We start from the raw sequence: 101371 nt of genomic DNA on the forward strand, positions 1-101371 counted from the left end.
TACCCCTCCCTTCTCCCTGATGAACCATTAACCTAATTAGCTAATTAGGTTAACTTAGCAACTTAGCCTAAGGGGAGCATAAGTTTGCCCACAGTTCTTTGGTGCCAGGCCCAGGAGGGAGGCGCTGTGTGGGATCCAGGTCTCTACCCTCACGCTGACAGGGGACTTCTCAGACTTCAAAGTCTGTCCAGAAATGCCAGATATCCCCATGATCCGTGATGAAACACCAATGGAGAGCACATGAAAAACAGAAAAGGTCACTTCCAATATGACACTACCTAGGTCTTACACAGAGTTCGTAAGCTACAGTAATTGGTGCCAGCAAACATTTACTAAATGTAGTGAACTTAGACTCTTCCCCAAAATAGAGGAAAAACACAATCTCTGCCCTTTAGGAAATGACAATCTCCAAACAATAAAATATGCTCACAAAATTTGAATTTCATAGGCTCTGGATGAAAATTGTGAGAAACTGGATAAAATTATCTGCCTACAAACAACTCTGGGTGAGGCGCCTGGGTGGCTCAGTGGGTTAAGCCTCTGCCTTCCGCTCAGGTCCTGATCTCAGGGTCCTGGGATTGAGCCCAGCAGGGAGCTCAACAGGGAGCCTGCTTTTCCCTCTCTTCCTGCCTCTCTGCCTACTTGTGATCTCTGTCTGTCAAATAAATAAATAAAATCTTTAATAAAAAAAAATTAGGGGCACCTTGGTGGCTCAGTGGGTTAAAGCCTCTGCCTTCGGTCCAGGTCGTGGTCCCAGGGTTCTGGGATTGAGTCCCACATTGGACTCTCTGCTCCGTGGGGAGCCTGCTTCCTCCTCTCTCTCTGCCTGCCTCTCTGCCTACTTGTGATCTTTTTCTCTGTCAAATAAATAAATAAAATCTTTAAAAAAACAAAACAAAACAAAATAAAACTGTGGCCTTTAAAAGGGCAAGTTACGAAGTTTCTGGACCAGTGCTGTCCAGAAGATGGAACTTTCTGCAACGGTGGAGAGGCTCCATATGACTGTGCCATCCACGAAGTAGCCACTGGCCACAAATGGCTATCAAGCTCTTCAAGTGTGTTAATGCAACCGAGAAGTGGACTTTTTAACATTTTTTAAAATTTTAATTAATTTAAAAATTTTTTTTAAAGATTTTATTTATTTATTTGACAGAGAGAGATCACAAGTAGGCAGAGAGGCAGGCAGAGAGAGAGAGAGGAAGCAGGCTCCCTGCTGAGCAGAGAGCCCGATGCGGGACTCGATCCCAGGACCCTGAGATCATGACCTGAGCCGAAGGCAGTGGCTTAACTCACTGAGCCACCCAGGTGCCCCTAAAATTTTAATTAATTTAAAGTTAATTGTCTACCTGTGGCTACTGGCCACCATACGGGACAGCAAAGCTCTGGACCATGGGGAGGAAAGTGTAATGGCTCCCAGGTGGTAAAGTAAATCTAGAAACTGCCCATTTGTAGCATGTATGCAGATCTAATCACAAATCCTGGTTGTGGCACAAATCTCTGTGACAAACACCACTTTCTATACCAGAGTTGCCTCCTTTGTAAAATGGGAGTCATCTTAAGTACTTCATACCACCCTCAGCATTGTGTCCCTCTAACCTCCTGAGCATCAACTTGAACTTCAAGGTTTGGGTGTGATGGGCTGTTTGCCTGACACTCAGCATCACCCGTGACCACGGGCGTCTGAGGAACTCTCACGTGCCGTACAGAGAAGCCACCAGGTGAATAGGACATAAGAGGTCTGCAGATAAAACATCTCTAGGGAAGACAAAGTCTTCCTAAATATAAAAGCAAAACTTTGAAAGCTCCCCATCACACTTCAAATGAAATCCACTGCTCAGCATGCCCCGCAAAGGTTCTCAGACTCCTGCAGGTAAGTCGAGGCCCCGGGACCCTCCTTCCAGTGACTGCACCTGCTTCTCTTCCTGAGCCCCTCATCCTTCACCCATCTGTGATCTCAGGGGACCCTCCCCTTACCAGCCCTCCCTGACTGCTCCACTCCCACCTAGAAAGTCTTTTCTCTTGGCCTCTTACTCCTTGGCACTTACTCCTTGAAATTGCATATTTCATTCTGTGTTTAGTTTCACATCTATTTTGCCACTAAACCAGAATCTCCATGATGGCAGACACCATTCTGATTTAGAGAGGAGTTTTTTTTGTTTTTTTGTTTTTTTGTTTTTTTAAAGATTTTATTTATTTATTTGACAGAGAGAAATCACAAGTAGATGGAGAGGCAGGCAGAGAGAGAGAGGAAGGGAAGCAGGCTCCCTGCTGAGCAGAGAGCCCGATGCGGGGCTCGATCCCAGGACCCTGAGATCATGACCTGAGCCGAAGGCAGCGGCTTAACCCACTGAGCCACCCAGGCGCCCCTAGAGAGGAGTTTTTACACAATGGTTGATCGCTCAGGCTCTCGGGCCAGGACTATCTGGATTTGTGTTACCGCTCTACTACTTATTAGCTATTAGCTAATTATTAGCTTATTAGCTTGGTGCCTCAGTGTCCGCATCTGTAAAAGTGGAACAATAACAGTAACTACCTCATGAAGTTGTACGAAGATTAAATGAGTTGGTATACATAAAACACTTAGAAAAGAACCTCACACGTAACAAGGTCTCCATCAGTGTTAGCTGTCAGGATCCTTTGCCACTACTTGGTTCATACCAGGTACAGTTGCCGGCACAAGGCAGGGTCTCCGTAAATATTTACTGAATGAATGATGGAATTCCCATCAGACGACCATAGTAAGGTTTTGATCTTTTTCTTTCCAACCATTTTTTGTCATCTTGAAGCAATGATAATAATCTCTAAAAGCATGCTAAATAATTATAATAGTGACCAATTTCTAGTTAATGTGATTTTTCTTGTTTTTAAAGACATAGAACAGCAAGTGAATTAAGTTATCTACCTGTTTCTAGTTTCTAAGAGTCTTTTAAGTACTATACAATGACTGCAATATTTACAAAGTAATTTTCTTTTTTCTTTTTTTTAGATTTTATTTATTTATTTGACAGAGATCACAAGCAGGCAGAGAGAGAGGGGGAAGCAGGCTCCCCGCTGAGCCAAGAGCCTGATGAAGGGCTCGATCCCAGGACCCTAAGATCATGACCTGAGCTGAAGGCAGAGGCTTTAACCCATTGAGCCACCCAGGCGCCCCTACAAGGTAATTTTCTGATGTTCATTATTCATTCTGTTGACATGATGAATATATTCGGAGTTCTGTGATCTGCCAGTCTTATATTTTTGGAGATAAGTTCTACAAAGCCATGGTGTAGTTTGGAACATTGGGTTTAGATGAAGACAGACCTGACTTTATTTATTTTTTTTTTCAGACCTTACTGTAAATACTGGTTTACCCCTTAATAACCCTGTTAACTTTGGTTGTGACTTTTCTGAGCTTTGGTTTCCTCACCTAAAAATGGAAATGTTAGTAGAATTCCTACTTCATAGTGTTATATGAAAATAAGTTAAAAAAATAGGTAAGTCACTCAGTAGTATAATTGGCACTAATAGTATACCATGATAATTATTATTGTTCAATTCTTCATTGGAATTTTATTTAAGAATTCTGTAATTATATTCAAAGCTGAAATTGATTTCTAATGGAATTTTTAAGGAATTTTCCTTGTCAGTGTTAAGAATAGCACCTACTTAACTCACAGAATTAATGTGGGACCGTGCCATAGGTCTCATTTTTCTAAAAAGAACTTTAATTTTTTATTACACATTGTAGAAAAGGTAGGATATACAGAGAATCAAAGTTGTAAATATTAAAATTATCTGTAATCTCACTTGCCCAAAACAGACATTGTTAACATTAGACTATAAGCTCTCCCAGGCATTTTTTTAAAAGTATTTATTTATTTGTCAGAGAGAGTAAGAGAGAGCACAAGCTGGGTGAGTGGCAGGCAGAAGGAGAAGCAGGCTGAGCAAGGAGCCCTATGTGGGACTCAATCCCAGGACTCTAGGATCATGACCTGAGCTGAAGTCACAGTCTTAACCGACTGAGCCACCCAGGCATCCCTCTTCCAGGCATTTTAAATGCATAAATGCGTATATACACAAACCTACATATAATGCTGATAAAAAGTTGGAATCAGACTGTACATAACATTTTGTTGCACTCAACAATATATTATGAACATCTTTTCACCTTAATAAATAATACTCTCAAAACATCGTTTTTAATGGTGGCATTATATTCCAAGATCTAACCCTATCATAAGTCATTCAGCAAATTCCTATTATCCTGTGGTTCATCATCTACCCTTCTCCACCATGCTGTTTGCTTCAAGAAGCTGACCTTTGCAAGACTGCCTCAGTGGGCTCCTTCCCCCTCTGGCTTCCAGTACCTTTGGCCAATATGGAAGGGGGGTTGTGGGGAACACCAGCAAGAAAACTGATAATGGAAAAAAAGGAAGGCAAGGGTATGTATTCCCCTAGTCCCCACCCTGAAAAGACTACTTATTGGCTGTGTCCTCCAACATGAGACCTTGAATGCATCTGGTGGGAGGTTCTCTCATGTGGTCACTTTCCCTGGGTTCCTGTAATCCCCACACCTTATACCTTCATGCCTATCATGGAGTGGTGTCCCCATCACTGCTAGCTTGGGTTACAACCCCAATCTTTTTTTTTTTTTTTTTTAAAGATTTTATTTATTTATTTGACAGAGAGAGATCACAAGCAAGCAGAGAGGCAGGCAGAGAGAGAGAAGGAAGCAGGCTCCCGGCTGAGCAGAGAGCCTGATGCGGGGCTCGATCCCAGGACCCTGCGATCATGACCTGAGCCGAAGGCAGCAGCTTAACCCACTGAGCCACCCAGGCGCCCCAACAACCCCAATCTTCATCGGCTTCCCTTAACCCTGCCCATCTCTTCAGAGATAGTCCTTCATTAAATCCCCTCCATTTATCCTGTTTAAGTGTTTCTTAACATCTGTTTCTTGCCAGGACCTAGCCAACAGACACAATTTTGTAAGTAAATTCCTCTATACATCTTTTATTATTATATGATAAATTTCTCAAACTGGAATTATTTGATCAAAAAGCATGTATATTTTTAAGACCTTTCACGATACTGCCAACCTGTCTTCCAAGAGACCAATCCTTCAGCAGTGCATGAGAGCATCTGCCCTCGGGCCCCGGGTCCGGCTGGATGTTGTAACTTCATATCATCTTTTGCTGCGTTCGTAAGCACTGAGACACGACAGAGATCATCTCATCTATGAAATTCTGTGCTGGGACCAGATTACCCAGTAATCATCGCAGTCTGTTTGTTTTAGTTATTCTTGCATAACTTCCTTGGTGTTTTCTTCTGCTATTAACTTTCACAAATTGACATGTTAACCAATATCTGGCTTTTGAGAATTCATTAAAAATACACCCGACATCATCTTATCCATTTGTAAGGGGACCATCTCTCCCCCAGGTTCTGTCAAAGTATGTCTGTGTCACACCTTTCTGTACAGAACCTTGTCACTCCTTGGATTTCAGTGAACTGGACTTATGACCAGTCTCTTTTGGGCTTGAGAAAAGTTACAGTTTTATAGGTTATCTGGTTTTTCTTACAATTTTCTACATCCTCAGCTGAAGTCTAACTCCTCAATTGATTTTTTTGAAAATGTAACTAAATCAAGACTATTTTTTTTGTTGTTGTTGTTGTTTTTTAAGACTATTTTTGTAAAGGACATAAAACCGTATGTCCCATACCACATTCGATGTGCACATTCTTGCTAATGGAAGAAATTGAATCCTGTCTCTCACATGGTACATGGAAAACTGTTTCTGTGTAAATATTAAAGAATAATATCAATTGTTTAATGGTGCAAAAACATTCCCCCACTCCTGTGTGTACTTGCAGCAAATACTATACAATTTGTGGGTACCCCCAGAGCTACTGATTAGGAGACAAAGAGGAGGGAAAATGCACTCTGGAAACCACTGGGAAAGATATTTCATTTTGTAAGAATCTATTATGTCCACACTCTCCAAAAGATAGGCCTTGACAAGTTAATTTGGTTTTGCTTACCCACTTGTTTCCACCACAGAAACCCTCCACGAAGTCCAAAACTGTATCTGTTTCCAGCGATGACAATATCTCAAACCACAGACCTGCACAGGGTTCAGAAGCAATCACGTTTTACGCCCTGAGGATATAGGATAAGAGAGGCGGAGAAGCATTTACCTGAGTTCTGACTGGTGTAAATCACGAGCAGAGAAAACCTTTTAAAGCAGAGGCCCAAGCTAGGCCCCTCTTGCGTAGGTCAAGGCAGTACTGATTTCTCTCACCTCTGTTCTGATGATGAAACAAGGTAGTGTTTCTAAAGAACTCAGAACGATACTACACAATGGTATTATAGGGAATTACTACTACTTTCTGAATACATTCCTGTATTTTCCCAAATTTCCACAACGATGTGTTATTTTATTTTCAAAAAAAAAAAATCTATCTATCTATCTTTTGGAAAAAATATTCCTAAATAAGAATAGAGAAATTCAAGGATATAGTAATATATTTTTTTTAAGATTTTATTTGTTTGAGAGAGAAAGAGTGCACAAGCAGGGGAAGGGCAGAAGGGAAGGGAGAAGCAGGCTCCCCGCTGAGAAAGGACCCCCCCCCCCAATGTGGGGCTTGATCCCAGGACCCTGGGATCATGACCTGTGCTGAAGGCAGATGCTTAACTGACTGAGCCACCCAGGTGTTCCAACTAAACATTACTTTAAAAATAAAAATGGGGGCGCCTGGGTGGCTCAGAGGGTTGGGCCTCTGCCTTCGGCTCAGGTCATGGTCTCAGGGTCCTGGGATCGAGCCCCGCATCGGGCTCTCTACTCGGTGGGGAGTCTGCTTTCTCCTCTCTCTCTCTGCCTGCCTCTCTGCCTGCTTGTGATCTCTCTTTCTCTGTGTCAAATAAATAAATAAATAAATCTTTAAAAAAAATAAAAATAAAAATGAATATAAGGTGATAGACATGTTAACTAAACTTACTGTGGGAATCATTTCACATGATATACATGTATCAAATCATCACCTTATCGACCTTAAACTTATACAATGTTATATGTCAAATAATACCTCCATAAATCTGGGGGAAAAAATGTAAGATAATAATGACACTATAATCAATTTGTAAAACTCAGAACAGGATTTAGAATAAAATGTATACTTTAAGCATATAGCAATACAAATAAAAAGGAAATTACCACATACACATATAAAATATAAATGAATTTTATTTATGAATGTATTGATGCATATAATTGTAATAAAAATTACCAAAAAAGGGAAAAGCAATATATTGAAAGAGTATATGCCATAGTCAAGTAGAGTTACTCAGAATTTAAAATGTTTTAATATAGTAAAACCAGTAATATAATCACATTAGGTGATTTAAGTGATAAAAATTACATGATTATGCAAAAGATACCATCGTTACTAAAAGCTTCTAACAAACAATAAACGTAATTTCCCTTATTAAGTAGAGAACATTTGTTTAAAATGAACAATTAACTTGATATTTAATGAAGAAGTATCAAAAAATATATTTTCACCACAATTTTATTTAACACAAGACAAAATAGAAATCCATAAGAAAAGCCAAATCTTTTTGCAGCTATGATTTTATATTTAGAAGAAACATAAAGGCCGTCTAACACTGTTAGGACAAAGATAATTCAACAAAAGACAAATATTTTAAAAATCAATAGAATTCTAAAGACAGAGATTCCCATACAGAGTAGCAATACAGATGTATGTAGTCAAGAAAAAAAATCAATATAATGATGGATATAGAAGGCTAGACAAAAATAAGAACAAATTATAATGAAAGAAATCAAGGAACCCATCAGCAATGAAGAGACTTAATTCCTTGATGGAAAGATTAGTATCAAGAGCATAAGTCTTAAACAGTTAATTTTAGACCTAGATGATTCAAACTGAAGTACCAAAAAGATGTTTACTTGAAATAACACATTCCTTAGGGGAAAAAGACTTTTTGAAAATGGAAAGTATCAATGTGGGGAGAAGAAAGAACCATGAAGACCAATATGATACTGATTCCATGGATTCACAAAGTTTGATTCGTTATATGCCAAAAAAATTCTTTTTGGAGACTTGTCCAAAAAGAAGAAATAATGGTTTTGTTTTTGCTCAAGGCTAGGGAACAGAAGCAGAAAGCATGGCAGAGTGAGTGTTGGGCTAGATCGCTGAGAACACTAAGAGAACCACCCTTCCTGGGGGCAGAAAAGACTAACCTAGCATTTTCAAAGAATCTGATTTTGCCAGGTTTTGAGGCAGGAAGAGGGAAGGAGTGGCACTTAATGGGAACATCGTTTACAAGCACAGAGAGTCATACAATAAAATGGCACATTCCAAAAACTGCAAATAGGTCAGCACACACAATATCAGTCTGCATTTTTAAAAGTCAGTCAAAAGCCAGTATTTAAAAATCTGAAAATGTATCATAAAATCTGGATCGGGCTTCCTTCGACTAACTAAGAAACATGACAAAAATGGGCTCACACCCCCACATGGGCACAAGAGGCAGGGGCCCCACTCAGATGGGACAAATTGTTATGACACTTGCTCTTTTCCCCCATTTCTTCTACATCCGGCTCACATCATCCTCTTCAGCTCCTCCTTCTCATCCAAGAAGGCGTCTGAGTTTATGCCTCCTACTTGCCTTATGGGACCCATGAAGGTTATGGCAGAACAAAGCAATGTGATTAGGTCTGCATTTCGAAAGATGCACCAGGCAGGCACAGGATGGAAGGCAGGGAGGTAGAAGGGTGGCAAGAGATCAATGAAATCCATAAAAAGCCCATTTTACGAAAAATTTAAAACGGGACTGCCATTCCGGAAGGAGAGCAGGGGGCCACCTAGCACGTCCTATAAAAATACTCTCACGAGACACGACTGGAAAACCAGTGAATCGATTGTCCATCTGTGCAACAGATGCAAGAGGCGAAGAGGGTTAGAAAGAAGGCGGTGTGTCCCGGAAGGAGAGAAAGAGGCAGAGGAGGATACAAATTTGAGATTTTTTGAAGGGAAACTAATCTCCAACCCTGGGTAATGGGTTTGACCCCAGGAACCAGGAGAAAGAAGAGGACAGGGCACTTGGCAGAGTTTTGGGTTAAGTCCTAGGTGGTGACAACTCCGAAATAAAACAACCAAAGGAGGAACAAGACTGTAGGAAATTTCCCTTAGGGTATGTTGGATCTGCGGAGCCCACAGATGTGCAGCTTCACCTGCGAAGCCTTGATAAATGACCAAAGAAAACCACCTCCCCCAATTCCAATGTGAAACCATTCTAACAGCTGAATCATGTGATGAAAGAGGATCAAGTAGGGTTATATGAAATATCTTTACAGAATGGATACTAACAGAACTAAGCTTTAAATGGACTATTAGAGAACTGAAGAAAACATTGCAACAAAGATTACAGAGGGTCGTTTTCATGCATACAAAAGCATAGTAATAAGATACATAATAAGAACACAAGCTGTAAAAGTCCACCAAGTCTCCTAATGTCCAGGATATACATGTGTACCTTATCTGTTCCCATTAAGAACTAAACATGGAAAAAAAAAAAAGAACTAAACATGGCTTACAGCAAAAATACACATGGTAAAAGAATAAAATGTGAATAACAATAAAATATAAAAATAATTTTTTTAAAAGATTTTATTTATTTATGTGACAGATCACAAGTAGGCAGAAAGGCAGGCAGAGAGAGAGGAGGAAGCAGGCTCTCTGCTGAGCAGAGACCCCGATGCGGGACTCGATCCCAGGACCCTGGGATCATGACCTGAGCCGAAGGCAGAGGCTTTAACCCACTGAGCCACCCAGGCGCCCCGTAAAAATAATTAAAAAAAAAAATTAGCACCAGGAGAAATCAGAACTAGGAAAAAGGAAACAAAGTATGCAGAACCTAAGGGCTTTCAGAAATACTGGTGTGGATGGCAAAGGTGAAAAGGTTCACAGAAGCAGCATGATCTTACTGCCCGTAGGAGAAAACACAGCACTTTCTCACTTTGCAAAGGATATTTTGGCCCACCTCCCCCCAGCAGGGAAGATAGCATTTCGTGATAAAATATGGTTCTATGCTAAATTAATTCAGCTTTATGCAAAACTCACTCCCTCGTCCCTATTTCTCAGATATTGTGTTATTGCAGGAAAGTCAAAATTTAAAAAAAAAAAAAACACTTTACACATCAACATTTGGGAATATCACAAAAGCAAACACAGAAAAAGATGTCATAATGCAGCTTCTCTGCGGTACCCTTGGTTGAAAACAAAGAACCAAACATCCAAGTGTAGCTGGATGAAGAGAGCCAGGTGGCGGGGACAGAGAGAAGGAAGGAAAGTCAACATGAAATAGACAAGGTCTACAGGTTTCTGATAGTCCCTCCAGATCTGCAGAAAGAATGGATACAGCTTTGAGAAATGGATGAACGACCCTATCACAATGGGGGTGTTGGCGAAAATTTTAATAAGAAATGCAGAGTAGACACAGTGAGGTAGAAATCTTTGGTGAGCACTCGACAGTTACACACTTTGTGGTACGGCTGAGGGATGTACTCAGGAGAGCTGGGTATCATGTGAGCACGGTACGACTGATATCCTTTCATGAAAATTAAGGAACCTAATTAAATGCCATCCCACATCAGCCCCAGGAGGGCAGGCACAAAATGCACACACACACACACACATACAGAAAGCACACATCCTGGAAAAATATTCCCTTGCATATACTTAAAGAAATGCAAATCAAAAGGCAGTATCATTTAGCACCAACAAGCTAAGCAAAAGAATACATTTAAAAATTCAATATTGCGAGGATTTGAGGAAAAGAGTTCCATTCAAAATTTGTTAGAAAGAACAGAAACATCCAGAATAAAGGAAGTCGTTAAGTAAATGACTGTATGTTAGTGTATCTGTGCATAAAAATGATTATATACGATAAAATGTGAATAGGGAAAGAGGCTTATGAAATGTTAAGAACAAGAGGACTAAGTGTCCATACATGGTCTCTGACAACCACTATGTAAACCGTGTATGTGGGTGCAGAAAAACACTGGCCGGGTCATCGAACAAGGCAGCCAAAACCCGCTCCTCTTGGAGCTCCCGCCGGCCTAGGGGGCCTGACAGGGACTACAGGCAGAATCTGCCGTCTTCAGGGTTAGCCCTGGACTGACCCCAACCGTACTCACGTTCTCCCCTCTCTGCCTGCTCCACGTCCCACCACATCCCAACCACCCATCCCCAATGTCATCCACGCAACCTGACGCTCTCCCCTTCTCCGTCATCTTTAATCTTTATAGCAACGTGTGAGGTAGGTATTACTATGACCATTACTGATAAGTGATTACACGAAGGAACTTAGAAATAAAGCTCAACAGAAGCTTTGTTTTCAGACCTTCTGACTGGACAAGCGTCTTATTTCACGGACATCCTTTCCGGTTTCCTTGTGTGTGGCTTCTTGGCTGACGGAGCAGGGACGGGAGCCACAGGACCGGCCTCGGCAGCGACAGCCGTATGTCCGCCTGGCTTCTCGAGGCCCTGGGAATACTCAGCAGGAGAAGCGGCATTACCTAAAAAGAAGAGGAGAGAGATGAGCTTTCCTGAGACACCCCTTTTAGAGCTCGCAATTTCATTTTATGTCAGCAGCATCAGCCCTGCTAATCAGATCTCAGACAAAAGTCCCAACGCTGTGAATTTAGAGAGTTTTGTGTCCTCTGGATTTATTTCACACACACACACACACACACACACAGAGCAGAAAGTCACTATTTCAGTGACTTCAGCTAAAAGAGACTTCAGTTATGAGAGACTCACTAAAGAAGACCAGAGGAAGGTAATGACAGGCCCTGTGCCAGTATAGACAATTCCTCCCACCATTTGGGGTCCTCTAGACAGCCGCCTGTACTCCCTCCAGACCACCTATGCAGGAAGTCAGCCACTACCATCCCAAATGGTAGAAAACTCCATATTAAGGGGCGCCTGGGTGGCTCAGTCGGTTAAGAATCTGCCTTCGGCTCAGGTCATGATCCCAGGGTCCTAGGATGGAGCCCCGCATCAGGCTCCCTGTTCAGCGGGGAGTCTGCTTCTCCTTCTTTCTCTGCCTGCAGCTCCCCCTGCTTTTGCTCCCTCTCTCTCTCAATCTGTCAAATAAATAAATAAAATCTTTAAAAAAAAAAAAAAAGGTAAAATAAAACATATCAAAAGCTTAGAGATATTGGCTTTCCTGATTTGGTTTTCCCATCAACAATTCCCCTAAGCCTACCTGCCACTGAAACGGATTTTGAGCTATAAGCAAATCTAATAAGTTAAGCAACCTGAATGCATTGTAATTAAAAGTACACCAGACCACAGTCAGCAGACCTTAAAAAATGAGAGACTATGTAGCAATATGGGAAGATGTTTATGATGTGATATAAAGTGAAAATTTAGATTCAAATGCATACTGCAACCACAAATGGACCAATATTTGTAGAGTAACAGGAGGGAAGGGCCTGACGTTAAATGGTACTAATGATTATGGATAGAGAGAGTGGAATCATCGGCAATTTATATCTCTACTCTCTATTTTCCAAATTTTTCTGTCATATGGTTAAAATTTCTTAACAACTGAAAAAGAAAATACTTTTTTTTTTAAAAAAAAAGATTTATTTATTTATTTCAGCAAGGGAGTGAGCATGAGCGGCAGGGACAGAGGGAGAAAGAATCCCAAGCAGACTCTGCATTGTGTGCGGAGCCTGAGCACAGAGCTGGACCCCATGACCCTGAGATCACCACCTAGTCAGAACCACACGCTCAGCCAACTGCACCACCCAGGTGCCCCCAAAGAAAATAACTTTCTTAAAAGTTCTCATTACAAGAAAAACTGTATAACTATGGACGATGACAGATGTTAGCTCAACTTACTGCCATCACTTTGCCATGTATACAACTATCGAACCATGCTGTACATCTGAAACTTACATAATGTTATATGTTAATTATCTCAAGAAAATCAAAGAAAGAAGAAGAAAACCCTTTAATTCAAATTTAATAAAAGAAAGCTATTCCTATGTCTTCCTTCCCTTTCTTGTCCACTGGCCCACCTCCCTCCTCTTTCGTCCTAACAAAGCCGTGAGGACGATTGCATCTACTTCCTGGCCCCCAGCTTAGCAAGGAGCAACACTGTTCAAACCCTTGGGCAGGTGCTATTGGCTATCAGCACTGAAAACAAACTCTATCCCTTCCCTCCTTTGGTTAGAACCACAGTTTTCTATCATAAAATGTTGGTTCTGCTTCCCCAAGGACAGAGCATGAGCTGCCACCCCCTAGACTGACTTTCCAGGTCAAAACATGAGCTAGTGCTCTGTCTCCCTCTGATGGTCTCACCTTGACTTTCAAGCATCTTGTGCAGCTTCATGTGCTTGTAGGTAGAGATGATCTGAAAATTCACGACGCTTGGAATATTCAGTCCTTGGTCCTGCAGCAGCTGCAGGGCTGTGGCATGAATGAGCTGATGGGACCGTTTGCATTTCTGAAGTCTGCACTCCCCTCTGACAAAGGATTTGCACACGTGAAACTTGTTGCATTTATCCTTGAGGTTGCAGTAGCCATAAAGGGCTTCACCTTTGTTGTACAGTAAACAGACCTGGTCCAGAAATGAAGCAACTCTTAACACATTTGTTTTCACTACATTTCTTAAGGCAATTGATTGAAGAAAAAAAATTTTTAAGTCATCTTTACAACCAGCGTGGGACTCAAACTCACAACCCTGAGACTGAGTTGCATGTTCCACCCACTTAGCCAACCAGGCACCCCAAGAAATAATTTTGAAAAAGAAGTATAATGGGCACATAATCTTGTACCATCATATATTATAATACTTAAACTACATATATTAAAACTACTTAAACAGTATGATACTGATTTCAGAATACATAGGAGATCAAAAAGAGGAGAACCCTAGACCTAGTCCCCAAATCAAAATAATCCTTTCCTTAAAGATTTCATAGAGTTCAACAATAAAACTATATGAGCCTAATGTTTTCTTGTAGAAGACATTTAACTAATACTCTAGTTTCGGGGTGTTTTAAAATTTTCATCTTTTTTTTTTTTAAAGATTTTTTTTATTTATTTATTTGACAGAAAGAGATCACAAGTAGGCAGAGAGGCAGGCAGAGAGAGAGAGAGGAGGAAGCAGGCTCCCTGCTGAGCAGAGAGCCCGATGCGGGACTAGATCCCAGTTCCCTGAGATCATGACCTGACCCGAAGGCAGCGGCTTAACCCACTGAGCCACCCAGGCGCCCTAAAATTTTCATCTTAATGCTTCTGTTGTTCAAAAATAAAGACTATTCTGGCTTTCTACTTTTTCTTGAATCAGTTTGGGATTTTTTAAAGATTTAAAAAAGAATTTTATTTGACAAAGAACGAGCACAAGCAGGAGAGGGGGAGCAGCAGGCAGAGGGAGAGGGAGAAGCAGGCTTCCCGCTGAGCAAGGAGCCTAATGCAAGGCTCAATCCCCAGATCATGACCTGAGCCAAAGACAGACGCTTAACCAATAAGCCACCCAGGCCTACCTTCAATCAGTCTTGACGGGCTATATTTTTTCTAGAAATGTGTCCATTTCATTGAAGTTTTCAAATGTATCTGTATTACATTGTACATATTTCCAATGTGTGTTTCTTTCAACACCCCCAAGTAATTCTCAGTGGACAATGACCAGGTGTCCCATAAATTTTAATTCAATCTTAATATTGTCTACCTGGAGATAAAGTCAGATCCCATAGGCTAAGGGCTCAGGCCTACCAGGCTGCCCCCATTTGAGATGCGCGCGGGTCAAGGCTGCCATCCGCCACCGGCTGAACTGCTACAAAGGTTCTCACCACCTCCTCCTCTGTTAGATTAATGTGCTAGAACAGTTCACAGAACTCAGAGAAACAGTTTACTTACTAGATGACCAGTTTATTATAAAAGGATATAACTCAGGAACACGCAGATGGGGGAGATGTACAGAGGAAGGTGGGGGGGGGAGGTGTGGAGCTTCCATGACCTCTCCTGGGATCCCACTCTCCCAGCACCCCCAAGTGCTCACCAACCTAGAAGCTCTCTGAAAGTCTATCCTTTTGGGTTTTTATGGAAGCTTCATAAAATAGCCATGATAGCTTAAATCACACTGGCCACTGGTGAATGAGCTCAATCCCCAGCCCCTCTGCACTCCCAGGAGATGGGAGAGTGGGGGGCAGAGGGATAAAAGTTACAACTGTCTAATCACAAAATGGGTTCTCCTGACAACCAGCTCCCATCCTTAAGTTACCTAGGGGCTTTCCAAAAACTCACTATTGACTTAACAACAAGACACTATTATAGCCCTCATCGTTTAGGAAACTCCAAGGGCTTGGGGAATTCTTTGCCAGGAATGGGAATGAAGACCAAATATGCTATTTTTCTTATTATAAGTCACAAGATCACAGTGTCTGTCCCTACTGTCTTTTTACTAAGTGGTATATCTGTATTATATACTGTGTCTTTTGGAGGGTGATGGGAAGGGGTCATGGGGCATTTTCATACCGGAGATGTGAGGCACCATTCCTGCCTCATTCACTGTGCTTGTCCATGGTCTCTGCTACCTAAGCGGCCATGCTGTGTGCCACATGACATACACCTCTCCAGTCCTGGGTGATGGGACCAGGAGTGGGCTCCTGCCATAAGTACAGCCAACCCACTGGCTGCTCACAGAACACGGCGGTGGTCTGACATGACAAGATGAGGCTGAACCCGGACAGGAGGGAGAAGCCATAAAGAAAAGCGTTCAGTAAGTTAAACAACGTAATGATGTTAAACTTCTGCAAGTTAAACAATATCTTAAAAACTAAAAGGTTGTAACTACTAGAAGTGTCACTGCCCCTTCTCTCTGAGTGATGAAGGACCGGACCCTGCTGCAGCCTTTCTCCTCTCCCTTCCTGCCAATAACTTGCTCCGGATGCTGCTTGGAGTCCTTTTGGCAGTATGGTTGGAATTATCGGTTTATGATAACCGTGACTGACCAAGCCTGGCTTCAAAGTCCGAAGAATGAGAGAAGACATGGGTGTCAAGAACAAAGCTCTTAGCTCTTAAGGCTGACTCTGGTGCTGCCTTCTGTATATGGATTCTGCTGTCCTGCTGCCCTCTGACCCTAAGGCTCCAGCTCATTCCTCCAGCCTTGTGACTCCCTTCCCTTCCAGGGCCTGAAATACCTTAGCATTAACAGGGGCCAAGTCACAAACTACCCTCAATTTTCCCAACAGCCTCCCTTCTTCCCACTGCTCTCCTGGCAACTTGAGTGTCTGAGACAGCATCACTGTGCTAGAGCAGAAGATTCGTTCAGCTGGTGGGCTCCTGTAATATTTTCTTCTGGGATTCCTCCTATTTTGCTTTTAAAAATTCTTCATGTAGGGACACCTGGGTGGCTCAGTCGGTTGTGCATCCAACTCTTGGTTTTGGCTCAAGTCCTGATCTCAGGGTTGTGAGAACGAGCTGCATGTTGGACTTCGGGCTCAGTGCAGAGTCTGCTTGAGATGCTCTCTCCCTCTCCGTCCACCCCACCCCCTGCTCTAAAATAAATAAATAAATCTTTAAAGAAAATTCTTCATGTACAGCTAAACAGATACAAACATGCTAATTTCATCAGGATAGCAATTCTAATAGGCACTTGTGAAGCATGTGGAGCTAAATCATTTCAAAACAATTAAAATTAATATCTAAAGCCCCCAAAAAGTAAATGGGGGGACATACTTACAACAAATGTGACCACAAAAGGGACTGGTATCATTAAAGACATCTTATAAATAGAAAAAGACAAATGCCTCAACATAGGCAAAAGCATACAGAGGCAATTTGCAAAACATCAGTTTCACAGACAGACCTAAATTCAAATCTGCCATGTACTATGTGACCTAGGGCAATTTAATGTATCTGAATCTCAGTTTCCTCACCTGTAAAATGGGGACACATTATTAACGAGCTGAGGTATATGGATGGCTTAGCATTAAGTAAACAATAAAAAAACCAACAGCTATTACCATCATTTCTTTATCACATGTGTCCATTACTCCCTGCGTATCAAACCCTGGTAAAATCACTGGTAAAATGACCCCACAGAGGTCGACCCTGCACCATTACCTCCACCTAAACACCTGCTGCCCTCTGTAAGCAGACCTCTTATGTTCTCCGGTGAGTTCTTCCATTGGGCAGACAACATGAGGGCAAACTCTTGGTAACTCACCTCTGGTAAAAGGCACGGGTCATTCTGTAAAAGCAGGATCCGAAGCTGGGCCTCATTGAGGCCAAAAAGCCCATGGTTTTTCAGTACTTGGATGTTGACAGGTGTGTGGATGTCATGGGAAAGGGTGCAGGTAGACCTAGGAGAACACAGAGCTCTGGCTCAGGGGCCCAGATGAAGAAGGGGCTGGTCCCCCAAATTCCTTGCCTCTGGTTGCTTTCAATTCACATGGAAGTTAAACAAGTTTCCATGACCCCACAGATACTATATCCTAATAAGTAAACATGGATACTAAGACAGCTCAGTTGAAGCATCTCTTCTCCCAAGGTCATTTTCATTTTAAGTCCGGATACTTTAAAGCCAAAGGTACCCCCTCCCCCAGGCACCGACCTTGCGGGGCAGAGGATGCCATCTGTTGTTCTGAAGGGGGGTGCACTTGCCTTCTCCACCCCAAACAACTGCCCACCCCACAGTCCACCGACGTTAGGAGGAAAGCGGGCCCACACCCCGGCTTTGGGGAGCTTGAGTAAAACCAAGGAAGCCTAGAGAGACAGGAGGCGGCCTTACAACACCTCGCCCAAACCACCCAGCCCTCAGGTTCCTGGGGGATGGTTCTAGATCGGGCTTTCTAAACCTGGAGCGCACAGACTCGCTGCGGTAAAACTTTGAGGTTACGCGTGGAAAGAAAGGGCACCCTCCATAAAGGGCCCACGGACCTCATGGGTCCGCAGGAAGCCCCCAGTGGGACCCCTGGAGTAAATGAACTCCAAAGCCGCAGTCCTGATTTCCCAGCCGAGGTGCGGAGGACGCTGCGGGCAGGGGCTGAAATCCGAGGGCGAGCCGCGGGGGAGAAATCCGGACGGCGACGGCTCTGGGCCTCGCTCTGGGCCTCGCTCGCTAGGGGAGCTGGAAGCTCCGGGGAGGCCTCGCCTGGAGGACCCTCGCGGCCCCTTCGCGAGGCTTCCCTGCCGCCTTCCGTGGGGGCGGCGGGGTGGCTGCGGGGGAGCGTGCAGCCCCGACCCAACCAGCCCTGTTCTCACTTCTCGGGGAACCCGCTTCCCGCCGGGCGCGTCAGGCCCGCGGCCCCTCGCGCGGTGACCGCCCCGCGCCGCCGCCCCCGCCGCGCGCCCCGCCGCCCGCCTCACCAGCAGTCGCGGTTCGGGCACTTGCCCAGCATGTGGCGGCGGCAGAGGTGCAGCTGGTCGCAGGCCTGGCACTCGCCGCGCTGGTAGCGGGCGCACAGGCGCGCCGAGGACACGGCCACCACCCGCCAGGCGCAGGGGCCGCCGCCGCCGCCGCCGCCCGCGCCGGCCGCCACCTCGGCCTCGGCGTCCCAGAGGCCCTCCCTCATCTCCACCTCCTGCAGCAGGAAGCGGTCGGGCCCGGCCTGGCGCAGCACGTCCCGGAGCCGGGCCTCCGACAGCTCCACGTTGCCGCGCAGGTCCTGCAGGAACATGCGGCCGCCGTTGGCGCACAGCACCTTGGTGAGGAAGGAGCACACGGTGGGCTCCGCCATGGCCGCGGCCGAGCGCGGAAACCTGAGGCGGGCAGACTCCTCCCAGTCACGTCCACGACTCCGGCCCCGAGCTCCCCGGCCCGGCGGGGCCGAGAGGGGGAGGGCGCGCCGCGGGGACGGCGGCGGCTGCAGAGGGGCGCCCGGGGGCGGGCGGCGGAGGGGGGCCCGGGGGACACCCCGGGCGCGGCCGTGGCGGTGGGGGGGACTGTACTGGCCGAGCGCCTGCTCTGTGCCGGCCCCGGGTCAAGGGCGGGGTGTCCTGGCCGGGAGAGACGTGGAGAGTGGGGGAGTCGTGACACGCCAGCAAAGGAGAGAATCGGGGTGCTCGTAAGTTCTGCGGAGATGAAACAGGTGACGAGGTGGAAGGGGCGGGCGGGGGCGCCCGAGGGAGTTGAGGGGGAAGGATTCGGTCAGCCTTGAGCCGCAGGTGGCGTCGAGGCTTTGGAAGGTTGACCAGCTGGACCTGAGATTCGCTGGAAGTGTGAGCTACACAGCCTGGATTTGGAAGATTTAGGATGCAAACGCTCTCATGAGTGACTTGGTTAGTCATGCGCCACTGGGGCGCCTGGGGGGCTCAGTCGGTTCAGCGTCTGCCTTCTGCTGGGGTCGTGATCTGGGGATCCTGGGATCTCGCCCCACATCAGGCTCCCTGCTGGGTGGGGACCTCCGTCCACCCCCGTTTCTCCCTCTCCCCCTGCTCCTGCTCTTTCTCTCTCCGTCAAATAAATACAATCTTTAAACAAAAAAATATGCTCAATTGATGTTATTTAAGTAAAATGTCCTTACAATTTAATCCGTTTCTTTTACTTAGCTGATGTAGTGTGAGAAAATGTTAAACTACCTAGGGGGCTCACTTTATTTCTGTTGGACCGCACCAGTCTAGACCTGTCTGCTCAGCAGCCATCCTTTCTGCCCAACACCTTGCTCGTTTCGTGGACAGCTTTCCAGGCCCTGCTAATGCCGCGACAGAGTATGAAGTCGGGTAAGATCCGATGGCGGACTCAACCCGCTGTCTTACAGGGTGGTTGTAAGGATGACGTGAGTTGATGTTATGTAAAGAAGCTAAAGAGGAAGGCGACTGACTGGCCGGGTGCTGGAAGATCTTCTCTGCCAGGCTTAGAAATTTGAGCTTATGTGCTGAAGACGTTGGGAAACCATTGAAGGAATTTCAGATGGCAGTGGAAGGATCCCTCTGCCCAGAATGTTTCCCCCTGCTCTAGATGTCTCCCTTCTGTCTTTCATCTCTGAGCATAAATGTCTTCTCTTCGGCAGGACTTTTCTGGACCTCCCATTGAGAGTACTTCCCTAGTCTCTACATGGAACTTAGCACTGACAGTTTCTCTTTTTCTTTATTTCTATATTGTAGAATTCAAGCAGTAAAAGCAGAAACCTGGTTTGTCTTGTTCATTGATTGCTCTGTCCCCAGATTTACAAAACAGTGCCTGGCCATACTTAGCAGAGGTGTTTTTAAAAGATCGATGACTATGAGAAGAATGAGCTATGAGCTATGAGAAGAAAGGATTTCTAGAAAACAAGACAAGATAACAGAAGAGGATTTGAGGGACTATAACCTGTTTTTATGGTGTCCGGACTGCACTGGACAATTCAAGGTAAGATCCCCGGTAGGCAGTTATGTATATAGATGTAGAGCCGACAAAAGATGAAGGGAATAGACATCAAATTATTAGGTAATTGAAGCTGTGAGAGTTCCTAAGCACACCCAGCAAAATGGAGAGTGCGTAAAGCAAATGTGAGACAACAGAACCTTGGAAAAGGGGAGGAAGAGAAAAACCAGAAAACCAGAGGTAGCTCGTAATGTTGTACCTAAGTCTTGTGACACTCAGCATTTGCACCTGGATTTTCTGCTCTAAGTTCTGTCTCCCCACTGAAGGAGCAAGCTTGCCAGCAATTGAGGGAGGCTGGGAATTACCAAGGTATTTACATTCCAGAAGAGTCCTTGACTAGTGATGTTCAGGAATTAGTGGTGTGGCAGCCCACTCAGACCCCCAGAGTTGGTATGAAGATTAAACTAAAGACATTTGAGATTCAGCAGAAGCAGGAAGAAGCTCTCTTAGAACTTCCCTTATTTCAGTGAAAAGCAGAAAGTTCTGGAAGTGAGGCTGCCATAGATCTTCTCTCTGGGACAGTTTTATGGTCACGAAGAAAAAAATAAAATGGAGATCACTGGCACTTGCATAAATAAACATTATCACAAACTTCCGTATCTTGTTCGTTCCTCCAGAAACCTATTTGCTTTTCCCAGAGAAGCCTTTTCTCCCCCTTCCTCTCCCCTATTAATATAAATATGTAACCCCCTTTCTTTAACCATTTAGGGAGACACTTCATTTCCAGATGCGTGTGATGAACTTAGAGGGTTTTTTTTTTCTCCTACTAATCTGTTGTTTGTTAAATTTGCACTCCAGAAACTGAACCTAAAAGAATAAAGGAAGAGTTTCTCCTCCCAGATAGAGGCTCAATATCCCAGGGCATTATTTCTCAGGCGGAACAACTTCAAGGTTGTTCCATAGTCTCCCAGAGGTCCTTCAGTGGCATTGAGCCCCAGTTGCCTACAGCTATAACCCTCTCATTAACAAGCCCTCTGTTGCCTTCCTTTCCCTGTCTCACTCCCCACTTCTCCACCTGTGTTTCCTGGAACCACCTCCCAAATAAACTGCTTGCATTCGATCCTTTTCTGTTTGCTTCTAAGGGAAGCCAGCCTAAGACATAAACCTATAAAGAGAGGGTAGAGAAAAATCAGAGTCATTCATGGACAGAGGAGAAACTTTCAAAGTGAAGACGGTCAGCATTATAAAATGCTATATGGGAAGTTGCCCTACAAGGGTGTTGATAAATTAGGCAAGTTTATTTTGGAGGTATAATAAGAAAAGGCAGATTTCTGTAGGCTAAGAGCAAAAAAGAATAGAAAAGTCCAGCTTTTAAAAATAAGTTATCTGGGGGCATCTCGGGGGCTCAGTGGGTTAAAGCCTCTGCCTTCGGCTCAGGTCATGATCTCAGGGTCCTGGGATCGAGCCCCGCATCGGGCTCTCTGCTCAGCGGGGAGCCTGCTTCCCTTCCTCTCTCTCTACCTGCCTCTCTGCAAACTTGTGATCTCTGTCAAATAAATAAAATCTTTAAAAAAAAAATCTTCAAAATAAGTTATCTGAAAAGGTAAGGTAGTGATAAAATAATGATTAAAGGAAGACGTAAGATTGAAAGCGGCGTTTTATTAGAGGAGAGGCAAGCACAGTTCCATGCCAAGTGAACAAAGCCAGTAAGAAGGGAAAGTTGAAAATCTGGCTGAGAAGAGAGAGAATTCAGGGGGAGATTTTCATAAGGCAACTGGGAGAGGATGGAATGCTGGAAGAATGAACCTCAGGAGAAATACCTCTTCCATTTAGACAAGAGGAAAAGAAGTAAGGGTGAGTATATAAAAAGACAGGTTTGTAGGCTTAAGACGACGTAGAAAAGATCCAGTAGCCATCTGTGGTGGTGGTAAGGGAGAACGGGTGAGGAGGCCACTGGAGGTCTGACACAGCTGTCGTGTGGGGATGGGGCAATGTGGACGGGGAGGACAAGGGGGCAGGCACGGAGCTTCGCCGAATTTGAGTACCAGGCATGCACGGTGCTATTAATCCAAACCGCTAATTCTCTCCAAAAGTACTCAGTGTTAAAAAATAAGTAAAAATGAAAATACTCAGGGCGCCTGGGTGGCTCAGTGGGTTGAGCCATTGCCTTTGGCTCGGGTCATGATCTCGGGGTCCTGGGATCGAGTCCCGCATCGGGCTCTCTGCTCAGCGGGGAGCCTGCTTCCCTCTCTCTCTCTCTGCCTGCCTCTCTGCCTACTTGTGATCTCTCTCTCTCTGTCAAATAAATAAATAAAATATTTTTTAAAAATGAAAATACTCATTTAAAGAAAGAGAATTTGATGAACCCTCTGCTAGGTTTGCCAAACAGATGAGACATAAAGTCAACAGTTCTGGGTGATCGAAAGTTATTAATTGAAGGAGTGGTCAGGTACAGAATGGCCTCAGGGTAGGTAAGGAAGGAATCGGAGCCCAGAAGGGGCTGATGTGTGTGGAAAAAGCAGATGTAGGAAATGTGAGATCCAAATCCAATGTGTTTTTACCTTCACTTGAATCAAAGTTATGCTGCCATCTAGGGTTCTTCCTCTTTCTTTCCACCCGAAGCTCTGTGATTCAAAAAGAATGCACAGAGAAGGGCTTTTGAAGGAAGGACTGGTAGGGTCTTTTTAACTTTTATGCTTTAGCCAGGCCCTGTTCCCACTCCTGGGGCCAAAGGAAGAAAGGCATATTCACAGCTTCCAGCCTGCCCTTCTCCAAGCCCCGAGACAGAAGATAGGCTGACCACCCATGGGCTATGCCATTGCCGCCACTCTGCTTCTTACCGACAGCCTTCTGGTGGTCATCAACTCCTGGAATGAAAAAGCCAGAAGGGGCAAACACATCTTCTAGCCCCCACTGAATAAATTAGTGTCTGCCACTGATTTCCTTTTTGGAGATACCTAGAAATAAATACAGTCCATCCAGACAGCAGGGTAAAGTTAATGTTTCTCTTTATTGATAGTCTCAAATTACACTTGAAGAAGAAATACAAATCAAGGGCTGGAATGTAAACATCTGAGCTTACTTTAGTTAACACAGTGTATCCAAGGGATTCACATGTCAAACACACAGCCAAGTATTAGGTATGGTACAGTGACGACAACGGGTTAACGGGTTGACTCCGCCCTCAAGGAGCTTACATTCTAATGCAGAAAGCAGATAGCCACAAGTTGGGCAGATGCTACACATGAACAAAGGCAGGCACACACTCTTTTAAAAACTGGGGGCTTGGAAAGCAAGAATGTTATCTACTACTCCATAGAAAGACTCCTTATGGAGGTAAAAGTAAGCACATCTGAGGATTCTAGACATTAACCAAGTCGGTGGTTCTCACTGTAGTATTTTGGAAATGGATGCGTTGTTGGCTTCATAATCGGTGGGCACTATTCCTGGCCACTGAGTGGAGGCAGCCAGGGAGAACGGATGTCCTGCAGTGGATGGATTAGTCCCACACAATGAAGACTTATTCTGTACCCTATTCACCTCTTTAATGTCCCGCCGGACATTTATGTAGGACCTACAGCTTGCCAGAGGGAATACCATTCATTTTTCCCTTGTAGACAATCTGTTATCCTTATACCATGAAGGGAACTGTGCTCTTTCCCTAACCACATACAGAGAAGGTCTGTGATCTATTATGACTCGCCCTAACACTGATTCTCATTCCAGAGTCACCTACACCTCTCATCTGTCATTTTCCTGTACTTCTTTATCAGAAGTAGCCTCCTAACGACTCTGAAATTCAAAGCTATTCACTGTAAGTAGGAGTAGATACCTATTTCCTGATGTCGTGTAGATAGCATAATCATGCCTGAGCATTTACATACAGAAACTCCTTGTATTTTAATTAGAAATTTCTTTCCTTTTGTGTCTCCATTATAACACAGCTGGGGTGTTTAATAGGTTTTTAAAGACATTCACGTGTGTAAGGAGACTGTATCGCCTCGGAGTCCTCTCAGACCAACAAACGGGATGTCACAAAATGTGATTGCCCTGGAAAGGGTGAACAGATCTGATGGGGGCTATATACCTGGGGGGAGGACAGGGTGCTATTGGCACTTAGTACAGGAGAGCCAGGTATGCCAAATACCTTGAAATATACTGGACAGTTCTTCACAATAAGAAATTATTCTGCACCCTACACGAATTTTGAATGTCTCGCTAGACATTCTTGTATGACCTACGGCTCGTCTGCAAAAAATAGACTATTTCCTCATTTTCTCCATGTCGACAGTTTGTAGATTTCCTTGTATGGTATCTTTATTTCAATGAGGGCTATTTCGATATATCTCTTATAAATACTATCATATGCAAATAAGTTTTGCATCACTAGTTTTTTCCCTAAGGTCCACTCCTATCCCTGCTTTTTCATTTTCCCATACTTTGTATAAAGTCAATCTTGATCTTCTACCTTCTTGTAAATTTGCCCATTATGAGTAGATGTAAACATCTGATTACTTAAATCTTCTAATATAGTCGTGCCCAAGTAATGTACCTTTTATTTTCCTTTTATGATAATGCTAATTTTAATTAATTTTAAATTTATATCTGAAGTTATGTGTAGGTAGAGTATATTACCACTGGATTACACTTTGAGGATAATAAAGCAGATGTTGCAATGTATGTGTTAAAAAAAAAAAAAAGGGCGGGCATGTTCATTGAGAACCACTGAGCTAGGGGAAAACGTGTACCAAAGAACTAAAAGTAAGCCAGAGTGGCTTAGGTAGAAGATAAGAAATGACAGAGGGCAAGGAACAGAGAAATCATATGGGGCCATAATAATGATTTTGATCTTTATTCTAAAGGCATGGTCAAATTTGTGTTTTTAAAGATTATTACGTAAAAAATATGACCATTCTTACTGCTAAGTAAAGAACTCAGAAGGGGACAATGAAATATTTGAGAGAGAAAATTAGATTTGGGAATAGTTTGGGAGAAGGAGAGGAAGAAGTCAAGGATGACTTCTGGTACAGAACACTCCGGAAGAAGGTGATTCGTTTAAAGGAGGCAGATTGAGAATTCCATTCGGGACATGTTGCTTTGCAGGTGTCTGTGAAATATCCAACCAGAGATGTCTAATGCGTGATCAGAGTTGGACAATTTGCATCTCTGAAAACGTGAGAACCAAGATCAGGAAATAAAAACTGCAAAACGGAAGTACCATTTAAAAAAAAAAAAAAAAAAAGCAAATGAGAGTACCTATTTGTGACAAGCCTCCCAGAAAATAATCCTGCCCTAAAAAATTTCTATGCATTTGTTACTTGTGGAGTAAAGTACTCCACAAGTACCAAGGAGTTGTGGATCTCCCACACTGTAGACTGTACTGATTGTACAACCTACAGTACAGATTGTACCGATTACTATCTGACTCATATAACATTACCTCTAATGCTAATTAACTTTTATAACATGTCTGCTGGCAGGAGATGAACAGAAAATTTTGGTGAACGGTATAGAATGTGGAAGAGAAAAACGAAAGGAAAAATCTATTTCCTAAGAAGGAAAGAAATCTTGGTCCAGGAACCTCAACTGCTTTAAAAACTGATTGTACTTCAATTCCATACAATCCGTGATATTTAGTAAAAAAGAAGCCCCTTACAGGAGTAAGACCTGTTTGAGGCATTGTTCTCTTTGTTCGGATTCCATGATCACCGGGAAACATATCTCGTCTCCTTAAGGGGCCCATCCTTCAGTAGGGATGGCCTGGCTCCTAATTCCACGGTGAGCCTCACCCACTACAGCGAACGACTACAAGAGCACTCAGGTTTATCAGTCATACTTCTTTGATTCTGGTTACTGCAACTCAGACCCCCCACAATACAGACATTTCATCAAAGTCCAACCTGAAAACCTTCTCTATAATCATATACTAGAATATAAATGTCTACTCTGTTATAATTATATAAAGAACCCAAGTGGGCAATTAACTTCAGCTGCCTGCTTCTCTCTGAGCCCCACTTTGTGGTTCTTTTCATTGCATTCCAGAGAACCAACGTGGATGGAGCCCCTAAATGAACGCAGAGATAAAGAAATGTGTGCCCCAACTTGGTTTTATCACAAAGATATAGTACGGTTATATCCGTGATGGTATTGAAATTACCTTTTCTGCCCCCCGCCACCCCCCACGCCTGGATTTTCCTAAAAATTACCCCCACAACTTTCCATAATCTTCTATCCAAGGCAGTACGATCTTACTTCCATAGGCCTTTTTAGATTTCTCTCAAACTGCCCAAATTACTTTTCTTTCAACATAACCAAAACCAAACCATGTCCTACAGTAAACGAAGAGGAGATGGGAGAGAAACTTGTTAACAGACGTTTTAGAAATCCATCTTTCCCAGTTATACCTTAAGACAGTGGTTCCCAAACTCTAGGACACATTCGAATCCTTGGGATTTTATTTTATTTTATTTTATTTTAAAGATTTTATTTATTTGACAGAGAGAGATCACAAGTAGGCAGAGGCAGGCAGAGAGAGAGAGAGAGGAGGAGGCGGGCTCCCCGCTGAGCAGAGAGCCCGATGTGGGGCTTGATCCCAGAACCCTGGCATCATGACCCGAGGCGAAGGCAGAGGCTTTAACCCACTGAGCCACCCAGGTGCCCCCGAATCCTTGGGATTTTAAAAAATACCACTGCCCAAGCTCTCACACTAGAAACAGTGATTTAGTTGGCATGGGGTACGATCTGAACACTGGACTTGTTAGAAAGCTTCCCAGACAGTTCAAATGTGGAGCAAAGTTTGGGAACCACTGATCTAAGGCGTTTGATAACTAGATGAGAAATGTAAAAATGTTACGATCTGGGGCAATCTGGCTCTGTAAGCGAACAGAAGGATGATGCCCTTCTTTATGACACTGTATTATTCACTCCTAACTAATCACGCAGCCTTTGTCTAGTTCAGTATATTCAATCACATATTCTGGGTAAATCTGATCTTTATCGAAGATAACAAAAACGGAGGGATTCGACCTTATATCCACATAGCTGTTATACGGCGGTGGGGGAGGGCTAATGCTTCCCATCTCTCCTTGAGTAAAATCTCCAACCAGGACTCGAGCTACAAACATAACGATGTTTTTGGTATCACACTGGCAATTTTTATGGGCCTGGATGGCATCTTTTGTGAAGTAAATGCCTAGAAACAATCAGAAAAAGAGAAAGGGTAAAGAATTATTATGAAAGAAGGCATGTAGTTTGTAAGATTATTTATGTAACATCAGATGATAGGCGTTCCCTAAGCATGTGTCAGCAACACCTTATTGATGATACTTATCAACTTTCCTTTGTACCGAAAAAAATGTTTATGATGCAAGTAAATCTGAATCCACTATATAACCCTACTGAAATAACAGGCATGCCACTGTGCAGCGGCTCCCAGGGATGGTGTGAGCAGCCCAACTCGTGCAAATCATGCAGGGTGAGCTGATTTGGAACTTGTTGGATCCTTCAGCAGAGGCCGTTTTCTGTTGTGTACATTTTAAGGAACAAAGGTCATTTACTACTGATGGGAAGGTCTCAGAAAATGTGAAAGAGGGAAGCACAGCATGGGCCAGCAATGGACCCTGCAGACCTTTCCAAAACAGTTGATCTATCGTCCACAATCTTAGAACAACCTCTGTATCACTGAGGTCTCTCGCTCTCTCTTTTTACAGTGTTTATTTATTTGAGAGGAAGAGAACACACGCGCATGCGTGTGTGCAGCGAGGGTAGGGGCAGAAGAAGGGTGAGCATCCGGACCAGGACTCCTCTCTCAGCACTGAGCCCAGGCAGGGCCCCATCTCACAACCCCGGGATCATGACCTGAGCTTAAATCAAGAGACTGAGGCTTCACGGACTGAGCCATCCACGTGCCCCTGCATCACTGAGGTTTCTGTACTCAGTCGATCAACAACGATCTCTTGACAAACTGAAATTTCCTATTTTAATTTTTGTCATTGCCAGATGCTTCTCTCTCTCTCTCTCTTTGAGATTTATTTATTTGAGGGCACCTGGATGGCTCAGTTGGTTAAGCAGCTGCCTTCGGCTCAGGTCATGATCCCAGGGTCCTGGGATCAAGCCACCCATAGGGGTCCCTGCTCCCTGGGGAGCCTGCTTCTCCCTCTGCCTGCTGCTCTGCCTACTTGTGCTCTCTGTCAAATAAATAAATAAAATCTTTAAAAAAGAAAAAAAGACTGATTTATTTGAGAGAGACAGCGTGGGGGGTGGAGGGTGTGAGCAGAGGGGAAGGGGAGAAGTAGACTCCCCGCTGAACAGGGAGTCTGACACCAGGCTTCATTCTAGGACCCTGAGCTCATGACCCGAGCTGAAATTAGCTGCTTAACAGACTGAGCTGCCCAGACACCCCATATTTCTCTGTCTTTTTGAAAGAAATGTGGAGATACCTGGGATGCTTGATCGGTTAGGCATCTGGATTCTTGATTTCGGCTCAGGTCATAATCTCAGGCTCAGAATTTGAGCCCAACCTTGGGCTCCCTGCTCAACAGGGGAGTCTGCTTGAGATCCTTTCTCCCTCTCCTTCTGCCCTTACCCCCACTGCTCATGCTAAATAAAATTTTTTTAAAAATTTAAAAAATAGGGGGGGCGCCTGGGTGGCTCAGTGGGTTAAGCCGCTGCCTTCGGCTCGGGTCATGATCTCGGGGTCCTGGGACAGAGTCCCACATCGGGTTCTCTGCTCTGCGGGGAGCCTGCTTCCCTCTCTCTCTCTGCCTGCCTTTCTGTCTACTTGTGATCTCTCTCTGTCAAATAAATAAATAGAATCTAAAAAAAAAAAAAGAGTCTCTAAAAAAAAAAAAAATTTAAAAATAGGGGTGCCTGGGTGGCTCAGTGGGTTAAAGCTTCTGCCTTCGGCTCAGGTCATGATCTCAGGGTCCTGGAATTGAGCCCCGCGTCGGGCTCTCTGCTCATTGTGGAGCCTGCTTCCTCCTCTCTCTCTGCCTGCCTCTCTGTCTACTTGAGATCTGTCTCTCTGTCAAATAAATAAATAAAATCTTCTAAAAAATAATAAATAAAATTAAAATTAAATAAAAGAAATGCATATATATTTGTGAATTCTGATTTTCTATGCAAAAGTTAATTAGTAAAATGAATTTATTTTATTTATGGTAACAAGGGCTTAATATTTTTTCATTTACCTTGTTTATTTTTTTTTATTACTGATTTTCTAAAAATATAATTTAGATGTTTGAATTCCAGAACTACTGCTTATCCTGAAGAGGTCAGATACTGGATATTCTGAGTAAATGGCGTTCAACTCTATTTGGAATAAGAAACAAAAGTCCAGGGGCGCCTGGGTGGCTCAGTGGTTTAGCCTCTGCCTTCAGCTCAGGTCATGATCCCAGCATCCTGGGATCAAGCCCCACATTGGACTCTCTGCTCAGCAGGGAGCCTGCTTCCTCCTCTCTCTGCCTGCCTCTCTGCCTACTTGAGATCTCTATCTGTCAAAAAAATAAATAAAATCCTTAAAGAAAAAAAAAAAAGAAAGAAAAAAGAAACGAAAGCCCACTACACTGACCTGCCATTTCCTGACCTGCTGTCCCTCCCAAACACTGACTTGGTGGGGCTTCTCACCTGTTTCCAGGCATTTACATACATATATAACACATTTACTCTGGTACAGTTTAATGTTCTTTTATTTGTTCATTAGTAGGATTATATCGTATGAACTGTTCTGCATTTTTTTAACACTCTAGTCCTAGAAATTTCACTGTCACCCCATTTAACCCCACCTCATTCTTTTTAGTGGCTGCACAGGATTCCATTGTATGGATGTATCATAATTTAACTCTTGTATTGATTAACATGTAGGTTATTTTCAATTTTTTGCCATTATCAAGAACACTTCTAAATAAATGCTTTCAAAACATCCTAGTAAATATGCCTTTGAGAGCATATTTACTATGCTCTCATAGTAAAGTAAGTATTTCCATGGAACAGACTAGAAAACTGTAGCAGCTGAGTCAAAGGACCTGGGCATATTACACTTTGACAGATTATTACAAACTGCCCTCCAGAAGCAGTCCAAAAATCTTACCAGCGATGGAGAAACTCCCATTGCTCCAAGCCTTGCCAACATTGGATATCAACTATCCTTTTAATTTTTGTCAATACAAGCACCAAAAAAAAATCTGATTATAATATGCATTTCCCTTAATACTAGTGACATGAAGCATCTTTTCATAGGCTTATTGGCATACTTCATATGCTCTTTCTTGGAACAGCTTGTCTACATCTTTTTCTACTGTTGTACTTTTGTCTTTTTTTTTTTTTAACTGATGTGTGACCAAAACAAGCTTATATTTCAAAGACAGTGACCATATGGACCTTTTTCTAATCTTACAAAGTAGGCCAGTAGACAATTGGAAAATGACCAAGGACACAAATGACAATCATCATCCCACCACAATTCTATTGGGCCACCCACTCTACCTCTGTCACTGCCAACAACCCTCCTCCCCAGCCAGTTCCAGCTCCTGTTTTACCAGACGACCTACTAAAGATCTATTCTATACCACTCTGCTATCCCCTGATTACAGAGGCTGTGCCTTCTTTATTTCACTGTTATTCAAAGATTTTATTTATTGGGGTACCTGGGTGGCTCAGGGGGCTAAGCCTCTGCCTTCGGCTCAGGTCATGATCTCAGGGTCCTGGGATTGAGCCTCACATCAGGCTCTCTGCTCAGCAGGGAACCTGCATCCCCCTCTCTCTCTGCCTGCCTCTCTGTCTACTTGTCATCTCGCTCTCTCTCTCTCTCTGTCAAATAAATAAAGAATATCTAAAAAAAAAGATTTTATTAATTTATTTGAGAGAGAGAGAATGCACAAGTGGGGGGAGGGACAGAAAGCAAGGGAGAGGTAGAAGCTGACTTCCCACTGAGCAGGGAGCCTGACTCAAGGCTTGATCCTGGAACCTGAAGATCACGGCCTGAGCTGAAGTCAGACACTTCACCAACTGAACCACCCAGGAGCCCCTGTACCTTCTTTATTTTTATTCTCTCTCTTTTGATGAATACCCTCCACAAACTCTGTATCACATTACACGACTCTGTGCATCATAGTATAGTCACAAGTCATTTCTTGGTGTCTGCAAAGAGCCATTCCTCATATGTCAGTTTCTGGAACTTCTGGAACTTCTAAACAACTTAAGCTGTTTTGTAAGAAAATCTTTCTAACACACATACATTTCTCTGATGTAAAAAGCAGAACAAGTCATTTTGCCCTTCCTTGTCCTGATGCATCAGATGTAGATATTAATTCTGATATATGGTGTTACATTATAGGGACGCCCTGTTGAGTTACTAAGGGGGATGGAGCCATTTACTCCTATACTGATGATCTATGCACAGCATGAAAGAAAAATATTAAGTTATGTTTGTGTCTTGCAGATCATTCCTCCTCTTGTTCTCCACCTAAAACTGCTAATTTTCTTCTCGCTGCCTGCCTCTAGCGTCTCTTTACTCCCACTCCACACTTGCTGGGCTGACGGGGAAAAAAAAAAACCACTGTTTTGAAAGAAGACTAAATGTTTCTGAGAAGCTCCCAAGAAAAAACATACACAATCTTCAATACAGGAATTTTCAGAAAACAACGTAGGCTACTCATAACACAGTTGTTCACTCTTTCCAATTCCAAGTTGTCTTTCAGAAAGCGAATCTTTCCAGACAAGTGAACTCCACTTACGCATGTAAAAGGTGTCAAATAAATAGTATGGAGTTACTGGTAAAAATATATTTGACTTAAAGCAAAAAGAATAAAGTCAACAGAGAAAAATTCCATCCATATTTTTCTTGAGTGTGCATTTTTTCGGTTGAGTGTGCATTTTTATTGCTTGACAAAGCCATAAAACCTATTTGTAACATTCAGAGATAGTTATACATATTTTAACGGCACTGAGTTACTTTTGTTATTTCTTAATTAGTTGTTTCTGTTTTCTAATTAAGTCTCAGTACTGATTTGATTACTCAGCTATTTTTTTTTTCAAGATTTATTTATTTTAGAGAGAAAGGAGAGCACACACAAGCAGGGGATGGTGGGGGGAAGAGAGAGAACCTCAAGCAGCCTCCACACCCAGAGAGACCCCGACCTGGGGCTTGATCTCACGACCCTGAGTTAGTTGAAGTCTAGGGCTGGGACACTTAACCGACTGAGCCACCCAGGTGCCCCCAGGTTTGTTTGTTTGTTTGTTTGTTTGTTTTAATTAAGTTCCATGCCTAAGGTGGGGCTTGAGCTCACGGCCCCCAGAGATTAGGAGTTACACGCTCTACTGCCTGAGGCAGCCCGGCACCCCTATTCAGCTATTTTTGCTTATCAGTGGTAACCAAATGAAAGATAAGTGAAGCCAATGACAACATACATATATAGTTACATTTATATGGTTACTCTAGGCCTTTGGAGGGTATCTTTATCATTTCCCATTCAGAAAAGAGTAACTATTACCATAAAGAACTGATATTTAAAATGGATCATCAGGTGTTTTTTTTTTAATTTTTATTTTTTATTATTTATTTATTTTTATCATCAAGTGTTCTTAAAAATCACTTTTATATAATCTAGAATCTACATTTGCTTAAGTGAGCCAACCTGAAGAGCCAACCTTACAGCCCACTCTCCTAAAACCTCTTATGAGTGACCGATTCCCTGAACCCCAATATCCTCTTCATCCCTTCACCCTTCTACTTGGATCTAGGCTGCCCTCATTTCTGGACTGAACTCTTCTTCTTTTTTTTTTTTTTCAAGATTTATTTATTTATTTGTGGGCAGTGAGCAGAGGGAGGAGACAGAGTCCTATGCAGACTGTACACTGAACGCAGAGCCCGAGGTGGACTCCGACCCCAGAACCCTGAGATCAGGAGCTGAGCTGACTTCCACCAAGGGTCAGCTGCTTAACCAGCTGAGCCATTCAGGCACCCGATGGCCTGGACTCTGGAAATGACCTCCCTACCTACTCTCTCTCTCCCCCTATAGGCTTGACCCTGCCTATCTTTTCTTATGTGTAGCCCGAGTCCTGGTACTTCCTTCTCAAAGTCACTGGTGGTTTGTGATTCCCCTCTGGATTAATTCCCTCCCCTTTGCATGGCCTGCGAGGTGTGTCAGGATTGGATCTTGACCTCCAGCTCCAAACTTCTCCTTTGTCATCCCTACCAGACTTTAAATGCCCTGTGCTGTCTACAGCCCTCCGGGCCTTGGTCAGTGTTCAGCCTTCATAAACACTATTCTCCCAATTGTTTTGGTTTGGTTTGGTTTTTGCCTAGACTTCACAATATGCTATCTTCCTATAATCTATTTTATTCATTTTTTCATTTATTTAGTATAATTGACTTAATGGGATAATATTGTGCTTTTTTTTTCTTTTTACAATTCTTTATATTATCACCATCTTTTATTTTAGCCAGACATATTCTTTGCCTCAGAGAGAATAAGAACCACTGGAGGTTTCTTAAGGAGAAAGAAAGAATCATAGTCAGCTTTTGATGACCAAAAAAGGATCTGGATACACACTGCAGAAAATGGGTTTTGTTAACTAGAAAGAACTCTGAATAAGACCAGGGAAAGGGACCTTGTTCTAGGCTGGGAGTCCAAAAGGGTCAAGTTGGCTCTAACTGGGTTACTCAGGCATCCAGGCTCTAGCTTGCTGGGCCTGTCAGGGATGACGGACAGGAGTCCAGTGGCTGGGGAACGCGTGTGTTCCATTTTAGGGCTAGAATACCACCATTCCAATTCTCCGTAGATGCTTTTGGGTTTTCTACGTAAACACTCATATTATCAAAAATAACATTTTTGGTTTCTTTCTTTCCAACCACTGGGCAGTTCCTGGGTTGCAGAATCTCGGCAGATTTTATAGCTGTCCTTATCTGCAGCACCCTAGATCCCAAATATGTTCTGAGGCCTTATATGCCCCCCATCGGGCCTCTTGAATCCAGTCTGTAACCAGGACCCGTCCTTCTTTGCATAGCTCCACCCCCAAACAAGTGCTTCTGTTTCTAATTTCACCTTGCTTCCACTTACTATCCAGAGTTTTCATCGTCTCCTCTGACTGGGAGGTTGAGTGGCTTTTCCCTAACTACTGTCCTTCTCAGTACAGACTCTGCTCAGGTCTGCTCCGCTTCCCAGCTCTTACCAAGTCTCCTCCTGACCTGTCTTCCCCTCCAATCTGCCAACTCCCATCACACGCCCTCTCCCCGCCTCCAATTTATCAAAAGTAGCCCAGAGCCTTCCTGTCTTTCCAGGTGCATCTTACTCTCCTGATACTCTTCTTAACACAGTCACATAGGCAGAGAACAGCCAAGGGAGAGGTTTCATGGGTACAAAAGTGGGGCTCTGTTTTCCCTCAGCGGGGAGCAGTATGTCTGAGGTCCGTTGCTTGGCCTCCCTTAGGACAACTGCCTGAACTTTTTTTAAGATGATGGGCGCCACGGTTCATACCCGCCTATCTAGCCGGGACTGGTACCATCACGGGTGATGGCAGTGGCAAGCTGGTATGAAAAATAAATACAAACAAAACACCAGGGCGTCTGGGTGGCTCAGAGGGTTAAGCCTCTGCTTTCAGCTCAGGTCATGATTGTAGGGTCCTGGGATTGAGCCCCGCATCGGGCTCTCTGCTCAGCAGGGAACATGCTTCCCCCCTCTCTCTGCCTGCCTCTGTGCCTACTTGTGATCTCTCTCTCCATCAAATAAATAAATAAAATCTTAAAAAAAAAAAAAACCCACTTCCTAACTCTGGGTAACAGGAGACAGGCTGAGTAGGAGGATCACCACCTTCTCAAGGGAGGGTGGCATGGGAAAAAGGGGCACAGTTCCCGGACAGACACCTTGCCCGTCAGTGAGAACCGCAGACTCCATCTCTGCCTGTGTTTTCTTGGCTATCAGGAACTCTCCTCTTTTATCAAGCTAAAGGAAAAGCGATAGTAAGTAACACTATCAACTATCAAGATATATTTCAGAGGATACCAGTGCCCTTTCATGTACAAAATAGGAAAAACAGACTACCGCCCATGCATGTCACTATCAGAACCAATTAGGGCCAAAACTGAAGAAAACGTGTACCATATTTCCATTTTCTGCAGTAAATTTTCCTTTGAGTTCTAACATAAGAGAGACCTGTTTCACTCAAGGTGGCCATCCCGCTTTCTCCAAACTTTTTTTTTTTTTTTTTTTTTTTTAAGATTTTATTTATTTATTTGACAGAGAGGGAGATCACAAGCAGGCGGAGAGTCAGGCAGAGAGAGAGAGAGAGAGAGAAGCAGGCTCCCGCCAAGCAAAGAGCCCGATGCGGGGCTCGATCCCAGGACACTGAGATCATGACCTGAGCCGAAGGCAGCGGCTTAATCCACTAAGCCACCCAGGCGCCCCTCTCTCCAAACTTTTCTAAGTAAGTTTTAAATGAGGCTTTTTTTTTTAAGTTTGTTTATTTATTTAACTAGTCTCTGCACCCAACATGGGACTTGAACTCACAACCCTGAGATCAAGAGTCGCATGCTCTTCCAACTGAGCCAGCCAGGTGCCCCTTCATCCATGCATTTAAACTTAATACACATGAAATTCTCATCAAGTCATTCCCCCTTAAGCTCCGTCATTAGCTTCCCATGCCCTCAGGGTCAAGTTTCAACGCCTTCCTGTGGCGCCATGTCTTACACCACTCGTTGCTCACTCCCCACAAGGACTCTGCAGTGTAGATGATCCCTCCTGTGCCTTCCCTTGGGAACCGCTCTCCAGCCAGGCTAGGTGTCCACAGAATCTGTTCACTCCCTCTACAGTAGTTGCACATTTGCCATCATTTGATTAATTATGTGAAGTGATTTTGATGGGGGCCATGTCTACTATGTTCACCACAATGTCCCCCCCATATCTAGTGTATAGAAAGCATTCCAAAATATTTTTCGGCTGACTGACTGGCTTCTTGCTTTCCGCAGTGTGTGTGAATTTAATCTTCCTTGTATGAGTTGAGCCCACTTTGAAACTTGATACACTATTTGTTGTTCTCTTAAGATGAGTGATTCGTGGTGTTTGCTTGTTTTGGGAATTACATGGACAGTACAACCCAACACTAAAAAACAGTCTTATTTAAAAATGAGCGGGGGGGGGGCATCTTGGGGGGCTCAGTCAGTTAAGGGTCTACGTTAAGCTCTGGCCATGATCCCAGGGTCCTGGGATCGAGCCCCACATCATGGGGCTCCCTGCTCAGTGGGAGCCTGCTTCTCTTTCTCCCTATGCCCCTCTCCTCTGCTCACACTCTCTCTCTCAAATAAATAAAATCTTTAAAAAAAATAAAAATAAAAAACCATCAGTGGCAATGGCAGGCTACTTGTAGTGGCTTCACAGGATTGAACTTAAGTCAGACAAGCCACTGGTAAAAGTGAGCAGTAATGGTAGACAATGTAGCCAACAGTTAGAAGAGGTCACAAGCATGTACAAGATGCTTCCATCCTTCTACCTCCCAAAAAACCCAAGACAGGAGCAAGGATATGCTATGGCAATCAAGTCCCAAATCAACATACCCCTAAAATCTGGGCAGTTAAGGTTAATATGAGCTGAATTCTCCAGGCACCCAAAAGCCCACACACACTGGTTAGTACGCGATCATGGCTCCCACCTCGTAACAGAACCTAAGTTAGGACTCTACTGGTTAGGCTTCTCTATGCCAGCACAAACCTTTTCCATATTTGGGTTTACCAGCTCCATGTAAGAGCCAGTCAAAATTATCCTTGCAGATAGAATCCAGATGGACGCGGTCTGTTGCATAAAACAGGATTTCTTCCTTTCTGTTGTTCATCTTCATTTTTTTCCTAACAGAGGAAATGTGAGACTTAATACCCAGAGTATTCCTCTCTCACTCTGGTTAATGACACTAATCCCAATAATCGTCTTAAAATGGGATTCCACCCATTTTCAGAACAGAGCTCCTACCAAACATGAATGCCCCAGGTGCAGAAAAGTAAACTTCCGAGGGCCTTTAAACAACAGATACATTAAATCAGAGGGTCCTAACACCGAAGCTGAGAGAAGTTCGAGTTTACAACATGAAAAGAACAACCAGACACTGAAGAAACTCTTGACTATAAGATAAACCAGTGAATAGGTTTGTTTTTTTTTCCTTCCCGCCTCCCCCACTCCCGTCCCAGTGAATAGGTTTTAAACCACAGCACTTAACTAATCCTTTCAAAACTCTGTGTTTAAAAAAAAAAAAGAAAGAAAAGAAAACCCCAGAAGGTGGCCACCAACCTTTCAAAAGCACTCAAGAGCTTTGTGTTCTTGATCTTCCTTATCCTTTCGACCTTGAAATTTTTCATGGAAGCTTTAAAATAGATATCTATCTTGACATATTCCGGAACCCAACAAGGGATATCTGACAGCTAAAAAATGTGAAAAAAATATGTAAAATGGGAAGCAGGAGACATTGAAAGCATGTACATCCACACAGGTGACCCCCTACACCATGGAGTGTCCTTGCCAAGCCTCTGATAGCAGGTGGGATAAGCTGGCTTAGGATCTCCACATCTGGAGGTTCATCTTAGTAATGAACTAGCTGGCCCTGGGCCCATCTGTGCAGGCTGACTTAGGGCTAGCTTTATGCTTAAAGGCAAAGGGACACCCCCCCCCCCGAAGGTGTCGGATTTACTTGAAGGACCCGGTGAGTTCCTTGCCTAAAGCTAGAGCAAGGCACCCAAGCAGAGTGGCCTGCATCCAAAGCTGGAGCATGACACCCAAGCTAAGTGATCTAGAAAGAGTCCTGCCCCATCCAAGGTAGGTGATGAGGTGAGGCAGGCAGGGTGTGGGTCCCACAGAAGCCTGCCTTTGAACTCCAGCTAACAGACAAGGACTTCCAGTGCTCCCATCCATGAAGTGGAGATGACAATGTGTGTGTCAGAAGGTTGTTGTAAGGATGTGCGGTAAGAGATGGTGTGTGGCTGGACGGTGAGGTACCCTGTGGAGGGCGGTTGTTCTCTGGGAAGGTAACACCGTTACCATTGGGATGCCACTGAATCTTGACCAGAGTTTTACAGAAACCATCCATCCTTTCATTCAAACAAATATACACATTGACAGCTAAATGCTTTCCCCCTGCCTTTAAACAATTTATACACCAGAAGGTAAAAACCAAGTACCGTATAGCCATCAGAGCCAAAGTCCCGCTGAGGAAGCAGTGCCGGGTGTAAAGGGTCTGACCGGGGTGGTGCCAGCTGATAGCTACAAAGAAGAGAAAGAATTCACTTCGTTCCCTGTTCCATATGCCCAAGTTCTATCCCAAAATTCCAGCCACGGAGCAAGGGTTTCCCAGAGAATTTTTTCTTTGTACTTTATTTGGGGTTATATTCCTGCATATTCCTGGTGTAGATGTACTAGTAATCATGCTTTTAAAAAAAAGTCATTATTCATAATTTGATAAATTAAAATGCAAAGCACTCATTCCTTTTTAGATTTCTGCCCAACCTTCAGAGAACCTAATATGTGAGCAATAAGATATCTTACAGCATCTATGCACAACAATCAAGACTGAGGCCCCAGGGTCAGGGGGACGATACGCTGAGGCACGGGGGAAGAATTCTGCTGTCTTTCCTGTAGGAACTGTATTTCAGGGTATAGTTATCCAGGAGGAAAAAGTTTATAGACAATTCATAGCTATTAACTGCAGAATTGACAGAATTAGAAAACCACTGTTTTGTAACCCTTAGTGAAATAATGGATTGAAACAATGACCCCCTCGCATTAGCTACTATAATGAGCCAGTGAGAGATCAGATGCTGGAACAGAGGGGTCACACTGGACCGACCTGAACCCCTCAGCTCATCTCCATCATTAACAATAGGACAACTAGACATTACGTACTTCTTACTATAGTGTGGCAGGAAGCAAAGTACCACGTCTATAGTTTTCTTGACCAAAAATGGAGCCTGAGTCTGTCTAATCAAGCCTCTACATCTAACCATCAACTCACAGAAATTACTTATCAGATGCCCCCATGGGCATACAGTTTGATATATTTTGAATTTGGGAAATTCTATAAGGATGAATCACCCGATTTCTTAAAAAAAAAAAAAAAAGAAAGAAAGAAAGAGAGGGGATGTAATAGATTAAGAGATTTAAGAGACAAATCTACCATATCCAATGTACATACCTTGTTTGGATAAAAATTTATATAAATCAACTACAAAAATGCCATGCTTGATTTTCCACCTGCCTTGAAGCCTGTTTTACATAACCACATTATTACCCGGGGGGCGGGGGTGGGGGGCGCCCATCTCCACAGTGGAACAAGGTAGATTTCACTGAGTTTCCAGAGCAGACAGAGGAGGGTGACACTGAACCCCCACAGCAAAGTGTCCTTTAGACAATCCCCTTTCGTCTCATGTATCATTGTCCATATCTCCTCCCTCAGGCAGCTAACACATCCCTCTCTTCTTCCATTTCTTTCTCTGCCACCTCCCCTTGTTAAATCCACTCAGCTGCACTAAAGACACACAGAAGAACCCACAACAAAACAAAACGCCTTTAACTGTGCACTTGACTACTTCCGAGGCTCACCCCATCGACCGGGCCATTCACGGTGAAGAAGCTGGGACCCCGGTATGGGAGGTTTGCCCCACGTCCCCTGCGAATCCCAGGGAGATGGATTTCCTGCTCGCCCACCCTTCTGGGCCCCCTGTACTGCTTCACGAGCGCAGATGATGCAAGAGGAAACCACTGTGAAATGAAAGCAGGAAGAGTTCAAGAGCACAGACTGGACGAGTCCGTTGGTGAGATCAGTGGGTGACTGTCTTGAGGACCTGCCAGACGCAATGTTTCCAAACACTTACCTGAACCCACTTTTAATCTGCTCCACATCCTTGTACGACATAAATTTTGGCCTTCTGACCACACGTTTTTGGGTCTTGGAAGCTACGTTTGTCTGAATCATGCCTTTAGAGAGAAAAATGAAAACAAAAACCAACAATTAGTCCTAGAAAATGATGTCCTGTTATTTTTTTTTAAGATTTTATTTATCTATTTGATAGAGATCACAAGTAGGCAGAGAGGCAGGCAGAGAGAGAGGAAGGGAAACAGGCTTCCCGTTGAGCAGAGAGCCCAATGCGGGGCTCGATCCTAGGACCCTGAGATCATGACCTGAGCCAAAGGCAGAGGCTTTAACCCACTGAGCCACCCAGGCACCCCTCCTGTTATTTTCCTTAGGCTAGTACCACAGCAAATATGCATGGCTGAACTGTAAAAGGTATGAACAGAGAAAATTTTTTCGGATGGGAATTGCTCATGATTAAAAACTTGTATCCTTTCCTGCCCTTCTGATAAGACCCAGGAAACAAAGAGGCAATGAGAGGAGCAGTCTGCAATTAATCTAATCTGTAAATCAAAGTCAGAGAGTAAAGGGAAGGACGAGGGCAGCCAGATAACAAGACATCCTCTCCGCAAGCTGCCCTAAACCAGGCATCAGTGATTCTGGGTTGGAATGTGGTAGCTATATCTTGAAGGATCTTCAAGTGTGAACTGTTATTGTCTTTCTTTCTTTCTTTTTTTTTTTAAGATTTTATTTTATTTACTTGACAGACAGAGATCACAAGTAGGCAGAGAGACAGAGGAGGAAGCAGGTTCCCCACTGAGCAGAGAGCCCAGGGTCCGATCCCAGGACTCTGGGATCATGACCTGAGTGGAAGGCACAGGCTTTGACCCACTGAGTCACCCAGGTGCCCCGAAATGTCATTTTCAATTCATGCACCTTGTTGACCCAGGCCCAAGTTGCAGCCAGAGGGAGCTCTTTTTTTTTTTTTTTTTTTTTTTTTATTTGAGAGAGAGAGAGACAGTGAGAGAGAGAATGAGCAAGGAGAAGGTCAGAGAGCGAAGCAGACTCCCCATGGAGCTGGGAGCCTGATGTGGGACTCGATCCCGGGACTCCAGGATCACGCCCTGAGCCGGAGGCAGTCGTTTTAACCAACTGCGCCACCCAGGCGTCCCCAGAGGGAGCTCTTTACAAAGTAAATCTTCTGGGTGTCTGAGCATCTGATTCTTGGTTTCAGCGCAGATTGTGATCTCAAGATGCTGGGACTGGGCCCTACATCAGGCTCTGCTCTCGGCGGGGAGTCTGCATAGGATTCTCTCTCCCTCCTCCTCTGCCCTTCCCCCCGCCTACACACTTGTGCTTTCTCTCGCTCTCTCAAATAAATAAAATTTAATAAAATTTAATTGAACAAAATCAATTTAATTGTATTAAATTAAGTTTAAATTAATCAAAAATTGATTCAATTATTGAATTAAATTAAATCATTAATTAATATTTAAATTATTAAATTTAAAATTAAATTGATTTTGTTAAATTAATTAAATTTAATTAAAATTAATTTGATTTAATAAAATAAAATCTTTTAAAGAAAGGAAATCATCTTACATTGCTAGTGAAAGTATAAAATGGCACAAACGCCTTGGAAAACAGTTGGGCAGTTTCTTACGAAGTTAAACACAGAGTACCTACTTGATTGAGCAATCCCGCTCTCTTGTACTTAACCAAGAGAAATGAAAACTTCCACCCACACAAAGACTTGCGTTTAAATGATTCAAGTGGCGTTATTCTAACAACCAAGAAGTGAAAACAACCGAAAAGGGGTGCCTGGGTGGCTCAGTCATTGAGCGGCTGCCTTCCGTTTAGGTCATGATCCCAGGGTCCTGGGACGGAGGCCCACTTCCGACTCTCTGCTCAGTGGGGAGCCTGCTTCTCCCTCGCCCGCTCCGCCGGCTTGTGTTGCCTCTCTCACTGTCTCTCTCTCTCTCTATCAAACTAATAAATAAAATCTTTAAAAAAAAAGAAAAGAAAAGAAAAAAAAGAACAACCAAAAATACTAAGTGAGAATAGATGAAAACAAACCATGGTATAGCCTTAAAATTAAGCATGACTCGGCATTGAAAAGGGAAGAACTACTGCACGTGCAATGACACAGACGGGTCTAAGAAACATCCTGAGTGAAAGAAGTCAGCCCCATGCAGAGCTCATATCATAAGCTGTTCTTTATATGATGTCCTAGAATAGATAAAACTAATCTACAGGGACAGAGAACGGAAGAGACCGACTGCAAAAGGAGCGTGAGGAAACTTTTGGGACTGATGGGAATGTTCTCGAGCTTGATCAGGAGAGCAGTTGCATCCGTATGTCAGTGCTCACCCAACTGCACACTTAAAATGGATGCATTTGGGGCACCTGGGTGGCTCCGTTGGTTGAGCGCCTGCCTTTGGCTCAGGTCATGATCCTGCGGTGCTGGGACCAAGCCCCGTGTCTGGCTCCCTGCTCAGCCGACAGTCTGCTTCACTGGTCTGCTCCCTCTGCCCCTCCCCTTAACTGTGTGCTTGCTCTCTCTCTCTCTCAATTAAATAAAATCTTAAAAAAAAAAAAAAGGAAGTATTTTATTGAAGCAATTATGCTTCAGTATAGTTGATGCAAAGTGAAACAAACATAGCAATAAAAAGGTAAAATGAGGGGCGCGTGGGTGGCTCAGTGGGTTAAAGCCTCTGCCTTTGGTTCCGGTCATGATCCCAGGGTCCTGGGATCGAGCCCCACATCGGGCTCTCTGCTCAGCAGGAAGTCTGCTTCTCCCTCTCTCTCTGCCTGCTGCTTTGCCTACTTGTGATCTCTATCAAACAAATAAATAAAATCTTTTTTTAAAAAAGTATAAATAAATAAATAAGATAAAATGAGATGGTGTGGGGAGCCCAGGTGGCTTACTTGGTTAAGCATGGATTCTTGATTTCGGCTCAGGTCATGATCGCAGGGTCATGGGATCCAGCCCCAGTCTGCCTGTGGGATCAGGCAGGAATGGGCTCTACTCCCTCTCCCTCTGCCTGACCCTCTCTGCCCTTCCCCCGCTCATCCACATCCCCCTCAAAATAAATACATAAGTAAATGACCTGGTGGCAAGACTCCGTTCCAACCCTTTATGTGGCTCTCGTCTCTTACAGACCTTCTCAGTGTTCTTTGAAACCTCCAGCTTGTCCGCCATTCACAGTCTTAGCTCCAGCCCTTCCCTCTCTTGGGGGGGCTTTCCTTCCCCTGTGCACGGGCTGCGGCCTCCCTACCAAGGGTTCCTGCGCGGACAAAACTGGGTGCTCTCCTAGGGACTCCTCCAATTCCCTGGCTTCTCCATCACACTGCGTCGTTTTCCCCAGAGCTGTCATTACTTTCAGAAATTGCCTGATGCCCACACCCAGAACAGTGCCTAACAACAGAGCTGGCGTGCCAATACCAGTTTAAGGGATGTCAAAATAAGAAATAAGAAATAAGAAAAAAATCACCTAGAATACCACAAATTGCTCTGAACTAGTTTCTATGAACCAAGTGAACAAAACTGCAGTTCAAATTTCTCCAGGTTTGGCAACAAGGTACATTACTGGTTCTCCTCTCTCCACCTCTTTTTTAAATTGCCAAAACAATAGAATAACAACCAAAGAAAAAAATTTTTTTTTGATTTAAGCCATTCTCAATTTCACCATCGACAGAAGAGATTTCTGTTTCTTCTTATTCCCTTCTGGCCTTGGTCCACGTGCATACACTGTTGCATTTACCATGCATATTAAATTAAAAAAAAACAAAAACAAAAACCTCTCATTTGAAAAAAAAAAAAAAAAACCTTTTCATTTGAAATGCAACACCTAAAGAGAAAGGCACAAAAGTTTAAATTTGGGGTTTCTGCCTTTTTCACTTAACAACATTAAATTTTGGTTTTAACTGTGCAGTTTTCATAATCATAATTTTTAACCAGTACTCCACCAAAATTTAATACCACAATTGGTTTAGTCACTACAGGGCTAACCTACAGGCTGTTTCTCTACTGCAGTATGTCAAATAGGGGCTTTACTAAAGATCTTCATGCTCATTGCTTTTTTTTTTTCCCTCCTGGTGAATTATTTCCTTAGAATGATTCTCAAGAAAATGAAAAAGCAGGCTTCATGCCCAACATGGGGCTTGAACTCATGACCCTGCGATCAAGAGTCACATGATCTACTAAGCCGGCCAGGCACCCTAGAGCAAGCATTTTTTTACTATCTCTTGATATGGAGAACCAGACTGCTTTCCAACATACAGTAATTGGTGTAATGGCCTTTCGAAGCTACATTCCTCAATACACAGTAACTGATATAGGGTACAGATGTCAGGTGCCACCTGGAATGTCAAAGACCTGAGAATGTCTTCTTTACCTCTTTCAAAGCACCTGCAGGGTGCCCCGAAAGGACAACCATCCGACCATATGCAAGGAAGTGTCCCAGGGGTGCAGCCGATGGGACAGTACCTTTAGAGGGAGGGCTGTTCCTGCCCTGATCTCTTACTAAACGCAACAGACTGGTTGAAGCTAAGCGGAAGGCCTTTCCACGGTGGCTCAGATAAACAGGGCAGAAGGCCAAATCTCAGTCAAGGAGATGGATAAGATCAGTGACTGCGATGATGAAGCCCAAAAGGTACAGCAAGATTCTAGAGTTCTGAAGGCACCAGTGGGCCCAAGCAAAGTCTCTGCTGTTGTCAGAGCCGAGGCTCTCGGGCACAGGTCTCCTGACAGCCGCTGGCTGCCCCCCACCGTGCTGCCGGCCTTGCTGAAAAGCACGGCCTGCACCTCCGCTCTACTGCCACCGCCACGTGGACACCACATGCCACATCCCAACAACGGGCATCACTGCCAAATGCTAAGTCTTACCTGCGAAACTCAGCTCGTAGTTCTGGGAGCCCACGTGGAATGCCACAACACCCCTGGGATGGCCCAGGAAGAAGGACTCCAGGTAGGAAGAGTCGATGTTAGAAGCTTGCTGACTGTCAGCCTAATTTTAAAAAAAACAAAAACAAAGTTAAAGACACTTCAGGCTAGGCTTTTGAGAAACCTCAACCATTATATCTTACACAATTGTATTTTAGCCATGGGATTTCAACAGGAATGCATCTTGCCTCCCAAACCAGACTGCAAAGGCAGCCGGCTTGGGGCCACGTCACATGGTCTTGTGGTGTCCCCATCACGGGGCTGGAAGAGACCAATCTACTTGCAGAAACGGACCCTACGCTTGGGGGATGCCTGAAAAACAGAGCTCTTTACAATGTCCTTTTCACACCTTCTATAAAATAAGACCCAAGCATACAGAGCCCCCTAAACCCACAGAACAGAAATCATGTCTGCCGTTATTGTCGAACAGAATCCAACACTCAGGCATGAAGTCAGACACCGTAGCTGTTTTTAGCCCATCACGTGTGAGGAAGCAGGCTGGAGTTGTCCTAAAAGGCAGGGAAGCTCCCATGGACCCACTGTGGTCCCAGTGTAGACAACCCACCCCTTCTTCTCTGCCCTGAACCACAGTAAGCAGATAAAATGGACCACCCCCTCCCTCCAGTCGGTCAACAACATTGAAAAAGCACTTGGATTTGCCTCTCACTGGAGCTGTGTAATGAACGAAGAAAGGAGCACAGCCCCCCAACAATGTAAAGACAGAATCTGGTCTCAAGGCCTGTATGAAGGGTCTGAGCCTCAGAATGAGTGGGGTAAAGGGAAGTGTGTTGATTCTGGTAAGGAGACGAGCCAGGCCACCATTCCACTGTCCACAGCCTGTGCCGGGGTGGCAGACCAGGGCGGACTAGATGTAAGCCCTAAAAGCAGGGGTTCCCGATACGTAATGGTGAAGAGACGCTTGTTCCTTATGACCTAGAATGGAGGAGCTAATGACAGACAATTCCCAGCCGGTGGCAGGGAGGGTCTCCCCGTCTCTTTAAGGACAAGACCTCAGCTACACCCACCCCTTCCCACTTCCCCGGTGAATACACCTGCTGGATGTAAAGGGAGGGGGCCACCTCGAAAGCCTCCAAGTAAATCATCCTGGATGGAGAAGGGCCTGAACTAGGTCTCTTTAGCCTGGAGAGGACTACGGCGAGGTCAGGGAAGCTGGGTTCGGGTATCCGCACACAGCGCAAAGCGGGAATAAACGAGAATGAGGTTCAGAAGCTAGAACCAGGACAGAGGGCTGGAAGTGGCACGGAGGCTCCCGTTAGCAGAACTTCCTGAATGACAGCATCCAACCATGAAGCCACACCTCGAAGGGGTTTGTTGCAACAGGTGCTGGGACATTACCCACCCAGGTAATTGTACAGGAGATTGCCACCAGCAGTGGGCAGGAGGAAGTAAGACTGCCACGATTCGATGATGGGGGGGGGGGGAGTCACATGACCCCCTAGGATCCCAAAGAGCAGCCAATGTGGACAAATGCCTACGGACACAGAACATAGGGGCTGGCAAGGCAGATCTGTCACCTCTGGGGACCCTGGTCTGCCACCTCGAATCTCTGTCCTAACCTCCCATTCTGACAGATGAAGTCCTGGGTCCTTCCACCGCCAGCTCAGCTCAGCAGGACCCTGTTCCTGGCTGGAAGGAACCTCACACGCTCTGGGCCAGAGCCTTTCACACTTTAATTTGTGTGTGAATCATGGTGGGCAGGGCGGGGAATCCTGTGAAAATGCAGACCAAGATTCAAGGAACAGGGTTTTTAATTCTGCTTGTCAGAGGCCTCCCGTGGTGCCCATGTTGCTGGTCTGGGACCTGACTTCAACTCGCAAGGCTTTGGGGTCTGCACCCGTGTTGTCTGCTGGAACTTTCTGGAAAGTTTCCCTGAAAATGTTCTCTTGCGTTTTCCTGTTTGATAGTCACTAGCTACAGGTAGCTGTCTGGTACTGGTGTGACCAAGGAAATGAAGTGTTCATTTTATTTGAATGTAATGAATTGAATGAAAATGAAATAGTCACCACAAGTGGCTAGTGGTTGTCCTACTGAACAGAGTGGGGCAATTTCTGTGTCTGAGTGTCTGAACAGCCCAGTGTGCCTCCCACTTGGTCCACCTGCGGGCCCTCTCCTCACACCGTACTCCAGTTCTGAGTAAGTGAAGGAGTGAATGAGCAACAGGGCCTTCAATGATTTATTCTCCCAAAAGACTTGAATGTGTACCTCCATTTCCATAACTGGGTCCTGGCTTTTGCCCTGCGCCCACATCACTGCCTTGGTTTCTAGAGCGATGGCGTGCCTTCGCCTTGGGTGATGCACCTACCCTTGGTTGCCAAAAGCCATTCTCCCAGTTTCTACTAGAGAGACTCTGAACCCAGAAATCTGAGTTGCCCCAACTTTTATTCAAAATTCAGCTGCAAGAAATAAAACCTGTAGGACTCTCCCCATCTGAAGGCTATACAGTCCATTCTTCTCTCCAAATATCCTAAACTCTACACTGGATCAAACCAGGCCATCAAAGAGCTACAGACTTGACCCATTTTTACTTCACCTGGACAGACAGCAAGAAAACATCAAACCTAGGGCCTATTTTCCTTTGTTTTTTTTTAGTAACAGAAGAGCCAAGGGCACCTGGGTGGCTCAGTCGGGTTGGTGACTGCCTTTGGCTCAGGTCATGATCCTGTGGTCCCGAGATCAAGTCCCACTTCAGGCTCCCAGCTCACAGGGAGTCTGCTTCTCCCTCTGACTTTTCTACCCTCTCAAGCTCTCTCTTATTCGTTCTCTCTCTCAAAATAAATAAGTAAAATCTTAAAAAAAAAAAAAAAAACAGAAGAGCCAACTCAATTTATATAATGATGGGTCTAATTAATATGAGGGAGTCATAATTTATTCACATCACCAAGAACATATGCCACATATTAAAGGAATCCAGCAACATTCTACATGTTTGCATAAAGTTCCAGGTTACATTCTAGAACTCTGCACTTAACACAGACTGAATGTCCCAAGGAGAACTTCATATCAAGAGGTTCTATCAGACAGGACTCCTGGGTGGCTCAGTTGGTTAGGTGTCTGCCTTTGGTTCAGGTCATGATCCTGGGAGGGGCCCCGAGATAGAGCCCCACACAACAGGCTCCCTGCTCAGCTGGGAATCTGCTTCTCCCTCTCTCTCTGCCTCTCCTCGCTGTTCGTTCTATCCTTCTGTGCTCTCTCCCATTCTCTCTCTGACAAATCAATGAAATCCTTTTTTTAAAAAAAGTTTCTTAGGGCATCAGAAGTTTCTTAGGGCACCTGGGTGGCTCAGTGGGTTAAGCCTCTGCCTTCAGCTCTGCCTTCAGCTTCAGCTTGATCCGGGGATCAAGCCCGGCATCGGGCTCTCTGCTCAGCGGGGAGCCTGCTTCCTCCTCTCCCTCTGCCTGCCTCTCTACCTACTTGTGACCTCTGTCTGTCAAATAAATAAATAAAATCTTTAATAATTAGAAAAAAAAAGAAGTTTCTCGATTTCTTGATGTTTTACTAGGGACCATGAGCACTGGAACTTGTGTACATTTAAATGTCATCTATTCCCCACTGACATTCCTCCTTGGCTTCTGTGACCCCTGATGTCCCTAGAATGCAAATCTTTTCTAACCCTCTTCCCTCTCTTACCAAAAGCCACAAGTATTTGACATAAGAACGACTGAGGCCTATGGTTTATTTTTATTTTAACCAAGGCTAATTAATTTGAGTTTGTTGTACCTACTTCCACAGTCAACTCACAGAATCACTTTTACAGAACTGCACTTTGACATCAACCTTGGCTGGACCATGGAGAGAACCTGGACAGTGGTTGGCATCACAGGGGTTTTCACTCCATCCTGTTCTACAAGCCACCACAGGACAGAGAAGAGTGAAGGGGACAGAGACCAAGAGACAAGGCTCTGAGCCCCTCTCCTATTTCCACAGGGCAGCTCTGCTCTACCCACTGATCCTTCGTTTGGGTTCTGTGAGCAATGGTTTGCTGACACGGATCTGCTGCAAAGCCAGCAGGGAAACAAACCACTGTACCACAAAGAGCGGAGCCGGGAGGGCTCCTGGGGACCTCACAGGCCGCTCCCCTCTCTGTGGCCCCAGAGGAGAGGGTCTCCTCAGGTTCCATTGACAGAAAAAAGGAATGTTTCTCCTGAGGAAGTGCTGTGTTCTCCCTGGGGAGGCACAGCTGATCCTGTGACAGACGGCGCTTCCCCTCATGCTCTGGGTGTGAGGCCGCTCACAGCCAAACTCAGGGCCCGTCGACGTCTATGCGGAATAAAACCTTTCGCTGGCATTTCATTGTCCCCACTTCGGCTCTGGCTTCATTTTTTTTTTTTAACTTGTTTTATTTTATTTTATTTACTTATTTGTTTGTTTATTTTTAAAGATTTTATTTATTCATTTGTCAGGGAGAGCAAGCACACAAGCAGGGGGCAGACAGAGAGGGAGAAGCAGACCCCCCGCAGAGCAGGGAGCCCTATGTGGGACCCAGGATCATGACTCCAGCAGAAGGGGGTCAGGTAACTCCCTTATCTGAACTTCTACCGTCTGTTTCCAAGTCCCTGGGGTGGGGAAGTGGGGAGGTACACTGCCATCTTCCAGGTCCGGTCCTGCCCATCCGTCTGAATCCAGACCCTGCCGGGATCCTGGAGACCAGCCCTCTGATCTCTCACACCCTGCCTTCTCCACTGGCTGGAAGCAAGAGTCTCTGTGTATTTACAAACTCACACAGAGGAAGCTGGCTCAAGGTTCCACCTCGGTCCCTGATCAGGAGGAAAGAAGGGTGTGGGCCTGACTCAGGTCTCAAGCGTTTCCTTGTAAATAATTCACAGATGCTGTGGCTTCTGACAACAGAGTGTATGCTTGCTAAGAAAAATGCAAATACAGCTGTGCGGAACATGAAAAAGCACTATTGCCACTACCCCGTCCTCTCTTGCGTCAAACATTTTAGTGATTTTTCTGAAGATGTCAAGAGCCTCCATGAGGAGAAAGGTACTCACCTCTTCTCCATATTCAACCCATTTGTCCGATTTACTCTTCCAGTACCAAATCCATTGCGTGGCAAAGACAAAATTGCTCAGCACTATGACAGACGAAGGCGTGGATATGCGTCGGATAGGATTAAAATTACAAGTCATTTTCTGGAAATCGATGTCTTTATCTCCAATAGAAAAGCTGAGAGAGCAAAGCTTAAAGTTAACAGAATATTTCAGCAACCTCCATCTTCTAAAATCTGTTCTTCCCTAACAAAAGCACAGAATTAAGATTTTCGAGCTGACCGGGATCTTTTAATTTTTTTTTTTAAGATTTTATTTATTTATTTGACAGACAGTGATCACAAGTAAGCAGAGAGGCAGGCAGAGAGACAGAGAGAGGAGGAAGCAGACTCCCTACCGAGCAGAGAGCCCGATGTAGGACTCGATCCCAGGACTCCAAGAACATGACCTGAGCTGAAGGCTTTAGCCCACTGAGACACCCAGGTGCCCCTAAATTTTCTTTATAAAGCTCCAGGTCATATATAAATAAGAAGAAAAAAGCTAAAATGCAGATAGGGTAGGTAAGTTACCCACCCCATATAGTTAATGATGTCACAAAATATATTCTCTCCTCAACAAATATGCCAGAATAAAGTGGACCACAAAAAAAAAAAAAAATGATTGGCTCAATGTCAGAAACTCCCATTAGGTCGGGTTTTTCAAGAATTATTATTTAAATAGCTACAGGAAGCCTGGAAGGTTAAAGTTCTTTTCATAATAATATTAAGACATTATTTTGCCTTTTTCACTTTCATACTCTCCCAGGTGCACAGTGGAGTTTTCCAGAGGCTACAGGATGTGTGATTCTACAACAGATTAAAGAGATTTTTCAAAATATAAAACAATGTCATTCTTCTGAATGGCTTTTTCTGTTTCTCTTTGGAAAACAGTATTATTTAGTTATACATACATATATATAGTTATTACAAGTAACTATTTATAGTAATTATATCTACTTACAGGCAGATGAAAATATGGTATTTATGTTACCATAAATGAGTTTATTGTTATTTTCAATGAATCCATAAATATTGAATTCTTTTCAGTTTTGATTTTAATATGGTAAATATTGACAGCTATAAGTCACATAAACAGAAGTTCTTTGGGATCTTCAATATATCTGAAGACTATAGAGGGGTCCTGAGACCAACAAGCTGGAAAATTATTGCTCTAAGAAACACCTCCTAAATCAGTGGTTCCCAATAAAGAAGTTTTATCCCCCAGGGAACACACAGCACAGTTGAAAGACATTTTTGGTCCACAACAGGAATCTAGTGGATAAAGGCCAAAAATACTGCTTAAACAGCCCCCCCAAAACAAATAATTATCTAACCCCAAAAGTCAACAGTGCTAAGGTTGAGAAAGCCAGCTTCAGATTTACCTGGCAGGGGGGAGGGTAGAAACACACCTCCAAACAAGAAAGTAGCTGATGCTGCCCTCTAGTGGCAATATGCAGGAATACAATCTCCACCAAAAATTCATTCTAAGATGATGGCATGTAAACCATTACCCCACCCCACCCCATCCCACCTCTACCCCTGCAAAGAATTTCCTTATAACAGAAAGGAGGAGGAGGAGGAGGAAGAGGAGGAGAAGGAAACAGAATCATAAATACAGAAAACAAATCGGTGTTGCCAGAGTTGGGGGTGGTGTTGGGGGATGGGCAAAATAGGTGAAGGGGAGTAAGAGGTACAAACTTCCAGTTATAAAATAAGTCACAGGGATGAAAAATACAGCATAGGAACTGAGGGGGGAAAAAGAGTTTCCTTAATAAAACTAGGATGCCCCTTATAAATATGGTCATGAGAGCTAACACCCAGTTCAACCCCTGGCAGAAACAGAAATGTAAGGTATCCTTTTAGATACCTCCAGGATAGAGAAAAGAGCAAACATAAAAGGAGATATAAAATGCTCAAGTAGATAACAAAATTCTGCACTAGAACTATATGAAATTACTCAACTTGTGTTCTACAGCTATGAAATTAAGCCAGAGGCTCTTCTGAGCTATCATCACGGGTCCTAGTGTGAGTTCACAGGAATACCCACCGACCTCTGCAATGTGTGTGTGGTTTTTTGCTTTTTTGTTTTTTTTTTAAACTTTTTTATTTTGCAATGTGTTTTTCTGCAGGACACAGTGATGGTAACTGTGTCACTGCTTATATCACACGAGTTAGCAAACAGTCCCAGAACCCCTAGTATTAGCCAGGCTCTTTGTGACTTCAGATCTAGCTCATATTTTCCTTCATGAGCTCAGCAGGCATCTGCCATCTTTATCTCAAGAGGTACCAGAAACCTGAGTGCGATTCTGAATGAAAATGGTTTTTTTCTTCTTGCCATAAGCGTAGCACCATGCTTTGTTTTGATGATACCATGGACCTCACAAGCCAGAGTCTGGCCACCAACTTACGTGTGGATTTGGGGGTCACAATAGGCCTTCTCGATATTCTCCATGGGCTGGAGGTCCATCCAGGTGTTTCCAAGCCACATCTGCCACTGGTAAGGCAGGTGGAAGTGAACTTTGTTGCAGCTTTCTACAAAGACAGAGAGGAGGTCTGAGGGCCTGCTGAGTGGGGGCTCTTACCAATTCAACCAAGTTCGCTGCTGACCCTCCCCATCGAAGGCCTGCCTTTCCCTCTCTGCCCGACCTGCATGCAAGCACATTTCCAGCGTACGCCTTTGAGCACACTGGTTCCTGCCCACACTGCCGCATATCTGTATCTTCAGCTTCCCTTGTCACCAACAGAGAGACTCATCAGAAAACAGAAATTCCCCGCTCCCCAAGGAGTCACTTTATCCACATGGAAATCTGACGTCATCGTAAATGTACTATTACTGCTTCTGGGGTACATCGTAAATGTACATCGTAATAGTACATCAGAAATGTACTATTACCCCTTCGTGGTACCAAGGGGTACCATGGAGACAAAACGCTCTCTAGCGTCCACAACTGTCTGCATTTCCCCGAAGCCCTGGCCTAAGATACGGCTCTTCCAGAAGGATTCCCTCACTCATCTCACTCTGCTCTGATCTGACTCGTACTTCGCATTCCCTTAGCCTTAACTCAGCCCCCAGCTGATACTTCTGTTACTTAGGCATTTACTTATGTCATGCAGTTTTCTCATTAGTGGAGGTTTTGATGCGCCCTCCACCACAAACTCACAGAAAAAAAGGCCTGCCCCACTGCATGGCTTTCGTCCCCTCCGCATGACTAGCACAGGGCTCTGCACACAGCTATGAAACGAGTGCTTGCAACATGAACATCAGAAGCCCGTAAACACAGGAATGCAGAAAGTCATTCTGTCTTTGAAAATCTGCATTCTCTGAGGTTTAAATCATTTTGAAATGCTCAAAACACATGTGATTACTTTAGTATTTTTAAGATTTTATTTTTAAGTAAGCTTTACACCCCATGTGGGGCTCGAACTTACAATCAGAGATCAAGAGCCACACGCTCCACTGACTGAGCCAGCCAGGCGCCCTGGCATGTGATTACATTAAAACCAAAAGAGACAGGGGGTGCCTGGGTGGCAAAGCCAGTTAAGCCTCCAACACTTGGTTTCAGCTCAGGTCCTGATCTCAGAGTGGCGAGATCAAATCCCACGTCAGGCTCTGCGCTTGGCACAGAGTCTGCTGGAGCTTCTCTCTCTCTCTCCCTCTACCCCTTCCACTCACGCTCAATCTCTCTCTCTCTCTCTCTCTCTCTCTCTCAAATAAATAAATAAAGCCTTAAAAGTGAAATAAAATAAAACCAGAAGAGGCATACTGAAAACTATAGAATCATTCATGACAGTCCACATCTCACGCCCATTCCAATGACGGCTCTAAAACCAAAGCAACACAAAACAAAAGCATATGTTGGCAAGGAGATGGAGAAACTTGAACCCTTGTGCACTGCTACAGAAAATGTAAAAAGGTATAGCTGCTGTGGAAAATGGTGTGGCAGCTTCTTGAAACATTAAACATGCAATCATCAAAACAAATTGTTTATTTTTTTAAAAGATTTTTTTTTTTTACTTATTTGTTGGAGAGAGAGAGAGAGAGAGAGCACAATCAGGTGAGCAACAGGCAGAGAGACACCCTGCTGAGCGGGAAGCCCAATGCAGGGCTCGATCCTGGGACTCCAGGATCATGACCTGAGCTGATAGCAGATGCTTAACCAACTGAGCCAACCAGGCGACCCCCGAAACAAATTTTTTGGATAAACACCAAATTACCATGATATCCAGCAATTCCACTTCTGGGTGTATATCCCAAAAGAACTGAAAGCAAGGTCCTGAGCAGATCTCGCACACCCAAGCCGTTAGCAGCATTATTCACAACAGCCAGAGGGAAAGCAACTCAAATATCCATCACAGACGAATGGATAAACAAAATGTGGCAAATACACACAATAAAATATGACTCAGGTAATTCTCACACAGGAAATTCTCTTTCCCATGGAGGAAACCTGAGGACGTGACACAAAGTGAAATAGGGCAGCATCACAGAGACAAATCCTGTGGGACTCCCCTCATGAGGGGCCTCTAGTCGTCCTCCTCAGAGAAACAAAAATTAGAACGGCAGCTGCCAGGGACTGGAGACGGGGGAATAAAGAGCTGCTGCTCAAACGGCAGTAGAGTTTTAGTTTTGCAAGACGAAAAAAGAGTTCTGGAAATAGGTTGAACAATAATGTGACTCTAACCCTATGACCTATACACTTAAAACCGGTTAGGATGGGGCACCTGGGTGGCTCAGTCGGTTAGGCATCTGCCTTCAGCTCGGGTCATGATCTCGGAGTCCTGCAATGGAGTCCTGCCTCGGACTCCACTGCCCAGTGGGGACCCTGCTTCTCCCTCTTCCTCTGCCCTCCTCCCACTCCCGGGCCCACGTGCTCTCTCTCGCTTTCTCAAATAAATAAATAAAACCTTTTTAAAAAATGATGAAGAGAGTAAAATCTATGTTAAGTATATTTTACCACAATTAAAAAGGAAAAAAAAGCACTTAAGTTAAAGACTTAGGATTTCAAGAACACAAGGCCAGAGTCTTCCTTTTCTGACACCAGGTGTTGAGTCTAAGACCACTAAGGGGTCCAACAGAGGAGCTCCAGGGGATGCCGGGGCCAGGGACAGGCGTGAAAGTGAGCAGGCGGTCTCAGGCTACAAGGGCTGCCATCTGTCCCAGACACGGTTCCATGGGATGCAGCTCTGTAGGAAGCCTGGTGGGAGGGGACAGCGAACAAGTGTGGCTCCCAGACTGTGGCATGCAAGACTCTCAGTACATGTGTGAGAAATGGCCGCAGAGAGCCCGTGGCCCAGAACAGACATGGTGCCTAAAGGACAGGACATGAACTATGGAAGTGTGTCAGCTGGGACACTTTTATTTTTGGATTTTTTTTTATTTGTTTGCTTTTTGGATATGAAAAGAGGGTCCCTGACGAAGTATATTTCACCTTTATAAACGTGAATCGCAAAAGGAGGAAGTATAATATCACACAGCGACTGGGAACACAGGCTGGCTGGGCAATTTAGAGTCAAAACCCAACTTGGCTACTCTAACCTCTCAGTGCCTCTAATTTCCACATCTGTGAAATGGGTTAACAACAGAACCTACTTCTAGGGTTGTTATGAAGTTTAAAGATGATACACCTAAGTTTCTTGGCAATGCACCTAATATACAGCAAATGCTCAGTAAATGTCAGCTCCTAGAAAGTCCTTAAGTTACTCACCAACTAGACAGCCCCTACACAGATGGTCAAGACAAATTTCCTTTGAGCCACAATCAGCCATCCTGGAAGAGCTGGTGCTCTCAACGTCCGACGCAAAAGCTGTGAAAAAAAGATGATGTGTGGATGCCAATCGTAGTGCTTAGACCAAAAATCAAGATACCTGATCTCACAATGGGAGAGTGTATGTAACTGGCACCATGTTCAAGAAAATTCCAGATTCGTGTGTTGCTCATGAGAGCCGAGACAGCCCCTCCATAAAAGCAAACACGAATGTCTGGGTCATGTGAGAGGTATGCTTACTGTTTAACCCATGACCCAACTACTCCCGTCCTCAGGAAACATGGCGGCTTACCCCACATGATGCAACTATTGGTACTTGAGTTTTCACATCAGTCTCCTCACCAGGACCACCCCTTAACCAAACCCTCTAACTTTGTGCTCTTTAGTAACTACTAGGGAACGTCCCCAGAGAAGCCACCAGCCATAACCGCTCTGCTGCCGACACAAGACATGGCACCCCCGTTGTCCTTCGGTGACTTACCTGGAGCATATCTCGGAGTCCTCGCAAGCTCACTGGCGGGGCTAACCAAGACAGGGGCAGAGTTCTGATCATGACTTGCATACGCTGCGCTTCTGTCACTTGAGGAGGATGTAGAGGATGGCACCTTGGACGGAGTACGGACTTGTGGTGTGGGGACAGTGGTCTCCCAAGGTGTCGGCACGACCTCGCCTTTCAGATTCTGACTTCCAAAGCACGGCGCATTTTTATCCCCTCTGGATGGCAACATGAAGTCAAAACCAGTGGCTCCGGTTTTACTGACTCTGGAGGTATCATCCGCAACCTGACTGGAGCCATCTGGTGTGCCGTGGACAGAGTGATTAGCCCACACTGTCTTCTCTCTGCATGGACCATTCACAGATGCCACGGCAGGGTCGTCGCCACCTGCAACTCTGCCAGTGGCCTGGACATTACCGTGAGCGGTTCCGGCGTCCTGACTCCTAGGTAGCGATTTTTCCCTCTGTCCACTGGTTGCAGTTTTGTAACTGAAAGATCTCGTGGAAGTTGTATCTGCGGCCGTTCCATCAACATTATTATTAAAAAGTGGGCCATACTGGACATTCTGCTTCCCGCTTCTGCCCTCGGCGTTCACACCGTCAGAGGACAGCAGGCCCGTGTTCTTCCTGGCCGTCATGGCATCGGGTGTCTGTGGAGAACCTAGAGGAGAGCCAGAGGCAGCCTGACTCTGGGAAAACAAACTCTCTCTCCCGGTGCCTTTGCCATTCAACAACGATGCAGGGTCCTTCTGGCTGGAAGCAGGCTTTGAATCGGAAGGGAGGTAAACGCTACCTTGATTCCCATAAAACAGATCCTTTGGTCTGCCATTCTCGGAAAACCGCTGGCTTCTTCCCACTTGACTTCTTCCTCTGACATGATCCATCTGAGGCGGGACAGGGGAAGGCTGAGGGCCATCCTGACTTCCCAGATGCACGAACTTGTGGGCCAGGTCCTCTACAGGCACGTCCTCCTGGGGAAGCCTGTGGACAATCTGATCTGCAGCGGCCGTGCAGGATTTCTGAGTAGAGGCTGAAGCTGACGGAAGAAATTCCATGCTGCCGTGAAAGGACCGGTCTCTGCTCTTGCTTCTCCCTCGGTAGGCCGGGTCTCTGCGGTAGGCCGGAGGACCTGGGGAAAGAAAGATGAAACCAGGAAAATGAGCACAACCAAGTCTGGGTTCTCACCATGGCTCCTCCTCAGCTTCTCCAAATTTGCTATCTGAGTTCTGTCAGATTAGTGTCCCCGTCTAGTGTGTCTGCACCTTGAGAAGGGTGTTCACGATGATGAAGAAATCTGTTGTTCTGCTGGAAGGGCAGGAAACACCACCCCCATGGCCTAGGTTGAGACTCAGAGTGACCCTGGATCTTCTCGACTTCTCTCCAGGGCCTCAGATGTAACCCCCAACCCCCCAGACTCTTAGGTAGGGCTGTCTACTGTGCTTTGGTTCAAAGTCAACTTTCACCACTCTGACCGAGGGAGATGCACGTGAGTGCAAGTCAGGGGGGACTTCCAAGTCACTAAGATTTTGCCCGTATTGTAACAAAGTTTCCCAAGCAAATTAAAGATTCATCAATCAACCAATCAATCAATCAATCCACTGTGTTAAGGTCTGATTCCATTTAATCTGGTAGTTTTTCCAGAGTTCTTTGTCTTATCGCCAAATGCCCAAGCTTAACTGAGAAACATCAAAAAGAATTAGCCTCTCTAAAGAAATCACATGAGTCACACTCCCTGGGAAGAGGAGGGAATGAGGGAGCATGTGTGTTTGTGAGTCTGTGAGAAGAGTGTGTGGGGGAGGTAGGGGTGTGTGTGTGTGCATGTGTGACATTTGTGTGTGGTGTGTATCATGCTGGGTGTGCATGCACATGTGAGGGGTATATGTGTATGACATATGTGTGGTGTACATGTTTGAGGGCCATTGTATATGTGAAAGAGAGAGATACACGTGTGTGATTCGTTGTTGGTGTGTGAGAGGTGTCTGTCAGTAAGATGTGCATGTGTGGTGTGTGTGGTGTGAGGTATGTGTGCATGGTATGTTTGTATGTTTGTATGGTATATGAGAATGCACGTATGTTTGTGTGTGGCATGTACAAGCGTGGGGTATGTGTGCATATGTGTAGTATGTGTGTTGTGTGTACCTGTGTGTGGTATATGAGCCATGATATTGTGTGTGGGAAGGGGGAAAGAGGTACTTTTCTCCTTCAAACTCAGAGAGCAGCAGTAATAGAGTGAAAGCAAACATCCTTCTCTTGCCAACAAAATAGTTAATTAAGTAAATTAACCAGGAGGGATAATAAAGATCTCTCTCACATACAATGTACTTATATTGGGAAACTATGCCAGAAAACACCCCTCCAGGGGATCCCCTGTTCAGAGAGCATTGCAATGTAGGAGAAAAAACACCAGAGACAGGACCAGAACACAGAAGCTCTGCTGTGAAACCTTGGAAATATCCTTATTTATTCACAGTGAAAAACGACTTTAAGACTGCTTGTGATAAATGTCATTTAAAATTTCTGAGACTCAGGGTGCCTGGGTCATGTTCAGTCAGTACACATCCAACTCTTGATTTCAGCTCAGGTCATGAACTCAGGATCCTGGGATCAAGCCCCGAATCGGGCTCCAAGCTCAGCATGGAATCTGCTTGAGATTCTCTCTCTCTCTGCCCCTCCCACTCATGCTGTCTTGCTCTAAAAGAAATAAATAAAATCTTATAAATAAAGAAAAAATCTCTGAGCCTTGGCCTCCTTATCAACTAAATGAGGTTAATAATACACCTTCCTTTCTTCACAGCTTTGCTATCAGGAACAATGATGAGATATTTTGGGTGAAAAATCCCTAGTTCATAATAAAGCCTGTCTCAAATATAAGGAGGTGTAATTGTTTATTACGTATTCTAGAATCTAAGAATTATGTATTCTATTTGCTTTATAAAATTCACCTCTTTCACATCCATTTCAGAAAGACTCAAAAAATTGCAAGGGTTAATATCATTGAACAATGTGAAAATGATCACAAAATGGAACTGATTACTTCACACCCATTAAGATGACTGTTATCCTAAAAACCGAAAATAACACGTACTGATGAAGAGGTGGAGAAAATGGAACCCTTGTGCGGTGATGGTGAGAATACAAAATGGCGGAGCTGCTGTGAAAATGGAATGAGAGTTCCTCAAAAAATTAAACCGAGCATGACCACATGCCCTAACAACTCCACTTCCGGGCACATACCCGAGAGAACTGAAAGCAAGGCCTCCAGCAGGTATTTGTAGACCCATGTTCACAGCAGTATTACTCACGACAGCTAAAGGCAGAAGGAACTCGAGTATCCAACAGGAATGAAGGGACAAACAAAATGGGGCATATACATACAGTGTGGAGCGTTACACAAAGCAAAATAAGCCAGTGTCTCCAAAAGACAAACCACATACGATTCTATTTATATTGGTCCCTAGAGTAGTCCTATTCATGGAAACAGAAAGCAGAATGGTGGTTACCCGGGGCTGGGCAGAGGAGGAAGGAGGTGTCACTTCACAGGTATGCAGTTTCAGTTCTGCAAGATGAAGGGAGTTTTAGAGATTGGCTGCAAAACAATGTGAGTGTACTTAATGCCGCGGAACACTTAAAAATGGTTCATACATTTCCTGTTCTTTGAAACATATGTTGTATTCACTCTTGTATGATATCACTTACAGCAAAAAGATGCAATTTATAATTTTTTACTTTTATATAATGCTGTCCAATAAACATTTTTATCTTAAAAAAAAAATGGTTCAGACGGGGGGCACCTGGGTGGCTCAGTCATTAAGCGTCTGCCTTTGGCTCAGGGTCCTAGGATTGAGCCGCACATCGTGTGCCCTGCTCAATAGGAAGCCTGCCCCTCCCCTCCTTGTGTTCCCTCTCTTGCTGTGTCTCTCTCTATCAAATAAATAAATTAAATCTTTTATTTTAAAAATGGTTCATATGGTAAATTTTGCTAGGTATATTTTTACTGCAATTCTTTTTTTTTTTTTAAAGATTTTATTTATTTATTTGACAGACAGAGATCACAAGCAGGCAGAGGCAGAGAGAGAGAGGAAGGGAAGCAGGCTCCCTGCTGAGCAGAGAGCCCGATGTGGGGCTCGATCCCAGGACCCTGGGATCATGACCTGAGCTGAAGGCAGAGGCTTTAACCCACTGAGCCACCCAGGCGCCCCTTTACTGCAATTCTTAAATTATATATAATTTATATATATATATATATATATATATATATATATATATATATTCCTTTTTTTTGAAAAGGAAGGACATACTAGAACATGGGTTGGACAAACCTCGAAGACATGAAATGAAATGAAATGAAATAAGCCCATCACAAAGTATATATCCTATATAACTCCCCTTCTATGAAAATGTTGGAGAGGTCAAATTCATAGAGACGGAAAACAGAATGGCAAGTTGCTAGGTGCAGGCATGGGAAGGAATGGGGTTATTGTTTACTGGTACAGAGTTTCAGTTCCGGAAGATGGAAAAGTTCCAGGGATCGATGTGGCAATGGCCAACAACAGTGTGAACATAATACCATGATGTACACTTAAAAATGGTTAAAGGGGGGGGCCTGGGTGGCTCAGTGGGTTAAAGCCTCTGCCTTCGGCTCAGGTCATGATCCCAGGGTCCTGGGATCGAGCCCCACATCGGGCTCTCTGCTCAGCCGGGAGCCTGCTTCCTCCTCTCTCTCTCTGTCTACCTCTCTGCCTACTTGTGATCTCTCTCTGTCAAATAAATAAATAAAATCTTTTTTAAAAAAATGGTTAAAGGGGTCAATTTTATGTTCTCTTATCACAACGTAAAGGGTAAAAATAAATACATTTTTAAAGAAATAGTATTAAGGACTGTGAATTAAATTGTGTTTGCTTTGCATTAATGCTAGACTTCCTGTATTAATTGTACTGTGGTTATGGAAAAGAGTGGCTCTGTTTTAAGGAAGTGCATGCTTCTATACACAGGTGTGATGGCTCCTGAAAGCAGCATACGCAAACACTCTACCCACAAAAATGTTATGTGTGTGCGTGTCAGTGTTGACAGGTGCACAAAGATGGAAAGAAAGTGACAAAACAATGGCCACAAAACACTACTGGGACAAAATAATAATAGCTGGGGAGGGGGAAGCTTTTGGAAAACAACAGGGACCCCTGGGTGGCTCAGTCCATTAAGTGGCTGCCTTTGACTTGGGTCAGGATCCTAGGATCCTGGGATGGAGTCCCGCATTGGGTTCCCTGCTCAGCAGGGAGCCTGCTTCTCCTTTTCCCTCTGCCTGCCACTCCACCTACTTGTGCTTTCTCTCTCTCTGACAAACAAATAAATAAAATCTCTTTAAAAAAAGAAAAGAAAAGAAAGATGATAAACATTTGAACAAACTGGGGGGTGGAGAATGCTTAGCATGCAAATCAAGTTGCAGAATTGCATATATGCTATGATTATAACGCAGTAAAAGTATGCATACGTACAGACAAGGCCTGAAAGCAACAACAGTCTCATGTGGGGAGGTAGAATGATTATAGGCAAAGTCACACTTCCCTTGTGATTTCGGTTTGTTTCTGTTTCCTCTGTTAATGAAAATGTGGAAAGTGGAAAGCAGTTACCTCTGTGCCCGGAGTGTTTCTTTGGGCTGTGTTTGCTGTTGCAGATGTCCTGGATGTTCTGGACCACGCTGGAGCTGAGCCCATGCTCCCTCATGATGGCCAGCACCCTTCTGTCCATCAGGTTATGGGACCTGAGGCAGTTGGGGTAGCCACAGTTCCCTCGGGTGAAGTGCTCGCAGATGTGGAGCCTTTCACACTGTGGATACTTGTTGCAAATCACTTTTCGACCCTCTCCCTTGTAATTTTTGCATATCTGCAGAGAAAGAAACAGACAATAGCCAGGGACATTAACCCCTTCCCGCATCTGCCACAGTCATTAAGGAAAGCCTAAGTCAACAAAAATGTTGGCGGTAAGCAGAGGTACACCGAAGGAAAAAAATACATGGGGTCTTCCGCACTCATAAGATTAGTTGTATTCAACCAATAATTAATTTGGGGTAGAAGAGGACTGCCAGCTAGCTAAACGAGCCCTGAATTTAATCATCCTTTGGAAGAATCGAAGTAAGATATGGCCATGGCCAGCTGCAGAGAGGACCAAACAAGACCCAAAAGGAGCCCTACATTACAAAGGAACCCCAAAGAGGAAGGTTATCAAGTCATTCTGCAATTGAGGGGGAGACCTGGCTAGCTCAGATGGTAGAGCATGTGACTCTTGATCTCAGGGTTGTGAGTTCGAGCCCCACAATGGGTGTGGAGATTACTTAAAAATAAAAATCTTTAGGAAAAAAAAAGAAAAGGACATGTGGGTCTTCCTTGCAGCTGTTGTCCCAGCAAGGCAGAACGTGACAAGGGTTCTCAAAAGGTCAACTAAAGAAGGTAATTTTTCTATTTCTATGTAAATAGCCCTGCAGACATGTAGTTCTTACTGAAAAGAGGGCATACGGATTTCTCACTGAGGTATTGTTGTGGAGGCCGGACCGTACGACACAGGACAGGACGAGAAGCAGCGGATTTCAAAGTCCGAAGCCCCAGCCCTGTGATGTCACCTGAATTACCTACTCCCCGCGTCTCTGTCTCCTTTGCTGTGAAGGAGCAAAATATTTGCTCTGTCCCCCTAACCCAAGGTATTGAGTGGATTACATAATAAAATATGTAAATGTCCAAAATATAAAATGCACTGCCCATGTTTGAATCGTTACATAAAAGAATCCCAAAGATCAGAACATTTATAAACTGTTCCAACAGATGGAGCAGGCCGGATCCTCCTGGTTCGCCGCGATCTATCTGGGAGGCAAGGACCTTCAGACTCTAGCAACGACAATTTAGGTACGCAGACAACTTCGAAAACCTGATTCAAGTAGCTATCACACTGCTCTCGTGCCTAGTATTCAGATTTTAGACTCTAGACCAGCAGGGTTCTTAGTGGGGTCCCGGGAAACTTGTTGGAAATGCAAATCCCCAGACCCGTCCCCACGTTAGACCGCCAGAGGTGGGGTTCAGCACTGTGATGTAACAAACCAGGTGATTCTGAGGCTCACTACAGTTTGAGAACCAGCGTCCTCAAGGCTCTGGCAGAAAAAGAACGATTCGCAACTTCACAAATGACACTTTGGTTAACAATCCTAGGACGGTTCTAATGAGTAGGTAAGAATGCTCCTGGCCTTGATTAGGGCAGGACCAATGACAGCATTTCTACGTTTAATAAGCACATTGACATTTTACAAGCTTATAAACCAGGAAGTCAGGTTTGCCAGATGCTTTTATGTTCTCACAAGGCAAGGCACAGCGAGGAAGTGTGAACTGTCAGAGGTCTTGTCCACTGCTGCCTCCAACATTTAATTCAGTGCCCACCATTTGCAGGCTCCTAAATGTCAGTCGAACGAATGCACAACCGCATATGACGTTGAGACCCAGAAGGAGTCCCTGCTTTGTGCCAGACCACACAGAGTCAGGACCGTGAAACTACTCAGCTTACTCTTGTTAAGAAAATATGTACGGACAATATGCAGATGAATGAGTGTGGCTGGGTTCCAATAAAACCTCATTCGAAAACCGGGTGGCAGGCCAAATTTGGCCCCTAGGCCATACTTTGATGAACTTGGATCTAGACTGTCAAGTGACAGAGAAATAAAATGACATTTTATTTGAATCACTCCATTTTGAGGTTTCATTGGTGCAACAGCTTTGCCTATAATCCTCAACCAATATACCCTATTGTCTTCCAAAACCTCAATTCAAAGACCATCTCCTTCCAGGAAGCCACCTAGATGGACAGCATCCCCTAGTCCTACTCCTGTATCTTCAGGTCACTTCAAATAGGAAGGAAATTGCTGGAATCTTTAGGTCACTGAGTAACAGTCACCTGTTGACTGCTCTCTGCAGAGCCTGGTGGTAACTTTGAGTCCTTTGTGTTCCTATCCAACACATCCATGACACAACACGGCCGCTCATACCCTCCTTGCTGCTTCAACTAAGGAATCGTAACTTACCTCAGGCATAAAAAATGGGTCACTTTGGAGGAGGAGCACAGCTAATTCCTCTTTGTTCAGTCCAGAGAGCTCATGGTTTTTCAAGACCTTGAAGTTCTCCTCTGAGAGAACGTTGTGAGAATATTTGCACAAATTCCTGGAAGAAGACAACAATCGTCAGTGTTTCCATGACACGGAAGTAAAGAAAACCAAATCATCCAGGGAATTCTCAGCTATTGGTGCCCACATCCTTTGGTAACTAATCCTGCTTAGAGAATACATTTTAAAAATATAAATTGATGAAACAGTGGGGGTACAGGAGATGTATTTTTAAAAGATTTTATTTATTTGTTTGAGAGAGAGGGAGAGTGTGTGTGTGTGTGTGCACACTCAGGGAGAGGACATGGGGGCTCGATCCCACAACCCCAAGATCACAACCTGAGCAAAAACCAAGAGTCAGACGCTCAACTGAACGAGCCACCAGGTTCCCCAACACTGTATTTTTTCCACAAATTATACACATCTGTATTTCAAATTGCTGCAATGCTTCTTTAAACAGTATCTCCTCCAATATACATTATTAGGGGGAAAAACTGACAAAGAAATGAAAATCAATTTATTGGAAATGATTGCCCACTGAGGGGCAAAGAAGAATTAGGGAATACATCTATGGTCTTGGGGCACCTGGGCTGGTTCCGTCCATAGGGCATATGAATCTTGATCTCAGGGCTGTGAGTCTCAGTCCCACGTTCGCTGCAGAGATTACTTAAAAATAGAATCTTAAAAAAAAATACGTGTATGGACTGACAATAAAAGTGAATGAGAAAAGAGATTCCATTTATCAGTTTTTCAAGATTTTATTTATTTGAGAGAGAGAGAGCATGAATGGGGAGGGTGGGCAGAGGGAGAGGGAGAAGCAGACTCCCCACTGAAGAAGAAGCCCAATGCGGGGCTTGATCCCAGACCCCTGGTATCATGACCTGAGCTCAAGGCAGACCTTTTAAAGATTTTATTTGTTTGTTTGTTTGTTTGTCTGTTTGTTTAACAGAGAGAGACAGCATGAGACGGGGAAGGGTCAGAGGGAGCAGACTCCCCACTGAGCAGTGAGCCCAATGTGGGACTCAATCCTGGGACTCCAGGATTGTGACCTGAGCTGAAGGCAGTTGCTTAACCAACTGAGCCACCCAGGCGCCCCTACTTATCAAATGTTTTAATGATACAAAATTATCCATTGCTTTATTTCTCCTATGTCTTATATACCAATGTATACTTATATGATCTGTGACTATAAAGAAATGGAACAAGCTCTTAGTCGCATGTTTCAAAACAACTCTACAGAAAAAGAAATAGAAATCCCTGCATTTTAAGTCATCAACAGCCTAGGTCCGCACTGTCCAGGAGAGCACACTCTATGATCATGGAATTGTTCTGTAATCTGAGCTCTCCGAATATGGCTACCAAGTATTTGAAACACAGCTAGCAATGCTTCAGAACTAAATTTTCCATTTTACCTTATTTTAATTAATTTAAACTTGAATAGCCACCTGGAACTAGTGACTACCATCCCAATGGCAGAGACCTAGGTCTTCAGTGTTCGAAGTGTGGTGGGAGAACCAACAGTATCACCATGGCCACAGAGCTTGTCAGAAATCCAGAGTTTCAGGCCCCACCCTAGTTATACTGAATCAAAATCTGCCTTTCAACAACATCCCCAAATGACTTAATGACATTAAGGTCCTTAGATCATTGAGAAACCCTGATAGTCATGTTGTTTTCATTAGACAAAAGTAATTGGGCAGTTATCAGTGTCCACATAACAAAATGATTCCAGTTTTTGACTTACATACACTACCCACAATTATAGCCAAAGTCCTCAGCTTTATGGTTTTAATAGTTATTAATATGACGGATATTAATATTTTCTAGTTTGTACAACCATCATCAATTTATCATGTGGTTAAGTATGGCTGGTTTTCACTATATAAATAGCATGGCTACAATTACCTTTGTACAAATAACTTCCTATCTTCTACAATATTCTCCTGGGATTTATTCCTTTGGGACTATTGCCTCAAAGGACACAATAATTTTCTTGGCAGCTTGTTTCACTTTGATCTACTGCTCTCCAGGAAACATACCAGCAATCTGTGAGTGTGTCTATTTCCTGCAAGCACATTAACAAGGAGTTTTATCACCTTTGCTAGTTCAGTAGGTATAAAATAGACTTGTGCTTTAAATTTGAAATTTATTTATTAAAAAGACTGAAATATTACCAAATGTTGGCTTGATGTTTATAGTTCCTTTCCTTACTTCCCTTACTTCCTTACTATGTGTTCATATTTTTTAACTGCCTGTAGTAGAGAACGGTTACTGACCTACAGATTTGTAACTGTTCTTTATACTTTTAAAAATTATTACCAGCTTGTTTATTTCAAATAGTTTTGCATTTTTTCTCTTTTTACCAAGAACTTTAATTAAGGTTGCTGTTGCTAAATTTTTATGTGATCAGACCCTTCCAATTTTCTTTCATAGTCCTAATAATTTTTTTAAAGAATTTTTATTTATTTATTTGACAGGGAGAGAGAGAGAGACAGAGAGAGAGGGAACACAAGCAGGGGGAGTGGGAGAGGGAGAAGCAGGCTTCCCACTGAGCAGGGAGCCCGACGCAGGACTCAACCACAGGACCCTGTGATCATGACCCAAGCTGAAGGCAGGTGCTTAACAACTGAGCCACCCAGGCGCCCCTCTCTTTCATAATTTTAATACTTGAGGTCTTAATTCCTCCACTATAGTAGAATAACTATAGTAAACCAGTTTGTTTCACTTGTAAAAGAGATATCTTCAACTATAATTCTTTAAAACATCTGGAGCTTATTATGACAAATTGTGTCAGAAAGGGAGAGAAATGCTTTACATCAACTTTTCTCAATAATAATCTTATTCTTTTTTTTTTTTTTAAAGAGAGAGGGAGGGGCGCCTGGGTGGCTCAGTGGGTTAAGCCGCTGCCTTCGGCTCAGGTCATGATCTCAGGGTCCTGGGATCGAGTCCCGCATCGGGCTCTTTGCTCAGCAGGGAGCCTGCTTCCCTCTACCTCTCTCTCTGCCTGCCTCTCTGTCTACTTGTGATCTCTCTCTGTCAAAAAAAAAAAAAAAAATCTTTAAAGAGGGAGGGAGGAAGGAAGTGACAGAGGAAGAAGGAGAGAGAAAATCTTAAGCAGGTGCCATGCCCAGCACAGAGCCCCATTCAGGGCTTGAACTCACAACCCTAAGATCATGACCTGAACCAAAATCAAGAATCAGATACTTAACAGACTGAGCCATCCAGGTGCCTCTCAATGATAATCATATTAAACAGGATTCCTCTCTTATTATTCTGTAATTATGGACTATTTTGTGTTAATCTTATAACTTAGAACTCTTGGAATCTCTATTGGGATTTTATCAATCTAGAGTTCTGCTTTAAATCTAATGCAACTTAAATCTCCTTTCTGCCATCTTTTAACCATTAACAGAATAATTTATCACATCATTGGCTTTCTCCTTTTCCAAAAACTCTTTAGTGTGCTTACCTATTATTTTCTCTATATAAATTTTACTAAGGTTTTGTCAATTTCCATACAAATGTCATATTGAGAATCTAATTTGTGTTAACTCCATAAATTAGATCAGGTATTATGTCATCTTAACTACATTAATCTTCTGGTTCCAAAACAGAAACACTCTCTCCATTTATTCAAGTTTTCTTTTTCTTTTTTTTAAGATTTTTTTTTCTTTATGTAACAGAGAGAGAGAGAGATCACAAGTAGGCAGAGAGGTGGGGGGGGCGGGCGGGGAGCAGGCTCCCCGCTGTGCAGAGAGCCTGATGTGGGGCTTAATCCCAGGACCCTGAGATCATGACTTGAGCTGAAAGCAGAGGCCTTAACCCACTGAGCCACCCAGGCGCCCCTCAAGTTTTATTTTTCTTATGGAGAATTAAAATCTTTCTTTTAATAGTTTTCTTTCATTTCCCAAATATTAAACATTCATCTATTGCCACTATTTTTTAGTTGTTTGTCACCCATAAGCAGAAATGCAAACAACTTTGCAAAACCATCTTAATGAAGCTGATAATTTTTTTTTTTTTTTTTTGACGGACAGAGATCACAAGTAGGCAGAAAGGCAGGCAGGGGCAGGGGAAGCACACTCCCTGCTGAGCAGAGAGACCGATATGGGGCTCGATCCCAGGACCCTGGGATCATGACCTGAGCCGAAGGCAGAAGCTTTAACCCACTGAGCCACCCAGGAGCCCCATGAAGCTGAGAATTTTTTTAATGTGACCATCTAGATAAAAGTTATTCTCTAAAAATTAATCTTTAAAAGTCACTTATTCTGGGGTGCCTGGCTAGGGCGCTCAGTCAGTAGAGCACATTTGAGCCCATGTTGAGTATAGAGATTACTAAAAAGTGATGGGGGGCACTATTCAAATGCTGGTCTGGGTGTAAGGCATTTCTGAAACCCTCTGGAGCTGCCTTCAGATCTAGCTATGGAACTGCCGTCAGAAAAAAAAAAAAAAAATCAAAATCAATGATTGTGTCTGCTACCCTCTAAGCCCTCAAAAACCAACCGGCCCTCCCGTGCACTTTGCTTCATAGAGAAGTCCAGGGCAGCTGAGCAGGCTCCGGTGACAGCCTCTATTCTAGCCATTTCCTCAGGCGGGCCTTCTGCGTCTCTGGCACTCCTTGATAAAGCTGACTTCAGCTCTCTCAGCTTGCTTTGGGGTTCTGTGGTTTCCGATAAAACTGCTCCCAGCAGTCCCCACCAGGACCCTCTGCAGCTGGGCTACGACTCCACCTTATCACTCCTCCCACCCGCCATGGGAGGGGGGAATCTGGAGAGAATCGACATTGAGGGGGAGGGGGTCCTTGGCCTCCAGTCCACGCAGAAAACCGCTCTATCACCAGATGAATGGGAGACTCCTTAGCTAGAAGGCCCCTCACTCCACTGGCCAGAGCCATTAATGATTCCCCCACCCTTGCTACTGATGAATCACAGAACTCTACCTCTGAAACTAATAATACACTGTATGTTAATTGATTGAATTTAATTTTTTTTAAAGGTTTTATTTATTTATTTGACAGAGAGAGATCACAAGTAGGCAGAGAGGCAGGCAGAGGGAGAGAGAGGAGGAAGCAAGCTCCCCGCTGAGCAGAGAGCCCGATGCGGGACTCGATCCCAGGACCCTGAGATCATGACCTGAGCTGAAGGCAGCGGCTTAACCCACTGAGCCACCCAGGCGCCCCGATTGAATTTAATTTTTAAAAAAAAATTATCCCCTTGCTGTGGAGCTGAAAATGACCTCGGTGAAATAAACACCCCACCACTGGACAGGTTTCACCTTCTGTCTCTGAGATACATGACAACTGTTCCTGGAAAGGAACTGAGAATCTTTGCTTTCTCTTTAGTCTCTAATGCAGACGTTGTCGTCTGACCACCCTTGCCAAGACGATGGCCCCTCTCTTATGGCAAAATCAGAATCACAGAAGAGGACCCAGCCACTCTTCAGGTCACAGCTAGATCCAGCAACGGTCCTACCTGTCCTAGCTGAGAAGGAGTAGGGTACTTCCAAAGTCCCCGAAGTCAACATTTCCTGTAAATAACTAGAGGCCACCAGGCAGCCTAATGGTTCTGTCCAGAACCCTGAGTCTCCAGACTTTTCCATGCTCACCCAAGACAATCACGCCTGGCACTGAGCTGGCCAGGTCCTTGCTGCAGCCTGTCTGAAGGAGGCTCAGTTTCACCATCACTTCTCACCTCTACCCTCGGGAAACTGCTCACTCTAATGTCCTCTGGGACACTCACTCTGTACCCAACTTCAGTTGGCAACAACTACATCTAGCCTCAGTCTCTAACCAACAGTGTCCTCCTGGGGAGGCCCTGCTCCATTTTCCCACATTCCCTGGGCTGCTCCCCACTTCTCAGAGGCTTTTCTCTTTGCCTAATTTTCCCTTTGCCTAATTTCATGCTGGTCTGCCATGAGGGTGCGGCAGTTCATGTTCATCTCCTCCGGAGTCAGCCAGGGAGGACGAAACCGACGTTTATTACATGTTTACTAAGTGACAGGAACTCTCCATCTGATATTTAATAAGTAACATGGTATGCCTATGAGGAAGCAGTTTACTTTTTACTTTGGGAAACTGAGGCTGATAAAATGAGAAATCAAAAATGAAATAAAATGAGGAACTCCAAGGTAACTCAAATAAGAGGAAGATCTGACGAGTGAACCCCCATCTCAAAACAAAACAAAACAAAAACACAGAATCTGAAAAACAAAAGCAGATCAAAACTTTTCCAAACCAAAAAGGTGGGGGAGGAGAAGGAAGAAAAAAAAAAAAAAAAAGCCCGTCTGGATTATTTAAAGGACTGTTCCCAATGCTCGTGAATCTGTGAAGGGTGGGACCAAGCACAGGGCACGACAGAAACTACTTCTTAGGACTGGTATTGGGGAGACAAGTTCAGCAGAACCGGCCACTATTAGGACTTGACGGAGATCATGACTTGGGTTGATGGTGCAGAAGCTTCCTTCCCACATCCTGCTTGTCACTAAGCCAGTGGTTCTCCAAGTGAGGTCCCCAGACTAGCATGACTGGGAAGTTGTCAGAAATCAAATTCTCAGGCCCCATCCCAGACCTACTGGCTGGGTCTCAAACTCTTGGGGTGAGTCAGAATCTTCTAGAAGGTTTGCTAGGACACAGATTACTGGGCTCCACCCCCAGAGTTTCTGATAGGTGGGTCTGGGGTGGGGACTGAGGATGTGCATTTCTGACAAGCGCCCAGGTGATGCTGCTGCCTGCTGGGACCAGGGCTCCACCAGGGAAGATGGAGACTTGAGCTGCCTTCTCCGGGGAAAGGCAAGTGAGCGCACAGTGGCAGGGGCTCCCCCCTTGCCAATCCCTTCCCAACACCCGCCCCCAGCCTCACACAGAGAAGAGCTCTCCTACAAACCATTATGAACTGCCCAGGGGAAAACAAGGTTTGCAGAATTCTGCCTGTACTTGGAGCAGCTAAACTTCAAACAGTATGAGCTGGGATAGGAGATGATAACTTTAAAAAAAAGGAGCAAAGATGGCCTTGGAAGAACATAATCGTCTCCTTTTCAAGAATCTCTGGCCAAAACCTAAAAACAAATGACCTTTTTACTTTTCTCTTCCAGTCACAGAACAAAATGTTATTTTAACCCAGGCAATAAATCCTCCCCCACACCTTGGAGGAGGGCTGGGCGGCAGAGTGGCTCTCATCCCTGGCTACACATAATAATCAACTGGGGAGTGTTTAGAAACACCTAAGCCTAACCCTCGAAAACTGACTTAATCGGACAGGGGGGACAGGTGATTCCACCGTGCAGCGGGAGCTGAGAATTGCTAGTTGGACTCGTCCGATCAGAGTCTGAGCTCGGTTCCGGAGCTAGAAGGTCACCTCGGAGCCCTTGTGCTTCCCAAGCTGGTCAACACAGAGCCAGCTCTGGGCTCCATAACCAGACCAACTGGGAAAAGATAACAATCTTGGGGGGTGGGTTTGACAGTAATTTGTCTCAAAATACCCCTCCCCTTCTCCACTCACTCCCTCTGCTCCCCAACACCTTGTGGGCAGGGGCTGATAAAAACAAAGATAGAGTTGATTTGTACAGAAAACAGGAAACAGCTCACCATGCTATAAACCAGGGGGGAAAGGAACCAGGAGGTGTAAAAGATAAAATCTAGCGAATGCTGGCCTAAAGAGGAAAATGTCACCGATCAAAAACAACCGTAATGAAGTATTATTTCAAAGCCATGAGATTCCCGTTCCCTATGTTTGTACCGCTGATGTTCAAGGTTAAACCGCCAGGCTACTAGAGATAGGGGTGGCTCTGTGAATCTGGGAGTCCTGGGGAGAATCAGAGTGGGCCAACAGAGAGCACCAGAAGCAGGATAAGGGACCGTGTGGGGAAAGAGAAAGCGTGGGGCTGAAGAAAGGAGAGGACTCTAGCCACGACTGCACTATCCAGAACCTACAAGGTGCAAAGAAGAGAAGGCCGGTCAACTGCGGCCACAGGGCGAACTCCAGGTGCACCTGCTACGGACAGGAATGCACCTCGTTGGCTGTAAGACTCTGGGCAGCAGAGGGCAACAGGAGAGGACCACGTCTACAGAGGATGGGGGTTGGGGAGCACCAAGGACCTGCATGTAGTCTACTGCACCCAGAAATCATCTCTCTGTCACTGTAGAGAATGCCTCCCATCCCCAGCGCTCCAAGTTAGTGTTGCCCATTAGAATCACCTAGGGAGGGACGCCTGGGTGGCTCAGTTGGTTGAGCAGCTGCCTTCGGCTCAGGTCATGATCCCAGCGTCCTGGGATCGAGTCCCGCATCGGGCTCCTTGCTCAGCGGGGAGCCTGCTTCTCCCTCTGCCTCTGCCTGCCTGTGCTTGCTCTCTCTCTCTGATAAATAAATAAAATCTTAAAAAAAAAAAAAAAAAAGAATCACCTAGGGAGGGGTGCCTGGGTGGCTCATTGGGTTAAAGCCTCTGCCTTCAGCTCAGGTCATGATCTCAGGGTCCTGGGATGGAGCCTCATATCGGGCTCTCTGCTCAGCAGGGAGCCTGCTTCCTCCTCTCTCTGCCTGCCTCTCTCCCTGCTTGTGATCTCTCTCTGTCAAATTAATAAATAAAATCTAAAAAAAAAAAAAAAAAAAAAAAGAATCACCTAGGGACTTCTGAAGAAGCTCAGTGCCCTAGCCATACTCCAGACCCAATAAATTGGAACCTGTTGCGGGGGAGGAGCCGGGCTTCAGGATTCTTTTTAAAGACTCCTCAAGTCATTCCAATGGGCAGCAGAGTCTGGGAACCATCCCCCTAAGTCCACATCAGGACTGAGAAAAGGCGTAGGAAGCGAAGAGTAAAGGGTTCAGGGGTGGTGGTGGTTTTGCCAGAATCTTGATGATTAGACAAAGGGAGACCCCAAGATCTTCTCCTCACAAAGGTCCCTTCCCTTCTCCCCCTGCCGTACTCCTCAACATGAATCCCTTTGGAAGTAAAGAGAAAGATTCAAATAGACTAGAGAGAAAGACTAATAAACTGCTTAATAGTGGTTTGAAGATTCCTTTAGCGGGAAAGAAAGGGGCAGAAGCCTCTAGAACAGGCTGTTTGCCACAGAAAGCATGTGCTCGATAAATATTTGTTGAGGGAGTGGCAAGAATGCCCCACGTTCCCTGTGTGTCTTGCGGTTCTATCACAGAAAAGTAACAGGTCACCCTAACCTTGGAGAAAGCAATCCTTTTCTTCAACTCCTGTACACTCTGCACTAAAGAATCCATCCCACTTCTCTTTTATGCCCTCAGAGTCCGAAGCCACATATAACCCCACTTTTGCCATCTGCCAGGAAGCACACCCCTGCAAAAGAATCCTAGGCGAGGGCGAAAATGCAGGTCCTCAGGCCCAATCCACCCTCCACAGCCACCCCCCCACCGCTGCCGCAAAACCGGAATCTTTGATGTGGGACATGGAAATCTGCGTTGAGTAAGCTCTCCCCCAAGTGATTCAGATATATATCAAAGTTTGAGACGTACGGCTCCAAAGCTGGTTACCTACCACACCCTAGGAGCTACCCAAAACTGATACCTCAGGGTACAGCAAAAAAAAAAAAAAAAGTGACAACTCTTTATATATATTTTTACTTTAAAAAAGTAAAAAAATTATTGCCTGGGCTATAAGTGGCAGAGAAGTAGGGAGGATAACGGGTTAACTCAGAAGGTACACAAGATGACCTTTAGAACAGAAATTTTCTTTTTCCTTTTTCTAATAGAAATTGCCTGTATCCATTAGTGTATAACCGATGGGGTATATCCATTCATCAAGACTCTTCAGCCTGGAGATGCTGGGGTGTCTCATTCGGTTAAGCGGCTGCCTTCGGCTTGGGTCATGATCTCAGCATCCTCAGATCAAGTCGCACATCGGGCTCCTTGCTCCGCAGGGAGCCGGCTTCTCCCTCTGCCTCTGCCTGTCACTCTGCCTGCTTGTACTCTCTATCTCTCTGACAAATAAATAAATAAAATCTTAAAAAAAAAAGCTCTTCAGCCTGGATACTTTTAAATGGGTATGTTTTACTGTATGTAAATCATAGAAAGTTGATTTTAAACGTTTTTTAAAAGATGAAAACAAGTGAGTCAATATTTAATATCCAAATTAAGAGTTAACGTTAGCTTTGTGATTTTTAAGTAAATACATACATAATAAGAGTACATGCTCAAAATGTTCTCTATGGAGAGGGCGGAAGAATCAAAATGTTTGAAAACTATTTCCCTAGGTGACCTGATGCTCTGAGTGGGTCTGAAACAGATGAAAAACTTTCTCAGGGTGGAAGAGCGAAAAAGATGGCAAAACAGGGCTCTGCTCTCTCCTCAAAACCCAAGTTCAGCTCCTCTGCTCCGACTTAGTGAAACTGACTCTTCACTGGGCCTGAAATCCTAAGTCCTCCTGGATTCTTTTACTCCTTTTCACCCTCATTCTGGGGCCTTGCCAACCCCAGAGTAGCCTATAGGTAAAGATCAAATACACCTGTTTGGAAGTAAATATGGTCAGGAACTATAAGCAAATTAGAACCTTTCTACAGAAGGAAACCAACCCTACATTCATTTTCTCTGTTCACTTTGGCCATCTCTCCATGACGTAAAAAGTAGAAAGTATTTTGTTGGCAGATGCTTCTTTGTCCCTTACTCAATATTTCATCAAAATTCACACTATCCTATCACTCATAATGTCCTTATGTCCCTTAGCTTAATTTCTGCAGAAAGCGGCAGGAATTGAAAGTCAGAATCAGCCAAGTGAAAATAAACATGAAGCAAATCTAAAAAGGGAATAGAAATTCCCAAATGATTCTGATGGGGCACACCCCCCTCTGGGCCCTGATACCGCCATCAACCTGACAGCTAGACTTAGTGGACAGAGCACACTCAGTAACTGAAGGGACTTCCAGGAAGACTCCAGCTCTGCAAATACACCACATAGATGACATGAGACATGCAAAAGTAAAAGGCAAACCTTCAAAACAAGTGTCAAAACTGTGTCTGGCTAGACACAGTAGGACAAATACTGTATGATTCCATTTGCAAGAAATATCCAGAATGAGGCAAATCCATGGAGACGACAGATTAGAAAGGGGTGGACAGGGAGAGGGGAGAACAGGATGACTGCTGATTGGTGTAGGGTTTCTATGTGGGCTGAGGAGAATGTTCTGGAACCAGAGAATGGCAATGATTGCATATCATGAACATACTTATCGCCATTGAACTGTATGCTTCCCACCCCCCCGCCACCACCCAGTCTGGAGGTCATTTCTCTCTCTTTTTTTTTAATTTTAATTCCAGCATAGTTAATACACAGGGCTATACTACTTTCCAATATCTGTTTAGTGATTCAGCAGTTTATCCATTTACTCAGTGCTCATCAAGATTAAGTATGAACTATGCACTTGGAAATGGCGGGGGGAGTAATACGGGGATACTGGTCAAAGGATGCAAATCTTCAGTTATAAAACAAATATATTCTAGAGACCTCAGGTACACCATGGTGGCTATAGATGATAATACTGTATACTTGAAATCTGCTAAGAAAGTTGATCTTAAGTGTTATCATCATCATCAAAAAAAAAGGCATAAACAGATGAGGAGATAGGGTAATTAGCTTGATTGAGGACATTATTTTACAATGTACACATATATCAAAATATCACAGGGGCACCTGGCTGGCTTAGTCCATGCAGCATGAGGCTCTCGATCTCAAGATCTGGAGTTTGAGTCTCATTTTGGGGGTACAGATTACTTTTATTTTATTTTTTTAAGATTTTATTTATTTATTTGACAGAGAGAGATCACAAGTAGGCAGAGAGGCAGGCAGAGAGAGAGAGAGAGAGGAGGAAGCAGGCTCCCTGCTGAGCAGAGAGCCCGATGCGGGACTCGATCCCAGAACCCTGAGATCATGACCTGAGCCGAAGGCAGCGGCTTAACCCACTGAGCCACCCAGGCACCCCAGATTACTTTTAAAAATAAAAACAAAATACCACATTGTATACCTAAGTATATACAATGTTTCTTAGTCAATGGTACCTTATTGAAGCTGAAGAGAAAAAAAGAACAGTATTTATCTCTATCACCTCTAAGATGGGGGAGATAATCAAGAAAGGGAATTCAGGCGTGTCTGGGTGGCTTAGTCAGTTAAACGTTGGACTCTTGATATCGGGGTTCAAGTTCCATGGCAGGCTCCACACTGGGCATGGAGTCTACTTAGAAAAGAGAGAGATGGGGGCACCTGGGTGGCTCAGTGGGTTAAAGCCTCTGCCTTCAGCTCAGGTCATGATCCCACGGTCCTGGGATCAAGCCCCGAATCGGGCTCTCTGCTCAGCAGGGAGCCTGCTTCCTTCTCTCTCTCTGTCTCCTCTCTTGCCTACTTGTGATCTCTGTCTGTCAAATAAATAAATAAAATCTTTTAAAAAAGAGAGAGAGAGAGAGAGAAAGAGAGAGAGAATTCGGGGGACAGTTAAATGAGTAATATTGTATTTCTGAAGCTGATTCATGTGTACACAGATAACTCATTGGATGCTTTATATATTTTCATAAGAGTTAAGTGTCACATAATAAAAACTTTAAAGAGAAAATTCTTTTAAAAATTGGAACATTAACATATCATTTTATGCCCTTGGAATTGGATAAACTAAAAAAAAGTCTGATAATGCCTAGTGCCAGCCAGCATTATCTTATTATATAAGATGGGGAAACTGGGACTCTAAAACAGGAAACTCTTTGTCAGAATCTGGAAAAGTTGAAGCTGTGCGACCATTCAGCCCAGCAATTCCATTTCCTCATGACCTAGCTACTCTGGAGAAGCACCAAGAGACATGTATATTCTTGACAGCAGGATTTTCTACAGCAAAAAAAAACTGGAAATATCCCAAATGACTGTTCCTGGGGTTACAGGTACTGAACTGTGCCAGAAATCACAGAATGAAATACTATACAGCCGTTAAGATGAATAAATTAGATCCTTATGTATCACTAGGAATGTATCTCCAAAGCATAACATTGAAAAATATTCTCAAATATATAAAACAATACTGCATTTTGTACAAGAATACAAACATGTACATGAGGAAATTATAGAATTCATGGAGGGGCAGAAGACACACCATAAATCCTGATAGAGGTTGCTTCTGGGGAGAGAAAGGAATGAGACTAGGAAATAGAAAATAATGTTTGGCCTGTTATGGCTTTTATTTTATCTTAAAAGAAAAGCAAAATGAAAAGCCTAATTATTTCTTATTCTGGGAGGTGAGTTGTAAGCTTATTTATCTTGTATTTTCTTTTATATAAATTTTGTTATGTTTTTAGAATATAGATTAATACTCTGATGCTTGTTATATTATTCTTTGTGGGGCACCTGGCGGCTTAGTCAGTTAAGCGTCTGACTTTGGCTCAAGTCATAATCTCAGGGTCCTGGGATCGAGCCCCATATCCAGCTCCCTGCTCAGCAAGAAGCCTTCTCTTTCTTTCTCTGCCATTCCCTCAGCCTATGCTCTCTGGCTCGCTCTTTCTCTCTCTCTCTCTGTCAAATACATAAATAATTTTTTAAAAGAATATTATTCTTTGCAATCTGCTTTTTCCCCCCAATCTATTAAATAGTCAATTAAACCTCTTCCATCTAACTACCCCACCCAAAGTTACAATTAACCAAACAGGAAAGGCATACAAACAGGAAAGAGCCCAAAGGAAACACCCACATTGGCAAAAACCGCAAAGCTAGTTGAAAACACTAGAGCGCCTGCTTCACACAGTCAAACGGTAATGCTTGGAAGGAAAAAACAAAAAAAATACAAACAAATAAAAAACCTAGCAAACAAAAACCCCACTCAACTTGAATTAATGGGAGATCCTACTTCACAGAGTTACTTCCCCACGTTAAGTAGCTTGTTAAGTAATCATGCTGTTGGATCTGGGTTCAACAACTCTGCCAGCTATCTGCTCTGTGGCCTTCTGGAAATTTCTAACAGCTCTGGGTCTGAATTGACTTCTATTAAGAAAGGATTTATAATATCTACCTCCGGAGTCATGGTAAAGACCATCTTGGATACCATCTCTAAACTGCTTGCCATCATGCTTGATACGTAGTTATTTGTTCAATAAATGGTAGTTAACTGTTTGCATCAGAACTGGGATCAGAACTCTACATATATGTGGGCATATATTTTGGCAAAGCAAATGGAAACATCCAAACTGATGTACCAAAACAAGGAAATACCCAACACTGAAGCAAGCATGTTCACTAAGGTGTACAGCTAAAAGCATTGTGAGAGGGGCACTTGGGTGGTTCAGGTCATGCATGATCCCAGGGTCCGGGGATCGAGCCCCCGCTTCAAGCTCCCTGCTGGGCAGGGAGCCTGCTTCTCCCTCTCCCTCTGCCTGCTGCTCCTCCTGCTTGTGCTCTCTATCAAATGAATAAATAAAATATTTTTTAAATTTTTTAAAAAATAAAACCCATGTAAGAAAGACTAGAACTGCAGTATAGATAGGAGAAGTCCTATCTATGAATATAAAGGAACTTTTATATAAAGCAGTATAAAGGAGATTTTATAAGTCCAGCAAAATGCAAACTATCCTCAGGCAACTGACAGAAGTATCACTTGGTCAACAGATCCCATTAACCTGCAGGAAGTCCTTAGACTCCTACATGTCAAGTTTTAGATTTTATAAATTTCTCAGAAGGGGGAATATTTCTAAAACACACTTGGGGAAAAAACATATTTTTAAGTTTTGAGTTAAAAAAAAGTTCTCCCAAGGGCCCTATTATGACGACAAAATACACTTTAATGGATTAAAAATTTGTAATTCTCTCTAATTCAAAAGTGATGAAAAAGGAAATAAAAAAAATACAACTAGATGAATATATGTAAGAAGTGAAAATTTATCGCTTCACTAAAAGAAAAAGAAAAAAAAAACTTTAATGAATTCCCCAGAGGAGCCATCCAAATTTGAAAGACCAAATTATCCCTGTATCCTATCTCTCCTTTTAAAATACATAAAAGTCCTGGTTAACAACCCAATATAGGAGTTTAAAATGGTTTTGATGTTTCAAACCACACACACAAAAATTCCATAATAATGGGACGCCTGGGTGGCTCAGTTGGTTGGACGACTGCCTTCGGCTCAGGTCATGATCCTGGAGTCCGATCGAGTCCCGCATCAGGCTCCCAGCTCTACGGGGAGTCTGCTTCTCCCTCTGACCTTCTCCTCGCTCATGCTCTCTCTCTCTCTCTCTCAAATAAATAAATAAAATCTTTAAAAAAAAATACCATAATAATATCCATAAAACAAAAAACTAAAGTTTCTAAAAAAAATAAAGTGTCTAAACATATTGTGTATAAGAAATTGCAAGTTTCTTTACATATGGGTATGTAACATATTTAAACAGTTATGGATTATATCTTTGTAGGTTTCTTCCTGAAAATGCAAGTCCTATCAAAAGACCATCAGAGAAATCTGAATGCCAACCATAGATCAGATTATATTAAAATTATAATTGCAAAAATTGTGATTGTTGTACCATAGTTATGTTAATAATAAAACAGAGTCCTTACCCTTTAGAGATACTAAAGAATTTACAGAACACATAATCTCCGGGATTTGGTTTAAGATAACACATTAGGCGCTGGGGACAGGGATGGAGGGGGAGAAATAAATGAAACAAGACTAACCATATTTTGAAAACTGTTGACTTGAAATGATGGGTACCTAGCACGTCATCATTATCTTTTCTGTAGTATATTTTGAAACTATCTAGAGTAAAAAATTAAAATATAACAGATATATATATAGGTATATTTAAAACTAAAATCCAAGACTCGTTGAATTTTTAGTAACAGATCAGAAAAGCACCAAAAAGGGCGCCTGGGTGGCTCAGTGGGTTAAGCCGCTGCCTTCGGCTCAGGTCATGATCTCAGGGTCCTGGAATCGAGCCCCGCATCGGGCTCTCTGCTCAGCAGGGAGCCTGCTTCCCTCTCTCTCTGCCTGCCTCTCCATCTACTTGTAATTTCTCTCTGTCAAATAAATAAATAAAATCTTTAAAAAAAAAAAAAAGCACCAAAAAAAAAAAAAAAGGAAGAAGATAAATCCCTTCAAATCTGCTGTTATTCAGGATAGTACTAGAATGTTCCTTCCCTTTTTTTTTTTTTTTTTTCTTCCTATCCTCCACCCCTTGCCCTTCTTTCTCCTCCCAGATTTCCTGGGTCGCTGTGACTTGGAGGATTCCCTCTATACTCATTCATAATTTACCAAAACTTAGAAACCAACTTTCATTTTGGTGCTTCCCAACATATTCAATAAATGTATGTTTTTTTAATAATGGAGCACATTCAGCACTTTTTAAGAAGTTTTACCATTTTGTCCTAAAAAAAAAATTGTTTTATCTCATCTACCTCATCCATTTAAAACACCAGTCTTGGGGTGCCTGGGTGGCTCAGTGGGTTAAACCCTGTGCCCTAGGCTGGGGTCATGATCTCAGGGTCCTGGGGTCCAGCCCCGTATCGGGATCTCTGCTTGGCAGGGACCCTGCCTCCCCTCCTATCTCTGCCTGCCTCTCTGCCTACTTGTGATTTCTGTCTGTTGGATAAATAAATAAAATCTTTAAAAATAAATAAATAAATAAATAAAACACCGATCTTTTGTATGCTTTCCTACACACATACTGGCGTGAGTAATCCAAAGGTTTTTGCTAACAAGCACAAGATCAAAAGAGTGATGGCCACCATTTTGGACACCAAAGACACCACTTAAAGTTTTTAAGAAGGGGCCAAGTGTAGAAAGTGGTATATCAAGAAAAATAATTGAGCAAGAGTGCAGAGGGACAGAAAAGATGGGGAGAACGACTATGGTCAGAGAGGATCATTCACTAATTGAACACGCATTCAATCACAAGTGGGATGGGATGAGGGAAACCAAGCTGGAAGGGGATAGAAGCCCTCAAAAGGGCTTGGTGATGAAGGTATTGTGAAGGTGAAGAAGGGATTGGGGGAGGGCCAGAGACCCTGCCCTGGAGGAAAGAGGATGAGTGTTGCTCGGACACTGGGGAAGGAAGAACCCAGAGGTAGTAGGAAGGCCGATATACTCATGGGAGCCATCTTTGTAGATGTGACAGCTGAACCCAAGGGAGTGAGCTCTCCTCGGGAGAGACTGGGAGGACAGGTCAAAAGGCTTAACCCAAAACCTCGGGGCACACTATACTAAAGAGGCAACAAATGAACAAGTGGAAACCCAGAAGCAGCTGCCCGGGAGAGCCGCCGCACTCTTTCAAAGCGGTCCCAAGAGCGGGCAGTCACCCGCTCAGGCCACCACGGAGAACGTGGGGCAGGAGCGCTGGGAGAAGACACTACTTCATCGGTAACTTCGAAGAGGACCGTTCCGGCCAGGTGGTGCGGACTAGCCTCAGAGATCAGGGAGGTGATAATGAGGGGCATGGAGGGGGCTGGGAACCGAGGGCCAAGCGCAGGGCCAGCTCGCAGCGGCACAGACAATCCGGGCGCGGAAAGGGACGAGGGAAAGCACAGAGGGAAAGACTCAGGATTCCACACAGGGGAGGCGTTTCCCTTCCTTCCCAAACCTGCCTCTGAATGCTCTAGACTCAGGCTGACCCAAAAGTACTGTATTCCTCTGGGGGTGGGGAGATGAGCGTGGTCTTCCCCGGGGCGATGGGGAGTTAGCCAAATCGAGGACAGGTGTGGAGGCGCTGGGCGCAAGGGAACCGCCAAGTGCAGGAGCCCTGGCGGGGCCGGGGAAGCACAGGCGCGAGACTGGAGGTACGAGGTCCCCACGAGGGCGCGCTCCTGGCGGAGCAGCACCCCTGAGAGTGCTCCCAGACCTGAGCCCTGCGAAGCCGCCACCCCCGTCCCTCTAGTGCACTCACCGATCCGACTGCGAATAGTTGCACCGACCCAGCAGGTTGAGCTTGCAGAGGTGCAGGTCTTCGCAGGGTCTCTGGCAGAACTTGCGACGGCAGACCCGGGCTCGCGTGGTGGCCACCACGGACCGGGTGATCCCTTCCCTGCCGCCCGTCTCCAACAGCACGAAGCGGTCGGGCCCAGCCTCCTCCAGCACCTCGAGGAGCTGCCCCTGGGGGAGCCTTATCTCTTCCAGCAGCGCGTCCAGGGCCATGCGGCCCCCGTGGGCGCACAGGATTTTGGTGATGAAGCAGCACACCTCCGGGTCCGCCATGGCGCGCTGCGCTCTCCGGCCGAGACGCGGGACTCGCCTCCGGGGAGAATCGAAACTTATAGGAGTCCGGGGGCGGGCGCGGGCGGTGCTCGGGCGGGCGCGCCCCGGGCCAGCGAGCGCGCGCTCCTCGCCGCCGTTAGCCGAACCAGGCGCTTTCGCTTTCCCGCTCGGCCCCGGGTCGAGAGGCCAGAACTCACCGACCCGAGCCCGGTGGCAGGCTGCAGGTCACCCGCGACGGCCGCCGAATGCGAAGAGAGCGGACGGCGCGCGCCGATCTGCGGGCCGCCGCCGCGACCGACCGATCCCTCGCTCGCTTCTGGGCTCCGCGAGGGTGACGTTCCCCAGCTGGGCCCCGCGAGGCTTCTTCCGAAAGAAGAGAAACTAAAAGTGATCTGGGGCTCTGGTGGAGTTTTTATAAGCCAGCCCAAGTGGCGAATGACGCGCGTCTTGGGAGCCCCCTTGAGGAGGTTTCTGTTCTCCACCCCACCCATTCCGGGAAAGCACAGAACCCAGCGCGCAGGGCTCGGCGCCCTACCTCCGCTAGAAGCCAATCTTCTCTACTCCAAAGCTTCGATGCTACGATCCTCTGTACTTGGGGAAGTAATGCTGCGATCCTCGATCTGTACTTGGGGAAGGAATGCTGCGATCCTCGATCTGTACTTGGGGAAGGAATGCTGCGATCCTCTATCTGTACTTGGGGAAGTAACTTGAGCAAACACAGCCATCAGGGTGGAACCTGCAGGCTACCCGAGGTTCCCCATATCGGGACCCCACACCCCAGATCGTGATCCACCCAGCCAGGACCGATGTGCTCTTTCTCCCCCAGCACCATGCCCTCTTAAAGAACAGCGACGAGTGCTCTTCCTCGTTTGTTTTTGTTTTTGTTTTTTACCTTTACAAGGGCTTTTAGAAGAGACACTTAGCATAACACCCTCTAGTTCCATCCATGTCATTGTAAATGACAGGATTTCAGATTTTGATGGCTGCATAGTATTCCATTGTGTGATATATATATATATATAGATAGATATAGGTATAGATATAGATATAGATATAGATATAGATATAGATCTATCTCACCTCTTTATCCATTCATCTGTTGATGGACATCTAGGTTCTTTCCATAGTTTGGCTATTGTGGACATTGCTGCTATAAACATTCAGGTACTCATGCCCTAGGATCACCACATTTTTTTGTGTGTTTGTTTCTTTTATTGTGCTTACCGCAATGATAAGTACTAATTAATTTAGTTATGTACATATTTTTTTCTTTTCAGTGTAACAGTATTCATTGTTTTTGCACCACACCCAGTGCTCCATGTAATATGTGCCCTCCCGAATACCCACCACCTGGTTTCCCCAACCTTCCACCCCCCACCCCTTCAAGACCCTCAGGTTGTTTTTCAGAGTCCATAGTCTCTCATGGTTCACCTCCCCTTCCAATTTCCCTCAACTTCCTTCTTCTCTCCATCTCCCCATGTCCTCCATGCTATTTGTTATGCTCCACAAATAAGTGAAACCATATGATAATTGACTCTCTCTGCTTGACTTATTTCACTCAGCATAATCTCTTCCAGTCCCGTCCATGTTGCTACAAAAGTTGGGTATTCATCCTTTCTGATGGAGGCATAATACTCCATAGTGTATATGGACCACATCTTCCTTATCCATTCGTCCGTTGAAGGGCATCTTGGTTCTTTCCACAGTTTGGCAACCATGGCCATTGCTGCTATAAACACTGGGGTACAGATGGCCCTTCTTTTCACAACATTTGTATCTTTGGGGTAAAAACCCAGTAGTGCAATGGCAGGGTCACAGGGAAGCTCTATTTTTAATTTCTTGAGGAATCTCCACACTGTTCTCTAAAGTGGCTGCACCAACTTGCATTCCCACCAACAGTGTAAGAGGGTTCCCCTTTCTCCACATCCTCTCCAACACATGTTGTTTCCTGTCTTGCTAATTTGGCCATTCTAACTGGTGTAAGGTGGTATCTCAATGTGGTTTTAATTTGAATCTCCCTGATGGCTAGTGATGATGAACATTTTTTCATGTGTCTGATAGCCATTTGTATGTCTTCATTGGAGAAGTGTCTGTTCTTTCTGCCCACTTTTTGATATGATTATCTGTTTTGTGTGTATTGAGTTTGAAGAATTCTTTATAGATCCTGGATATCAACCTTTTGTCTGTACTGTCATTTGCAAATATCTTCTCCCATTCCGTGGGTTGTGTCTTTGTTTTGTTGACTGTTTCCTTTGCTGTGCAGAAGCTTTTGATCTTGATGAAGTCCCAAAAGTTCATTTTTGCTTTTGTTTCCTTTGTCTTTGGAGACATATCTTGAAAGAAGTTGCTGTGGCTGATATCGAAGAGGTTACTGCTTATGTTCTCCTCTAGGGTTCTGATGGATTCCTGCCTCATGTTGAGGTCTTTTATCCATTTTGAGTTTATCTTTGTGTATGGGGATCACCACATTTTTTGTCTTTAGGGTAAATACCCAGTAGTGTGATTGCTGGGTTGTAGGGTAACTCTATTTTCAACTTTTTGAAGAACCTCCATACTGTTTTTCAGAGTGGCTGCACCAGCTTGCATTCCCACCAACAGTGTAGGAGAGTTCCTCTTTCTCCACATCCTTGCCAACAGCTGTCATTTCTTGACTTGTTAATTTTAGCCATTCTGATTGGTGTGAGGTGGTATCTCATTGTGGTTTTGATTTGTATTTCCCTGATGCCCAGTGATGTGGAGCACTTTTTCATGTGTCTGTTGGCCATTTGGATGTCTTCTTTGCAGAAATGTCTATTCATGTCTTCTGCCCATTTCTTGATTGGATTATTTGTTCTTTGGGTGTTGAGTTTGCTAAGTTCTTTGTAGATTCCGAATACTAGCCGTTTATCTGATATGTCATTTGCAAATATCTTCTCCCATTCTGTTGGTTGTCTTTTGGTTTTGTTGACTGTTTCCTTTGATGTGAAAAGCTTTTGATCTTGATGAAGTCCCAACAGTTCATTTTTGCCCTTGTTTCCTTTGCCTTTGGTGATGTTTCTAGGAAGAAGTTGCTGTGCCTGAGGTCAAAGAGGTTGTGCTGCCTGTGTTCTCCTCAAGGATTTTGATGGATTCCTACCTCACATTGAGGTCTTTCTTCCATTTAGAGTCTATTTTTGTGTGTGATGTAAGGAAATGGTCCAGTTTCATTCTTCTGCAAGGGGATGTCCAATTTTCCCAACACCATTTGTTGAAGAGACTGTCTTTTTTCTATTAGACATTCTTTCCAGCTTTGTCAAAGATTAGTTGATTGTAGAGTTGAGGGTCTATTTCTGGGCTCTCTACCCTGTTCCATTGATTCATGTGTCTGTTTTTCCAGTACCATACTGTCTTGATGATTACAGCTTTGCAATAGAGCTTGAAGTCTGGAATTGTGATGCTGCCAACTTTGGTTTTCTTTTTAACATTCCTCTGGCTATTCGGGGTCTTTTCTGGTTCCATTTAAATTTTAGGATTATTTGTTGCATTTCTTTGAAAAAAAATTGATTGTATTTTGATAGTGATTGCATTAAATGTGTAGATTGCTTAAGGTAGCATAGACATTTTCACAATATTTGTTCTTCCATTCCATAAGCATGGAACATTTTTCCATTTCTGTGTGACTTCCTCAATTTCTTTCATGAGTACTTTATAGTTTTCTGAGTACAGACTCTTTGCCTCTTTGGTTAGGTTTATTCCTAGGTATCTTATGGTTTTGGGTACAACTGTAAATGGGATCAACTCCTTAATTTCTCTTTCTTCTGTCTCGTTGGTGGTATATAGAAATGCAACTGATTTCTGTGCATTGATTTTATATCCTGACACTTTACTGAATTTCTATATGAGTTCTAGCAGTTTTGAAATGGAGTCATTTGGGTTTTCCACATAAACTCTCATATCATCTGTGTGAGCCAAGCACACAACTCTTGATCTCTGGGGTGAGTTTGATTCCCACAATGGGTGTAAAGATTACATAAATAAATAAAATCTTAAAAAGAAGAAATTCTTGAAAATGATCAAGAGAAACTCTGCTTGGTAATTCATGGTAGATGAATAGTGTTTCTCAGGAATAGAATACTTTGACATGAAAGTCAGCCAAACACGTGGCCCTCACAGGATAATCTGACTTTTTGTTCCCTTTAGCTATTACTTCAATAATTTCCTTTAATTCACTTGGCCTTATTTGTGTTCTTTTTTTTTTTAATTTTTATTTATTTATTTGACAGAGAAATCACAAGTAGGCATAGAAACAGGCAGAGAGAGGAGGGGGAAGCAGGCTCACTGATGAGCAGAGAGCCCAATTCAGGGCTCGATCCCAGGACCCTGAGATCATGACTTGAGCTGAAGGCAGAGGCTTAGCCCACTGAGCCACCCAGGTGCCCCCCTTATTTGAGTTCTAACAGGTTCCCAGGCCTGGGCTTTCATTTTCAAATAAGTTCAACATAGCATTTTCCATATGGTCCCTACATTAGGTAGTCACTCTGAATATGCAGAAGTTAAATTATATATATATATATATATTTCCCCTGTCCCCCCCAGAACTTTTATTTGGGAAGATACGAAAAATAGTAAAACATAAGGTAATCAGTGGTTAAATGCTGCAGTGAGTATATAGGAGAATGGAGAAGGAAGATTTTGGAAGAATGGAGAAGGTAGGTTTGACTCAAATGTTTGGGAAGAGAGGTCAAAATTTTAATGAATTTGAATCCATGAAAAACAATATAAGGGATCATGGGAAGGGACAAGGGAGACTTCTGGGGAAATTTTAAAATGCGTGCTGCCACAGTTTGGGTTTCCCAGAAGGAAGATACTGATAAGGAATTAAGAGTACAGATGATCCCTGGGAGGTAACACTGGAGAAAGTCAAGGGGAAAAGCAGAATTTGTCCCAGAGAGAAGTCAGCCAAGGATACAGTCCTGACAAAGTTGGCCAGCCCGCTTGGGAGCAGGAGTCTAGCACTGGGCAGAGAAGCCTACAGCCTTGTACCACAATCCTGCTCAGTCATGGCCAGGGGCCACTGAAAAGTGCATGACTTGAGCTCAAACCCTGGAGAAGATCCTGAAGGAGCTAAAACTGGAGGCTTTCAGTTAAACACATCTTCTGGCAGTTGGGCAACAAGCCCAGACTTGATGGGGGCATCTGAGTGACACACCATGTCACTCTAGTCTACCCTGCACACTGCGTGGGTCTATTTCTCTGTCCGTATCAGGGAACATCTCTCTCAGGGCTCTGAGAGGCCACCCTCCCAGTGAGGGAACTTAGAAGAGGGAATTTCATGGGACGAACTCTAGCCTCTGTCACTGCAGTTGGCTACAAGGCCACAACTGGTCCTCATCATAGCTCTCCACAACTATCTATTCTAATTCTCCTCATCCTTCGCTCCCACCTTAGCTTCCCTGGGCGAGTACCCCAAGTCCCAATGCCTAAGGGGTCCAAGCACCTTCTCAGGCCACAGTTACCATTTTTGTCCTCATTCACAGTCACAGATGGACCAACGAGTGCCAATTGACACCCAGAAAATTCATCAGAGTCCACACAAAATCCTCTTTGTTCCCACTGTCTAATGGTTGCCCAGCCTCCCACTGATGGGATCAATGACCTCTGATGAAGCAGGGATTCTTTGTTTTACCTGCTAGTCTCTGACCATTAGGAGGCCAAAGTGCTTGGTAGCAGCCATAACTTGTAGTCCAATGGGAACTTGCTGTGCCCCAGGTAAGAACGTGCCCCTTTTGGCGACCAAGTCCTCTAACTCTGCAGAACCCAGAATTGTAGGGACAGAGAAGCCCACTGGGTCATTGGAATGATGCTAACTGGGGCCACTCATGGATTCCATTCCTTGTTTCCCAACCTATGCATTCTTTCTGTTGAAAACACAGCAACATACTAAGTTGTCTGATGGAAGGCACACACCATGATGTCCTGGGGGAAACGTCATTATTGCAGCTGGAGCTGTGACTACATCTTTAATTGGCCATTCCAATACTTTATCTATCCAGCAGCTTCTGGGTTGGTAAGGGATATGACCAGTGGACTCCATGTGCATGGGCCCACTCCCCGAACTCCTATGCCATGAAGAGTGTCCTCTGGTCAGATGCGAAGCTATGTGGGATTGCATGTGTGTAGATCAGGTGATATTTAAGCCCCCAGAGAATGTTGCCGGTGAGTGCCTGCAGCCAGGAAAGGCAACCACATACCTAGAAAGAGTGTCTATTTCTGTGAGCGCTGGACCTACCAGAAGAAAAGGGGCCCCATGTAGTCAGCCGGTCACCAAGCATCCTCTTGGTTTCCTGAAGGAATACAGCTTCGCATTGGTTTTTACAGCTGGCAGATTAGACATTCAATGGTAGCAGTAGCTATATTTTGGTAAATGACCATCCATCCTGTTAGGTTTTTGTATCATCTCCATCTCTGCCATCACGGTTTCTCTGTTCAGGGGCCAATATGCAACAGTGAGGGTAGAGGGGCTCCGAAAAAGGTGACCTAGATTAACTGGCCAAATAATTTTATCTAGTTGGCCCATCTTCTGTAATAGATACTTACCCATGGGCCTCAACATGTGATACAAACAACTTCCCATTTGTGTTCACTCCTACATGTTCATCCACATACCTCTATTCCAGATTTTCTTGTCTCAGATTTTCCAAGGTCTGTCTTTTTTTTTTTTTAAAGACTTTTTTATTCATTTGACAGCAAGAGAGGGAACACAAGCAGGGGGATTGGGAGAGGAAGAAGCAGACTCCCCACGGAGCAGAGAGCCTGATGCAGGACTCGATCCCAGGATCCTGAGATCATGACCCAAGCCACAGGCAGATGCTTAAGGACTGAGCCACCCAGGCACCCCTTCAATGTCTTTCATTGTGATGCTCCACCCACCAGCCAGGTGGGTGGACTCATGACCACACACCTGTTCTAAACTTGGGCTATTTTCCTGCCACACAAAGTGAATGACTAGGCGCACATCTCAAAGCTCCTCCCACTGGGAAGAATTTCCTTCACCACTATTTCTCAAAACCTCCCCCAAAGCGAGACTACACCACAGCCACCATTTCCAGCTTGTACTGAATCCTGAGATGATTCATTCATAACCCCCAACTTGGGCTTTTACCCTCTTCCTTTAGCTGGTTATGCAGGACCTCCTCATGTGATCACAGGTGTAAGCTAGGAGTGGGGTGCCGGGACAGGCACAGCGAGCAACTGGACAGGAGGGCTATGAGGGCTATGAGGGCTATGGACTCATGCAGCTCGCCTGTGCCCTCTGGTCCTGCTTGAGCTCAGTCCCAAAGAGGCCAGCTTTCTCTATGATGGCTTCAATGCTAGGCCTGCCTGACTTTATGACTCGTCGTGTCCATTAGGACCTAGCTGGTGACAATGCCCTCTGAACCCATGATCATTTCTTATCTCTTCCAGGGCCCAGTGACAAACTAGGAGCTGCTTTTCTGAAGGAGTGTAATTCTTCACCGCAGCTGATATGAGCTTGTTCCATAACCCAAGGGCTCTGCCTGGTGATTCTTCTACTGGGACTTTATAAATGCCACACTTACTCCACCACGGACCCCTCCAACATTACAGGCTATGCTAGATGATACAGTTCAAATGGAAGAGATGTTTGTATCACAGCCTGGATCTACTGTGGGGCTTCTTCCTGCTCTGGGTCCACTCAGAGCCAACGGCTTTCCATGGAACCCAGCATGTGGGCAGCAAGAGTTTTCTTAGGTGTGGAATGTGTTTCCTCAAGAATTCAAACATTCCTAAGAGGCTTTGGGCTTCCTCCCTTCCAGGAAGGGATAGGAGAGGCAGCAACTTGTCTTTGACTTAGAAGGACATGTCCCAGCATGCTGCTGACTGTCAGGCTTCTAGAATCTTTGGGGAAGTGGCAGGTCACCAAATCTTGTAGGATCATCCTGCCTGAGCAGCATGGTATCATCTATGTAATCGGTCAACATGATGTTACATGGGAAGTCCAAATGCTCTAGTTCTCTTCAGACTGTATCACAACAGCGGACTGAAGAGTGAACGCAGCTCCATAGCAAACTGCAAATGCTTGTTAATCCATTCTGAAGGAATAGGAACTATTTTTTTTAATATATATATATTATTTATTTATTTGAGTGAGAGAGAGAACACACGTGAGCAGGGGGAGGGGCAGAAGGAGAGAGGATCTTCAAGCAGACTCCATGCAGAGTGCAGAGCCCCACAAGGGGCTCGATCTCACCACCCTGAGATCACAACCTGAGCCAAAACTAGGGAGTTGGAAGCTTAACTGAGATACCCAGGGGTCCTGGGAACAGGAACTATTACTGATCCTCTCTCCTAAATGGGATGGAAAGAATACATTTGCCATATCAATGGCCACAAACCATGTACCTGAGGCTGCAAAGCTCTGCTCCAGTTAAGACCCCACACCTGGCACAGCTGGTATGGACTGGGATTTCTTCCTCCCAGTAGCCTGCAGTCATTCTCTGGGGTCCATCTGGTTGCTGCAGGGTCAACACTGGGCAGCTAAACAGAGATAAGAGAGCAACAACATTTCTTCATCTTAGCAATATTTAAGAGTGGCCCTAATCTCTGCCGCCCTCCACTCCTGGAATGCAGGCTATTTTGTGGATACCATATTGGCCTGGTGTGGGAGAGGTGTTGAGCAAGGTGTGGTGTCAGCTGCTTCCTCTTCACCTTCCCTTCTGTGATAACTCTTAAGCTACATGACAAGGAAGTAATGTGAGGGTTAGTCCAACTTCCAGGAATGTCAATCCCAACTACACATTTAGGGATGAGGGAAATGGCAATCAATGAGTCCAGGGGCCCAGAGGACTCATCATGAGTTGGTTCTTTTCAGGAATCCATTTGCTCCCATTCTAACAGAGGGGCCTTCAGGTCCCCAAGTATCAGTCGACCTCTGATCTTGTGCACAAAAGTCATCCCAGTGTTGGGTGCCTGGGTGGCTCAGTGGGTTAAGCCTCTGCCTTGGGCTCAGGTCATGATCTCAGGGTCCTGGGATCGAGCCCCACATCGGGCTCTTTGCTCGGCGGTGAGCCTGCTTCCCTTTCTCTCTGCCTCTCTGCCTACTTGTGATCTTTGTCAAGTAAATAAAATCTTTAAAAAAGAAGGAAAAAAAAAGTCATCCCAGTGTCTTCTTTTTTTTTTTTTAAGATTTTATTTATTTATTTGACAGAGAGAAATCACAAGTAGGCAGAGAGGCAGGCAGAGAGAGAGAGGGGGAAGCAGGCTCCCTGCTGAGCAGAGAGCCCGATGCGGGACTTGATCCCAGGACTCTGAGATCATGACCTGAGCCGAAGGCAGCAGCTTAACCCACTGAGCCACCCAGGCGCCCCCATCCCAGTGTCTTCTATGGCCAGAGTGACTCTACCTTTGGCCTGTGATCTTAACTAGGCCAGTTCAGTGGCCACTCCAGCACCCCTTGTTTCTGGCCCTCTACAGAACGGTGTACATTATGTGATCACATCCTGCTGGAGAGCACTGGGAGATCTGTCATGGTCCCCAGCTCACTAACAGAGATACAAACTTCGATAACCTAATTCCCCCCTCTTGAAGCACAGAAGATGCCAGGAGCATAATTACTGTAAGCAATTAATCATCTTCATGTATTCACTTTGATCTTACTATGCTATGCTCTCCCTCACATCCTTTCTCTTTATAAAACCTGTGAATTAAACCTCAACTTTACAGAGAACAGCTGCTCAGCCTCGGATCCCCAGCAGCCCAACCCCTCATCTGCAAGTTAGCCTGCATGCTACTCTGTGAACCATACGTGGTTGCCTGCTTCATGTTTTGGTCTTAAAGTTTGGAGGTCACTTCAGGGTTCCTCCACTCTTCACAGTCTCCCCCAGTGTTCTGTCACCCACATAAATGTTGAGATCTCTTTCGGGAAGGATTGGATTATAGTTCATTCTTGCCGTAGTGTTTATAGGTTCTTCTCCCTGGGGATGGGGCCATGTCTTTAGTCACTGGCTCCTGTGTGTGAACACCATTCAGGGATGGAAACTAGGCAAGGAATTGTTACCTTTTATTGGGGTGACTGTCTTCCTCCCTGTCTTGCTTATTAATCCTTGTCATCAGAAATTCCATTCTGTTCAAAGTCTCTGAAGTTCTCCACCAGTCGGGGCCACTGGCTGCCACTCTGAATTTATAAACCTTTGGCTTCTGCCATTAAAGGCCATCAAGTGGGGGTATTTTATATCAAGGTCGTATCATCCCCATTACTATCAGTAAGCCAAGTCCTAGAACAGCCCCTCCTTCCATCACTCATGTCCTATGGGGAAAGCACCACTGAGCTTCTTAGTGACGTTGGTGTCCCTCTCACCAGTGCATTCCCAGTAGCCCTGATAAATAGGATTCCACCGCAATGTCCTCTGAGTCTAATCCTCTGCTGGGTCTTCTGCTCACCTAACACAATGGATCTATTCTGGCATGTCTATTTCTCTGAATTTTTTTTAAGATTTTATTTAAAGTAATCTTTACTTTTATTTAAGTAATCTTTTATTTAACTAATCTTTACATCCAACTTGGGACTCTAATTCACAACCCTGAGATCAAGAGTCGCATGCTTCACCAGCCGAGCCAGCCAGGTGCCCCACTTTTCTGACTCTTTCAATCCTTTTATCTACTGTATGCCACGAAAATTTAGGCATGTCAACATCACTCTTCATGGGCTATCACTTTCCTCCCCGCAAGCTTGCAAGCGCATGCTCTCTCTCTAAAAAAAAAAGAGAGAGAGAGAGACAGAGCTTACTTATTTTATTAGTTGTTTAAAGATTTATTTATTTGCTTATTTATTTAGAGTGCAAGTGGGTGGAAGGGCAGAGGGAGAGGGAGAGAGAATCTCTGGTAGACCGTGCTAAGTACAGAGCCCGTACAGGGCTTGATCCGATACCAGAGCAGAAACCAAGAGCTGGACGCTCTACCAACTGAGCCACCCAGGCACCCGTAGATAGCTCTTTTTAGAGGATTGACAGGAAAGAAGAAAGAAGTTGGGAGGAGATGGGGGGGGAAGGAGTGAGAAATCACTCAGGTAGCCCGAGAGAGAGATTTTTTGTTTATTTGTTTACTTGTTTATTGCTGCTGTCTTCCTGGAAGATCTGGGTAGATGTGAACATTTCAAAGAACTAAATCTGGGGAGAGTGCAAAGCTGCAGTTGCTGGGGCATATTAGCGTGATATCAGGCTACATGAAGCATTTGAACCACCAAGCAGAGAGGGAAGCAAAACATGCACCAGGCAGCGATGAGTCAGCTGTGCTAAGTCATAGAAATGAAAAGTGCATAAACATCAGAGGGCTGAGTCAGGTGGAATGTCCAAAGTCCATGGCAAACAGATGTTCTCTAGGAGATGTAGGAAGTCAAGGGAGGCATTAGTCAGCCAGACAGGGGAGGGCAAAGTTATGGAGCAAGCAGAGGGGAATTCCCTGAACTGGGAAGGGACGGGCTGTAGGTATAGGTGGACGGGTCAACCTGAGCTTGAAAAGGATGAATTTACAGAATTTACAGACTCTGCTTTGGTGGTCTTCAAATGAGGATCTTCAGGCTGCAAACCTTCAGGCTGGCTGCAAACCAGCATCAGACTGGTGATCCTAGTCTGAAAGCAGAGGTGATGGGCAGTGGTAATCCAGAGGTGGAGTGGATTTCGTGACAATGGACAGCTGTGGTAGGCTGACTCCCAGTGCGTCTTGCCTCCTACATTTGCATCTGTATGTAGTCCCCTCCCACACTAAACAGGACTGATCTGTGTAATCAACAAGATATTACAGAAATGACGGTCTGAGTTCCAAGGGTACACCATAAAAAACATTGTGACTTCCTCCTTGCTTGCGCTTCCATCACTCCCTCTGGGGAAGCCAGTCATGCTGTTGTGTGGACAATCAAGCAGCCCTTGGCAGAGGTCCATGTGGCCGGTAACAAGGCCTCCCACCAACAACCAAGCAGGAGGGTGAGCCACTTGGGATGGGACCTTTCGGCTCCCGTCAAGATGTCAGGTGACTATAGTCCCAATCGACAGTCTAACTTCAACGTCGGGAAAAACTCTGAGCCACAACCACCCAGCTCAGCAGAAACCATGTGAAATAAGAATATTGATTATAGGTGGCTCAGTCCGTTGAGCATCTGATGCTTGGTTTTGGCTCAGGTCATGATTTCAGGGTCGTGAGATGGAGCCCCACATCAGGCTCTGCGCTCAGTGGGGAGTCTGCCTCTTTCCCTGTCCCTCTGTCCCTCCCCCTGCTCGCTCTCTCTCTCTAACATAAATAAATCAATTTTTAAAAAAAGAATAGTGATTGTAAAGCTGTTGAGTTTGGTGGTAAGTTGTTATGCAATAATGGATAATTAATGTAATATACACAAACCCAGGCAGTAACAAAGGTCTAAAACACAAAGTGATGTGGACTGCTTAAGGAAATCAGATCCAGAGGAGGAGTGCAACAATGACGTCAGTAAAGAGATGAAAGGAACTGGGAACTAGGGAAGCTTAGCAGGTTATGTGTGGCTGGAGAGAGAGAATAGGGAACCTGAGGTTTCTGAGACCCATGTACAGAAGTTCAAGGCACGACTGTGCATGGCAGGCAAAGAGAGACCCAGCACTAGGCTGTACGTGGGTACCTTTAATGGCCTGGCTTCTTCCTTGGGTACAAGTCCACCAGGGATGGAACATGATTGAGGCAATACCCTGAATCCCAAGGTACTGGGTGACAAGACCACCAGGTTCTAAGCCTTTACTATGTGTTATGTGCTTGAAATAATATGAAGGCTTAAACAAATGTGGCATGTCCATACAAAGGAATATTATTCAGCTGTCAGGAGGAGTGAAGTACTACTACATGTTATAATATGGACGAGCCTTGAAAACATGCTACATGAAAGGGCGCCTGGCTGGCTCAGTTGCTAGAGCGTGCAGCTCTTGATCTTGGGGTGATGAGTTCAAGCCCCATGTTGGGTGCAGAGTTTAATTTAAAAATAAAAAGTAAAAGGCGGGGCACCTGGGTGGCTCAGTGGGTTGGGGCCTCTGCCTTCGGCTCAGGTCATGATCTCAGGGTTCTGGGATCAAGCCCCACATCGGGCTCTCTGCTCAGCGGGGAGCCTGCTTCCTTTCTTCTCTCTCTGCCTACTTGTGATCTCTGTCAAATAAATGAATAAAATCTTTAAAAAATAAAATTTTTTAAAAAGTAAAAGGTAAAAACAGATTAAAAAAAAAAAAAGTGCTAGGGCGCCTGGGTGGCTCAATGGGTTAAGCCGCTGCCTTAGGCTCAGGTCATGATCTCAGGGTCCTGGGATCGAGTCCCACATCGGGCTCTCTGCTAGGCAGGGAACCTGCTTCCTCCTCTCTCTCTGCCTGCCTCTCTGCCTACCTGTGATCTCTCTCTGTCAAATAAATAAATAAAATCTTTAAAAAAAAAAAAGTGCTAAGTGAAAGAAGCTAAACATAAAAAACTCCGTGCTACGTGATTCCATTTATATGAAATGTCTAGAATAGGCAAATCCATAAAGACAGAAAATAGATTAATGGTTGCCAGGGGTTGGGGGAAAAGGGGAATGGGGAGTGACTGCTAATGGGCACGGGTTTCTTTTTTTTTTTTTTAAGATTTTATTTATTTATTTGACAGACAGAGATCACAAGTAGACAGAGAGGCGGGCAGAGAGAGAGAGGGAAGCAGGCTCCCTGCTGAGCAGAGAGCCCGATGCGGGGCTCGATCCCACGACCCCGAGATCATGACCCGAGCTGAAGGCAGCGGCTTAACCCACTGACCACCCAGGCGCCCCTGGGCACAGGTTTCTTTTGGGGGTGATGAGAAGGTTCAAAAATTAGACAATGGTGACACACAATTTTGTGAACATACTAAAAAAAACCCCACTAAACTGTATACTTTAAAAAGTATCATCGCACCCAAATTATATCTCAATTAAAAAAAGCAATATGAGGACTGAAGCACATACAATGGCATGGACAGTGCCCCTAGCACTAGCCTTTTTGTGGGGGAGGGGAGGGGCAGAGAGAGAAGGCCAAGCAGGCTCCACACACTGGCACACCCAGAGTGGAGCCCGGTGTGGGGCTCAATCCCACAACCCTGAGATCATAACCTGAGCCCAAATCAAGAGTCAGATGCTTTAACCAACTGAGCCACCCAGGTGCCCCCCCCAGCACTATTCTAAATGCTTTCACAATCAATGAACCTAGGAGGTAAGTATTACTATTACCATTTTCTTTTCACAAGTGAGAAATTGAGGCCCAAAGACGTTAAGTTACCTGCACAGGTCACAAAGCTAAAGCAAGTGACAGAGCCAAGAACTGAACCCAGGCAGTCCGCTGCCTGAGGCTATGCACTTACCCACTAAATTCTATGGCGTTTTGCTTATTTTCTTTTACTTATTTGTTTGACAGAGAGATTGAGAGAGAGCACAAGTAGGCAGAATGGCAAGCAAAGGGAGAGGGAGAAACAGACTTCCTTCTGAGCAGGGAGCCCTATGTGAGGCTCAGTCCCAGGACCCTGGGATCATGACCTGAATGGAAGGCAGAGGCTTAACCGACTGAGCCACCTAAGTGTCCCTTGCGTTTTGCTTATAAATGACCTCAAGTGAGTCTTAAACAAATCCGTGAGGTGGATTTTATTTCCTTTATTTACAGAGGAATAAAAACACATAGTGGTTTAGTAACCTGCTCAAGGTCACAAAGACAGGAAGCAGGGAAGGCAGAGTTTATCTCTAGGTTCTGCTGATTCAAAAGTGCACAATCCAAAAAAAAAAGAAAAGAAAAGAAATCAAGCACACAATCCTATGTTACCTTCAACTCTTGTTTTTGGCTGCCTTCAGCACTGGCAGATGAACCGAAAGGGACCTTTCCAGGATCCCACACCTCAGGAATAGGTTGACACAGGGAGTCCCTTGTCTCAGGGTTCACTACATTGCAACCCCTGGTATTTTTCCCATTTACATTTTATTATGTTTATATTGTTTTCTAATTTACCAATTATCTCTCCACCAAATAAATAGTTACACTAGCAATCAGAGGTTGAAAATTATTTTTCTCAGTATGCTCACATAGAAAATGGCACTTAGTTTTAGTGGGTATAAATGTGCGTTACTCTGTATGTGAAAATAAATATGGACTCCCATGTCTTAACTCATACCAGTTAAAAATTTGGCCACCCAGAAGAATTTGGGAGTTTTCAAATAGATGTCTCTTAACATTTAGATTATGGGGGCACCTGGGTGGCTCTGTCAATTAAGTGTCTGAGTCCTGATGTTGGCTCAGGTCACGATTTCAAGGTCATGTGATGGAGCCCCACAGTGGGCTCTGCATTCAGTGCGGAGTCTACTTGTTCCTCTCCCTCGGAACCCCTTCCCCCACCTCCCTGCGCACTCTCTCCCTCTCCTTTCCTCTCAAATAAATAAAATCTTTTTTAAAAATGAGTAAAATTTAGATTATGGGAATTTTCTATATAAAAATGGAATGGTCAATGACATATACTCATCACTTAATTTCTACAATTATGATCCATAGATTTCCTATTATCTAGTTCTCCAATTTTTAGCAGTTCAGCTATGACTATAAAACCTTTTAGTACTGGCTAAATCCTTTTTTCTTTTTCTTTTTTTTTTCTTTTTTTTTTTTTTTGCAAGTAGGGTCTACCTCCAACTCATGAACCCAAAATTAAGAGTCTCACATTCCACCGACTGAACCAACCAAGAGTCCCTAAATCACTTTTTAAAAAGCAAAATGTGAAAAGGTGTCATTTCTTCGTTATAAGCTTATAGGTAACTTATTTTCTTAATTTTAATTCTCAATATGTTCCAAATTTTGAGTATGGAGTACTTTTGCAATAGGAAAAATATTATTTTAAAATAATTGAAAAACTGTTTCTTTAAAGAGTGTATTTTCAAATGCATAATCCCAGAGTCCTCTTGCTCTTACTTAGAACAGTCAAAAAAGGTCCTTTCTCCATGATCCCATCCAACCTAGGGGAAGGAGTGGAATAAAATTTGGGTTTCTTTTTTTTTAAATATTTTATTTTTAAGTAATTTCTACACCCAACAGGAAAAGCCAGTGTGGATTATTTTTTTATAGTCTGGCCAAAACTGCTGTTCTATTGCAACTGCAATAAAGTTGCCATTCCAACTCTGCCTCTTACCTGTGCAACCAGCTTTTGTGTGTTTATGTTATCATAGGTTTCGTAACAGCTTCGATTCAGCTGTACTTGGGAATAATAGCTTCTTCTCAAGAACACTCAATATGCTATAATCTGCCCTTCGTAACTAGAGCTACGGTTCAAACAGCCTCCACAGGGATTTGGAGGCTTCAAGAAGTATCCCAAACTACTGGAAACCAGAGATCAATTCAATGGATTTAGCAGTATCTACAAGTTTGTTTGCACCGTTATTGGCAATGCTGTCCTCAGTCCCTGGCGAGAGCAGCTCTGGGCTATGCGTTCTCTCTCCACACTGCCATCTCCAGCAATAAAATTCTGGGAAGTCTGAGATTCCTAAATTGCAACCTGACCTTCTTCATGATGGTTTATTTGTCAAGATAGGATAAAAACACTTTACCTAACGGTTTGCTAGACTGACTAAAATTTTTCAATATTTCGAAATATGGTATGTGGAAATCTGTATGACTTCATTTACATGAAACGTTCAGAAGAGGCAAATCCATTGAGACAAAAAATAGATTAGCGGTTGCCAGAGGCTAAAGGCAGGAGGGGGGCGATGAATGAGTGCTGATGGATGGGTTTCTTTCATAGATGATGAATGTGTTCCAGAATTTCACACTGGTGATGGATACACAACTCTGCGAATACAGGTTCCCCCGATATCTGAAAGCAGAGTGCTCCTAAGAAATCTTTCCTAAGCTAAAATGTCCTAAAACAAAGAAGCAATTATTCTTGGGGCACCTGGGTGGTTCAGTCAGTTGAGTGACCAACTCTTGATTTTGGCTCAAGTCATGATTTCAGTGTTATGGGATCGAGCCCTGAATCAAGCTCCATGCTCAACACGGAATCTGCTTGTGCTCCCTCTTGCTCCCTTTCCCTGCTTGTGCACTCTCTTTCTCTCCCTCTAAAATAAATAAATCTAAAATATAAAAAAGCAATTACTATTAATTTATATGGGAAAATTTTGAGTTCTTCCAGATCCAAATAATCACCTCTCAGGGTTTTCTGATACTTTGCTAACAGATGCACAGAATAAATCTAGATAAAGCAGAGATGCTTATAGACACCATTCAAAGCTCAGATGGCTTATTGCTGGGATGCTAAGTGTGGTTCCCAGGAAAGCAGCCTGACAGTGCCACCCTTCACTGCTCAAGCGTGAGCTGCCCCTCTAGATGCAAAATAAATGCTGCATGCTAGTTCCCCTTTTCTTTGTAAAAGTGAAAACACTCTTCAGACTTCTTTCAGTTGGCAAAAGCAACTACTAATGCAGCTTTTCCATAAAAGCAAAGGAGCCAAACTTCAACTTCCAAAAAGCAGAGAATACTTGTACTTAAAGTCAGGGAATTATGTGCTTTAAAAGGATGAGTTCAATATTTGAATGATAGTGGAATAAAGCAATTACAAAAATATGTAGACTTCTTTAAAGAAGAGCTTAAAAATAATTTTGCTTTAGGGGCACCTGGGTGGCTCAGTGGGTTAAAGCCTCTGTCTTCCGCTCAGGTCATGATCCCAGGTTCTAGGATCAAGCCCCACAGTGTGCCCTCTGCTGGGCAGGAAGCCTGCTTCCCCCTCTCTTTCTGCCTGCCTCTCTGCCTACATGTGATCTCTGTCTGTCAAATAAATAAATAAATTCTTTTAAAAAAATTTTTTAAAAATAATAATTTTGCTTTCAATCAACCAAAAGTAGACATATTTCTAACATTTGGAACCAAAAGAAATATAAGTATAGTGCTGGTGAATTTGTGCATTTCTTAAGTCTACGCATGTTCCTATCTCTGAATATAAGGACCTGTACAAGAGTGTATGTATCAGTGAATTATGGCATGTAGTCATTTACTTATTCTCCAAGTGATGTGTGGTAGGAGACAAGGGCTGGAGCATGAGGAGGATGCAAAAAAATCTAGGAAACCCCATGTGGCCTTTTTGAGCTTACGGTATACAGGAGTCTCTACAGGGCTAGTTGTATAGAGTGGTCTGTGATGTCATTCAGCTATGCCACAACAACCTATACACTTGGGAGAACACTCCAGATGTTAGTTCCTTAGTCTGCTAATTTTCAGGGTGAAACGTGGAATGCAAGCGCTGACAGACCCCACAGTTCAGACATATTGCTCCCAGCTGCCTCTGACTTAGGTACTGTTAAAGAAATCTGTAAAATTGCCTCAGGAAATAATGTAAAGTTGCCTCCCAAAAGGTCAGTGAGATACTGTTCTGCCCGAGATAACAAACATAATGTAACATTTATGCAAGAAGAAAAACAATAATTTGTAGCTTAGCCATAGTTACGGGATGTAGAACTTTCGCCTTTGTACTCTAGAGATGACATCACCAATGCAATCTGCTCAGAATGTCTCGCAGTTCCAAGCCCCTAAAGCAGAACGACCAGGCCCCTGAAGCAGAACGACCACCTCGCTACAATCACACCGAAACCAGACTGGGAGACGCCAGAAGGGATAAGATGATCAAGAAGGGAAATATTATAGCTGGCCTAACCCGTCATCAAGCACCATGACCAAGGC

At 44.3% G+C, this 101371-nt stretch overlaps 2 protein-coding genes across 3 annotated transcripts; both read right to left on the bottom strand.

The window, feature by feature from the left end:
* Positions 1 to 5942: 5942 nt before the first annotated feature.
* ZC3HAV1L (zinc finger CCCH-type containing, antiviral 1 like) lies at positions 5943 to 18860 on the bottom strand. Of its 2 annotated transcripts, XM_044246679.1 has the most exons (5): positions 18388 to 18860; positions 17246 to 17381; positions 13375 to 13633; positions 11405 to 11579; positions 5943 to 6136 (listed from the first exon to the last, which is right to left on the bottom strand). In XM_044246679.1, the coding sequence occupies exons 1-4, from the start codon at positions 18756 to 18758 to the stop codon at positions 11425 to 11427; spliced, it is 921 nt and encodes a 306-aa protein (XP_044102614.1). In that variant the 5' UTR covers positions 18759 to 18860; the 3' UTR covers positions 5943 to 6136; positions 11405 to 11424. The 2 variants fall into 2 exon arrangements, with proteins under 2 accessions (XP_044102614.1, XP_044102613.1); XM_044246678.1 differs by lacking the exon at positions 5943 to 6136 and having other exon boundaries at positions 11279 to 11579.
* An 8092-nt stretch (positions 18861 to 26952) lies between these two features.
* Positions 26953 to 83013, bottom strand: ZC3HAV1 (zinc finger CCCH-type containing, antiviral 1). The gene is made up of 13 exons (XM_044246680.1): positions 82384 to 83013; positions 64453 to 64588; positions 62024 to 62276; positions 56383 to 57525; positions 55842 to 55940; positions 52545 to 52668; positions 50102 to 50276; positions 45033 to 45153; positions 40167 to 40269; positions 38478 to 38559; positions 37594 to 37724; positions 37024 to 37157; positions 26953 to 27515 (listed from the first exon to the last, which is right to left on the bottom strand). The coding sequence occupies exons 1-13, from the start codon at positions 82689 to 82691 to the stop codon at positions 27250 to 27252; spliced, it is 3075 nt and encodes a 1024-aa protein (XP_044102615.1). The 5' UTR covers positions 82692 to 83013; the 3' UTR covers positions 26953 to 27249.
* Between the last annotated feature and the right edge of the window lie 18358 nt (positions 83014 to 101371).

The sequence above is a fragment of the Neovison vison genome, chromosome 4, assembly GCF_020171115.1.
Source record: "Neovison vison isolate M4711 chromosome 4, ASM_NN_V1, whole genome shotgun sequence".
Taxonomy (NCBI): domain Eukaryota; kingdom Metazoa; phylum Chordata; class Mammalia; order Carnivora; family Mustelidae; genus Neogale; species Neogale vison.

Excerpts from the sequence above, each read along its gene's own strand:
- ZC3HAV1L (XM_044246679.1), bottom strand. The coding sequence starts at position 18,758 with ATGGCGGAGCCCACCGTGTGCTCCTTCCTCACCAAGGTGCTGTGCGCC. Across the intron at positions 17,382-18,387 it reads TGCCCGAACCGCGACTGCTG|GTCTACCTGCACCCTTTCCC; the intron begins GTGAGGCGGGCG and ends GTGTTCTCCTAG. Across the intron at positions 11,580-13,374 it reads CAAGATGCTTGAAAGTCAAG|GTAATGCCGCTTCTCCTGCT; the intron begins GTGAGACCATCA and ends TCTTCTTTTTAG.
- ZC3HAV1 (XM_044246680.1), bottom strand. The coding sequence starts at position 82,691 with ATGGCGGACCCGGAGGTGTGCTGCTTCATCACCAAAATCCTGTGCGCC. Across the intron at positions 62,277-64,452 it reads ACCCATTTTTTATGCCTGAG|ATATGCAAAAATTACAAGGG; the intron begins GTAAGTTACGAT and ends CTTTCTCTGCAG. Across the intron at positions 37,158-37,593 it reads CTCTTGAGTGCTTTTGAAAG|GAAAAAAATGAAGATGAACA; the intron begins GTTGGTGGCCAC and ends TTCCTCTGTTAG.